The 110026-nt window shown below is 35.7% G+C and overlaps 7 protein-coding genes across 9 annotated transcripts; 4 read left to right on the top strand and 3 right to left on the bottom strand.

Annotated features, from left to right (window-relative positions):
- Window positions 1–17356: 17356 nt before the first annotated feature.
- LOC136811466 (octopamine receptor beta-2R-like) lies at window positions 17357–18524 on the top strand. Its single transcript, XM_067068078.1, has one exon. The coding sequence runs from the start codon at window positions 17392–17394 to the stop codon at window positions 18457–18459; it is 1068 nt and encodes a 355-aa protein (XP_066924179.1). The 5' UTR covers window positions 17357–17391; the 3' UTR covers window positions 18460–18524.
- A 932-nt stretch (window positions 18525–19456) lies between these two features.
- Window positions 19457–25648, bottom strand: LOC136811468 (uncharacterized). Of its 3 annotated transcripts, none has more exons than XM_067068082.1 (3): window positions 25325–25648; window positions 21669–21789; window positions 19457–21010 (listed from the first exon to the last, which is right to left on the bottom strand). In XM_067068082.1, exons 2-3 carry the CDS (start codon window positions 21744–21746, stop codon window positions 20273–20275), a joined length of 816 nt encoding a protein of 271 aa, XP_066924183.1. In that variant the 5' UTR covers window positions 21747–21789; window positions 25325–25648; the 3' UTR covers window positions 19457–20272. The 3 variants fall into 3 exon arrangements, with proteins under 3 accessions (XP_066924183.1, XP_066924184.1, XP_066924181.1); XM_067068083.1 differs by lacking the exon at window positions 25325–25648 and adding an exon at window positions 24553–24654; XM_067068080.1 differs by lacking the exon at window positions 25325–25648 and adding an exon at window positions 23386–23559.
- Window positions 25649–26094: 446 nt separating this feature from the next.
- Window positions 26095–47480, bottom strand: LOC136811464 (integrator complex subunit 6-like). The gene is made up of 18 exons (XM_067068075.1): window positions 47249–47480; window positions 47003–47083; window positions 45185–45337; window positions 44673–44762; window positions 41752–41935; window positions 33853–33981; window positions 32780–33086; window positions 31934–32126; window positions 31145–31306; window positions 30743–30875; window positions 30535–30629; window positions 30153–30340; window positions 29633–29725; window positions 29178–29235; window positions 28854–28995; window positions 28435–28577; window positions 27225–27984; window positions 26095–26558 (listed from the first exon to the last, which is right to left on the bottom strand). The coding sequence occupies exons 1-18, from the start codon at window positions 47357–47359 to the stop codon at window positions 26392–26394; spliced, it is 3189 nt and encodes a 1062-aa protein (XP_066924176.1). The 5' UTR covers window positions 47360–47480; the 3' UTR covers window positions 26095–26391.
- Window positions 47481–48688: 1208 nt separating this feature from the next.
- Window positions 48689–71199, top strand: LOC136811465 (methylcrotonoyl-CoA carboxylase subunit alpha, mitochondrial-like). Its single transcript, XM_067068077.1, has 22 exons — window positions 48689–48868; window positions 60598–60647; window positions 61199–61335; window positions 62031–62126; window positions 62678–62799; window positions 63020–63124; window positions 63362–63404; window positions 64142–64263; window positions 64442–64553; window positions 64741–64822; window positions 65787–65854; window positions 66110–66264; window positions 66605–66693; window positions 67255–67364; window positions 67617–67709; window positions 68015–68135; window positions 68427–68513; window positions 69045–69229; window positions 69451–69561; window positions 70121–70192; window positions 70539–70640; window positions 71013–71199. Exons 1-22 carry the CDS (start codon window positions 48810–48812, stop codon window positions 71022–71024), a joined length of 2133 nt encoding a protein of 710 aa, XP_066924178.1. The 5' UTR covers window positions 48689–48809; the 3' UTR covers window positions 71025–71199.
- Window positions 71200–71739: 540 nt separating this feature from the next.
- LOC136811467 (caspase-3-like) lies at window positions 71740–72791 on the top strand. The gene has a single exon (XM_067068079.1). The coding sequence runs from the start codon at window positions 71835–71837 to the stop codon at window positions 72711–72713; it is 879 nt and encodes a 292-aa protein (XP_066924180.1). The 5' UTR covers window positions 71740–71834; the 3' UTR covers window positions 72714–72791.
- An 862-nt stretch (window positions 72792–73653) lies between these two features.
- On the top strand, window positions 73654–105814 carry LOC136811555 (hemicentin-1-like). The gene is made up of 36 exons (XM_067068176.1): window positions 73654–73900; window positions 74459–74693; window positions 75305–75435; window positions 75998–76159; window positions 76325–76486; window positions 76906–77181; window positions 77536–77633; window positions 78077–78284; window positions 78822–78976; window positions 79237–79384; window positions 79744–80097; window positions 80793–80987; window positions 81826–81975; window positions 82308–82625; window positions 83294–83554; window positions 83983–84282; window positions 85295–85415; window positions 86353–86543; window positions 91758–92060; window positions 92364–92687; window positions 92979–93281; window positions 93756–94055; window positions 94390–94701; window positions 95232–95546; window positions 96051–96199; window positions 96588–96744; window positions 96938–97237; window positions 97737–98042; window positions 98822–99166; window positions 101135–101440; window positions 102985–103148; window positions 103625–103712; window positions 104247–104489; window positions 104812–104955; window positions 105258–105378; window positions 105562–105814. The coding sequence occupies exons 1-36, from the start codon at window positions 73831–73833 to the stop codon at window positions 105812–105814; spliced, it is 7968 nt and encodes a 2655-aa protein (XP_066924277.1). The 5' UTR covers window positions 73654–73830.
- An 879-nt stretch (window positions 105815–106693) lies between these two features.
- On the bottom strand, window positions 106694–109393 carry LOC136811554 (tropomyosin-like). The gene is made up of 5 exons (XM_067068175.1): window positions 108928–109393; window positions 108106–108252; window positions 107458–107637; window positions 106936–107151; window positions 106694–106717 (listed from the first exon to the last, which is right to left on the bottom strand). The coding sequence occupies exons 1-5, from the start codon at window positions 109312–109314 to the stop codon at window positions 106694–106696; spliced, it is 954 nt and encodes a 317-aa protein (XP_066924276.1). The 5' UTR covers window positions 109315–109393.
- Between the last annotated feature and the right edge of the window lie 633 nt (window positions 109394–110026).

Here is a 110026-nt window from a genome sequence, read left to right as displayed (position 1 = left end):
TAGTTGGCTACCTTTGCTATTCGGAGTGCCTCAAGGATCTGTTTTAGGTCCAATCCTTTTCAATGTTTTTATCAATGATTTATTTTATTTTGTAAATGAAGATGACCTCTGTAACTTCGCCGATGATAATACTCTTCATAAATGTGCTTCTTCCTTGCAAGAAGTCATTGAAGCCTTAAAATTAGACTTGCAAGTTATTCTCGCTTGGTTTGAACAAAACTCTCTTGTAGCCAATCCGGAGAAGTTCCAGATGTTATTTCCAGGTACTAAAAATGCAAATATATCTATTGACATAGGAAATTTTTCACTAATATCTTCTGAGAATGCTCTTCTTCTTGGTATAACTATCGACAGTGCTTTATCATTTTATACTCATATTCAGGATCTATGTAAGAAAGCCTCTCAAAAAACTAAATCTATCCTGAGAATGAGATCATATTTGAACCAAGATCAGGCAGACTTATTATTTAATAGTTTTATATTATCTACCTTTAAGTATTGCCCCTCTCATTTGGATGTTTTGCAGTAAGATGGCACATAATCTTTTGACTGAAGCTCACTACAGAGCTCTTAGAGCTAAAGAAAATCTTCTAAATCTTGATTATGACGAGCTTTTGGTTAAAGCAAATTGTGCGTCTATCCATACTCAAAACCTCCAACTCATGTTAGTGGAAGTTTATAAGAGCGTCAATAATATCGGAAATAAACTAGGCTGGGACCAGTTTGAAATTATCCAGCGTGAAACAGGGAGTGATGATGAGGATAACGATTCCCCACGTCCTCCAAAACTTAGAAGAGGCGCTCAAATTAAACTTCCACTGCCAAAAAATGCAGTTTGCTTGAACTCCTTTAACTATCGGGCAGGACAGGCTTGGAATAGATTGCCCAATGAGACCAAAACATCTGAATCATTAGAATGCTTTAAAACAAAAATTTTGAAAGCAAAAATATATTGTTCTTGCAAACTGTGCTCAATCTTTTAATGTTTTTAGAATTTTTATCCTATATTATTTACTATTAAGTAAATATTAGATTGTCATGTTGGTTTGAATTAGTCTTTTGTACTATTTTGTTTTGTACCAACGTTAAATAAAGAATAAATAAAAATAAAAATAAAATAAATAAAAAAAATTGAAGTGATGATAATAGGATACTAAACATAGATTATCCATGGCTTTTTATAGGCTAATTGCTTTACTTGAGAAGGTGATTGATAGATTAAAGTTATTCAACTGTAAGGTATTTGCAAAGGTTTGAAGGTCTTATTAACCAGACCATACATTGTACAGGTCAATAAGAAAAAATCTCAAAATAGGATTTCCAAAAGATTCATATCATAATTCTGCATTATGCTATTTTCATTTACGAAATTTTATTTTCTTGGTACTCCGTAATAGGACCCTTTTAATTCCCTGAAACTGTCAAAGTGGAATAGAGAAAAAGCTGGTGGGACCGCCCTCAGCTTAAATCTTCAAATGATGTGATAGTTAGACTTTAAATAAAATGCCTCGAACACCTTTGAATACATACAATACGATCAAAATATTTTCATTTTGAAGATTCTGTTCAATATGAAGAAAGTGAAGAATGAATTGGAATCAGTATATGTGGCAGCAGAGAAAGCACCTGAAATAAAACCGCTCAGTGTAGGCAATTTAATAATATAAAAAAGAACTAAAAGTTTTTGTTTAAGAAAACACTCTGCAAAATGAAGAAAAATAGATATACATCACTCAACTGTCAGTAAATGAAAAGCTCCTTGCATATTTCTTTTGCTTACCAAAATATTAAGGAAAAAAAGTACAAAAACGATTTTGATTTGATAAAGAACTTTGATTGTATTGTAGTCTTCTATCGAACACTATTGTTGATGTGGTCTGAAAATGTGGTCACTGATAGGCTTTTGGTTATTGCTAATGAGCCGGAAATGATAGTTGAGAGTAAATCTCACTGGAAAGTAGTAACATACACAGCTTTCCAGTTTTTCCCTCATTCAACCCTCCCAGGCTTATGTTCAACCCCACTCTTTTTTTGACCTTTTACGCACAAACTCTTATGATCTCTAAGTATATTCTGCAAAGGTTATTAAAATAAAGAATACAATACTGTAGCATGAATCTGATGACAGGAATTTCTTTACCATACTGATGCTTTTTCTTCATTCAAATAAATGAAAATATAATTATTTTTGAGAAATTTAAAAATGAGTGGGAAAACAACTTTTGGATAATTCCAAATCTACCAAGCTCCTCCTACAAAATTCACCCCCTCTTTTTGCTCAAGCTTTTATTTAAGATTTTCACAACCCAGCTTTCTTTTAAATTCAGTAAAATTCTCAAACCTCCCTTGGGGGGGGGGTGCCGACTTTGTCATATAAAATGTCAAAAAAACTCAAAGATTTTAAAGTCAGTCCTTACTTATTTCAAGTACAAATTTTGATATAGGTGTTGATATGACTCAAAACACATTCTGGTACCAGGTGACCCAGAAAAGTATAGGGGTTTGGAGGGTAACTGTGTCCGAGATTATTTGAATTTTTATTAAATTCTTTTTCCATTGTAAAGAGGAAAGGCAAACTTAAGCTTTGGTGAATAACATCTTAAATTTAGTTTAGTGGTTCTCAAGTTATAAGCTTTTGAATTCAAAATTCACTTTTGAAAAATGTCAAAAATTAAAAAAAAATTAAAATAAAGGAATTTCGAGGCTGAAATTTTCTGAAAAAATAAAGAATATCCAGGCTAAGTTAGGCTTCTTATCAAAAGAAAACGTATATCAAAATAAAATATTTTCCTTCAAAAATACAACAGGAACTGAATTTTCTCTAAACTAAATACAAAAGAATATTTTCCTTTGAAAATACAGATGAAAAGAAATATTTTGGGAAATTGCCTCTGAACAGGACAAATAGTAAATCACTAAGGGTCAGTGATTCTTACTAAAAACGAGGCATTGTGGGTACTTATTTTGTCTTACTACAATAACAAAAAATGGAATAGGAAATCACATGTGTATATCAATCGGAATAATAACTAATATTTCTTAGGGTTAGCTATCAGCGATGTTTGGTTCTAGAAAACCCATGTTGAACGACAATCATAACGGGGTGCGCCACAAAAAAGTTTCTCTCTTTAAAACTAATTTTCTAGAAATGTCATTTATTACCATTTATTTATTACCATAGTATAAATGCATTGCAAAATGGTCATTCATTCTCTTAAAAAGAGTACTGATACTGATTAAGGCGATATAATTGAAATTATGAGTTAATCCGAGTTGTTCCGAGTTGTTTTGAAAAAAAGATTGTATTTAATATGTTTTCTAAAAACTGATTGTTTAATTGGCTTTCTAGCATTTCAGAATTGGCTGAAATGTTAATTTTCGTTGAGAAATTTAATAAAAAAACCCAAAAAATTAATGCCAAATTATAACTCTTTTAACTCGGGATTTTGAAATGAATTATTCTAAATCGTCACACATCACGTATACTTTGCAAAAAGTTGAAACTAATTATGCCACATTTCAAAACTTAAAACTCAATTAACTCTGTTAATTAGTTTAACTCTGTTACAACAAATCTTTAGGATTATCTACTATTTCACAGGAAAATTTGGTTGTTTTTTGTCAAAATGACAAAAGTCAGAAAGTGCACAGCTCGAAAATTAAAAATCTGCGCAAAAATAACAAAAGTGCACAAAAGAAATGCAAAACTGGGCAGAAATCACAAAACTGCGCAAACATTACAAAACTGCGCGTAACAGCCCCTGGCCTTTTCAAGTCAAAAGGAGCGAATTTAATCTTTCTTCTACAAGAATCAAGATTAAACTTTATATTATAAATGCCAATTATGCTAGCCTGGATATCCTGCCCGTAAACTTTTTTTTTGATTTTGATATTTCTTATGTTTACGGTCTGGTTTACCTAGATCGTCTGCATTCTGATCTGAGGATGATAATGCGTATATTCTGATTGGTTGGGTCCAAGCGAATCAGAGATCTAAATGGTGGAGCGCGTATAGAAATTATGCGAGCCGACTTGAGGTGTCCACCTAAGTATTTGGATGGATCGCGCGGGCGATCAGCAAGGGGCGTATGCTGCTTAATCTCCCTGATTTTTCTTCTTTGAAGCAAATAACAATAGAATGCCTAATTATCTCCCTTGGGTGTTTGACCACGCATTCAAATAAAAATAACAATAATGGTAGGGAAGAAGTGGGAAGATCAAAACCTGGGAATTTTTAGATGTTCTGGTTGTTTTCTTTTCATACTTGCTTAGATATTCTTGTTTTAATCTTCTTAATGACTTGGTTGCATCGTGCAAAGAACTAAAGGTATATCTTTATTTTGCTTCAATTCTTCTTTTCTGTTTGCCAATTTTGTAGTGCTGTTTTGGGTTGGAAGTTTTGTTTTGATAATTTTTTTTCTCCAAAATTCACTTTGCACTTTCTGTCTAACAGACTTTCCACCACACTGTCAATATTTTATGGTCAAGGCTGCCATTCTAAATTGATTCATCACTGCTGGATTACCATCTTGAAATTATGCATGTCATTATGTGCATATGTTTATTTGCAGCCATGGGATTCATGCAGGAAAATCTGTCAACAGGGGTTCACCTGATTTCTAGGTGAACCAAGCTCTATAATTTTAGAACTTTGTCTGGCTGAGGTAAAACTTATTTTTTCTAAAATTTTGAGCTTGGATCCAGGCTAACAAATATGCATATGTAAGTTTCATATTAATAATTTCTTTTTGCATAGGTTTTGCATATTTTCAATGCAATCTCGGCCACCATAATTTTTGCATACAATTCAATACCGTAAACTGGTCTAATATTGACATCCCTCGTCTAATTCCGACATCCCTTGTCTAATTTCGACACCCTTCTTTAGAGACAGGAATAATATGAAAGCTTGAGTCATTGATTGAAAAAGGATTGTTCCTCTCTGACCACTAAGCAAAGAAAAACAGTTTCAATCTTTCTATCAATTTCAGCTGATGAAAAAGGTGTCGGAATTAGAGGAGGGATGTTGACATTAGACCAAGTTACGGTATCGGTAGAGGGGAGTCCCCAGTGCACGAACGAGCATCTTTGAACTTGAAAAAAAAACAACCAAAAACTAACTTCTATGGAACTTCCTTTGTGCAGCAGAATCCTCAAACTATCCCTTGCAATCTCTCCAAAAATCAAAATAAACGGAACACTAGAACAACACCAAACCGATTTTGAACGAGGCTTAGTAAAAAAATCACGAAATTCGGGGCATGGCTGATCGCGAGAGGAAATGTTTTTTATAAGAAAATTTGCGCAAGAAGAGTTCTGAAAATGACTTTCCTCTTTTAAAAACCTGTTATCTTCCATCACACAAAATTTCATTGAAACATGTTAGCTCATAGACCTTTTCGCCTTTCCATCCGCCATATTGAATTGTATGCAAAAATTATGGTGGCCGAATTGCCGTGGTGAAATTACCTTAGAAAGTATGCAAAACATATGCAAAAAGAAAGTATTAATGTAAAACTTACATGCATAATTAGCATTATATTAAAGTGTAATCTTGTAGAAGAAAGATTAAATTTGCTTCTTTTTAAAACTAGAAATAATCAAATTCGCTCATCTCTTAGAACAAACACTTCAAAAAACCATTCGACATAAACTCAAGCTGAAAAATCACCCGCGAAGGACAGAAATATTCCTTATTCGGCTGACGGTAAATTATTCTCCAGGGAATAGAACCGTTTAGAATGATAGAATGATTTGAGGGCAGTGAATGCGTTTTGTGTGGTGCGCGCGCACGTGCTTTATGTTTATGCAAAATTTTTCAGTCAGTAGTACCCGACCTCTGAAAGTCGGGCCGTTTTGCGGGTCGTAACGAGCCGATGTAAACATGTGACGTCACATGAAACAGGCCTATTATTCCAAGAAGAAGCCTTCAAATAAAGTGATAACAAACTGAAAGAAGGACTTCAACCTTGTCTACAAGATGGTCAAAAAGGATTTATGTAAAAACTAAAAGTAAGTGAAAAAAGTGAAAAATAAGTTTGACATTCGTGCATTGGGGACCCCCCTCTATTCCACACGTGCGTTTGCGTAGGGTAAAATGGCGAAATGCGAAAATCGAATTTGGCAAAAAAAATTTGAAAAATGACCCTACAAGATTTGACTAGATCTTTTTATTCCATGAAGAGATTACTTTCAAATAAAAAATGTATTAACAATGAATGGGTAAGCTTTCTAGAAATCCAAACATAAATTGCATAGCTTTTACCAAAAAAATAGCACTTTAGGATCAGAAACAGTCAAAAACCAGCTTTTTCCAATTTTCTTCGAGTTACAGGAATAAATTCCTTGTTTGTTTTGATCTGAAATTTTCAGTAGGGGTGGCCATCATGGTTCCCTTGCTCATATCAGGGGGGCCCGAGACGGGGGTAAGAGAATTAAAGTTTCTAAGTAAAATCTTAATTATCACCCAAAAAAGTGCCTTTTTTATGTCCATATCTTTTAAATAGATTGTTCCAGCCTTATCCCTCTTTCAGTAAAGCTTCGTACACCTTTTGTCCTTCAGCAAAACCAAAAATATTGGCCTTAATTGCTTGCTTTCAGTTCCTGTAGCCAGTAGTATGACCCCCTGTATTTCTACTTGTGACCCCCTGTATTTCGCGCGGGTTTTTAATAGAGATGTCACATGACTCAAATCCCACAGTCTTATTGGACTAGAGAAAGCGAAAGTAAAATCGCGCGATCTGATTGAATGAAAAAAGACCGCGGGAGCTGGAAACGAATGGAATTCTCTAGAATTCTCATTCGCAAACAAAATGGCGGCGAGAAAAGCACGTCTTTTGCTTTGGACGAAAGGTTGTAAATTCTGGTTGATTTTAAGGTTTTATCTTATCTTATCTCATTTACTTTAATTAGTAGAGGCTTCTTCAATGTTTGGGGAAGGTAAGTCTGTAAAAGTTATTTGTTTTTCGGTGGAAAAAAGTGTTTAAAAAAGCATTTTTTGTGCTCAAGGTTTATTTTTCTTCGCAAATTTTTGTCTTCAATCTTAAATAGATGAACGAGTATTTGACTGATGCTTATGATTTTTTCATAGAACATAGTAAAACTATTCAGAAACTTAGACCTTTTTACAGAATTTCAAAAAATCTGTTAGTTCTGGAGATATATTGAAAAGTTTAGACATGGGTAGTTTGCGTTCGTGTTTCGCGTTCCCAAACCAAACGCACGTGTCCAGACCCGATCAATCGAACTTGTTGAACTAATCGAACAATCGAACTAATCGAACTCCATCGAACGATTAAAGTTCGATTAAATAAATTAATCGAACTCTTAAGATTTTTTAAAAGATTGTGAGTGTTCGATTAATTTCGATCAATGGGTTTCGGTTCGATCAGTTCGATAAACCAATTTTGTTCGACAAGTTTGTGCTGCTCCGCCACCGTATATTAGCTTCTTTTCAAAGCCAAATTCAGAATGTAAATCGGGAAATTACTTCCGATAACGGATTACACACTTTTTCTGTATCCTTTTATTTAGCGCCAGAAGAAGCGGTTTGTTGGGGCGGGCGTAGTATTCCGCCACTAGGCCGCGCGCGAAATCGCAACAGAGGGACTATGGACTTTTTTTCCGGATAGACAAATATCCGGGTACAATAAACATCAAGCTGTTAAGTCCGGGAACTGTCGAAATTGGCAATCGCGTGCCAGGACAAAGTTTTTGCAAGCGAGGGAAGATATGAGGATTTTAATATCATTGAACTAATCGAACTAAGGGGCGACGTCCATATTCAAAGTCGCCACGCGTAACGGGAAAAGACCGTTAGTGGGTAGGTATATCGGAATGTTGAGAGTTAGCTGTGGCATTGATGACTAAAATGAAACTCCACTAAAAATTCCAAGGAAAAAATCAAACATCGCTTATCGTAGCGCTCACTTCTTCGACTTCGCTTTTTCCTTTAGCATGCTATCCAAAATCCTTTCCCTGAGCAATTTAGGGGTGGTTTCAGAGTATAACATTCTTGCCTTGGGAGTTTTAAAAACAAAGGCCGTTTAAAAATTGTAATGGAATTTGGCCGTTGTAAACCTCTGAAAAAATGGCGACCTTTGTAGCGGGCCGTTTATTTTGATTCTAGCGGGAATGAAAGCTTCGGTAAAATTTTGGTCAAATCATGAAGACCGTTAAGGTGGTGGGTAGGTATGTTTTGAAAGTAACGGTCTTTTCCCGTTACGCGTGGCAAGATTGAATATGGACGTCGCCCCTAATCGAACTGCTGTTGCTTCAAAAATTGTGAGTGTTCGATTAGGTTCAATTAATTTTTTTAATCGAACTTTAATCTTTCGATGGAGTTCGATTAGTTCGATTGTTCGATTGGTTCGACAAGTTCGATTGATCGGGTCTGGTCTATTATGGCAGGAAAGAACTCTTGTCTATTGCTCGTTCCGACATCGACTTTTTATTTCTGCCTATCTTCTCTGAGGCTCTTTTCTGACCCCCTGGTGACCTTTCTGACTTATTTACTATGTTTTCTGACTATTTTAAAGTGTTTTAACTGACCTTGAAATATCGACCACCCGACCGGGATTCGAACCCACCAAATGAAAGAGTTTCTGATCAGAAACCCAGCGCGCTATCCGTTGAGCCACACTCGCACAGCAGAACACAAAATTTGGAAATACTTATTGAATGAATAAAAAGACGGGGGTAATGTTATTATAATATGGGTAAAATTGCCCCTTTTTTAACCTGACTGAAATTCGAGCCGTTACTAGCAACCCTGCGGGGCTCAGGGCGCCGAGTATGCACCCGGCACAGTGACAAGCCGTTACTAGCAACCCTGACCAAAACAATCCCAAACAGCAAAACCCCCGGAAAATTTAAAATGTCGGAATGAGCATTAGACAAGAGTTTTTTCCATTATGGCATGGCATGGCGGATGGAAAGGCAAAAAGGTCTATCCAAGCATTCAGCTTATCTACTTAAAATCTTAAAAAAACTTTGAGAAATTAAGTAAATAAATAAATCTGTACTCACCTCTTTTCTTTCAGCTTGTGAATTCGTTTCCTTAAAAGCTGTGGTGAGCAGTGAGCGTGAGGGAAAGCTATGATTTGTTTTTTCTTGCGAATGTTCTGTTGGTGCGTAGTCGGGTTCGTCTGAAAGATAGTTTGGGCTGACCAAAATACATTACGTTTTATCTACGCGTCTCGGTCTCGAATATAATTTGGAGGAAGAATAGGCCTGCTATGAAGGATACTATATAAATATGATATTATTGATGAACCCGTCTGTTACGCATATAAACAAACTTCTAGCTTAGTAGCTGAGCGAGGGATTCAACTAGGTTATGATTTGATAATCTGATATTCCGATCCGATGGCGGATTGGCGGCCGCCCACGCTAAAGCTCTAAAGGAGCGGGCCAATTTCCCATCGGAGAGGAATGCTGATAGTCGGCCTTTGATGTGCCGCATCCTCAGTCGGGTTCAAATAGCCTTGCGCGTAAAGGTAAAAATATTTCGGTTGGACCCGCCAATCCCCGAAAACGAGGGCTGGGTTACCAGACCTCCCACGGCAAAATCCTTGACGCAGTCTTGCAAAATTCTGTAAAGATGTAAATCTTCCAGATGTTGAAAATTTTCTCGACCTTCAGAGCTTTAGCGTGTCGGATGAAAATTTCACCATCTGGGTGCCAGATAAATGATTTGAGGGCAGTGAATGCGTTTTGTGTGGTGCGCGCGCACGTGCTTTATGTTTATGCAAAATTTTTCAGTCAGTAGTACCCCCGACCTCCTACCTTGTACAAGAGTGTATCTCACGATTATCGTAGCGTAGGCAATCTCTACATAATAAGAGTAATCTCCTCTACGGCAATGAATTTTGAAATTAACCCCGTAGATATCGGGTTTGTGTACAGACTACCGTCCTCCCTGCCCATGCGTCGGAAGGTTTACAGCACCCGAGTACCTGCGAAGTTCCCTTTTGAGATATCAGTTAAACGGTTTTTAAAATTTTTTGTTAAATAAAGACAAACATTCTCTTTCTGATTTATCTCGCGAATCAAAATGTTCTAAAGCTAAATGCTCTGAAGGTGTCTTGGAAAAAATTTCAACATCTGAAAGGTTTAGATTTCAGAATTTTGCAAGACCACGTCAAGAATTTTTCAGCAGGAGGTCTGGTAACCCTGCCCTCGTTTTCGGGGATCGGCGGGTCCAACCGAAATATTTATAGGTTCACGCGCAAGGGCTGTTGAACCCGACTGAGGGTGCGGCACATCAGAGGCTGACAATCATTCCTCTCCGATGGGAAATTGGCCCGCTCCTTTAGAAATTTAGCGTGGGAGGCCGCCAATCCGCCATCGGAGTATCAGATAATAATCAAAAGGAATCAAAAAAAGAGATTGGGCATGAGAGCGTGGTTTCTACCTCTGAAGACCAGTAATAGAAATTTTATCGCGCATGTGTCAATCTAATCACTATAAAAAGAATCAAAGATGAACAATAAATATTACCATATCAATGTCTATCAGACTACAGTTTACTATTTACGAATTCCCCAGAAACCTCCAAGTGTAATTGAAATGAGTTATCTTTCGAAAGAAATCATGATTCCCAAATGTATAATAGTTAGTTACTAAACTATTAATTACCTTATCGGCCTTTTTTACACCGGCCCTTATTCCGCCACAACCTAATTTTGGGCTTACGCCAATTAGAGCCGTAAGTAACGCCATAACTTGTAAAAATCGCTATTCAGGCTTCAAAACAGTAAGTATTAACTAAAATTTACATTAAAATGTCATCTTTCAGTGTTAAACTGTTGAAAATTCCATTGAAAATCATTGATTTTCGTGAAATTTTGGACATAGAGTAAAAAAATGGATAGTTTTCATCCTTTAATAATGCATAAAATCTCTTAAATTGAGAAAAGATGGTCAAAAATTAACGCCGCTTTTAAGTAAAAATTGAAAATTTTTTGGCCCTTTTTGCGACGGCCCTTATTACGCCACGAGCCCAAAAATAACGCCAATAAGGGCCGGCGTAAAAAGGGCCGATAAGGTATGGAAATGCTATTTTAATTGAATCGAAATAATAGACAGACTTTATGTTATGATTCTTCACTGACTCTTTTTAAAAAGCATTGATGACAATTTTGAGTTGTGTTTTCAACTACGGGAATAAAAGTATCTACTTTGAACTTCATCCAAGATCTTGGATGGTCGTCATTGCTACTTTTCTCTTCGTTGATTGCGCGCTGAATAGAATCTCGATTGGTCGGCACAGCGTCGATATATGATTTCGACCTGTGCTTTTCACAGTAGGGATTTATGTCTTCACAAGTCAAGGCACAGCTAGACAGGAGACCCGTCCTGTATTTTCATAATCTGATGTATACAGGACGGGTATGACCTGTGAGGCAGATCCCAAAAAATTTACAGTGGGAAATTTGAATTTAGCACTGTCCTCATTAACTAAAATGAAAATCAAATTTCGGAACTTGCGCTTTCTCTAAGAAAGTGCGACCAGTAAAAGAATAACAAAATTTGATTGGCTATGTTTTCAACCGTTATTAGGATCTGGGAAATTCAAACTCTCAGCCCATACCATACTATGTATTTCGACATCCGTATATAGAATAAGAAATCATAGCCTGGATCTCCAGGCAAAAGCACAGCTGGACAGTCTGTTAGTTTTATGGTACCTAGTAGGTTTTCTGCGAGTCCCCCTCTTCAGAGGGGGAAAGTCTCCAAAAAGGAGGTACGTCATAGAACAATCTAGCGTTACGAAGTTACACTACAGCGCATAATGTTTGTTGAAATTGATTTTTTAAATCACAATATTTTGAAATCTTAGCTTTTCATAGATGTTAATGCTTCTCATGCTTCTCATTCTCCCAATGCTTTTGCTTTGTTTTTGGGGCTGGTATGATCCGTTAGGTTGTACTATTTCGACAGGATTGCGATTCAAATTTCTTTCACTATATTTATTTGTGTCTTGATTCTTTTTTCTAGCTCTATATATTTTAAGCAGTACTTAAAGTATTGTAACGTTATAATTTAATATTTGATCATTGCATATTTAAAAAATCAAAAAAATATTAATTTATGAAATTGTTCTTATAAAAAACGTGCAAGACAAGGCACGGATGTCACTCTAAGTAGACTGTAAATCACTCCCTTGACACATTTGTTAGCATTTGAAAGAATTTTGTCTCAGATGAGTGGTTACTCTTAACAAAAATTACTGCAGGGCTAAGATCATTCCTTTTGAACGCAAATTCAACTCTATGTGTTCGTTTTGCTGCGGTGGCACCTTAATGAAAGTTATGGCTAGTTAATTTCTATCCGTCACCCTATTTATTGGCCACAATACAGTTTTGCTACACTATGCCCTTCAAGAATTCCGGATTGAGATCGAGTTAAGGAGTGTGCTTTATCCGAATGAAATTCTGTTTTTTGTTTTTTTTGCTAGACATTTTTTCTACCAACGTAGATGACCATCTTGAGGTGAAAAAAATACTGAAAATATGCTTCTTTATCTTTGCTGTGTGGTAGCAATGATTGACACATTGACGCAAAGTCTCAGTAAAGTAAGAAAGCATTACAATTAAAATGAATACTTCTCGACATTAGCAAGCTGATATAAAAAGAGGGAAATCCTAAACTTCACTACACAATACAGTTTTGCTTCATTGAGTAACGGAACATAATGTAGAAGATTTGACGCTGGTTAAATTGTCTTCTAGTCTTGTTTCTGTACCATGCAGAAAAACTCCTAGATTTACTTTCATATGCGGCTTTTCTGTGATTCACTTGGCAAGTACATGTACCATCACCCGGGTAAACCAATTTCATGTGAGGGGATTGGGTACTATACATGTTATAGGAGGTACCAGGCTCTGCGGTGGTGTGGTGACAAATACTTTTCAGACTCGATCACTTTCCTGCAAAGTCGTTTGAGTATAACTAATATACAAAAGCCACTTTTACGTATCGCACGAGTCAGGTAAGCGCAGGGAATCCCCTATCCTAGTATAGTAAGGCTGTCTACTGCATACTTGGGAATTAGAGTAAGGATTATTTTTAGACCATGTTCAGGCGTTACGGTTCCGTATCGTTCCGAAACGAAACGGTTCTGAAACAAGTGTGAACGCCAAAATTTGAAACGCCAAAAAAGAAGACGTTACAAAACATAAGAGGTCGAAACGGTTTTCACTATTTTCATCGGAGCGGAACTGCTTCGTTTTCTTGCTCCGTTCCGAAACCAATATGAACACTCTCGATGCGTAACAGAAACCATACCGGAACGATACGAAACTGTAACGTCTGAACATGGTCTTAATTATCTTTGAAAGAAACTTATTTCATTGATATTCATAAGAAGAATTGTAAAACACTAAATATATGTAATGATGAAGATGAAAATATGCTCTCCATCTTTGATTCTTTGAAAAGAAATGTGATTATGACATAATTTGCGATAAAATTCTTCTAGTCCGTCTCCACAGGCTGAATTTCAGTTCAGATAAATATAATTTGTGGTGTTCATGGTACGCTAATACGTTAAAATCACGTTAATTTGCTGTCTTAAGGTAGTTTTTGACCGTGGGTTAATGAAAATCTTATTTTTTTCATTTATTGCGGTGATTTTGCGTTGAATTCTGAATTAAAGAGAAAAGCCCTTCCCTTGATAGGACAATTTCAATGTTTATTCCATTATGTCGCTAGTTTTTTATATGAAAGGTTTTGAATTTCAATCGATTCTGTCAAACTATTTTCACCACAGAATCTATTTCTGTAATTTCATTTCTAAAATGAACAATGACCCAATCCACATAAGTGAATGCGATGCAAAAGAATATATTTATAGCATCCATAAAGAATTGAAAGTGTTTTAAATAATTGATAAAACAAGAAATATTACACGATTTTCATTCCATTATTCCATTGATTAAATAATATTCAATGGGGCATATTTTTTCCAAAATATTTTGGTTATTCTTTAGTTTGGGCCCACTGTGTTAATTTTGAACGGCTAGAAACCCTAGTGGAAGTTTTTTATAAACAAAGTAATGGTTTTTCTCTTATGTTTCAAAATAAATCATGGATATATCTATTCTATGTTTAAAACTTGTAGAGAAAAGCAACGTATGTAAATGAAAGTTAGGAAGACAGAGTTGGAAGTTTGGAAGATTTGGCTTATTGGCTTATTTAGTCTATCGTGCGTTGCACTGAATGATTTAATTTTAATACATACTTAGACTAGCAAACCAGTCTATCAAAGAGCAGGATAAAAAACCGACGGGCGTTTACTAAAGTAGTAGAGCAAGGAAAAGTACGCAAAAGGGTGCGTTCGTTCGACCATTACCATTATCTGGCACCTGATGTGGAAATATGCTATAACACGCTTTGCTCTGAAGGCCGGGCATATTTTAATATGTATTTATAGTATATTGGTCCGCTTCTTTAGAGCTTTAGCGTGGGCGGTGGCCAATACGCCATCGGAATATCAGATAACCCTTACCACCGACAAATTTTTCTAACGTGGTGTCGCTCCAGCCCGACTGGTGTGCTAGTCTACCTCTATGTCCACTATATTGTTTTGAGAGGGTCCAAGATTCGCAATACATCTTGAGAATATAAGCTGAGTGGGGTGCATAGGCTGTGAGTGGACGATTTCCACCTCGACATTATAATAGCATGTTGCCGCAATCCCTCTCCAAAACATGTATAAATGACACTATTCATTTTGTTAGAAGGATAAATCTTGGCATGGATTTTCAGGCCAGTGGCTGCCTGGCAGGGGGTGCAGGGTGTGTAGTGCACCACCCAGAAATATCTAAGAGGGGCGCCAAAAAAGCTTTTCAAGGGGGCACTAAAATTTTGTTGATGTTTAATTGGCTGACTTGGCGCCCTTCGACAAGTTTATAAGCGCCTTCAATAAGTGCAATGTTAATTTTTTTCGCCTGCGGCGTTTCCTTTTATTTTACGCTCTTGCATCCTTTCTCTTAAAACTACTATCAACATTAAATTGCAAAAAGTCAAAGCAAAAGAAGTGTATCGTGTATTGTGTATCCACCAGGTCTTTGAGCATCCCCGTAACCCATCTTGGCCTAGTACCCCCCCCCCGGGTCTTTTAAGCTGTTTGATGTTTCTTACACCAAATTTTTTTTCCTGCGGCGCCGAGATTAAAAAGAGCACTTAGTCCTGCCAACTTTCGAATTTTTGGGGCCTTTTTCAGCCATTATTATGATCTTTAATGGAGAATAAAGTAAGACCAGCGGCGCAAAAGTTTAAAGATTATCAGATAATTTTTCTCATAAAGTTTTAGAAAACAAAAATATAGACTAAATCGACTTACTAGGTATAAAATTTTCATTTCAAGTATCAACAGCTCATGTTTTTTATTTGAGGAGCTTTATTTTTGGTGCTAAATCGGTATAAATTGGGGCATTTTTAGACATTTCAAAAGTTGAAGATTGAAAAATTTACCTTGTTCAGAAAACTATGACTTTTCAAATTATAACAAGTTATCATTACCACCACCTTCGTATAAATAAAAGTTTTTTAACTCAAAGATTCCGGGCGTTACTTTCAACCGGTTACTGCTCTCACAGACTGAGCTTAAGCATACCAGAATAATCACGACGACGGACGAAAAATGTAATAGGCTAGTGAAAGTACATAATTTGATTGGTTGAAACTCACTAGCCTGTTAAATTTTCGTTCGTCGTCGTGATTTTTACCGATATACTTAGCTCATGCTTAACTTCACTAATATTTCCACTTAATGATCGAGGGCGCAAAGTAAGGACAAAAATCCAGGGGCGCCAATTTCATAGTTTACACCACCAAGAAAATTAAGCCAGGCCGCTACTATCAGGCTGCATTGTACAGAGTTGTAGAATTTAGTTCAGGGGTCGGGTGTGTGGAAGAAGCTCTTTATACCATGTTTTTTTAGGGCTTTTTTAAGAGTCCGATTAAAAAGGATGATTTGAAGCCAGGGTAATGACTGAAACATGTTAATCAGATACAAACGAAAAATAGTTCCCCAATATATAGAAAAGAAAAAAAAGGTTGGATTTGTGTTAATTGGTTCAAATGTAAAATCCTTTTGAAAAACTGAGAGAGAAGATTTTATGTTTTTTTTACTTATCCGTCGTCCTTAGGTTTTTAAATATGAAACGCTAGGAAATCACTTCGCTAGCGTATATTTAATGAATGGAACAGATTGTATTGTTTGCTCTATTATGTAAAAGCATCTTGAAAGAAATTGAGACAAAATACTCACTAGAATGATATATCGAAAAAATATCTTCCGTTTTTCTTCAAAAATGAATATTAGATTAACGAAAGAGTAAAGAACATGGAACGTTTCTGATGGTTTTGCGAAATTCTCCTTTCTTCTTTTTCTTCCAAAAGCTTTATGTTTGCGCAAATCACCAGTATAAAAGGTGAATTTTCGTGAATCTTTTCATGAGTTTGCATTATAACTGAACAGCGACAACGTTTGAAATAGAGCCTTTAGTACACTTTAGTATTTGTCAGAAGGAATCAGTTGACAGTTGTATTGAAAGATAGACATTATTCGTACCTAGAACATCCTCCATAATCTACCTTAAGTGTATTAATTTTAGCTTGTACTTAATTTGTCGGTTGGCCAAAATGCAATTTTTGGTGGGTATTTAATTTTGCGGACTATAGTTTGAATAATTTGGCTGGCATTAATTTAGAGGGTGAGAAAATTTTAGGCATTTGTAAATGAAAATTTACGTGGTATTTTGATGTTCATTACATAAAATCCTGTGATTTTAGCCCCATTCGGCGGATTTGATCTAAACTGCCAATTTCAATCCCCGTCAAAATTAATACTCTTGATGTTGATTGATAGATTGACAGAGTTTAGGTTGTGAGCACTATTATCAGAATCTTACAAGATACCCAACGAAGACTATAATTAAGAAAAACAAAACTAAAAATATGGTGAATTTCTTCAAATCTATACATAAAGTAAGTCTGCGACCGCAGTCGGAGGCGACCCAAAGTCTTCTCTTTCGATAGCTATCTACCCGAAGGTAGGGGAGGGTGCCACTCTTTCTCCCTGGATTGCTCCACTTACTCTTGATCCTTCTCTTAAATGCTGAGCATCAAGCAGAGCGGTATCAAGTACCATTTTGGGAATCTTTGATGTGACCAGGCTGGGGTCGGATGCTCTACCATCTATAAGCCTACACCCCTGTCACAGTGTCACGGTAGATAAAAGCAAGTTCCTTGATAAAAGTTTGGTTTCGAGAGCTGATATGTCAGGAATACTGAAACAGGGGTGTTCACATTTATCTAAACATTATATTTTTTGTTCTCTAGATGGCAAACAATAGTAGTAATTCATCTCACTTCGGCGGCATGGAGCCATACCGCGAAGATTGGAGCATGCCGGAGAAAATGACACCGCAATTTAAACTTGGATTGAGTATTTATTACAGCGTTTTGATCTCGATAGCTGTTCTCTTCAATGTAATTCTGATTGGAACAATTTGCTCCAGACGTAAGCTACTGACCGTTACCAATATCCTGGTCATTAACCTTGCCATCGGTGATCTAGTAACGTCCATATTGGTGGTGCCTTTCGATATTGATTTACTACTGCGAGGCGTATTCCCGTTCGGAAAAGTGATGTGTGCGTTCAGTTCGATGGCATTCTTGCTATCGTTACCAAGCTCCGTGTTTTGTTTACTGTTGCTAACCATGGAACGTTTCGTTTCCATTGTTTTCCCGTTCCATCGAATCCGATATATCCGAAAACGAAACACATTAATAGCGATCGGAATTGCATGGGCATACAGTTTATTGTTCGCTATCATTCCTCTGTTTTCAAAGGAAGAAGTTGTAGTAATCTGGATGGAACAATGTCATTTCTTATATTCTTACGACTACCTGTACATGCAGCTGGGATTAAACTTCCTTTTACCTGTTTGTATTATAGTCACCATGAATTTGGTTTTGTTTCGAGTCGCCAGTAAACATGCATGTGATATGAAAAGACGCTCACTGATTGGTTCAAATCATAGAGTCAGACCAAGTATGATTAAACTTGGTGCCAACATCAAAGCAGCCAAAACAGTCTTAGTTCTCGTCTTTCTTTTCTTGGTCAGCTGGTTAACTTTGATTCTACTTACTTTCCTGAACTCTTTATGTAAAATTTGCCATCCAGAATACGTCACATATCTTGGCAACGCCATTAACTTTTCATCCATCGCATTAAATCCAGTCTTGTACGGACTACGTAACTCAGAAATTCGCCGTCAAATCAATATACAGAAGAGAAATTTCCTGAGCTTATTTTGCCCGTCCTATGCTAAAGTGCCGGCATCCGATCGCTCGATGGATTCATCTGTTTACACAACACATTACGATGTCAATTCAAGAAAATCGTCGTTTGCCGTAACTTTTATCACTGAAAGTGAAACTTAAAAGAAATAAACTTTGAAAAAATAAAATTATTCCATACGCATTTGTCTTTTCAAGAAAGAACTAGTCCGGAAACAGCCTATCGTAACTATCATTCACTACTACCAGACGACTTTTTCGTTAGAGAACGTTTATAAAGGTCAATACCAAAAGAACTTCGTCACTACTCCTTTATACTCAACTGTAAATAGTTTGCCTAAACTGTATATCAAATAATAAAAATCGTGTGTAAACCGTGTTAATATACAGCCTGATGATAATTTTCAAAATCTTATCTAGTCGATACAATTAAATACTTTTTTTATAAGAATACACTTTATAAGAAGGTTCACGGGGGGGTTGTACTTTTACGGTGTGACGGGATTGCCCCTTTTTAGTACGGTATTACGGGATTTGACGAAAAAAAACCGGGAAAACGGTATTTTAAAATCAGACGGTGACGGTATTTGGCCTTATTTTTTGTCATTATGCCGGTACATACCGGTGTGACGATGTTATTATTTTTTTCAATTTTTGGGATTCCGGGATTCAGCAAAAACTTTGACGGGAAAACGGTATTTCGAACGCCCTTCATGATGAAAATGGCCAAAAAATTGGTAAGAATATCACCATCATGGAATTTAGCAACTGAACCTAAAAATGCCATTTTTAGAACATTTTCACCTGTAAATTGTCAATAATACCCCAGTAACGCTCAATATTCTCCTGGCGTGTATTGCATGTTAAGTCTAGGAAATTTTTATCTAAACCTAAGAATACCATGAGAATATTTTGGATGATTTTAACCAAAATGTTAAGAATACCGCATGATGAAATGAAAAAACACCATTCTTATAAAAAAAAAGCGTGTATTCATAGTCCCTTCAGAAAAAGTACAAGCAGATTTCTCTATATCTTATGGCCATTTGCTGAAATAACTGGGTACGGACAAACAAAACAAAAACAAAAACAGCGAAGACAAATAGTGAATACTAAAAGGCAAATATGAAAATCTGTAGGGTGAAAAAACGCTGTTTCTATATCATGGGAATCTTTTAACAACGAAATCTTAAATATAAACAAAAGCAGGAAAAAATTATCGGTTTTTGTGGTAAGGTAAATGAGGAAAAACACAAATGCAGTAAATATATACAAAAAAAGGAAAGAGAGTTTATCGCGACCAGATTGTTGATGGAAAGGAGGAAATCTCTGAAACTTTTATTTAGTCTGTTTCATTTCCAGTGTCTTTAGGGGAAGATCGAGGTGACTTCTCTTTTGAAGGGGGAGTCTTCTCCCTTTCTTTCAGTCTGTTGCGGTGGAGAGGGAGACCTGCTCCTGGCAGCTACCATAGGGGTAGGAGGGGAGGAAGAAGATGGCCGCTCTCCATATACAACATAAGTCTTTTTAGAGCTACCACTTTCGTAATCAGGACTGTAGCATCTTGTTTTGTCACTACTATATGTACGTCTGTATTCGACCCCTTCATGAGGGTGGTGTGGGTAGTAAGAGGTAGCAGGGACCATACAGCAGTCCTTGTAACAGATCTCTCCATGGGAGGAGTGAGGATGAAGAACGATTGGGACGGGTACCATATAGGAGGAACCCTGTCTATATTCTCGATGGTGTGAGGGAGGAGGCGGCGACGTATAACGTTCATATTTGTAATACACTGGTTTGCTGCCGCTGTTACGAGATTCGCGTTTTTCGACAGTTGTATTTGCTTCTTCTTTACGTTCATTCTTCTCTTTCTCGCTCTCTTCCTCTTGTTCTTTCTGTTGCGCTTGTTTTCGTAATTTCAAGCCTAATAAATCGTCGACGCCCTTTTTACGTGGTTTCGTTACCGAGTCGTTGTCAAGGCTTTCACATTGTCGTTTACGTCACGGTTATTTTCGCCAGACGACGATTTTTTCTCGGTGTTGTTATTGTTCGTCTCCTCAGTGTTTGTGTCAGTTTTATTTTCGCCGTCGGATGGCTCATCGTCATGGTAACTATTCTGTTTAGCCTCTGATCTTGATTGATAGTAGTACGCTTCTCTAGGTTGAGGAGGTGGGCTATATGATCGATAAACAACGCCCGGAGAATGGCGGTACTCTCTATCACGATCAACTGGGCTTCTTGAACGCCCGTTATAATCTGGACTTCGAGGGCGGTAGTAACGGACTTCACGGGCGGTAGTTGGATAGTGAACAGGATGGCCTTCACGTGTGGATCCAGGATGTTGAATATAGTGCGGACTATGGTAATACACAGGGACCACTGCAGGACGTGAACCACTTCTAGATGGTATATATTCAGGAATAGGAATGGGTACTGTTTTGCCGGCAGCCGTAGATTGATGTTTACGAACATGATGTTGTGTAGGGACAGACAGTTTCGGCTTCCGTCGTGGACGATACTTATACTCAGGATGTTCTTGGATGTGAATCTGACGTAATCTTTTGGCCTCTTCAGCGAACGGTTTTCGTTCCTCTTCAGATAACATTTTCCATGAAGCACCAAGACGTTTGGAGATCTCTGAATTGTGAAGTTTCGGATTTTCTTCACTGATACGCTTGCGTTCCATTCTCGACCAAACCTGTTTGAATAGAAGAGAAATATTCATTTTCTGAAAACATCTACAGCTCGAAACCTTTGCAGCTCTTGTTTTTCAAGCTTAAGAAAGTTTGAATGGAAGAAAGATTTATCCTAAATTAAAGTGCTATTTATCTAGTGTGAGAATCCAATCCAATTGAGTTGTAAAAGCTCTTAGTAGAAAACTTAAAGATATGCTAGAAATAAGTAATGTATTTGTAAAATATTAAACTCCTTGAAGAAGTTGTGTTTTTGAGGAGACGGTTATGTCCGAGCGTATCGTAATCTTGGAACCCTATTAGACTAAATTGCTTTTTAAACTTTGCGAGAGTCTTTCAAGACCCTTACACCTCGCACATAACCAACTCCCATTTTGCGTAAGTACACCCCCATTTCATTATAAATGCAATGGCAAAACATTTCGATTATCCTCTCAATGATATAGCCATTTTTTATAAGAACATAAGGCTTCGATGGCCAATATACTAAGAACCAGTTAAGAACATTTTAAGGCTTTTGCAGACCCTATAAGACCCGATTTCTTAGGGAAATGAACAAAAGTGCTCACAAAACGGCGATAACAAGAGCATGTTAAGAACATTTTAAGGCTTAAAACTAAAAAAAAGTTAACAACATCCGAGGGATATGAATCTGCTTCTTACCATGAACGAGTTCATCGGTCGTTTGATGTGATTTGGTTTAGCATGATGACCAGCTGGTTCCAAGTTTGACATCTCCATCAGTTCATCAAGTGTGTACGTCTTCGTCTTATCGTATGTCGCCCTGAAGGATGAGAAAGAGCGGAACGGTGTTCAATGATAGAAAGAAGTCAAATTATACATAGGCTGCATACGTATCCCTATAACAGATTTTGTTATAAGCATGCACAAACAATAAATATAGGAGAGATTTCACTCTAATGAAATCACCACTCCGGCTTTCTTATTGAGTGACTTTGATGAACCAGTAGGGTACAAATCCACAACTTTCTCATTTCATTGTACATGCAACTTTAATGTTGAATCATAATCGCCTCGCTTTATTCTATGCTAAGAAAAACAAAAACTGTGTTTAGGATAAGCATGATTCACAACAGTCGACATCTTCATAAAACCATTCATATGAAGAACACTGAAGAACTAAAGAGAAAAGAAATGAATGGTTTTACAAGAAGTTCTACCGTTATAAATCATTTCATCTCTACAACAGAATATTTAGTTTCTTTTACAAGCTAGGATAAAAAAAGGTAAAAGCAACCTTTTGTCAAGCAACATCATAAAAATTTGTTTCTATTGACGAACAAAAAACCATTGATTCACTTAAGATTGACTCGTAAAGGTTTTATATAAGAAATCAGAGCTTTTGTGCAACCTCTTTAAAAAGTCAAAAGGGTAGGCAACGAAAGAGCATTCATCAGTAATTTGAAAAACGGCTGCTGCTAAGTTCAGTCGAGCAATATCAATTGATACATTTTTAATGTGTTGACAATGTATTTTTTATAAGAAATACTACTTTGGAAAGCTTGTAAATACTATAGATACGACATACGTATTTCAACGATAAAACAAGCTTACAACGATACTTTTCCAACCGATCTTTTCACTCAACATGGCAGCATTACATTTATTACTATCAGAATTTAATCTTAATTTAAGGAGCCTGAGAAACGGTTTCTAATCTTATAAAAAATCGCGAATGGCAAGACAATGAGGGAACAAGTAATTAGTTACCGAGTGTCAGGTATTAATAAAATATCAGTTTTTTATAAGAATAATTTTGAACAGGAAGAGCTTTTAAAAGCTAAACTTTTGATAATGATCTATTCTTATAAGTAAAATTGATAATTTGAGTGGAAATCATAGCCACAACATTGGAACAACACTTCCAGGTCACCAGAAAGAAACTTTGAGGGTTTTGTTATGTATCTCTCTCGTCTCTCTCTGACCGTCTGAGGTTGTATTTTACAGATTTAATTATAGGCTTTCAAGGTAATTAGTGGTTATGGTCAGAGGTTAAAAGTGAGTTTCATTTTAGTTTTAAACTTAATAGTTTCACGAGACTTAAACAGTTAATTCTATCATAGCTTTCCTATCCATGGGATGATGGGAGGATGATATACTTCTCAATGACAAGGGGACTAAATAAAATGTTCTCCTTGTGATTAAAATTAAGATTAACTTGGATCTAGAGAACAAGTCAGCGGAATTTGTGCGAGAAAATATCTGTAGGAAATTCAGGTTAGAAGGGTAACTAATATTAAAGTATCTAGAAGAAAATTTCAGTTGAGCTTAAGTAAGAGGAAGTAACTTCAATATTGTTGTATCAAAAGGAAAGACTTTTTTATCAGAGAAAAGAAAACAAAAAAAAAGATCTGCTTACATTTCTGAAAGTTTTTTTTTGTGTTTAGGTCAATCAACTTCTTATCATTTATGAGAAATGAATTCTTTTTTTCCATCCAAAATTTTTCTCGTCGCTTCGTATATTCGACGACTCCTCTCCTCAACTCAACACTACACACACAGCTTGTAATAACGAGGTTTTTTTGTGAAAAGAAAAGAAAGTTGTTATAAATCCAACATAAATCTTAGTCATTGATAAACAATAGAGAACAAAACACAAAGGTAAATAATAGCATAATACAGAGTTTGGATTTAAAAAGAAAATTGAGTCTTTTCTATTGTTGCTCGATAAGTATTTATTAACCTCAGAGTTATTATTATAAAAACAGCACAAGAAAAATGGAATATAATAGCCAATGGTTTAAGAAAACATATAGAAGACAAAAGAATAGAGGACGTTTTGCGAATCGTAAGCATAACAAAAGAAGCTATTTTTTCTTCCCATTTAAATAAAATGAAAAAAAAAGAAGGATCCTTTCACTAATTTTCAATCTGTCAAAAGTGATTTTCTCTTTTTTTCATCAGATAATAAGAAAACGACCCTCTTAAAAAATACTGTTTTTATACCGTTGAAGGTTGGTAAATGATCAACGACCAGAGGTATGAGATTGACAGGTGGCAAGAGGATTAACTAGCTACAAAACATTACATATTAATCTGTAACAGAATGCACTTTTCCCCCTCCCCTCTTTCCACACTCTACTTCCTGTTTGATAATTAATTATGTAACCGACGAACATCTTATTCGCTAAGCTCCAAGCTCCAAACAGCTCCGTTGCTAACATACTGCAATATTCAAGAACAGAGATTCTGCTTCAAACATAAAATCGGGTTTTCACAACCAATTGTCCTGATTTTCAAATTTTGCTGAAATTTGACTGACTAACTTTGAGCACTGAAACTATAGTCCGTCAACACAAACCGAAAGTTTAATTGAAGCTATTCCAACTAATTGAAACATCCAAGTCCTTAAGAAGAAGTGTCTATCTCGTATATATATAAACATGTGTCGAGTGAAACGAGGGACAAGTCTGATGTTATTAGTAGTAAACGAATGAGGAGCATATGAAAGTAAGACAAAGAGTTCAAATAGTTTAGATTCTACCTGTAAAACATAGAAAATAAAGATGAAAATGAAAGTTCTTACAAGAAAGACAGCCAAAGGTGAACTTGTCCAGACAATTTAATACAAATATACTATATCAACCGAACGATATGCAACAAAAATTAAAAAAGCAGTCAAGAACTCATCAAAGTATAGAATGCATTGCATATAATAACATCTTTTTGTATCTGAGAACAAATATTATCATAATAGAGCTGCTTACTTCAAAAATCAACAAAAGACAATAGTCCCTGTGATCAAATGTTGCCATATAATACATAAAACCGTTCAGAGAGAAATAAAGAGATTCGTTTCGAGTTTTTTTTGTGTTGGGAAAGCCTTTGAACAACACTACGAGATGGAATAACAATAGATAAGGTCAATAGAGGTTGATTTAAGTAACTAGTTTGTACTGAGGTTTCTCTTCAAAACATAACAAAATATATAAAAAAAGAAAGGAGAGAAAGATATCATTTACAGTACACAACTCAACCAACGCACACCAAAAATATACTTTATTCATTCTAAAAAGTCTCATTTTTTTGTTCAGTTTTGTATTCAGAAATAACATTTCTTTGACAGTAGAAAGGGGCTAGTTGAATAGAGGAAAGACAAAAGGTTCTATTGCAAGTCAAAACAATACGAGATGACTCCTCTGTGATTTTAAGAATTCAATTAAAAAATAGAAAGTAAAAAAAGTATAATTATTATAAAAGAAAAGAAGGGAGGAAAAAGGAGTAAAAGGGGAAAAGTTTTTCTTACAACCTTTTCTATACATATTAAAAAAAAGAAAAAATACACAAAAATGTCTTACCTCAATCGAAAGTCGAACAAAAGATTCCTTCTTCTTCCCTCCACCAAATGATAGATAATATAGTTGGTATTCTCCTTTTGATGGATGGTGATGAAAGTTCTTTACAAAAAGATGCTTCAACTTTTGAAAACTCTTCTTCTGAAGTAATCCTCCTCCTCTTCAACTTGTTTTATTATACTTATTCTTCAAAACAACTTTCTTCTGTTTTTATTGTATCCATTTTAATAATCTATTGTTGTAAGAAAACAATACTCTAAATAACTGCTTTCAATAGTAAAGGCGTTCTTCTTTCAATACTTTGATTGCCGGTGTTCGCATTCATTTAAAATGTCAACCGAAAAAAATAAAGATGAAAATGTCTTCATTCAAATTAATAATCGAATCAAAGAAAGAAAGAATAGTTTATAACCTATTGTGTTTGTTCTCTACTTATACCCAAACCCTTTCTTTTCTATTCAAAAAAAAAATTGAAGAAGAAAAAAGAGCAGAAAAGCTAAGCTGCCAAAAGGACTATTCAGAATAATTCAATGAGAAGACGAGTTTTGTTTGAATGCTTTGATGAAAATATTATGATAGCAAACTCTTTAGAATGAGAAATCATTTAACATATTGTTTTCGACGTCAAGAGAAAAGAAAAGAAAAAACACCAATAGAAAAGGTACCTAGGGTAAAGAAGAGCCTGACTTCCTAAATCCCCATTGAATGATAGAAAATAATACCCAACAGCCTCGCGTGCCAAATAATTTCAGGTAAAATTCAATAAAAAATGATTAAATATAATTGAATATTGTAATTCTTTTGTAGTGGCACCTATCTGTACATTTTAATTTAACAACATTATACAAAAAGGGGGTAGGAGTATGTCAGTCAAATTATTTAAAAGGATTTTTCATTGTTGCGTAGAGAAAAATAATACAAAATAAATTTCTACAGTCGTGATGCAAATACATTATTATTTAACAGCCAAAAACGTTGCTTTTCGTGTAAAAAATATTTCAATCCAGTAAAACAAACAACAGTCCCCATACGCGACGTATGAAGGAGAAAGACAGGACAAAGGTATCATTTCAATCATTTCGATTAGCCTGGATTTCACGTAATAGCGTCTTCAAGTCATTCTCCAGTTCGACGTGTTGAAACCTATCAGCTTCATATATTAAGTTCATGACGAATAAATACTTGGTTTCCATGGAAACATTTAAGCGCTTGACCATGTCTTCGATCACTGAAAATTCTAGAAAGAAACATAATGGATTTTTGTGACTATCGAATGAGGACAACCAGGGAAACAATACCCAACAAACAATAGCTGAAAACCTTTTTTCCCCAAATAACAAACACCACCATATCATCAAATTGTTAAAAGATTATTATTGGGAAATCCAAAGAGTACCTCACAACACAAAGCTTTATCAATATAAATGTCTTACAATATAACATCCTCCATTGATATCCCATATTTTGCCTTTTTACTAAGACCCTTTTGTTGCTCGAGTAAATAAGTAGGACAACAGATTTGTTAAGAAAATAAACAAAGGAAAAGCAGATAGATAGAGCAATACAACCTACTCAATCCTTATCAATAACTCTCACACCACTGAAGGCTCATCTTACATTACAATAGTTATTACTTTGTTGATAGAAACTGTTCACCCAAAACAATGGGATTTGAAAAACAGTTGTCTATTTTTGCGACATACGGTCGCTAAACATGCCAATACAGAGTTATTCAGCTAGCACTGACAAGCATATTCTATACTCTGCCTATTTCGTGTTTAGCGTTCGTTAGCCTTTCTATGCCAATCAATTTAGATACGGGAATACTTAGTCTGGCACAAAAGACTAGGTGAAGGGTCGCGTAGTTTTTGACCTAATAACCAATAAAATGAAGCTAACTTACTTTTGCGTCCTCTTATAGCTTGCCATATTGATTGACGAATTTGTACGACTTTACGTGTATGTAATTCTTGATATATAGTTTTCAATTGTTCATTCGATTTATTGCGAAACATGTCCTCCATAAGCAAGGGCGAAAGAATGGCGGAGAGGGGCGTTGCCGCCACAGAAGGCGTAGTTCGTGTGGTGCTTGTACTATCATTACTATTATCATCGTCGTAAATAACAGAACGTTCGTTGATTTGTGAGACTTCGTCATTGTCTCGCTCATCCGATTCTTCCAGAGAGGTCCTTAGTATTGAAAGTATGGGCGAGTGAGAATCTAGATGCTCAATATCGTCCGTGTTATTATCATTGGTGAGGTCTACAGCCACGCCCTTCTTATTCCGATGTATTTGCTGTAATTTACGCAATTGCTTACTGACCGTCACATTACTCGAATGTTTATCTTTGTCACTGTTCTCAAGGGAATTCTTATCTAAAGAACCTGTCACATCTTTTAAAACACCCTTATGGTCGGGTAACAACCGTAGAAGTTTTTCAGTTTCCTCTTTCGTATTATTACTCAAGATCGGTTTCGGGGGCGGTACGTTCGGTCGCCCGATCGGTTTACGACTGGGCGGAGGCGTTTCGCTACGTTTTCGTTTTCCTTTTTGCAGAGAAGCCATAATATCACCACTCCGTTTCCGTTGATTGGCGTTCGCTCCGAGTGGCATGTTTTCATTGACGTCTGCCTCGTCGACGGCTATGACGGCTTGATTAGCCTGTGGTAGAGAAAGATAATATATTAAACAATAATATAATGAATAGACTAAGTGCTGTTTACGTTGTGAAAAAACATTACATCCAAAAGACCATCTAAGCTTCAGACGAACGAGAGAATATGAATACTGAAATCGAAGAAAAAACTACTCTTCCCTATGTAAATCTTTTTCCTTCTGGAATTCAATAAATCGAGAAATCGAGAATTCATGATGTTCGCCTCAGTGATATTGGTTGTTCCTCAAAATTTATAATATTCAGACATCTTCGATATTCAAGAAGTCAAAAATAGGCCATTTCACAAGAAATCATGGCAAAATACACCAAATATTCCGAAGCCGTTGTATTGAACGAAGACATGGCGAAGACATCTAACATAATTCATTGATTGCACCATACGAGTGCCCCCTCCCTCTGGGTAACTGTTAAGACAGTGGACTCTTTTTACTCACCTGTTCTTGTTGTTTTAGTTTAAAGGGATTTCCGAAAGTGTGAACACGAATTTGACTCGGATCCACTTCTCGTAAAGACTTATTCTGTTGCAGATGGTCTTGAAAGTTACCCATTGCCGTGATCGCAACGTCGTGTCGTTGTTCTGAAAATAGTTATTTTAATACTATGAGATACGCCAGGTTTATGAATACATTAATATTTTAACCATTGATTGAGAAACATAGTCTTCAAACCATGCAACTGAGTGGATGGATAATAAACTGTCCCTTTTCTTGAGAAGTTTTCTCCAGAAAAATCTACAAACGTTTGCTAATACAACATCGGCAAATTGACACAATGCCATTCTTTTTTTGGGGAAAAAGCAAATACCCCTTTTCAATTTTGAAGAAAGATGGAGAATAAGCATATCAATCAATACCTTCATCGGCAAGTGTTTTATCGCTAGTCGCAGAAGATGTAGCAGACATATGAAAGAATTGAAGACGCATTCGATTGACGTGATCGATAATATCACCGTACGGTATGACGAAGGGATTCCGAAACGTTTCGATTGTCAATTTCTGTAAAACAAAACACATCAATATTAAAGGAATGTATCAAAATTCGAATAATTTTCCAGAAAAAATACGAAAGATGATCTCTTTATATCCTGTGAATATCCATCCAAGAAATTTTTCAAATGTAGATTGGACCATATGGTTCTATATTGACTGAGTAAAGTCATTAGAGTAAAGTCACACACCTGTGCTAGCACTTTCGGGATCTTTCGTTTGTCGAATGGTTTGGAGTCGCCAGAATTCCTTTGATATAAAGATAAATTGAAAACAGGTTAAAATATTAAAAACAATAAGATACAAGTGTGGAAAGGTTTTTCTATCTACAATCAGTGACAAAACATGTGGCAATTTCTTGAGAAATCCCTTCCCCTAATATCAGTGTTGATGTGAGCTTTTTCTAAGCATGATAGCGGCCTTTCCACCCATCAACATTGATACTAGGGAGGAAGGGAATTCTTGCCACAATATTTAGTCACAGATACTGATGATTCGTTTTACATAACATTTAGCTTCAATGCAACCTGACCAAGTGAAACATGAAGTCAACAAAAGAGTCAACCAATTTTCGCACAGAATTTCTTAGGCTGTCCGTTTTCATAACAGTGACATACGCTGCGAAAGGGCTGTAGCATGAACTTACGTTTTCGAGGATTTTCCTTTCCTCCTCGATGAAGACTTGTGAATAAGTAATTCTTTAAAGTCCCGTAGTTTTCCATCATTTAGTTGAGGAACCCTAAAAGAAATTTAAACAGATTTAAAAGGTATGTTTTCAATGATTTTACAAAACAGAGCAGTTCAAGTAAGCCGGTAAGTAAAGTAAGTATACTAATCTGGTGACTATTAGACCTAGAGGTTGCTGGGCTATCTAAGTAAAACATTGAATCCATCAGTCTATGGGATCGAACCATATCCAATCACAGCTTAGATCAATTTACCAATACAAGCTACTCATATGATTGGTAGACGAAGATCAAGAATCAAACCGATAATTATATTTAATTGAGGGGTCTGTACCTATTGAACAACCTGGACACAAGTAACAAAAGCAGGTCAACCATTTGTCTGTGTAAACTGAAAATCTGAGCTTAAAAACTGATTGCTTAAAGATGACGGAGAAAAAAATGACTCTAAAACTGATTTCTGACACAACCGATACAAACCTTGGGATTTCAGCGGGCGGCACATTATCTTGATCTTTCTTCTGTTGTAAATAGCGATCAGCTCTTGCTTTTGACTCGTGTTTCAGTTTCTTCAAGTAAGTACTGACACTGTAACTCAATGCACCAGCCATGTGATCAGGTATGAGGTTGGTGGGCGCCTTCATTGAGTTCAGTGCATGTCTTAGTGGCTGAAAAGCAAATGATGTAATTTTTAGTAAGTGAGCCTATTAGTTATACTTAATATACATTATACACAAATCTTCCCTTGACAAATATCCCATATCATAACAGACATCACAGCACAAGTACTTAATTCATTCTTTCTTCAGTTCAGGTAGGTCATGATTTTTAAGAATTTCAAATCAAATTTTATAATGCTTACATCATAGTAGTAGGATGGCACCGTTTGAAGGTATTCCTGAAAACATTGCTTCCATGATACACTTGGTTTACATTTGTGAACTTGAAATAAGTCATCTAGAAATGGAAAAAGAGAGTTTATAATTGCCAAATTTGAGTTTGAGCCTTGTAACTAAAACTTTCTAGAAAACTAAAGAAAACCTCGACAATGAACTTTGAAAAATTCTTACCTAAAAGTGGTAAAATAACAGGATAGTTGTAGGGTAAAACGAAAAGGTTGACTGTTTGAAAATTAGTCGATGCTTTCAAATATCCAAATGGGTATCCAATTTCGGAGTCTGGCGAGCTTCCACTGATGAAGGTCTGTGTGGATAAAAGAGAAATACATTTCATAAATATTTGATGGTTATCAAAATAAATCACAATAAAAAAAAAGACTAGAATATTGTTCGAATTCCAAACCTGGTAGTTTAAGACCTTAAATTTTTTATCAAAATGTCAATTTTAAGTATCAGAAATTAATTCCAAAGCTATTCCGTCCAAATCCAACTTTAAGAAGTATTATAAAGTATTTGCAGTTTCTCTACAAGAAAGTAGGAAAGCAAATATAACCTATCAAACCAGAATCTCACCTGCCAAGCAGTGTTTGCCATCCTTCTCTCAAGAATATTCTGAGTAAGCGGTGAAGGTTCAAGTTCATACTTATCAAACGGTAAATTGTACGATAAATTCCCAACCACTGCGTCCACTGGCTTACAAACAAATTTTACGATTGGGTGGCTATTTCGTGCAGGCTGAAAAATTAACATAGTAATAATGAATTTCAGACTAGCTACTTCGTTGATGTATCCATTGAGTTAAAAAAATTACAATTTAATACAGAAAATGTTCTTGTGTACAGGAGAAGTTTCTGTAACTACCTCATGCAAAGAACAAACACACTGTAACAAACACCCATCCCTTGAATATTACAATTACAATTTACATACTTAACCAAAACTCAGAAATCATCATCCTTTAGTAAAAAAATACTACTCCTCCCTCTAAATTCTCAACACAACATAAATCTTCCTAAATAATAATATTATAACACAATAATAAATAAATAATACCTTATTGAAACTAATTTTTGTGGGAACTAATATTCGCGATTGAAAAAAAAATCTGAAAAATTGCATTTCGCGGATTTTAATTTTTACGGTTTTGCCCTTTTCCAAACAAATTTTTTTTCATTTTCCTAGTGATTTTTCAAATTTTTCGATAAAATTGGAAAAAATTGTATTTTGCAGGTTCAAATTTTCGCGCCTTTGCCAAAAGCGCTAAAATTAATTCCCGCAAAAAATTAGTTTCAATAAGGTATATATCTTCCTGAATCATAGAGAGTTTTGTGATGCAAACAATATTGATATGTATTTACTTACTATTCGAGTTGCAGCTGGGTCTGGCCAAAACGATTCAGGGATGGGCCAATGACAAACACTTCCTTTGCCTTTTCGAACATAAATCAATCGATGTTGGTTGTGCCAAGCGGTTGTTTGTGCCACAGATGATGGTGAAAACACATTTTCAGGTTCTTCGCCTCCACGAATAGGAGTTTCAGGAATCAAATTTTCACTGAAATTTAATACAATGCAATTTTAAAACCAAGTTCAACCATTGACTTTTTAAAGGTTTAGTGAACAGTTATTTTATGTTTAAACTAAAATGCCTAAATGGATAATAATAATAATCCGTTAACAAATAAAACACGACTTTTTCCCTTAACCCTTCGTGCAACATGGGTAATCATAGATTACTGTACTTTTGAAATTTCAACTTGTGTCAGTAATTTGCCAACTGCGCAAGTGACTGAACTGTCACACCCTATCTGTCTTAAATGGTCAATACACAATAGCCATCACTGGTAAAAATTTCAAGGATACCAAATTTTTCTTGTTACTATTCCTTTTATTAATAAATCAGCCTTCAAGAAAATGTTTCAGCCAAGTTGAACGAGCCGATTGGTCAAACGATGATTTTACCCAAATTTTGTATTCTAGTCTGTAAAATACAAACCAGACCATACCAGACAGCTGGCTGTGCCAAAATTTTGCAAATCATCTGCAATTACCAATCCATCAACCCACTGATAAAAAATAGCACATGTCAAGCTGGAGATTTTAAGGGGGCTACGATGCTCCCCCCAAAGACTCTACCCCTACTTAAAATAGGAAGATGCAGAAGGGTTGATTGATGTTGTCTTAGAAATTCAAAGGGTTGCAATATACCTTGTACTAAGGCCCTCAGTTTTGAGCGGTTGATTCATCTCAATATCTCCATTAATAATATTTGGATTTTTGATGAAGTTTTTGTTATTGATGCTTGGTGGTGTTGGAAGTATTCCTTGTCCATTGACAAAGCCATTCATTCCACCATGCTGTTGGTTGTAAAAATTTGATTGATCTGTAAACAGAGATGTTAGTTGCTTATCACTAACACCTGTGCGTGAGATTTTTCCGTTGATATGATTCCCATCTTTCAACTCATTGATGCCAAGGTAAACGTTTTCATCGCATTTCATGTGATCTTGTACATCTACAGATATTTAAATTGTAAAAATAAAAATATAATAGCCGCATTCTTTTTCACCATTCAACATACATTTGTTTAGATCGTATAGATTTTTCTTAATCACTGTGTCATGCTGAATACTATGGAGTATTCAAAATAATGTCAAGAAAATATTTACACACACAATTAATTATGCGTCAACATGTTATTGTTTTAATGCTGGTTGGGTTTAATAATGCAAGATGACAAAAACTTTGCTGCTGTAAATTCCTAACAAAAATATTAACAGGGTGCAAGAATTGATGTCAGGTCAAACTGTGTGTTTCAAACAGTTTCAAAAAGTGTACAATGTTTAAATGGACCATTCCATTTTATGGATATACAGGAGGGGGGGATGAGCGAACATTTCCAGGTGGTAATCTGAGAAAAATTTCCAGGGGTCTAAAGGAGTGGTTTTTTATTTTTCCAGGGAGTAAAAAGTTATTCTAAAATTTTAGAGGGTAAAAACTGGTTTTGCTTTGTCCACCCTCATGTTCAATTAAAGAGTTTTTCCAAGGGTTTCTTTGCAAATTTTGCCATTTTCCAGGGGGCATCCATGCATTTTGAAGACTTTTTTTTACTTGAAAAGGTTTGTCCACCCCCTTGTAAGGATTTTTAATGGAACAGTCCAATAGAGATTCTGAGAAAACCGGAACAAACACTGTCAATATAAACTTTTGAATTTGAAAGAGACAAGGTTTACTCATATTTTTAGCTTAGAGCTATTATACATTTACATTAAAAGCTCTACCTTCTTGAATCATATCATCAGGTCCATGCATGGCAAAGTTCAAGACCACTCCAGGAGTGATAATCTTTTGAGCAATCGATTCCATGGATTGTAAGAGTTGCTTATACCCTCCAATGTTGTAGAGTTTACCTAAAACACAAATAATAACTTTTTTGAAAGTATCAAATTTTTACAAAAAGACAAAATAACAATTTGTGAAAGTTTTTTCCAATTTAAAGCTTTCAAGACAATATTTCATTGAATTAGCTAATGCCAAAAAAAGGGTTTGATTGGGTGCCCTTACGGAAACTAAATGCTCGTATTCCATTGAAAACGAATATAAAATGCATTAAAATAGAATAAAATTCTAGGTTCAAAACTTTGATGAATTTCTAATTCATTGGGTATCAAAATGTATTTAAATTCTAGACTTTAAATTACATATAAATGTATAATAAAAGATTACATTGAACTTGAGCAAAGAAAATACAATTCAAATGTTGTTTCAATTGAATTCATTTTCCATTAATTTTTTAAACGTAGTAAAATTATATTTTTGATGTGAACCACGGATTCACTAAAATAAAATGCAATTCAGATGCTCTCAAAAATAAAATGCATTTTTTATTCGATTTTATAAACGCATTCAAACTAAATTTTTCGATATGCTGATGAATTGACAAAAAAAATACAGTTCAAATATTTTTAAAAATAAAATGCACTTTCCATTCGAGACCCCTTTCATGTGATGTCCATATGTTTTGGATTACCTTGTTTAGCCTAAATAAAATATATTACAAATTTGGATGATAGAGGCAATATGCCTCCAACTTTGCCTCCGAATTCTGTCTCTTTTATTCCAGATTTTGTTAAAAAAGACCATACAGAAAAGAAGACTAAGCGAGAAAATCAAAACAAGCTGAAAAATTATGAAAGGGGTCTGATTTTTTAAACGCATTGAAACTAAATTTTTCGATATGGTCATGAATTCGATAAAGTAAAATGCAGTTCAAATAGTTTTACAAATAAAATGCACTTTCCATTCGATTTTTAAACGTATTGAAACTAAATTTTTCGATATGGGGCGAATCCGAAAAAGTTTTTTGTTTCCGGTCCACCGGCCGGGTGAAAATTTATTTCGTCGTCACCCGGCCGCATTTTTTTTCTCGTACATCATCGTTAGGGTTCGGGTTAGTTTGTTTGTTTGGAAAACTTTCGTGAATCAGTCTTTGAGGCGTGTGATTTATCGCACGTGATATTTTATATTCTACTGTAAAATACACACCTAGAAATCACTTGGAATGAAGGTTTTATCCTGATCATTGTTATAGAAATGAAATTTTATTCATCTCAAACTAAACCCTGCATTGTTTTTGTTAATTCTTGCTTGCAACTCAACTTTTAAGAATGTTTTTTTTCATATACAACTTGGTTTTTATAGAAGAATCATGCTGATTTGTGAGTAAAATAAATAGAAACATTCACAAAGCAGGGGGGGGTCGGTAGTAAAATCTCAGACATATATGAGTAGTAAAAGGATTTTTACGAATTTTTACATACCACCACCCAGACTCTTGGAAGAGGTATTTTACTACCCTGGTAGTAAAAAGCTTTTGGGACAATTTGTCATGGAGACCACCTATTTTTTGGTTGCTTTTCGGACTGATTTTGCAAAAAAAGCTAAAAAATGATTATTTCTGTGACACATTTTTCACGTAGTGCAAAAATTAATGTTTTTCCCTTAGAATTAAAGTCTTTTTATATTGACAAAAAATTTCGAGAATTTTTTGTTTGCAGCAAACAACTTTCCAACAGAAAACTTTTTCAAATTATAAAAATTTTCAGATTTTTTAAGAAAAGTCATCCAGAAAATTAAAAGAATTACAAAAAATAGCTAAAATTTGCTAATTTTACCAGTTTTAACTACCCAGGTAGTAAAATTTTTTCAACATTTAACACATAGATACCACCCATTTTAGTATTTAACTACCCTGGGTAGTAAAATTTTTTTTCGATTTTTCGTCACACCACCACCGTAGTAAACGTCATTATGTCTGAGATTTTACTACCGACCCCCCCCTGCACAAAGTGGGGACTTTTCAGTAAGTAAACAGCTTTGTTTTTATAAAAGGAATCATGTTGTCTTGTGAGTAAAATAAAAAGAAACATTCATAAAGTGAGAATTTAAAAAATTGGGGAAATGTTTCTCACTACTTTTTTCTCAAAAAAGTTCACTTCGTAATCACAGTTTGGAGCCTTTAGCAATTGAAGATAAATATTCAAAATGAAAGAGAGTGCCAGTTCTTAGAGATATTGTAACACAATTGAAAATATAAACGATGAAAATTAAGTATTTGAATAATCGCACGCCTAGACCACTGTAAATCAAAATCTAGGCGTGCGATGATCATACGTGAATTTTTCTTATGCCGAAGCCTGTAGCGGTGTCAAGTTACTACAGATTTAAGGTAAAGAAGACCATCATTTTAACTTCTACGAGTGCTTTAAAAAATCGAGTTTTGGGATCGAAATTTAGCAAAAAAAAATTTTTTGCGGCCGGCCGGGTGAGTGTTTTTTTCGTCACCCGGTGGACCGGAAACAAAAATATTTTTAGGGTTCGCCTGGTCACGAATTTGATAAAATAAAATGCAGTTCAAATAGTTTTACTAATAAAATGCACTTTCCATTCCATGCTGTTTTAATTTTTTTTGCTGAAATTCATTTTTTTCTAATTTTTTAAAATGAAAAAATAAGTAAAAAGATAAATTTGTAAAGATTAATACCAGAGTAAATAGTCACGAGACTAAATGCAACCTAATATATTTTAAGTAAAACTATAGCCAGTCTATTTGGTTTAGAGATAGAATGATTAATGGTACAGGGATTACCAAAAATTTTCATTTTCACCTATTTGAATTCATTGCAGAATGGAGATTTTTCGCAAGCTTTCAAATAAAATGTTACCAAAATTCTTGAAACTTAATTGAAATCCCATGTTCTTTCTTTCAGTGTAACATTCTATTTCAAGCTAACCTTTTCCGTGGTGAAGTGAAAGACCCAGCGTTTTTGTAATCTTAAAACCATATTTACCACAAAAGAATGCACCCTTACAATGAAGATCGTAATCGTCAAAAATAAGGCACGCTGATGACAGAACAGTATTTCGCCATCAATTTTAAATCTTTAATCCATGTTTATCATGTTTTGTTAAATCTCCTCCTTGATTAACTCTCTCGCAGCTGTTCACAAGCTAGAGGAAACAGCCCCTAGAAACAGACTCGGTGGGACCCCTCCTCACTGGAAAAAGCCGCCAAAAAATGGTCCCGGTGATAAAAATACCCTGAAATTTCACTAAATTTCATCCCCATTGAAAAGCTACAAGAGCTCTCATTGCCGCTCGGAAAAAAACACTGAGACACTGAGGCCATCCTCACTGGATTTTTGAGCTGTAAACATTAGAATTTGAAATCCCCACTCATTTAAAAACAAGCGGTTTTCCACTCCCATTGGCATAGCTCATTTTATCTTCACTGGCTAAATAACTTTAACAGGGTCACTGAGACAGGGGTGTCAGGAAATGGATCTGAAAATAATATATAATGTTATATTTCATTGAATATGCTATTTTTCATGAGTTAAAAATTACAGTTCATTATGGTAGGTTTCAAAATTAAATGATGTCAGAAAGTACTTTTCAGGAGTTCTGTCTTTTTGAGAGCACGACCAGTGCACGAGTTTTAAAAAAATCAAATACAGCTTTTTGTGCACAATGCAGGGCGGGTCGGGAAATCATTTAAAATTTTTAAATTTTAGTGACCCAGCCGCCATCACGATTAATAACGAAAATTTTTTTCTCTGAACCAGATAAACTTTCGATGAGTTTTTTATCGGATAAAAAGTGAATATTTGTCTAACAACAAATACTTTTAATATTCGAAAAATACTTGGAAAAGCGAGCGCGTAGCAGCCATTCTAGAAGCTCTACGCGCAAGATAACAGAATATGTTAGCTTTTAGTTGCAAGTAGCACATGATCCTGAAGTAGGATGAATTCTTCCGCAAACTATGAACAAAAGTTTTTGATGTTATTATTATCACATATCATAATATTTCAAAAAAAAATGGCGCAACTTTTTTTCTGATTTTAATCATAAGTTTTTTGTCTGACAAAAAAATGAAAATCTAGGGTCAAATTTTCTGTCTTACTTTTAAAAACGAGACTAGCACAGTATTTCCATGGATTTGTAAGTTGAGTTAGTTTACAATAACAAGGACAGAAATTTTGTTTTTATCACAAAAAAAAGATCGTTTTTGATGTTTGATTTATTCTTCAATGCAGAAGAAACTTAATCAAAATATTGTAAAAATTTGTGACAATTTTTTTACGTTTAAAATTCTTAGATACGTTTAAAATACATTTATTTTTTTCGAATAATTTGCGTAAATTGCTCTGCTCCATTGATAATTGTAGCAAATTAGTTAGCTAAATTGTTTTGTGTATTGGCGGTTTAGCTTGATTAAATTACGAGCAATTAGAACACAAAAGATTTGAGAAAATTGATGTTTAAAACTTTTATTTTAACAAGCCAAGTTGTCAGTTGTGTCAGTCACATGTCCGTCAGGCCATGAGCTATGTTTAGAAATGATGTTAAGGAAGAGTCTCTTCTTGGCTTAAATTTAACAACTCCAATGTTATTTCCAAAATTTATCTATTAATATTTATTTTCTTTCTAACTTTCAGGTAAAACCATAATATACCGACGGAATACTGACACACAATTGAAGGATGATTAAAATCACGATACCAAACAAAAGACGAAGACGCCATCTTATTTTTCAGTTTTTTAATTTTTAATCTTTTATTAGAATTTTCTTTGTAAATTTTAACTTTAACCTCTGTTTATTCTACTAAATAAAAAAGTCCATTTGTAACTCAAACGATTAGACTTGTATCCTGTATCTCAAAACGCAGTTAATCTGAGTGAATATTAGCCAATAACCCATGGAATACAGCTCAACAATGTATACCCCTTAAAAAGCATCGATAAACCTCGGAAAATAATCAGAAAATTCCCGATAAAATCCCTATAAGGACCCAAATATTGGTAGTGGTATTCTTACAAAGAAAAGAGAAAAATAATGCATTACAAATTCTCAATTCTTATGAAAAAGCTTTCCTATAAGAAATATTTCGGATATTGAAAAGGCATTTTAAATTTGAATTCATTTGAAATCTTGTCCGCTATTTAAATTGCATTTTAATTTTAACGCCGTTCATTAAAAATGTATTTATAATTCTCCTCAATTCTCTTTTTCATGTTAAAAATGTATTTGTAATTGTGAAGTATCAAAAAATTAAATGCATTTTAAATGACATCCTAATGAATTATATATCCTATTTTTTCAAATGTTATTTCAATGCAATTAAAGTGCATACTGTATGCTATTCCATAATGCATTTTATTTGCAAAGTTTTTACTCTAGCAATGCGATTTAAATTCGTTTAACATTTTTGTCCAGGTCCAGATTTCACTACATTTAAATTGCAATTAAACTCAAATTTCAATGAAAAATTCGATGCATTTAAAACGCGTGGAAGTTCCGTAAGGGTGGATTCAAAAACTTGGAAATTGAAGAAAATCCTGAAAGAAAAATTCAAAACCATATCTAAAATTTTTTTTTTTAATTTTCAAGTACTTCTTTCTCAAATTTTTACTACATTATTTTAAGTAGTTACTATGTGAAAATCCACAAGACACAACCCCTTTCCTGTAGTTACTACAAGTCTGTACAGGGGAGGGGTGGCATATCCTTAAAATTCTTTTGGTACCATTGGGCACTAAAATATCAAACAGGCGGTATCCAGACTCAAAATATGAAAAATTCTATTGGGTACTAAAATTATGATTTTTATCTTTATTGAATATTTTTAAAGAATTTTTCATAATCTTAGCTCAAAGAAATTTACTATTCTCTGAAAAAATTTTAAAAATTCGAAAATTTCCTATGTTCAATGAATTATATATCTTCAAATAAAAACCCGGGTGTTTATTAAATTTTTAAATTTTTAGGAGGGGCGCTTATTTGAGGGGGCATTTATTGAATATTTTAGAACCAAGGTCACTTTAAGAGCTCTTTTACTTTTTTGATTGTGTGAATGTGTGAAAATTGAAAAAACTTGCGTGAACGCAAAAATACATTTTTGATTGCTGAATTTTTGTGTGAATACATGAATTTTTCTCTTTTTCCCTTCGATTATGTGCAATTTTCCCAATTTTCAAATGTTTCCCCAATTTTTCCTGATTTTTTTTCTGATTTTTGGAAACTTGAAAAATTTGTCATTGGGTGAATTGAGGGCCTCCTTTTATAATCTAAATTGGAACCATATTTGCATTTTCATTATTATTTGAGTAAAAATATGTCAATTCAGGAATTTAGAAACGAGCCATAATTAGTTTGAATACTAAAAGAATACAATCATTAGCATAATACGAATGTCTAAGTTTTCTTTAATATTATACTACCTTATAGCTACCTGTTTCAAATAAACATCGCTCCTAGAGTTTATTCAAAGGGGGTGTTTATTGAGGGGGGCTTCTTTAAAAATCTACCTCAAAGGAGAGGCGTTTAAAAGAATGGGGTGTTTATTTGAAGTAATACAGTATTTTGCATTCTTTAAAATGTCTTAATCTTTACCACGCTGAGGTCGTAAATTTACGTTTTAAGTGATAGCCGAGGCCGTAAATATACTTTTTCGTGCGATTTTAAGAAAAGCCGCCCTACCGCCTTAAGACGCCTTTAAATCCCGGGAAATGTCTTATATGAGGGAGAGAAAATGTAAACAAACTATTTTCAATAGTTTGAAACCACCCACTTTCGATTTTAACTGTCAAAACAAACTGGGAAGTCAGTCAGTCAAAATATTCTTTGGGAAATTAAGAGCACATGGACTGCTGTAACTAACTTTTTATGTTTATTTAGTGGAAAATGGTTTGTTTTATTGGTTGGAAATGTTATGTATTGCTGGTTTGTAGTTTAGTCAGTGTTTGAGGTAAGTTTCTGCCCTCTCATTCTTTAGTATAACGGTAATCAATGGTGAGGACTGGAGGCTTGTCGGCCGTCATCGACCGTCACCGAAACCCAAGTTAAGGCTTATCATAAGGCTGCAAAGAGTTTTAAAGTGTATATACTATGTTATTTCTATTGCTTCCATGCTAGTTGATGATAGGAAAGTCATTTTTAGTGATATTTTCCACAAAAATTACCTCAAGGGGCCTCGTGCATCTGATTTACGTGAAAATTTTCTCGAAAACCAAGGTTTTCTAAAAATGAATTCTGCCTTTTCTAGTAAAGGTATGATTGGCTAGCAGTTGTAGTTATAAAGGTGGAAACAAAAAGCCAGAAAATTATGGTATGCAAATGTTCTCCCCACTTTTGTTTTAACCTGAACTTGAAATTTTAAAAAATATGAAAAATTGCGTTTTGGAATTTTTTCAACTCTAAGGCAGAAGACTACTGTGTCACCATTGATAGAGGAAAATATTTTAACATTTTTGGAAAGCAGGATAGTTGGGCTTTCCAGAATGGGCTTACTTTTTTGAATCGGTTTAGTAGATCAAAAGTTATGACGGAAAGCGTAAAACTGTCATTTTTGCCAAAAACACAAGGCGTGCTGGGGGTGAAGTTTTACCTTTATTTAGAAGAGCAACGAAGCCCAACAAAAGTTTACTGTAATTCAAAAGCCCAAAACATTAAATGATTCCAGGTTTGGTTTTCCTATCATATCCTTTCAAGACAGTTTTAAAGAGACAAACATTATATTCCATCATATAATAAAACATAATGTATTGTGTAACAGTTGAAGTTAGGGGTAACTTAGACGAAAACGATTGACCCTAGATATTTGACCAAAGAAACAAACCTCCAGTTAGATCACAAAGTGTAGAAAGTGGTACATCTTCAGGTGTGTTAGCTAGATGTTTATCGTTAAGTGGTTGTGCGAAACCAGGAATCTTCATTTGTAGTGTAAATAGTCTTTGATCCCAACGATATAATTCATTTGTTAATTCTGCTCCAGGTAGTAAGTCATGCGTTGGGATAGATATCTGAAAGAAGAGAAATAAGGGAATGTGTAAGATGTTTCTGAATGTTTATATAAACTTTAATTTAATCCTACATGAGACTATTCTGTAGCCTCAACGTCTTTCTTTCAAGTGTAAAACTTCTAATCTTTGGGATATGCACACTGCTCTTGCTTTGAATATTGAATTTCTCTGTTTACATCGCATGTGCACTGAGTTTTTAATGAAACAATCATGAGTTTGGAAACCTAAGCCAATCAGCTGCATTTTAAACATTGTTTTATTTGAAATCTCCATTGATAAACTTCTTTTGTTAAAAACTTCTATTATGTTTAATCCTATCATAAAGCTGATTCCCGATGGGGGGGGGGTCCCTTGTGGCCCCTATAGCAGTGCCTATAGACCAAGAGTAAGGCCTAAAAGCCTGGAGCTGTCTATTGTGTAGACTACTCGGACCTTTTACCCCCAAACCTCACAACAATGTGTTACGGAAGAATTGAAATAAACAAGCTAGATGCTGAATGGACCTACCTGATGATGAAAGTTAGATAGCAATGCAAGGAGAAAAATGAAAAAAAAATCAGTCAGAAAGCATAACGCAAGAAATTCATCATTGATTGATGGTAGGGGGAGAGGAAAGGGTTGTAGGGAAAAAAATAAATAGAAAGTTCTGGTCGCAAAAATCAGTTTTATTGACAATTGAATCATGCTTGATGGTGAGCATTGTTATCAATAATGTTTTTGTGTGAAAAACATAGAAAATATAAGGAAAGAATCCAATGAAAATCTGCAAAAACGGCGATTTCCGGAATTTTCAACCGGAAAAAAAATTTTCTCAAAAATCGAACTCGGCCATGTTTTGAGCATTGCGAATACGCATCTTTCTGCAAAAAATCAGAAAAAACTAAAAATAAAAATTCGAGAAAATGTCAAAAAACCGGTTTTTCCGGCATATTTCCGGCATTTTCGGCCGGAAAAAAAAGTTTTTCGAAAATCGGGCTCCGTCACATTTTAGGTATTGTCATATTGCGTCAGTGTGCAAAATTTCATAAAAAAATATAAAGTACAGCTCGAGAAATTCAAGAAATACTGTCTTTCCGGCGAAAATGGGTTGTTCCAGCGACTTTTAAAATAGTTCTGGCTTCAAAAATCAATTTTATTGAAAATTGAAACATGCTTGATGGTGGGCATTGCTATTAATAATGTTTTTCAATGAAAAAACAGGATTTGAATGAAAAAACAACCAATTATAAGGAAAAAGTCCAATGAAAATCTAGAAAAACGGCGATTTCCGGCATATTTCAGGCATTTTCGACCATTTTCGACCTCTCAAAAATCGGTCTCGGCCATGTTTTGGGCATTGTTAATACGCATCTTTGAGCAAAAAATCAGAAAAAACTAATGATAAAATCTCGAGAAAATGCCAAAAAAACAGTTTTTCCGGTATATTTCCGGCATTTTCGGCCGGAAATGAATTTTTTTCGAAAATCGGGCTTCGTCACAATTTAGGTATTGACATTTTGCATCAGTGTGCAAAATTTCATGAAAAAATAGAAAGTACAGCTCAAGAAATTCAAGAAATACCGTTTTTTCCGGCGAAAATCGGCTGTTCCGGCGATTTTTAGAAAGTTCGGCTTCAAAAATCAGGATTTATTGACAATTGAATCATGCTTGATCGTGGACATTGCTATCAATAATGTTTTTGTGTAAAAAAAAACAACGAAATATAAGGAAAAAAGTCTGATGAAAATCTGCAAAAAAAACGGCGATTTCCGGTATATTTCCGGCATTTTCAACCGGTAAAGATTTTTTCTCAAAAGTCGGACTCAGCCAAGTTTTGGGCATTGTTAATACGCATCTTTGTGCAAAAAATCAGAAAAAACTAATGATGAAATCTCGAGAAAATGCCAAAAAACCGGTTTTTCCGGCATATTTCCGGCATTTTCGGCCGGAAATGAATTTTTTTCGAAAATCGGGCTCCGTCACATTTTGGGCATTACCATTTTGCATCTTTGTGCCAAAAATTAAGAAAAACTAATGAGCCAATCCCGAGAAAAGCTAGTAACGAACGGACGAACGGACGAACGAACGAACGAACAGAGGTTAATTTATAGGACCTCCACCGGGGTAGGTCCAAAAATTTGTAACAGTTCAAAGAGAAATATTTAATGTTTTAAACTTAAGATTTCAAACAAAAATATCTCATTCTAGGTCAAATTTTTTCAGATTTGATATGATAAGCTTTACAATCAGATTTTGAAGAAATGTCCTTTTTTTGAGCTTTTTTTTCTTGTGTTATTTGCTCCCCTGCGATTTCAAAACCAGTGAGGAGTATATTCTCCAAAATGGGGTCACAATTAGCATAACCAAGCACCTCAAAATTAGGTATTTTTGGTATTATCTGGCATCAGAATGTCTAACAGAAGGAATTATTAAAATCCTTAGCAACTCTAACCCTGAGCATAAAATTGGTGCTGTATGAAAACACATGAAACTTTTGATGTTGGCCTAATATAAATAGAACTGTTTCCAGCCTGCCTAGTTACAATAAAATTTAAGTTTTTTAATTGCACTCAGTGGAGTCAGACCATTTTTCATGCATTTTTAGCATCTGGTTAGTGTTAATTATGAAAAAATTCATTAAAACTGCCTACAGCAGAAAAGTGCTTTTTCTGTCTCTAATGAACGCTGCCCTGCTTTTTAAGAATTTGACCTGAAGGCTTAATCCACCTTAGTGGTTAGAAATTGATTCATTTGATACCTCCTTAATCATACCATTTGGATCCATAGGAGCACATCCATCAGTTAATAGGAGTATTATGGCAGGCTCAAGATAAAATGGATTTCTTCCCTGAAATAAAAAAGATAATATAATTAGATATGACTTTTGAAGTCAAGCAATTGACCACAGTACAGGAACAAATGGAAGGGTATTGAAACTAAGTTTATTGCAATCTTCTAGTGTCATTGAGAGATGTTGTGTTAGACCCTTGCCAGGCAGCCCCTACAAGCTGAAAGATATTTGAGAAGATTGTAGAATTGACATGACACTAAATGAAATGGACATAGCAAAGATGCTGTTATCAGAAAAATAATTTCAAACAGCAAAGAAGGAAGCCCAGATTTCAAAAATATTATTCTAGATTTTCTCTAAAAGTTCCTCATTTAAACTAGCAAGATGTCTTTAGTTTGAAGTAAAAAAAACTATAAATTATAGAAAGACTTTCAAATTTTAAAAGAATTTTTCTGCCTAGTATGATCAGAGAGGCATACCATTCCATAGTTATCAAGACCCATATGAAGTCTGTTGATGTTTAAAAGATCAAAGCTTTCTTTTAGTGCCCTGCCAACATCTGAAAGGTTGAAACCATCAAGATTTTTCAGCTCTGTCATGAACATTTGTAAGTTCACACCTTTCCAACCAGCCTATAACAATAGAAATATTTAATAATTCTGAATGTTTTTCTGATGTGATTTGACATTAATGTGGGTGAAAAATAATAAGAAAAAGACCTATGCACAAACTACAGAAAAATAAGCCTGCTGCAGCCTTGAAATTATATATCTTTCACAATACATTTTTATCAATATATATACAATGCATTTTCTACTTTAAAGAATAATTTGTAATTATAAGCAAAGTAACAGTTGTATTTGCTTAAAGATTCAAAATACTTGTTTCAACTAATCATTTTTCAAAGAAGATAAGATATGTTGCATCGTGATTTTGCAGAGTTTTTGAATTTTTACTTCATACATTTAAGAAAATGCATCGGGAACTGTGAAATGCAATACTTTAGGTGTACAAACTTTCGCGAGCAGAAACTTTTGCGGGGACGAAAAATCACGAAATTCACAACATTTACTTTCGCGAATTTAAGGGAAAAATATTTTTTGCGAGCATAAACTTTTGCAAATCAAGACGTAAAATTGAGAATTTTCACATGAAAAAATGGCTTAAAGGGACAAATACTTCTTGGATTGGCTTGAAACATTTGTCCTTTGACTTATTAGTCTTTTAGCAGGCTAAAAAGTGTCATAAAAGTTACATTTTATTCAAAGTTTAAAGTTTTATAGATTTTCTATTTTGTCAAAAAAATTTCGCGAGCATAAACTTTTGCGAATGGCCCTCTCTAGAATTTTTAAAGACATTTACTTTTGCGAAAAGGGCCAAAATTTGCAAAAATCGCGAAAGTTTCTGCTCGTGAAAGTTTGTACGCCTAAAGTACTTGCGAGGTAAAAAAATCTCAAAAGTTACGACAATTACTTTCGCGAATTTGAGGAAAAAATGTTTTTTGCGAAGATAAACTTTCGCGAATTGTTGGATAAAAATGAGAGATTTCGAAAAGTGTAAAAAATATTCCTTAAATCTGATAAAGAGGATTGCTCTTTGACTTCGATTATTTGGAGAATTTTTCGCGAGCATAAACTCTTGCGAATTGCTATGTTAAGAATTTTCAAAAACATTTACTTTCGTGAAAAAGACCAAAATTCACAAAAATCGCAAAAGTTTGTACGTCTAAAGTACGTTAATTCGATCCCTGAACATACTAAAATTTGAGGGGATTTCAATCGACAGAGCTAAAGAAGAGCTCAAAAAAGCTACTTCCCCCTAAGGAAACGCAGGCAAAAACGGGCTTGTTTACCTCAAGAGACGAAATGGTGGAGAGCATCAAAATAATGCGCGCGCATCTGTTTTGCGAATCACGGGATCACGATAGAGTCATCTGCATAAGTCCCCGCAAAACCTTAAAATTTTGCAGATGAGCTCAACCGTGAAATTTTATCCTGTAAAAATTAATCCCATTGAACTAATAAGTTTTAATTTTGCAAAAATGTCAAGAACTTATAAAAATGCAAAATAAATCTTGCCAAAATTTGTAGCCAATTTATAAAGTGATAACTGACGCAAACTAAGCTAAATAATATCAATATTGCAGCAAAAGTTGATATTGCTGAGATGGTGCTGCTGCGCTCTGACAGCCTGATTTTTGCAACCTGTCAGCAACAATACACTGATAGTAATTCAACAAATTTGGAAGCAACTTAATACGATTATACTGTTTCATGGGGAATCTACAAAGCTCTCACCTTAACCGACTTTGAATTTTCGTCGTAAGTAACCAGCATATACCGATCGCCTTTGGCATTGACAGGATCGCGAGCACGTATCTGACAAAAAAATTTCGATGCGATTGGTATAAAAAAAAGATAAAATAGCGACCAAATTAATGATAAAATGACATGGCTTCTAAGACTGAGCCTGACAAATACAAAAATTTTATTCGGCAATTCCTATCGATATTTCAGACTTGCATATCATTTTAGCGTGCTTACTTTGATAAAAGATTCCACTGCTCCTTTAGCTAAGTCCAAATAGCTAGTACCAAGGCAAGTCCTTTGGTTCATGGACGCACTAGTGTCAATCAAAAAAACTAGTAGGACCATGACAGACTCGAAATAAGTGTTGGAATTAGGTTTTTCAATGATAATTTCGATAAGTTTGTGAAGGAGGAACACGGACACATGTTTTCACTTCGGTAGGCGAATCTGTACTGACAGTAGAGTTGTGAATTCTTATAAACTCCACGACGTTTCGAATGAGTTCACGTGACTAAAATCACTCCATTTAATTGGACGAAAAATCTGAACAATTAAAATTTTCTCTGGGGAAATCCAATCAAAATCCGTTGCAGGGAAAGCCCTATTCTTTTCATTCAGTCAGATTCAGTGTGAGAAATTTGAATAAAAATGACTATTCTACGAAAATCGTCACACTCCCTTATCTTCAAACTAAATTCAAGATACAAAATTGCAATTTTATTTGCAAAAATCATAGAAATAACACCCAAATCTCATCTAAATTTCAATAACGCTAGGTGCAAAAGCGTAGCGAAGGAGGGTGCCTCACTCCTTTTTATATTGACGGGCATTCCCCTGAATTCTATAATTAACAACGCCCTATCCCCGGGGGGGGTACTAGGGCAAGATGGGTTACGGGGATGCTCCGCTGGTCAGGGTACCTTTTTTAGCCTCCACGAGTCCCAGGTAGGGTCGCAAAAACACCAAAATCGAAAAATCAGTCCTTCTTAGGGTGCCTATTTTTGGAAAATTTGGAGAAAAAGTAGAAAATTTGAGAAAATTTTGGTATTTCAGTCCCATTCAGGGTCACTTTTTTCGCAAATTTCGAGTCCCACCTAGGGTCCATTTTTCGAACCTTGGCGGAGCACCCCCGTCGGTCGACAAGGGTAGTACCCCCCCCGGGGCCCTATCTACATTATAAGAATCGTGGAGGATACATTCAAAAAAAGATTTCAAAGAAATAAGCTCTTTATATTGTTTAATAGAGATGAAAGATGCATTTTGGATTCAATAATGTTTCAAAAAATTGTTTCTACTTTGTCTTTGAAGAAAAAATTCTGCAAAAATAATTTCCAAAGGATCTTATGTTCTAGAATGTAAGTGGGGCTTTATTCTTAACCAGAGGAAGTCCCGTTAAATTTCAATGGAATCTGACATTCGAAAAATGTACACTGCAATGTCTTTTTTAGTGTGTTTATGAATGTTTTGCTTTTTTTGTAAGAACAGCTAGCATTTTTTGTAGTCACAAGTTTTGAATCCTATCTTTGCGATAGTAAAATATTCATAAAATAATTATTTTTCTTATTATAAAAATAGATAGCCTAGAAAAGAGTTAGTTTCATAGCTGTTCATTGAATGCTGGTACAAAAAATATCGAAAGTGGATTTGATGTAGGTCAATTTCACGAAAATAAAAAGCGGAGGCTGAGCGGAACAATCAGAGAGCTCACGAGATTTTAAAGATTTTTCTGGCATCTGGCATCTAAGTTTTTACTCATATAAATTCTTTTATATTTTATAGATAGTCATTTTTCAAGATGTCTGGGCGAAATGTAATAAATGCTGGAAGGAAAGCCAGATCATTGAGCAGATCAAGGTATTTTTTGAATAGATTTAAACTCAGCCCCTAAATAGTTTTAAAAAAAGGCTAGCTCTACTCACTTATGGCTAAATCTTCATGAAGCACCGGCCTTTCAAGTGCACCGCGCGGGCGCGCGCGGGCAATATATTGTGCAAGCGAGCGCAGCGTTTTGTTAGGGATAGGCATCCCCAACACATGCACCCAGACGGCTGTGCACCCTCTCCCGGTGGTGTGCACCCGTGTGTGGGGTCTTCCTGGAGGAATGGCGATCATAACAGTTAGCCTAACTCGTGAGGTCTGTTCACCCGTATATACTATATATGTCACTCTATAAATAACCTTGAATTTCGGAAATTCAGCAGCCGTCGTAGCCCAGTGGTATAGACTATATGTTTCGTAATCAGAAACATGTAGGTTCGAACCGGGGTAAAGTATTGAAAAATTTCAAAAAAAATTCTAAGTCTCTGTGCTTGTCGGTGCATCATGAAGATTTAGCTATAAGTCTCTACTCTCGACAATTTGGTTTTCGTAAGGCTCACTTCTACTGAGCATACACTCATTAATATTGTCAAACGTATCCGAAACTATCTTGACAATGGTGGGTTTGCCTGTGGTGTATTTGTTGATCTACAAAAGGCATTCAACACAGTTGATCACGAAATTTTACTTGAAAAACTCAATCACTACGGAGTCGAAAATCAACACTTGGATAGATATAATCTATGTGTCACGAAGCAAATGAAAATTGCCCCAGAGTCACAGCCTTATTAGAAAAGGTTCGAAAATCAAAACTTGGATAGATATCATCTATGTATCACGAAGCAAATGAAAATTACCCCAGAGTCACTGCTTTATTAGAAAAGGTTCGAAAATCAACCCTTGGATAGATATCATCTATGCATCACGAAGCAAATGAAAATTGCCCCAGAGTCACGGCTTTATTAGAAAAGATTCGAAAATCAACCCTTAGATAGATATCATCTATGTATATCACGAAGCAAATGAAAATTGCCCCAGAGTCACGGCTTTATTAGGAAAGATTTGAAAATCAACCCTTGGATAGATATCATCTATGTATCACGAAGCAAATGAAAATTTCCCCAGAGTCACGGTTTTATTTAAAAAGTTCAAACAAATCAATGCTCGTCGTGCGAATCACGAATTAGTAGAACTAAAATTAACCCAGAGTCACGGTCGGATAATGTTAATGAAGGTAAAGATTTTGATGAATTACGCACCAAATTATCACGAGTGAAAGAATCTGTCTCAGGGTCACGGCAAAAGGGAATGGCCTCTAAAGTAAATTTTTAATGCATGAAATGGAATAACCCTAGTATCAAGAGTCACCAGAGACTTAAATAAGAAAACACACGAATTTTCTTAATCTCTCTTCATTATTTCTTTCTTTGATATCACATAAATAAATCAAATTAATATTTACATTTTATAAGAATAAAAAATCACCAATATAAATAGTTGCGATTTGTTTAAGTGAAGCAACCCCTGTCTCCCCTTTCCATCATTTATTCTAATCGAATTACAAGAAAATCGATCTGCTGCCCTATAGTCACGACTGTCCCCATTTTCACGCTACCCTATAGTAATGGATGCGCTTGAACAACTGGTGAATCATCTAGTCCCCAATCAATGCTGAGGGAGTCGTGTGTGCTGGGAATTACATTCTTCCACGCAGCAAATAAATACTGGGCACACCACAAGCTTCACTCTTTAAAAGGAATGTGTAGCGGTGGATGGAGAACTTTGATATTTCAAGATTACGATTACGATATTACCAGCTTTTTAGCCATTTTTGCCTTGCTAACCCAAATGCCCCAACCTCTTTACCTTAAGGAAGATCCAAATTAGAGTTTTTTCAGCATTCCGAAAAATCGCATTGCCTAAATTTTTCATCTTCATTGGATCAATTCTCAAGTTGAGACAAAATGCATCTTTTGGTCAATGGTTTTTTTTTCTGACATTCTTCAATAAGTTCCAATATGGTGGATTGAAAGGCGAAAAGGTCTATTGGTTAATTTTGGAACAACTTCAAGAAAGTCATAATGGCAGATAATTTAAAAGTTTCTGATGAGGAAATGTGTCGAATTTGTCGATGTTGATGGCTTCTTGATTCTGTAAAGAGAAAAGAAAACATTTATAGCTTTTTCTGACCAACAAATATCAAAGGTCCACTTCACTGAATATTACTTTAAGAAAGTGCTCATAAAGGTTGAAAATTGATCTATCAAATTTTTATTTGAAATGGATGGCAACCTCAATAGCCGCCTAATTTATGAAAAGTCAATAACGCTGAATAATATAAAAGCCCCACAGCCACACCAAATGCTAATGTTAATATATACTAGCCTATAACGATAAGAAGAATATGAACGTTAACAGATTCCCCTCTGTCTATGAGGTGATCAATAAAATATACTATCAAAACATTTCATCATGCCAGCCAAGCAAAGCACACCAATAAAACAAATATCAAAACCAAAGACCAATGGTCATTGTATAAAAAGTCCATTTTCAACATAACCAATATCAACTGGAACAAATATATCCATCAATAATCGATCGCGAACCAGAAACTTTCAATAAATCAAAATCATCATAACTATTTAAATACCATTCTCATCAATATAAACCAAAACATATCTCACCATGTAATCAACATATCAAATACCAATATCGAATAACATTAACAACATCCTCTCATGGAGGACGTAGCCTTCCAGAAACAAGAACTTGATTTAATTTACTGGAAGACGCTCCCCGTTTCGTAAGGGAGTCAGCTAATTGCTTCGAAGCTTCGATCCACTTGATGGACATTTTATTATCGTGTATCATTTCATAAATGACACCCATTTCAATGCGTAGCCTTTTCTCCGATACCCATAGTTGTTGAGTGAACATTTTGTACCAGAGATTTGTTGTCGACAAATGACTTTATGGGGATTCGATTCTGTTGATCAGATTTACCGTAAATCAATTCTGTTAGAAAGACATCCGATAACGAAAACACTTTCACAAACCATCAGCAAGTGACAATGTTTCTGCAGCAAGGGTGCTGCTCTCACGACACGTTTAATCTTTGTAGACGACCAGGAAATGGGACAGCATTTATCTCCTTCGCCGAAGAGAAAAACAACTCGACCACCAGTACTGGAAGTTCCGTCAGGAAGATTGGCGAACGATGCATCATTGAATAACATTAGCTTAAGATTACTCAGTTCTCCAAGACGTGGGAACTTGATTTGTAACGCTTCAGATTTCAACTTTCTGATGACTTTATTCGCTTGAAGTAAATGATCTACTGTGGCTCGATTGGTTATCATACTCAGTTCAAGAACGTCATATGAAAGATCTGGTCGTGTCTGTGTTGCGACCCAATTCAATTGACCGATTGCTGTCTCAAAAGTTTTTCCTCTTCGGATGTCACTTTATCGTTCTTTCGTAACTTTCTCGATGGCGTGATTGGAATCTCCTTCATTGACTTTACGTAGATCGATTGCGATAAAGTTGTTTCATTTTGGTTGGTCGAAACTTCCAATCCGATGTATTTGAAAATATCAGTTCCCTTAGAACCAACTTTGTAAATTTCACACACCTTCTTCACAACAGTCTTTAAGAAGGTCTGTGAACCAGCATACAAAAAGTCATCAACATGTAGGATAAACATTCCTGCAAGCTGGTTAGATGAATCACGCCACATGAACAGTGCTTTGTCGATGGTTGATTGTACGCATCCAAGTTTTAGTAGTGTTTCTCGAATCGTAAAATACCAATTACGGGATGCATCGTTGAGCCCATACACTACTTTTCGTAGCTTCCAAACTAGGTTCTCAGCTACTTTTGCTTCAGTGGGGGGTTTGACATAGATTTCACGATGGATGTCTTCTCCTTGTAAAAACGCTGACTTAATATCAATCATTTCGATAGGCCATTGCTTTGTAGAGGCAATAGCAAAACATGTGCGAAGAGAGTCCTTGGATATTGTGGGAGAGTCACTTGGTATATCTGATGTCTCTTCAAATCCTCTCACTACAAGTCGAGCTTTAACTGTAAGGTTAGGTTTGGGTTGTTTCTCAGTCACTACCCATCTTGTTGAAATCAAGGGTTGGTTTTCGAATTCAACCGGTTCATATACGTCAAATGACTTCCAATTAAGAAGCTCTTTTTCTTTAGCTTCTTTGACAAGTTCTCTTTCTTGGTCATTTGTGGGATGAAATATAGCATTGAAATTGACACTTTCACTGGTATTTTCCCATTCAATCGCTGAAAAGTCAAGACATGAATGTTCACCATTTTCTACATTTTCGACATTGAACCACGATGCAAACTTTCCTGTTGCTTTACCTCCTCTGCTGAGTTATTTTGTTTAATACGCACAATGTCCTGTAGTCTAGGAAAAAGTTGTCTTTCTGACTGTTTCTGATACAGCTGCAGGCATTGGTGGTGGTACTACATGTGTTTGATCTGAGGTGGGTGGTATAGGAGCATCATCTTCATACTGAATTGTCACTGGGCTGTCAATCGGTTCTGTAGATCCGGTATCGATGATTTCCGATTTGTCACATGCTGTTGGGACTGTAACTTTGGAGTTAATACGTTTGGTTGGATTACTGTTTGGATTTGGGTTGAATTCTTCTCCGACTTTGAGGATTCGACAACTGGGAACTCTTACATAAACACTTCCATGGCGGACAAAGATAGTTTTTCCGTCCTGACCAATAACTTTTCCAGGACCTTTCCATTTGTTGCTAGACTCTCGTTTGTAGTATACAGCATCACCGACTTCGAAAATTTCGCTATGGCTTCGTAACTGATGTCGCAATGCACGCCTGATTCGCTCTGATGATTCAGCTTGTATAAATGCACGTCTCCCTGAGTGTAGACTGTTAAGATGTTGATAGAAACGTTCAGATGTTGTTGTACCCTCTAAAGCTGGTGGCTTATCGACGATCACGGATGGAAGATTAGGATTTTGTCCAAACAAAAGCTGATAGGAACTGTAGCCAGAGTTCATTTGTAAACAGTTTTTTGCATGAATTGCCCATACTAGGGCAACATCGGGTTTCATTTTTGGGTTTTCTTCCAGGACCTTTTGCAAACATTCATCAACAACGGCATGGTTACGTTCACATAATCCATTTTGCCATGGACTTTCTGCTGCAGTGTTTCTGACTTCGATATTAAGGTTAGCACACATATTCTTATACTCTTCATTTGCAAATTCACCACCGTTATCTGCTAGAAATTTCAGTGGACAACCGAATCCTGATCCGATCCACATAAGCATGACTTTATCTACAATGGTCGACGGCTTTTTATCGTTTATAAATCTGGACATGGTGAATCTTGTAGCTGCATCGATTAAATGAAGAATGTATTTACCGTCTTCCCACTTCTTGAGATCCATCACTACGACTTCATTGAAGGTGGTGGCTAATGGTAAACTGACAACTGGCCTTGCAGGAGTTTTCTTAAATTTACGACAAATTTGACAATCAGCTGAAATAGCATCAATCACTTTGGAGCAACCTGGCGACAGAACTCCTGCATCTCGTAATAAACCTTTTAAGCGTTTCGGGGACGGATGAGCAAACTGCTTATGAAGTTTTGTGACAACTGCGGAAATTTCCTTATCGCTTTCGACACCGGTAAAGCAACATTCTATGTCAATAGATGTGTCTCTCAAAGGGATGCAATAATGGCCTGCTGATGTACTTTGTAGGTTAACAACATTTCCGTAAATTTCAGCTTTATCGTTCACCAAATCAAGTTTCATTCCTGCTTTTTTCATTGCATTTTTACTTAAAAGCATCGGAATATCACTATCAATAATATCTGTTTCAATGGTGCATCTTTGTCCGGCAAGGTAGCAGGGCAACAATGCTTTACCTTTTGATTTGAGTCGTTCACCACCTCCAAACTTGTAAATAGTTTCACTATCTTTGTAAATAATCTCACTTTTTTCACTGTCACTTAGTGAGTCGATAAAACACTCTATCCAATCTTGTCCAGAAACTGTCGACGAGCATCCACTGTCGAGAACGGCAGCATTGGTAGATTCTTGTTAACAACACTGTCATTTCATCATTATTTGGCCCGTAAACAGAGCAAATTGTTCAGTCTCTATGTAGAATGAATGTTCAAGATTTTCATAAGCATGAGGGCAATCTTTCACGAAATGTAATGTTGAATCGCATGCCATACAGCGGAGTATGTTTCCATCACCATCCAATGGGTTCGTTTTGCGACTGGTGGATTGACCTCTTCCTCTGTTGAACGGTCTGTTTTGGTAGTTGGTGAAACGTCCTCTGCCTCGTCCTCTGCCACGACCGCGATTTGGAAATTTCTGTTTGAAAGTGATGTTAGCTTCCTCCTGGTTCGATTCATGGATATCCAATTTGATGCTTTTAGATGGTTCGGTTTGCGATGGGTTTTGCTTGTTGTCCAAAGAACTTTTTCAATGAGTTTTTCATTTGTTATATAACGTGGTGTGTTCATTATAATTAACTCCTGTCAGAACCATAAGACGATCATTATTTAGCAACCCTGAGTTCTCAAGTAGTTTAAATGCCAGGACACTTTCTGGCAACTCCATTTTGAATTTTTTTGTTTTATTGTAACGCTTCTCGAATTCAAGTATGTACGTATCCATTGTTTCGCCTTCAACTTTCTTATATCGATCGAAATTGAAGTAATATTCGTACACTTCCGCCAACTCATCTTTTTTAAACACTGTATCAAAGAACGCTATCAAAGTTTCTACGCCATCGTCTTTTTTTAGATCATCAAGATCAACTTCATTGAATACTTTGTCTCTTATTTGGGATTTGTCATCCTCTGGTAGAGACAACGCTACCGCTAATCCTTGCTTCTTCTTGGCAAGGTTTGTGACATAAGTCCAAGCACGCAATTCTTCCACATATCTCGTATAAGGTTTGTCATCTCCAAAGGCTGGGGGCTTTTGAAAACTTTCTGATGATGCCATTTTGAACCACTTTCTGCTACCATGAAAAGTCAATAACGCTGAATAATATAAAAGCCCCACAGCCACACCAAATGCTAATGTTAATATATACTAGCCTATAACGATAAGAAGAATATGAACGTTAACAATTTACTACATGATTAAGAGCATTATTCAGTTAGGACATGCTGTTGTAATCAGTTTTTTTGCCTAGATGATATAGCAAACATTATAAATGTAAGCAGATTGTATAAATGCCAATGGCCAAACTCATGAACAGAGACATTTAGGGTGATTTGGTTCTCAAACGCGTTCTTCTGATAAGTAACAGCTATAAAATAAACACAAATACAAAGTCAAGGAAAAGCTCATAGCAAATGAAATAACACAAGAAACTGCAAGAAATGGTATAAATCTAAGTGATCCAACATTACACACAAACATTTATAACATACAGAACGGTAGACAAGACTCCCACGAGACTTACACAACGTTAACAATACACAAAGGACAAAACGTTCCTAATAATAATACATAATTATCATATAATTAATACATAAGCAGTGAAAATTCCAAGCACTTTTCTGTGGCCGTTATACGGCCAGAAAACTCAATTTTAAATTGAGTTTGAAACTCAATATTTGAAGAAAAAAATTTTTTTGAGTCATAAAAAGTCGGAAAAATATCGGCAGTAAACCTTAGTAAACAATAGTCAAAGTTATTTACTCTATAATCAAAGGTAAGCTCAATTTCTCTCATTCTTTATATCTTTCAACAATATAATATTTTTTCTTCTCTCTTTGTGTGTTTTTCTCTCTTGCCATTCTTTTGACGAAATCAACATCAAAACATTCGAATCGAAGGGAGTTTCTAAACATCGACCAGAAATGGCGACCACGACCAGCGACCACGACCGGCGACTAGATAAATTTGGGTTATCGAGTTTTTCCTCTTTCTCCACCGTAGAGTCTTTCTCTTATGATCATTTATTTATCGAATTGAAGAGTAAAGCTCACCCCTGTCTCACCTACAGTGATTATAAAGCCACATGCAAAACATGTAGAGCAGCCATTTCAACGCTCTTGGAGCTTGAATAGAGTGTCAATTCTATCCTTTTGTATTTTCGGCATCAAATTAATTATTGGCAAAATTTTTGCTGGAATTTATTTAGGAAGCTTTATATTTGATCATCAGATCATTATTTCATCACAATAAGTTATTTTGACAATGTAAGGACAATAGAATAATTGATGAGATTGATATCTCTAAAACTGGCCTTCCTTTGTCTAGAAAATGACTGGTAACGTCAAAAGTCACTTTTAGTATTCTCTAGCTAGAGTAATTCTCAGCCACGTGCTCAGTGGTTCATTTGAAAGCCACATTAGGGCTCGATTTGGATGTTCTCTACGGTGGAGAGAGCAGGTAAACTCGATAACCCAAATTTATCTGGTCGCCGGTCGTGGTCGCTGGTTTTGGTCGCCATTTCTGGTCGATGTTTAGAAACTCCCCGAATCGAAGGCTCATTAGAAAAATATCAAAACATTTGTTTTTTTAAGGCCATTCTTTTTATTGTTACCTACAGTTTTATTTTTTATTCTATTGTAGAGTGGAATTATTAACCGTTTTATTGATTTACGAAGAAGGCCGCTAGAAATATGTCCCATTTTCTGATCAATTTTTCCTTTATAATCACTTTTAAAACTCCAGATTTGTTAGAATAATATCGAGTGGAAAGTACATTCCACAATGTTTGCTCCTTTTTTACTTTGAAATCTTACTTTAATAAATAAAGCTTTGTTTCTTTTGTTCTTGAAGCATTCCTTTTGTTCTTCAAGCATTTCATTCCATCAGGGGCCGTAAGCTTTAAAAAAGACCTGTTTTAACCAGTCTAGAAGGGCTAATTTTCAAAAATTTTCTCCCTCCTTAGACACTAATTAAGGGACACTAAACTACGGCCCTATCACCCTAACACCTACCACTTTCAAAGTGGAACCGCGGCCACTATCCATGCATGGTTAAAGTGTATTCTATTATAGTTACTAGTAAACGATAATTTTGTTTATGTTACGAAAGAAAAGTACTTATTTTTGTTGCATTTTAATTCTTGATATCATTAATAAACTCTAATCTACTCTAATCTCAGATAATAGCAATGGCATGGCTGAAACTCAATTTCTAGATCAAAAAACGGCCAGTGTGAAAAGTGCTTGGAATTTTGCCTGATAAGGGACATTAAAATATGATCATAAACCAATTATACCTATACATAATACAAATGCTATGATACAAATGAAACACAAAACTAATATAACAAAAACTACTGTCTAACGGCAGTAACAGATTGTGCCTTTAATTGGTTGTAAAAAAATTCTGTCATTGTAAAATGTTCTCCAACTTTCAACAATGATAAAAACATACCTATTTAAATGAAATTAACCTGCACATATTTTATCTTTCATTTTCCTCGTCTTCAATGAAGCACTCAAAGTCTACTGCTGAAGTTAAGCACATAGATATTCTTATAATTGATATTCAGTGAAACACCATTCGTTGGGCGCTGCAGTGGAGTAACTTGCCTTCTGTTGGAGGATACATTTTGGGAATTTTGGCATTACCACCCTCGATGCAGCAGGCGCCTTTGTCTTTTCGCAACTCTGTCTACCATTTTAGACAGTCTAGATTTAAACTCCTATATCAGGATTAGAAAGCTTGTCTTACCTTTTTTATCTTTCCATCTGCAACAATACAATGCTGACAAGTTGACACAACATACTGACAAGAAATCTCTGTGAGAAGTTTATATTGAAATCTGCAACAAAAACGAAAGTGGTCTCTTCTACTGATTGCTTCGTTGCGCTCCTTTGCGGACTGTTTATTTAATTTCCACCAATGACCAATAAGATTGCTGCATTTCACACAGCCCTTCTTTTCGGGCACGTGGCCTTTCACTGCTTTGTCTGACGGGTGGCTGACTAATCTCACCCTTCATAACACCCCTTTTATTTGGTTCAGTCCATGATCCTGAGGTGTAAACTATTTCTCATCTTCAATTTTTTGAAGAAAGGGGAAATTTAATGCGAGAGTTAGATTGTCAACAAAGTACCATAAAAAATCATTAAGTAATAAAAGAACTTAAAATCTGAAATATTTTAATTTTGAAGAATTGGTGCAAAAAATTTGAAACATGGAAAAGTTTCATTTTTTATTATTTTAAAATCGAAATGTGGGATTTGGAAAATTTTCTATGTTTTACTTTTTGCACAAACCCCTGTAACTATGGGCAAGCTGTTGTTGGTTTGAAATCAAAAATGAAACCACTGAAAATGAAAGTAAAATTGGTCCACACTGCAAATCCTGTTATCTTGATATAGGAGTTATAGTCTATACTGCTAGATGGCCTTAACAATAAATCCAAAAAGGGCGCCCTCATCTAGGAAGATAATTTGTTTTGGTCTCCAGCCAGCCCCAGTTTTGGGAAGTAGTAATGTTTTCGGTTGTTTTGGAGCTTGTTAGCTTCCCTATTACTATTGACACATGGGTCTGAGACCATTCTTGTGAGACTTTTCTGTCTCTAGTAACATTAAGCTACCTGTAAATATGAAAAAAACGGGTTTTCTTAGTGTAGAAACTCTGCTTTTCTCAATAATTTGATGGGGGTTGTTAAGGACCCCCTTATCCACTAAAGAGTAATACAATCGGGGGGGTCAAGCAGTTAGTATAAGACATCATGCCGGTTAGTACCGTGGTGGTATACCTACAAAATTTTCAAAAATCAGTTAGTACTTGATGGTACTAAGTGACTGCTAGGGTGGTGTCAAGTAAAAAATCTAGGAAAACAGTTAGTACAAATGAATACTAAGTGCTACTTTTTTACCTTTTCTAGAAAAATATTAAAAATAAATACTAAAAGCAATCAGGGAAATCCCCCTCCATAAGAGAAATCAAAGAACCTAAGACATTTAAGTCTTCTTTGGAGTTTGTTTGGTATTACCCTTTAGTTAAACACTATATCAGGGGAATTCCCTAACTATAGATTGATAAATAAAAGAAAAAAGTCAGATCGATTTTGAAATTGTAAAAGTTCGTAATCTTGTTCTTTATAAATCATGAAAAAGTATTTTTTTCTGCCTTGATTGAACGCTACATATTATGTTTATGTTTTTGGTTTACGGTGTTTCATTATTGTATCAATTGAGAAGTACTTCGTTATTTGAAACTCTTGTACATATATCGCTGTACAGCGTTGTGTTAAAATAAAATTTTTGATTCATTTTAATTCATCATACCAAATCAATAACTGTTTCAAAACAATTTTGGGAACATGGTTTGACAAAAAGTAAATATCACACTCTCGTTTGATAGGTTTTAAGGGGTGGTCCTTAGTGAATTTCCTTTGAAATCACTTAGTATATTTCATACTAACTGTCAAAGGGTGGTGGTGTGGCCTCTTTCCTCCAAAGAATCACTTAGTAGGCATGATGTCTTGTACTAACTGCTTGACCCCCCCCCCCTGATACAATGGTTCTTTATATCCCTATTAAAATAATTAAAAATAAATAAATATACAATACAGAATTTGGCACTGAGTCCATGAATGTGGCGCTGTGGTACAAATAAGACAATATTTGGTTTAAGAATATAAAGACCTTTTAAACTGAAAGAAATCGTAAGAAGCTTATTAAAACAGACACAAACTATGTTAAAAGATGTAAACTCGTGGGACTTATCATAAGGTAAATTTGTGTTCATTTATTTCGATTTTAAGGTTGTCATCATCAAAGAAACTGATTCATGGACAAAGCTCTGAACTTAAAGGTAACAATTGTACATTGATTATGGGTTTTATGACTATTTATCTTTATTACTGTCTGTCTAATCTCAATTTCATAGTATGAATTTTTATTTTATTACACACCTATGAGTGGTTGTCAATTGTTCAAAGTAAACACATAGTTCGAACCCCCCCCCTTTCTTAAGGGGGGGGGGATGACACCTTCCAAAAAAGTGAAGAAGGGGGGGATCAGAAATTTTCATTAAAAAGGGGGGATAGCAAGGAGGGGGGATCGTTTAAGAAGGGGGGGCTTACATATATTGTAGATTATTTTCCAGCACTGTTATGAAATTTGGTCTGCATGAAAGGAAGTTCTTTATTTTCACTAAAAAGTGGTATTCTATTTGCCAGACTTAATTTTTCTTTACTGTTTCCCCTCCCTTTTTACCATAAAAAATTTAGCCCAAAACCCTTGGGGGATAGGCATTTTTAAAGGTTGGGGGATGTCAAGAAGGGGGGGATCATTTAAGAAGGGGGGATCAGACCCCTTTCCGCACTATGAAACAAATTATTTCACACTATATTTTTCATTAAGTGCAACCCATCGATAAACTACTCATTGCCAACAGAGGTGAAATTGCGTGTCGTATTATGCAATCTGCAAAAAGAATGGGAATACAAAGCGTAACATGCTACAGTGATGCTGACCAAAAATCTCTTCATGCTAATATGGTATTTAATCTTTTTCTTTGTAAGACTGTAGCCAGGACTTGTCTATGTCTCACTTTTTTAATCTAAGGGCATTAAGGACAGCCAGAATATGATTCTTAACCACCTTTTAATCAGTATCTTTATGTTTCCAGAAGTGTAGCAACTACAAAACCTTTCGTTGGAAAAACGTCTTGCTCTCAATTTCTAAAAAATGTTGATAAGAATTCCCAAATGTCATTACAATCATAAAATAATTTTTTCCTCAATAAATTTATCTCAAACCAATAATAGGAGCAAAGAAATCTTAGCTCTCTTAGCTCTGGTGATCAAAACATTGTAAAACAAATTAATAAAAAACACAGGATCCAGAAAACTGTTTTTATTGCCAGGTTTTCAGGCTACTATTCCTTCAAAAGTATGAGATGATTTAAGATCGTACATTTAATTGTCAACAAGTAAAAAAACTCATCACTGTCATTTTCAACCAAATGTTTCAAATGTAGAATGTTTTTTTAGAAGATTAAAAAAAGTTCCACTAATTCTCAAATAAACAAGTTTTTTCAAGAAAAACACTATTATAACATTTTATGGTATTACTAAAGAAATGTCCTTTTCCTGTTTCCAATTTTACTCTTTTTTTAAGATGAAATAGCTGTTTTTGAAATTCTGTTAACATATAATTTCATATTTGTTTGATTACATTTGATTCATTACAGGCAGATGAAGCTTTCCATATCGGGCCTTCACCAGCTGTTGATAGTTATTTACGAATGGAGAAGATCATTAATGTTGCAAAGAAAAGTGGTGCACAGGTAATGAAAAATCATGGCTCCCCCTGCCAAATATCCGACTAGGGTAATAATAGGTCCCCCTGCCAAATTTAGGCCCCCCCCTAAGATGTATGTCCACCCACCTTTCAGAATGTTTCAGGTCCCAGTTCATTAAACGATTATCTTCAAATTACAGAGCCCCTACAAAGAGGATTAAATATCATCAGAACTCTCATATTATGACTTAACCACTTTGACAGCACTACTTTGCTAATTCTCTTAACAAATGAGACCTTGAACAGCCAAAAGTAAAGAAGGGCTGCAATCTTTTTTGACATTCCCCTCAGTAATCCTTTATGTATGTGTATTGGCTAAAGTGCTCAAATCCAAAACCTTTCATTAGTTTTCTTTTTTTTTGCCTCAGGGACTCTCAAACCGATAGAAATAGTCAAGGGAAATGCAAAAAAAAGCTCAATCTAAAAGTAAAAAATAACCAAGTCTACACTAATAATCTATCTGTTCTTGTTACATATTATATTTGTTAGCACCATTAAAGCTAACACATCTTAAAATTAAGCAATTTCATTTTTAAGGCTGTCCATCCAGGTTATGGGTTTTTATCAGAAAAACCAGAATTTGCGAATCTTTGTGAGGATGAAGGCATTATCTTTGTTGGTCCGCCATCTTCTGCTATCAGAGATATGGGAATTAAAAGGTAAGCTACAATGACCCACCTGGCACACAACGTTGTTTCAACGTTTATCTAACGTTCACAACGTCCATATAACGTTAAATAAACGTTGAAACAACGTTGTGTTCCAGCTGGGGAAATTCATGTAAAATTTGTTTGGTTGCTATTTCTGTAATAAACTCGGCGCCTTTCTCTCATTGTTTCAGTGGATATTATATATTATTTTTCTTCACATTTTCTTCAGTACTTCAAAATACATCATGGAAAGTGCTGGAGTTCCTGTAATCAAAGGTTACCATGGTGAAGACCAAAGCATTGAAACATTGAAAAGTGAAGCAGAAAAAATTGGGTAAATTTCATCAAAATACAAAGATTGAAATACAATTAAAATACAATATTCATTATTTTTGTTCTTCTTCTTCCTCAAGGAGGGATATAAATAAAGCCTAGTATAGTATCTCATAAAATCTTTCTACTAGAAAGAGAAAAATCAACAAAACAACTGGTCAAATTTCTTAGCTACTTTGAGTTAAACTGTTTCATCCTTTGTTTCATCATTCAACTTTCCGCATCTTATCCCTAATAGGTACCCTGTTATGCTGAAGGCAGTTAGAGGTGGCGGTGGCAAGGTATTTTTATTCACTTTGATCAACAATTTACATAACTTTTTCCTTCAAGAAAATCTTTTGCCTTATACACTGACATTCACAATATACATTTAGAAGTGATTCAAAAAGTGTACAAGTTTAAATTGTGATTCTGAGCAAACTAGAAGTGTTGTTTTCATCTAAACTCTGCAGTGGAATAGGAATTAAATTAAACTAGCTGATACCCGGGGTCGTACTCCGGTTAAAGCTGTTGCTGAACGAGGTAAGTAGTCCTTTGCATGTTGAAGGTGGTTTAAAAGGACAATCAAATTAAAAAGAAAAAGAAATTAATTCACAGTTTGAGGGGCCCACCCCTTTGTGAATTTCCATTTTTACTCTTCTCCCATACATGATTAGAGATTTTCACATTATCGAGAACTTGACGGCATATTTTGTCTAGGTATAATTTTAATAAGAATGCCCTTTCTGATTAAACACATTAGTGGAGCAAGCTAAAAACATTGTATGGAATGTATGGAAGCAGCTTTTGACAAGTGTGGATCTAAAAACTCCTTGTAGCTTAAAATCACTTATAAAAAAAAAAAATATAAAAGTTTATTCACCAAACTAATAAACACTCATTGCTTAAAGTTAAAACGCACTTAGGAGGGATTTTTTTCAGCATCAGTACTAGCCGTGATGATAATATTAACATATTTGATCTTGTACAAATAAGATTTAAATTTTCAATGACTTTTTTTGATAACTTTCTTCTCCAGGGAATGAGAATCGTGACCAAGCCTGAAGACTTTGAAGCTCAACTTGAGTCAGCAAAAAATGAATCACTAAAAGCATTTGATGATGACAAATTTTTGGTTGAGAAATTTGTAGAACGCCCAAGGTAGTAGAGTTTATTGATAACTCAGGCTCTAATGTTCTAGTATCTTAGTATTCTGTTATAAACTCTTTTCTTAGCCTTTTATGACAGACACCCAATGACCATAAAATACGAACCATTTTATTTATTTCTCTCTTTTGTTCTATCTCTTGTTTATTTGAAAGGTTGTCTTTCATTTTAGGCACGTAGAAGTTCAAGTTTTTGCTGATAGATACGGAAACACAGTCTATTTATTTGAAAGAGATTGCAGTGTACAAAGGAGGCATCAAAAGATTATTGAAGAAGCACCTGCGGTAAGTTGATAAAATCTTCATCTTTCTTTGCGTCAGAGGCTCTTCAACAATACAAGTTTTTTGTAAGGCAGTGTCTGGATTTTTTTTGATTCAGGGAAAGGATTTGATTATATCACTTCCGTCTAAAATACTAGTGCGCTATGAATTCAGTCATTTATATTTTTTCTATGTTTTTTTGTTTTTTTAGCCTGGCTTGTCTGATCAAGTACGCAAAGAAATTGGTGAAGCTGCAGTCCGGGCTGCGAAAGCTGTCAATTATGTTGGAGCAGGTGAATTACAAACTGGTTTTTTCCTAAAATTTTATTTAACTTTCAGACTTTCAGACAGTGTTCAAAAATGTCTTTTTTAGATTGATTACCTCTCAGTCAGAGTTATAAGTGAATGCATTTTAATCGCTAAGTTCAACTAAATTTAAAGAGATTTAGTTTTTCTGTAATAATGTATCCTTTGATACGAAAAGTTTACTTTAAACATTGACTAAAGTCTATTCACGATAAGTGTGCACTCTTTTTTCTTTTACCTATAACTTTGAAAGGAATTCTTCAATCTTTATAAATTTGGTATCGTTGGAGAGATATTTGTGAGTGGAACAATTTGAAATGAAAAAGTTTTTAAAAAAATTCTAAAAACGAAGATGAAAATGAAGAAGAAAAAAATGAAGATCTTTTAGAGAAGTGCTATAACTTTCATTTTCTCTGGAGAGATTCTTTGATCTTAGGATGTCATCACTGTGAAGAAATTTCACTAAAATATTTATTCAATATAAAGTTATGATACAAAGTTAATAAGTGATTGACCCCAAAAAATAGCAGAAAACAGCAGAAAACAGCGTTTTTAGACGTCAATCAGCTTATAACTTTGTTTGATATCTTTTGACTGAATGATTATTTTTGAGAAATCTTTTCACAGTGATGACGTTCGATAATCAAGGATTCACTCCAGTGAAAATGAAAGTTATAGCACTTCTCTACAAGATCTTCATTTTTTTCTTCTTCATTTTCATCTTCATTTTTAGAATTTTTTCAAAGACTTTTTTATTTTAAATTGTTCCACTCAGTAATATCTTTCCAATGATACTAAATTTATAAAGATTGAAGAACTCCTTCAAAAGTTATAGGTAAATGAAAAAAGAGTGCACACTTATCGTGAATAGACTTTAATAATGTTCGAATTTAAAATTATTTTGAAATCTTTTATCAGACCAATCAAAAGCATTTTCCTCTTCTATGAAAGGTACTGTCGAATTCATTATGGACAAGGAGCAAAATTTCTTTTTCATGGAAATGAATACTCGCTTGCAGGTATTTATTTCATATTTGCATATGATAAGGGATTTTTGCAAAATTTCAATTACTAGGCCATGTCATTATAGTATCATATCAGAATTAATCATTGTTTATAATTTTGTGGTGCATATTTGACTATATTTAGTGACGTACTCGATGTGTCCAGTATGTTGATTACTACAGCTATAGTTGACTATAGTTTTCTTTTGTTTCTTTGTTAAAAATTTCCATAGTAAACTTTTAAACAATTTTCCATTCTCCTTTACACAGGTTGAACATCCGGTCAGTGAGATGATTACCGGCGTTGATTTGGTGGAATTACAATTACGAGCAGCAGCTGGTGAACGACTCCCTTTCACACAAGAAGACCTCGAAATTAAAGGGCACTCTTTTGAAGCAAGGATTTATGCTGAAGATCCTGATAGGTAAGAGCTGGTTTTTTGTTAAATTTTAGTAAAACATTTTTAAGATATATATTTCTTCATGATATAAAAAGGAGGCGGGCCTTTCTTGTAGAACTAATAAAAGTATTTTTCTCAACTTGGTGCATGCGCACCACGGGAGGGGGAATTTCATTTTTTCTTCTGTTGAGAACATGAAACATGATTGATAAGGACAGTTCTTATATTGTGTATTGATACAAGTTCCTAAAATTGTAAACTTGACAACAAGAAATCACTTCCTCAATGTCAGAAACAATTGAAAGAATCACTGTCAATTTTCTTCAATAAATTCAGATTTAAATGAAATGATTTTTTTTTTCAGTGACTTTTTACCAGGCACCGGTAAATTACACTACCTCTCTACACCTTTGCCTTCGTCTGATGTTCGTATTGAAACTGGTGTTCGCCAAGGTATTTCTTCAATCAGTACTTTCCTTTTTTTATGCCTTAATTTTTTCACACTGTGTGAGCAAGATCGTGGCTTTCAAAAATAGCTAAACAAAAAAATTCGGAAGTTTCCTTGTAAACCAAACAAGCTATTAAACAACATTTCATTTTTGGAAGATAACTTGTCAATAGCTTGTTTGATTTAGACCGAAATCTATTTTTGAAAGCCAAAAATTGACCTATCACGATCTTGCTTACTAAGTGTGAAAAAAATTGTAACTACTTACGTTGATAAATATGGAGGTTTTGTCAGGTAGAATGGAGAAGTCAAAATTTATTTTTAGCCCAAAAATGCAAAATATCCCTTCAAAATACTGGATTAAGAACAGACAGATTTTGGCTTGAAGCATCATATTAGGCATCAATTCATAGGCAAATTTAATAAAAATACACTTAGAACTCAGTGCAGTCTCTTATAAGTATTTCATTACATATATAAGGCTTCCATTTTATATGAGAAAACAGAAAGGGAATGGGAGGCAAGACATTTTGTGTTTAACATTCTTCAAAATTTCTTCCTTCTAGGAGACGAAGTGAGCCAGTATTACGATCCAATGATCGCTAAACTTGTTGTGTGGGATGAAGATAGAGCGACCGCTCTGAAGAAGTTGTATAGAAAACTCTCTGAATATCATGTAAGTATCAGTCATGCAAAAGGTTCTAAAGAACTTAAAAAAACTGATGGATAAAGATCTTGCTGTTATCATTTTAATACAGTAACAATCAAGAAAAAATAACATTTAGCATTTTTTTTGTAGTAGTCCAAGTTCATAGTTTCAAAAAATTGAGATTTGGTTCAATCTACCCTTTTTGATTTTTTTACATAGTACGAATGACTTTTAACTTGAGTCTATTGTGTTAAGTCTAACCATCCTAATTTTTTCCAGGTTGTCGGTTTGAGCACCAACTTAAAGTTCCTGAAAGATTTAGCATCGCACCCTGCTTTTGTAACGGCCGATGTTCACACAGACTTTATTCAAGTACGATATCTCTGTTGCATTGTTTACCTTGAATTAGCCTGTAAGACCACGTGTAATATTGTTATTGCCTCTGCAGTGGAGTATGGCGTACTGTGCGTGTTTTCCGCGAGTTTTCACGAGTTTGGTACAGGCTAACTCTTAAAGGCTCTTCTCTTATTAGTTTGAATCCTATCGGTATTTAAGGAACAAATATTTAAGAACAATTCTCAGCTTTTCCACTGGAAAATGACCTACGACAATAATTCATTTTTCTGCAACTTAAATTCTATTTTTTGCATTGAAAGTAAAATTCATATTTTTTCTAGGAACATAATGACGAGCTCTTCCCAAAAAGAGGAGGATTGAATGGACATCAATTAGCACAAGCCGGATTCGCCCTTATACTCGATGAACAAAATACTTTAGCACAAAAAAGTCGCCTCTCAGGTCCGTTTATTTAACTGTTCTAATCGAGTTTACTATTATTAAGATTAGGAGGATAGGACTTTTTCTTACACACTCCAGCACACTCGCGAAAACTTACGCTTTTTGGTAGAGAACACCGTAAAGGCAGAGCATTCGGTTACAAAGCACAAGACCGTATGTAATATCAAATTTTCAAAATAGTACTTGTTGGCTCTCTGCTGAAGGATCGAGTGTAAATGGAGCAATCGGATAGATAACTATCGAAAGTGGAGAGTCGCCAAATCCATAAAGAATTTTTTCATTCCATTTTAGATACACATTCGCCAATGAATAACTTTTCATCGTACCGAGTGAATGTCAATGAACACCAATCAATTCAAATCAAAGATGGAGACCAAGGTTCGTTCTGAGAGAGAGAGAGAGAGAGATGAACCATCCCATCAGGGGAACTGGCCTAGAAAATAAACTAAAAATATTAGAATATTCTAGGAAATCACTACGCTAGGTTCGTTCTTGTAGCTTCTTTTTACACTCTCTCGGACATTATAATGATTGGTTCCCAAGAATGGCATACGAAATTCGTTTTATATGTATTATATACCGTAAGTTTGTCTAATGTCGACATCCGTCATCTAAATCCGACACCCTTCTTTTATAGAGCTGTGAATAACAGGAAGGCTGGAATCGCCGGTTGCTAATTAGCGGTCAGAGAGGAAAAATATTTTTCCAATCAGTGATTTCGACCTACCTTTTAATCCTATGTGTAAGATGGGTGTCGGAATTAGATTAGGGATGTCGACATTAGACCAACTTACGTTTTCAGCGAGTTTTGCTTATTGAAGTTTTCGTAATTTTTCATTTGAAACTTTGAGCTATTACCAACTTTACCAAGAGCATGAAAAGTATTCCATTATCTTACTCCTGCTTCAGATTTGACGTTGGACGTAACTTATTCTGATGGCCACGTATCTATCAAAGTTGGCGATGAAGAATTTGTTTGCAGTGGGAACCTGGAAACGAGCGAGAATCAAACGATAGCAAATGTCACAATCAACGGACAACGGGAACGATATAGTTTTGTAACGCACGACGGTGGACTACATGTTTTCACAAAGGTCTAGTCTTATCCCTTTCGCGATTTTTTGGGTTGGCGAAAGTTTCTTCCTTTAAAGTAGCGGCTGAAGAATCATCCTCTGTAAACCTCGACGTAGGACATTTTTTCCGATTGTCGTTACGTAGCAATTAAAAATCTTAGGGGACCTACAACTTGACCCAATATGGAACTCGTCAAATAAAAGTCAATCTTTTGCATTCTTTGAATATTCTGTCTATATAGGACACACATTTCCAAGTCCAAAAACAGCGACCTAAGTTTGTATTAGAGACGATCGAAGCCGCTCTACCGCAAGGTGGTATCATTGCACCCATGACTGGAACCATTATGGAGGTATGCTCTTTTAATTAAATTCTCTTACATACAAATGTCTGTCATTTCTGAGTCGAAGATGTTCTTTGAGAGATATTTACCAAAGGCATCGAACCTATTAGTACTCTCTGGTTAACATACATGGCAGACACATTTTAAAGCAATGAACAGAGGAATTTGCGAGGGTATTATGAGAAAACTGATACTTAGCACTCAGTACGCTGGTCCGAATAATATCATATTATGATGATATTATCCTATTTTCAATTCTCTAGCAGCTTCAACACCAGCGATGATAGAATTTATTTTATTTAGAGTTTCCTCTACTGTTACATTGAAAGTTTTTTATTTTTATCTCATTCGATGCAATTTCTACCTTAAGCTGACTATTAAAGTTTGATCATGACAAATTTCTCAAGCAATCAATTTCTATCAAAATTAATTGAAGTTCTAGATAGCGGCTGAAAATCTGATTCTATTTATCTACACACGACTTCTTACCTAGCAGCATCATTATTGCATTAGCCTTTTTCTTAGCATAGTAGCCTACTCTCATTTTCTCTTCTCTCTCTCTCTCTAGGTGCGTGCGAAAGTAGGGGAAGAAGTTAAAGCAGGAGATACTGTAGCTGTCATCTATGCTATGAAGCTAGAAGTAAGCTTTCGAATTCATATTTTTAGTTGTTATGTTCCCATATATTGAAACCCAGAAGAAAAACTGAAAGAAATATTAAATAAGATATATGTAGTCCAATTATTAAAAATATTAAACTTATATCTCCTTGACACTAACATAGGGCTTCTTTCTTAGTAAACTCAGATAAGGCTTTTGATTTCAGCAATAATTGTTTATCAAATATTTGGAAAAACGATCTGAATTTAATAGGTTTTGCATTACAGTATTGTCAATATTGAATACGTCTACTTTGAACTCTGTTTGCTACAAAATCTCGCAATACCTTTCACTTGCATTTCAATTGAGATATATTTTTTCATCTCAGCATAATATTGTAGCACCACACGATGGTGTCGTAGAAGAAGTATTTGTCGATGCCAGTCAAATGGTCAACCAAAATGACGAAGTCCTCAAAATCAAGGAACATGTAAGCATAGCCCAACAATAGAACATTTTTTAAATTATATGTATTTTTTTGTGGTGGAGTAACTTTTTTGACACTGGGTATATTTACGCAAGCTTTCCCATTTGATCGTATCTTTACAAGATACGAATTTCTTTGTTGAAACCCATGTATCATTCATTGTTGCTATTCTTTACATACGGAGAGCCCGTGTAAATTTCAAATGTATTTTTTCATGAAAGCTTGGTGAAACCAGTTGAAACTACTACTGAAATTTCTAGCCATTTGATACTCTAATCTCTCTAATTTGAACATCTATAATCCAAATCTTTCTGTAATTCAAACTAAAACATTGGATCTATCAGATATTAATATATTCTATATATTTCTTCTTAGGGTGACGAATGACCAGGTTGACCATGTGAAATCACACACAACGAATCAAATTTATTTATTGTTCTTTTCCTTTTTGTTTCTTTCACCTAGTATCTAGGTATACTATAAAATGCCTGAATTTTTAGAAATGATAAATAATGAATAGACCATTTTTTTTAACTTTATACGAAAAATAAAAGAGAAAGCCTCTGTTGTTGTTATTTCATTGCAATTTGGTCTCGCTGAGTGGTCCTTGTAAGGGCTGTGGGCTTCGCATCTTTATTATGCAAAATATACCTCGGGTTAGGGGTGTATTCAAAATTCACACATCAGCTTCTTATCCATATTGACTTTGATAAACTCCTGATACCAAGATGCATCTAATGACATCTCATATCACTTCTGATAAATTATTTTTTGTTTCTCGCTCTGAAAAAATGAAATTTGATCCCGTGAAAGCTTTTTAACAAAATATACAATATTCTCAAATATCTCGATGTTTTTATAATCACTGGCTTTCTCAATATATTAACAGGCTTGATTTCAGAGAAGAAAGTTGATATTCCAGACAGAAGAGGGCATTGTTCTTAACTACGCTGCTAATAATATATTTTTATATTTTTAGAAAAACCTCAATAACAATACACACAGAGACATAGAGAACACTAATAATGACGAAATTCTAGAATGATACAAAAAGACCATTAAACATTCATCCGACCAAACAATTAACAAGACTTTGGAAAATGATGGACTATGCTCAGACATAACCTGTGTTTATCGACCACCTTAGTGTAAGATACTCAAGAAAAATAAATAAGCAATTTTGAGATTTCTATAAAAATGTGTGATGAAACGGACGGAGGAGCAGTATCCAGAGCTCTCGACAAAGACAATAAGGACGAGATGTTTTTAGGACGACACAAGATATTCCAACCAGAGTTTGATCCCCACAACGACGATTCTTTCGAACACATTTTCCCACCCGATTCGTACAATATGAGAACGTTCCCTCGTGGTAAATTAATCATTATAAATATCGAAGAGTTTTCATACCATTCTGGTTATTATGCTTCACCAAGGAAAGGAACGAATCGAGATTGTGAAACTTTGGTCAATATGTTCTTAGATTTTGGATTCATCGTTGAAGTCTTTAAAGACATTAGTACGAAAGAGTTGATTAAAGTTATGAAGCGAATATCACATGACCATTTTCAGCCAATCAGTACCCTCTTCATGGCTTTCTTAACACACGGTTTAGAGAAAAACCTTTACATGACCGACGGACCAATAGAAATTCGTAAAATTACCGATTACATGAAAGGCTCCAATCTAGCCGGGAAACCCAAAGTAATGATTATCCAGGCTTGTCAAGGTGTCAACTACATGGATACATTAGAAACAGATGGTCCAAGCAGCCCTTCGAAACGCGAAATTTCCTTCCCAGCCGAAGCTGATTTTCTTTACGCATATTCAACAGCGTATGGATTCTACTCTTGGCGAAATGGTGAAACAGGGTCCTGGTTTATACAGGCTCTATGTAAAGTGTTCACCAAACATGCACACACAATGGACGTTGTGCGAATGTTGACTCGAGTCAACGCTGAAGTTTGTCAACAGGTTTCTTACACTAATGATCCGGACACGTCCGGTAAAAAACAAGCCACGAGTACTGTTAGTCAGTTACGGAAAGAACTTTATATTTTTCCACCTGTTTCTTGAAGAGCAGCCTTTGTTATTGACCAATGTTATGGTGGATAGTGCGTCCTGCTCCAAATATTCAGAAAATTTCAATGAACTCTCGCTAATTTGAATTATGAATCTTTCCCGATAATTCGAACTAGATTCTCATTTTCTTTCGAGGGACAAGTTAGAATCACCGTTCGAGTTCGAATTAGTGAGAGTTGACCGTGATCTTAGATAGAAATCCATGGAAGGGAAATACCTAAAGTTAAACTAATAATGTTTCTTCCTTTTGAATCATGGACAGGGTATGATAGAAATTGATCAGAAATTGATGAACAAGGGCACTCCTAGTGACTTTAAAAGTGCATAATTTTATCCATCTTTTTTTATAGATACCAGATATGTAGATTTACAAGTATTTAGATTATATCAAAAGCTCTCTATTTTTAGCCAGTTGACTTTTTTAAGAATCGAAATTTGCTGGTCCGGCTGCTGGTTTTAGATTCCACAGTTGGCTGAAACATTAGTTAATGAATTCGTTCTTTATTGCAATTATGAAATTTTTTCATTTTTTTCATTTTCAAAATTTAGAAAAATACTTGGCACTTTCGTTACTGTTTTTTTTTTATTTCAAAAATTTGAATGCTTTGAATTCTGAAATAATTACACCACATTATGCTAAGACTACCAAATTTTGAACAATAGGCAATTTTCAAGAGAAGGATTGCTAAATTCCGTTTTCAATTTCTATCAAACTAAAGTCGTATCCCATAGATATTTTTAATTCAATTATTCTCATCAAAATTTAAATTTTATCTATTTTGTGAATTTTCTTTTACTTATATTATTAAATTATTCAAATTTTATGTGAATTTATGGATAATGCATAAATGAGGGATAGACCATTTTGAATATAGGTTGCTCTTAGCAACAATGACGTATCAAGTTATAAATAAGCAATCTGAGATGATTTTTCAGTGACAAAGTATAGGAAAAAGAAGAAAAGGAAAATCTCAGCTAAAATTTCATAAGTTATCTTTTGTTTTGAAATATTTTCATTTTGATAAAAGCTTGATTTTAATTTGACCTGATTTGACCACATTCTTATTTGACGACTTGCTAATTATTTTAGCATCAATTTTTATCAACTTAGATGGTTTTGTATACCAATAACGCGCCAAATTGGGCATTTTTCATTGGTTTTGTTTTATTTTTCTCGAACAGTGAGTATTCATACATTTCTCTGATTTTGAGTTAATTTTCCCCTTCTCACAGACCCGGTAGGATTTTTTCAGCCAGTGGGGATACAAATAATGGACTGAAACTCGAGGGGGATTGATATTCCAATATTTTTTTATGGCTGGGGATTTAAATTCTTTTGTTTTCAAGTCAGAAAATCCAGCGGGCATGGGAGAAATAGCACAATATTTTTGCAGTGAGGATTGTTTTATTTGATTATTTTCAGTGGGGACAAAAATTGGAGGATTATTTTCCACCGTGGACGATATATTTTAGGCAATTTTTCCAGTGGGAAGCTCTGGGGTCCTAGTGGGGCAGTGAAGGGGGTGTTATTTTTTTATCATTTGATAAGACATCTCGCCTTAACCTAATTGCAGCATTGTCTGTATCTTCTCTTTGCATATTTTTGATAACTTGTACAAAGTTGCATGTAAGTAAAGAACACGAAATCTATTGGAGGATACAAGTAGGTTGCCTAGCCTGAATTAAAGGAGATTCTTTGTTAGCTTATGTATATATAAAACATTCCCACTTTCATTTAGCTGTCTATGGTACTGAAATCGATTTTGTAAGCGAGCCTGCAGCCGTTTCATATTTCGAGTGTGGATCAGAGGCTACTATCCAATGGCAATATGATGCTTCCCACAATGCTTTGAGTAGCATCAAATGGTATGAAGCGGATGCCAATGGCAATCTAGTGGATGAGATTGCAAATTATGGAAACAATACTTTCCTACTCAATGAAGGATCACAGTTTACACCTGCGAAGGAAACAAGGTGATTTACTTCAGTGCTTGATTTAGTTTTTTTACATATGTTTTCCTTTCAAGCATTCGCTTTTTTAAGAACTTTGCCAGACCGCCAATAAACACAGATTGCGCCAGAGAACCCTGATTGCTCTCAATCGCCTAGTTATCAACTCGTGTTATTAACCTACAAAATCATGAGATTTATTTACCATAGACTGGAGTCGTTTATAATAATATTGTATAGTAATATTGGTGTTATATGATAACACTTCAATTGTCATGGGATGGCATTAGTTTGCATAAACTACAATTTGTCCTTACCATTTCCTTACTATATTTGAATTAGTTTCTAGAATGATCAAGGAAAGAAGTCTCCAAAAGTTAGAACTAGTTTGTTATCAGTAATCTTGTACCAGGAATCTTTCTATAATCGGGGAGAAACACATCTTAGAATACTATCTGTATTTCGAATCTTTATTCGAATTAGATATTCCTATCGAATCAGTAAAAGTTTACGTTCTCATTTCGGGAGAAGAGCCTCTCGAAACATAACCAAACAAAACTCTTGATCCAAGCCACGATAAATTTCCAAATAAAGACTATACAATTTATTTATTCATTTTCTTTATGTTTCCACAGGGTATCGTTTTCTCCAAATGCTGGTCTGAAGATTGCCTCCTTTGCACCTTCCGATGAAGCCATTATCAAGATCGATGTTGTTTATGACAATATCGATCACGCCACTGGTCAAACTGAAATCAAAAACCAAGGTAAATATCCGGGGTGAATATCGCCTTTGCGTTTGACGGGCGTCTTTCTTATAGGGATTATCAGATGATCTTTGATATTTGGCTTAGAGATACCTTTTATGGTCCTAAGAAACTCCTCCAAAGTTTTTGACCCAACTATTTTCCAAAGCTGAGATATTCGACTTTGAATTTTCAATTTTTTATATGAAAACAATAGAAATTCAACGTAAAGACTGTGTAAAGACTCGTTTTTTCATTTCATATTGCGTTAGACGGGTATCTTTCTTAACATTGATTTAAAGCGTTATATATTAGTTTGAAAATTACTTTTACTAAGAAGTTAAACTATTTCAATGAACATTCATTAAACATCGTCACTTGTAGCTTTGAAAAAAATCCGCCAGTTAATCCATCGAAGCTTGGGTCTTTCTGGATGTTTTATAGATTTTTAGTCTTTCACCGGTGCATGCATACGTTAGAGACGTATTAATATAATTTTATCCAAATTGTTGTTTATTATCGCCAATCAAGCTTGTAATAAACACGAACCTTAAAAATGTTGTTTTCTCTCTCTCAATTCCAGTTTCGGCTGTCGTGAATTTTGAAGCAGCCACAACATACACTTTACTGGGCGGTGGATCCGCCTCCTTATGGTGTAATGTGACCGCCCTGCCAGCACCTTCCATTTTATGGTACCACAATGGTACACTCATACAATCTGATGGATATACTTATGACATTACAGGTGAATTTTACTGTTTTTCTTAGCTGGAGTATATACATATATCAGTTATAGTTCCTCGAATACGTAATGCGACCTATGTAGAATTCAATCCCTAAAGGAAAATTTAATACTAAAGTTGGTGTTTCTCCGGTCATGTTTTTATACAACTTTTGAATTCTCTTACAGAAACATCTACAGTTCAATCAGGCTGTGGAGCCACTTTAGTGTCATCCAGGCTAGATCTGATGACAATAGGCTTGAATAATACTGGAGACGTCCAATGTGCTTCTTATTACGAGACAACTCAAGTCAATTGGAACAACCAGACTACCAATGTTGTCGTGGAATGTAAGTATGATACGTTTATAAAACAATTATAAAGTCGTACCCTTATAAGAACAAAAAGAACACTAGGTAAAAACGTGTTACAGCTGGTAAAAGACTATCAATCACTAACTCAAATATGGAAAGTCAAAATTAACAAAATCTACCTGTACCTGCGTCTTTAGGATCATCTTCTTGATGACATTTGGCATCATGTTCATTCTCTTTCCCTTGAAGCGCGGTTTTAGAAAATTGATCTCGCAGCACATTATTTCTTGAATTTTGTCTCATAACAATCTGCAGAGTAAAATAGAAACCTGTAACTTTAATAGCAGCTTTCGAATTAGGTTTTGGTTTCGTTCTCATTGAAAAGATTTTTTTAAGAGTGGAATTTTATCAATATTCTCTAGCTAATAATTACATTTAAATACTTTCCTTCTCAGATCCTCCCGGTGCAGTGACCGCTACTGAAGGAAATTTCTCCTCACCAAGCATCAATCTTGGTGCAACAACAACGCTTTATTGTCAAGCTTACGCTAATCCGTCACCTTCGTACCAACTGGTCCGCAACGGTGTCATCCTTGCTACCCATAATGCAACTGACGGAGAAGTTTCGTTTTCGATCGGTCCCGTAGGTTTGTACGATGACGGGATTTATACATGTCGAGTCATAAACAAACACGGACAAGATGATTTGGATTTAATGCTTAATATCTCAAGTAAGAGTAAAATTTGATAAAGATATGATAGTAATTTTAAGACATTTGAACTTTTGCTTCTCTTCATTAAAATCTAAATGAAAGACTGAACAATACCAAGAGCTGAAAATTTGGGACAAGTTGGAGTTTTTACAAGCTTTAATTTGATTTTGTTGGTCGTTAACCTTTAATAAAACAAATTTGTTACTGAAAGAACGTGTTATCTCTATTACTTCAAATGACCAATAAGCGAAGTATTTTATAAAAACTCCATCTCATCCCCAAATTTTGAAATAGTTGCAGGTTCATTCCATTCCCAATTGTTATAATAATCATATTTTTTGTCTTATTGAATTTTCTCTACTTTCTCTTCAGTTGTCCCGACGTTTTGGTCGTTCGATAATTCCATTAAGATTTACGATGAAGGAGACATTATAACTTTAATGTGTGGAATCAAGGCTAGCCCGTTGGAGGTAAGTGAAATACATGCCCCTCTATCTCACCTTCTAGTGAATTACACGCCCCTCTATCTCACCTTCTAGTGAAATACACGCCCCTCTATCTCGCCTTCTAGTGAAATACACGCCCCTCTATCTCGCCTTCTAGTGAAATACACGCCCCTCTATCTCGCCTTCTAGTGAAATACACGCCCCTCTATCTCGTCTTCTAGTGAAATAAACGCCCCTCTATCTCGCTTTCTAGTGAAATACACGCCCATGTATCTCGCCTTCTAGTGAATTACACGCCCCTCTATCTCGTCTTCTAGTGAAATACACGCCCCTGTATCTCGCCTTCCAGCTTACTGAAGTTACGGATCAATTGGGTTACTTAATAAGGTGCGAACTCTTTATGTCTTTTCAGTAAAAACAACAAAAACCCATGTGAATTCCAATCTTCTTTTCTCTTTATCACCCAGACAAACAATGTAAATTGGACTAAGATCTCCGGTGAAAACAGCGTGTTCACCGAAACTAAAACCATCGTCAGTTCAAACTCCAGTATCACGTACATTCAGAACGACATGATATTCACTTCAGTCACCAAAGATATGTATGGACATTATCAATGTTATGGTGAAAACAACCTTGGCAATGTCAGTGATAGTTTTTGGGTTTATGTCAATTGTAAGTCGAATGCATTGATTTTCCACTTTTGTATTTTTGATATTGTCTATACATCAATCCACCTATCCGCAGACACGTGTTTTGTTCTTGTTAGGACTCGTCGGTGCAGCTCGGGTAAGCGAGTAAACACTAAGTGTTGAGCTTCGCATAATCGCTTGTGGTGAACGGAGAAGCACAGCTTGCTCCTCAGCACAGTCTAAAGAGTGTCACTCGGCTGATGATTGTCTAAAGACATGAAAGTTAGAGGACTACAAAAATGAAATAGTTGTTTTCTTCTTGATTGTTATGTATAAAAACTTAGAATCACTTAAGAAAGAAAAAAGACACATCTCCGTGTTACTCTTCATTTACTAGAAGTTCCAGACCTCTTAAAATCATTTATTCAGGCCTTTCATGTTTCATATTTAACCAGTCAGATTTTATCAAAAATGGTATAAACCGTTCTTCCAACTTATATCATATTTTTTTACGTTTAAATAAAACCTTGAATTTTGTTATGATCCTTGATCTAACAGGTTCTAATTTTTATTTTTCAAGGCGCGCCCAATGTTACGGCAACGACTCTTGTACAACCATCTGTCACACCAACAGAAGGACAATCGGTCACGTACACTTGTACAGTAGAGGGTTTTCCTAAACCCACAGTCACGTGGCAGAATGATGGTGTTGCTATGACAACCAATGTCACTGAGGTATGACTGTCAATTGGTTGGTTGGTTCATAAAATAACATATTCAAAAACCTGCTCCATTGCTTTTAATTAATTATATTCCAATCAAATGCAAGTTCAGCATGATCGCTAGATTTATTTGCTAGACATCTAATTTAGATGAACCGATAGACTTGTTCGATAGAAATGGAAAATTTTAGGCTGTAGTTTGCTATTTATGTAAACAAATCAGGCTGATGTTTGAAAACGAAGAATAAAACAACTTATAATTTTCTCACATAGGTATCAGCAAGTAACGTAACAGGATTATGGGTAGTGACTAGTGAAATCGAGATTTGGTGGCACAGATCACATTCTGGTGTCATCGGTTGCTATGCAACGAATGGTATTGGTTACGCAGATAATGAGACCACAAATGTCTTCCTTACTTGTAGGTCGACTTATTTTTCCCCCGTTAAAATGAGTGTTAATATATATAAGTTCGTATTTCAAATTTGTTGTTACTGGCAAGTACCTTGTCATCTCGATTCATATCCATCTTCTGGTGTCAAATAATGGTCTTTTCGTTAAAAAAAGTAAGGGACTGGGAGTCAGCAGAACGCCCTTTTCAAGGATCAAGCTATGGTTAATTCGTTAAAACTTTCTAGCACCAAACGGAGAATGAAAGCAAGTTTTTGGGAATTTCTCTTTAAAGTAACCAAGGAAAAAACAAAAAGCTATGCTAGAAGTTGAAATTCACTTTCTCGATCTCTTTTATCCTATCATTCTAATTTCTTTATTTGCATTCAGACCAACCGGACATTTCGTTGGTGGCGCTCGATCGTGATACGTACGAACTTGGCGGTGTGGAAATATTCAGTACGTACGTCAACGACTCCGTTCTCCTGTACTGTAACATTACGTCGTATCCACAGCTCGTGTCAAGTACCGCCGGACCCGTCCGTTGGTTTAAGGACAACGTCGAGATTACTTCCAACGTAATCAAATTCAACGAATCTGTGATAGATAACACGTTTTATTACACGACTACCAGTGCGATTCGAATCGATCCAATCGAAGAAACAGAGAACAGTAAAGAGTATCGATGTGAAGCGAGTGTTTCGGGTTTCACTTCCATCAGTAAAACGATTCGTGTTCTTGTCTGTAAGTTCTCTTCTGCTTTCTTAGTTCGGTGATTTTGTGAGATGCTCCTTATAAGGCTCTTTCAGAAAAAATGATTAAAAAAAGTTGACTGATGGTGTTCATAAAACAACTTCCAAGGCTCTTTCAGAAAAAATGATTAAAAAAAGTTGACTGATGGTGTTCATAAAACAACTTCCCGTTGGCTAGACGCAAAAACATCCAAACTTTTGGACCAACTGTGCTCTATTAAGGACTTTCTGTTGGTCCAAAAGTTTCGATGTTTTTGTATCTAACCAACGGGAAGTCGTTATGGAGACACAATCTCAGTCCTGATTACCCATGATTCATTACGTTTATGAAGTGGCTTATGGATAATTCTGCAAGTCTTTCCAAGCTGATCTGTCAAAGATTGACTTCAAATTACGGAATGGTGCAAACGATAAAATGGCTTGAATAAAAAAAAGTACCGTCAACTCTCTCTAATTCGAATCTCTACTATTCGAATCTCTCTATAATTCGAACTGAAGTATTGGTCCCCTAAGCTGGAAAGTGATATAAAATACTCTCTCTGTCATTCGAGTCAATTGTATACTCATTATACTGTATATTACTACTTTCGACTAAACGCCCCCTTCTTTTAAACGTGAAATCGAAAAAAAAAGTAATAAACTCCCGGGGCGTTTATTCGAATTTATACGGTAACCTATTCTTCACAGTAAACGGAATGCTCACAAATGTACCGGACACTCCGTTATGCGGTGCTCTGGGTGATTCTATCTTCTTTGATTGGCAATACACTTACACGCAACCGTACGATGACATTGTATGGGAAAAATATATCGATGGGAACGAAACTGTAGAATTTCTGGTCGGAAAATTACAACCCACTGCACCAGGTCTCAACATGAAAAGTAAGAGGATATATTTTTTTTTGAAAAATCTTTGAATGTTGAAGTCTGTCATAAATGTGTGTACTTTATTTGCTACGCTTTGAACATCCCTTAAGGCCGGTCTCCACTTGCGCGCGCTTCAATCGCACTTTTTCGAGCAAAGCTTCCACGCTATTGGTCAAAAGAAAAATGAAGCAACTCCATTGGCGCGATCTGACGTAACGGTTGAAAAAAGTTAAAATATTCAAAAGGATAGCACTTTTCTTTCAAGCGCGCGCTACATTTTTTATGACGTAATTTTTTTCCAAGCAAAAAGGATTGAAGCCAAAAAGTGCGATTGAAGCCAAAAAGTGCGATTGAAGCGCGCACAAGTGGAGACCGGCCTTTAGTATGATTATAAGGACATGGTTTTTGAGTGAAAGCTAAACAAGAGCGTGTACTTATGATCTTATTGTTTTTGACAGCTCGTCTGTGCATCACTTTCCAAGAGATTATCATGGGTGGTTTAATATATGTTAACTCTGAGCTGCTCTGAGTGTTTGTGTTATGCAGAAATTCAACAAAAGCTCATAACCCTTTTAACAAGCCCTCTTATAAACGACAAGTGCAATATAATTCTAAAAGTGATAAATAGCGGAGCCGGCTGACCGTGAACTCCATGAAAATAAAAGTATCTTCGTAAAATATCGATCGAATTTTGTAAAGTTTATCAGTTTTCCCAGCTGACATACAACGTTCTTTCAGCGTTTATCTAATGTTCACAAAACAACGTTTTGTACCAGCTGGGTTAAAAGATTTTCTTTTCATCCAACATCAATCCGAACATGAATCATAAAATGATGAATATTTCACTTTACAGACGACACCAAGTATACGTATGAAGCCAGCACCAAGTCTGGTCTTTACATCCACCATATTGAATTGTCTGATGAAGGTTATTACGGTGTCAAAATCAATTTCGATAATTCTGCAGAAGTTTTTCATCACGTCACATATCTCACTGTTGTTGGTATGAATCATAATTCTTTTTCTGTCTTAGCGGGGCTTTTGTAATTATTGATTCCACTACCCCAATGAATTTATTATATTTTATGTATAGCAGCTTTGGACTCTAATTTATCCTCGGTTTGTTTAGATTAACTTGTCATCCATCCCAGTCGAGCCTTAGTAATAACCTCTGGACATTTTCAATTGGCGGTTTTCTATCAAAATCGTTGTTTCGTCTGTATCATGCTTGATAAGCTCTCTTGAAAATATTGTATAGTCTTTTCTTTAGTACAAGTATAAAGCAACTTAAAGTAATTTAAAACCAATAATGTTTGATTACTTTTTCATTCCCAGTCAATCCACACAGTATGTCAATCACACCTAATGTTGCGACAGTTTACGAGGAGGAGAATATCACGCTCACTTGTACGGTGACCGGAAAACCCGCCCCAGACCTCTTCTGGTATTTTGAAGATGATTGGACAACAGCATTGACAAACACAAGTGATTATTTCATCACTGACTGGAGTACGGACACGGTTGGCAATGAAACCATTGTGACGTCAGATTTAACGATCACGAGCGCGAGCCATCAAGATGTCGGCAATTATTCGTGTGGAGCTAAAAACAAACTGACTGAAAAGAGGATTTACAGAAGAGTTGATGTCTATTGTAAGTGTATTTGATTATCTTCTAATAGCCTTTATACAGTATTTTAGTCAGCTCTAGCTCAATTGTGATTAGAACTTTTATAGATTTGGTCATTTTTTCATAATCTTGAAATCAATCTTGCTCCTATTTTGCTTGGATGAGCTGAAATATTCAAATTAATTACTGAAGGAAATTTTCGTGACTCATTTCACTTTTTAATTAAAGATACATATTCCTTTTGGCGATACGGAAAGGAGGCGCGCCTCTTAAATGCAGACAAAGCAGAATTAACAAACAAAAATTCCATAAGATTGTGCTCACGCGGTGCAGGAGGATGGGATTGTTTTTTCCTTTTTGTTAAAAAAATGCTGTTTAAGCAAATGGTAAGAGATCATTCATTTATTGGACTCTTCCAGAAAAAAAATGATTATGGGTGGGGTCTGAGGATATAACATTTTATGGTAGTTTACCCCCTCCCGGACACACACTTTAGACCCCAGACAACAGGTCTAACCCCCTGAACAAATATCAGTCGATCCCCGGACATTCAAAACTACCCCAAAACAGGCCAACAAGGTAAATTTTGTAAATTTTTCACTATCCCCCCCGGGCAATATATCCTCCACCCCCTATGTACAAACATTTTCTGGAAGAGCTCATTCCGAACTTTTATTATTGGTTTTCTTCAGACGCTCCGAGAAACACAACATTGAATGCTACAGTGAACCCGGTTCATCTTCTTTCCACCACGCTTCTTCAATGTGATACTGATGCATCCACTGAACCCATGTATTACCTCATCTACAAAGATGGTAGCTTGGTTGCCAACGTTACGGATGGGATATACAATATTTCATCTGTGGCATATTCAGACAGTGGTAATTATACGTGCCACCCGTACAATGTGATGGGCTTTGGTGATAATGCAACGCTGGCGTTGGAAGTAACAGGTATGTATATGTAATAACCCAAAAATGTAGTCTGATATGAACCAAATTCTTTCTTATTTAGTAGCTGACGAATGTCCAAAGACATTAAAATCGGAGTACTACAAAAAATGAAATAGTTGTTTTTTCTTGATGATTATATAAATGCAAAAAATTAACCAATCAATCTGAAACTGCCAGTTGCAAGCAAAAAGTTGTGAGAATTCGCTCCAAAATTCCATAGTTTTTCATTACATTTTGAAGATACAGGGGTGGGTGAAACCCAGAATACCGGCTCCCTAGACTTCTACCGAGCTACAATCAAATAATATTTGATAAAAAGAGGAATTCCCTACAAAGTTCTTGTAAACACCAAAAGTGATATTTAGTCACTTCTGTAATGTAGAGGATTTCAACTCTGAGACACACGATTATACTTATTCCATTTTCAGCGCAACCGATCCTCGATAATTACACAAGTCCTGTCTACGGTATCAAACCTCAATCATCAAGTCTAACGTGCACCTTCTATGGGAATCCAGCGCCTGAAATCACTTGGACAAAACTGGATGGTGGTGTGTTATACGATAACATCACAACAGAGACTATCGATAAATGTGTAGGGACCATCGTCTTCAAAACATCAACGGTTACTTTCAATCCAACTGAATTAGAACATTATGGAACGTACGAATGTTCCGCTGATAATATTTATGACGCCGTACAACAAAATGTATCACTTATCGTACATTGTAAGTTCTATTACTGTTAAAAAAAAGTATTGAGTTCAAACCATAGATATAAAGCCCAAAGGGCTAGATGTCGTGCTTTAAGCCGTCGCAGGCAAAATAAAGAATATCGGGAAAAATGTTGTTGCCATTGTTTTCGAAAACCCGCGAAGCTTCTGACTGGTCAAGCGCTGAAATTCTATTATAATGTCACGTGATTTAGGTAGGATTTCCTACCTAACCTCGGCACACTTTTCAGCAAAAGCACTCCATCTAGCCCTACGGGGTTTATAAATCTATGGCTCAAACATGATTCCGAGTAGAAGGTTCTTGCTTGTGTTTAACAAAATGTAAGATAGATATACCAACACAATAATTATTTTTACATCAGTCATTATGATTAAAAAGAATTAACTTTCTTTACAATTTTCATGACGTTAAAGTTATTGAGAATTGTTTTTTGTAAAAGTTATTCATAAAAGATGTCTCATGACAATTAATATGATAAACATTGCAAATTTAGTGAAACACACACAAGAACTTTCTTTCTATAGAAGTGGTACGACTCGATGCTTTTTTTCGGGGCACCCTGTATATTAGTGGTAGTTTGATTACTATTAAATTTGATAAATTGGATAAAGGGATAATTGGTAAAACCAATAATCGAGGACTTTCAGACAGTCTTTCTAGAGGACTTGCTGCCTGCTGACTCGCCTTTCCTTTACTGTTACTAAATTTGGAAAGTACTGGGATTCCAAACTATTTGAACCCCTTGTTTGACGTCCGGTTTGCTGACATAAATAACGGGCCGCATAATATTATATGAATTTAGGAATGTCTATTGGTAATACCGTTGATCTACATACGAGTTTAAAATTGACAGGTGACCCTTTAAAGCCATTCATTTTACGGATATCCCATACTACCTATCAAGCTACTAATTGTTGTGTTATCTTGTTGGAATAGATAGGATTTCAAGAGCTTTTTGATTTACCAATACTGTTGACAACTCACTTAATCATGCTCCTTTATTCAGACGCGGTGAATATTACGAGCCATACTCTGATCCAAGAATATGACAACCACACGACTGGTGACACCAACATCGTTCGCAAATGTACCGCTGTTGGTTACCCAGGCCCTCTCACTATTCAATGGTATGAAAAGATTGTTTTATGAAAGGGGAGAGAGTATTTATTAATTTAAAGTTTCAATTTTCCTTGCCACGATGAACCATAAGGTAATCAGGACTGATTGCGCCTCCATTTTAGACCAAAAAAAGGTCGCTCAGAGCGCGTTGGTCCTGATCAACCTCGTCCCCGTGTATCCCAGGCTTTATTCACGTTACTGATTACTGAGGTTAAGCATACCAGGATAATCACGACGACGGACGATTGGTTTAAACTCACTAGCCTGTTAAATTTTCGTTCGTCGTCGTGATTTTACCGATTTACTTAACTTAACTATTGACGTTATCTAGCGCTAACACAGGGAACTAGGTTGGGTCCTGATTACCCATGATTCCTTTTGACCGTGAAAAGACTAATGCTTTTGAGTACTTCAACTACTTCAAAGACATTTGACGTCATTCGCCCCTTGTATGGAGAACCCTGGCACTCAGCTTCTGCCGCATAGGTCGATAGTTAAAAATCTTCTTAGGTGAGATCAGTTTAATTTGTTGTTCTACAAGCCCGACCGACCCTATTTTGGCTAAAATCAAAAAAAAATAAAAATATTGAATTTCCACTACAATAGATTTTACACACTAGTTATTTGTAAGAATTAAATTTGAATAAAGCTGCAAATTAATTCAAGAAATTGAAAAATTTAGAAAATCAAGCATTCCATACACTACAATTTTATTATGATCTTCATCGAAGATAAAATAAAGTGAGTTTTTGATCCAGAAGTATTTTCGGTACCTTACCAACCCTGATAAATGAAAAATTTATTCTTATTTTACCGACCGACCCATATTTTTCTAACGATCTGCCCGTAGAACAAATTAAATTGGTCTTGCCTTATAACTTGATAAGGATGTGTAAAGGACAAAATATCGTCAAAGTTTTATCACGAATTTTTTCTTTTTTCAAGGTATTTGAACAGTCTACCCATTTCGCGCCATTCCGCTTCACAGACGACGGTTAGTAGTACAGACACAGAGGTTGAAGTAGAGAGCACGCTCACCATGAACACTTTGGATAAGGACGATCTGGGAACGCTCATGTGTTTGGCAAGCAATTCCATTGGAACCGATAATGAAACAACTTACTTTAATGTCATGTGTAAGTCATCTTGAATGTTTGGTTATATGGGAGGCCCGCGTCTAATTAGTAGATTGCGAACTCCCATTGAGACTCCCATTTGATTTTCTCCCCAATTTGAAAAATTGTCACGAACAATCGACTCACTACATTCTTTGTGACAAAGCAGCGAACATACCATCGTTTATCTCTTTGAAATTTCGTGCACTTTCTTCTCCACTTCATAGGAAAACACCCCCCCCCCCCCCCATTATCCTCTCTTCCCGGGCCATCCCATGTCGCCCATCTCAAGGTTTTCGCAAGTTTTTGTTAGAACAAATCATAATAGAGAAATTAAACCCTACTAAAGTAGCAATGGAATATAGACTAACGAGAACATCCAACTGAGAACATCCTGTACCTCTAAATCTATTGAAAAAAAAGAACAGTCAAAACTTGTGTTATTATCAAAGATAGTGTGTACTTGAAGAGGATCTTGACTTTAAATCGTTTTTACATGATTTTTTCTCTAATTGGATAAATCCTTATACTGTAGTCTAAGACAGACTTAAACAAAATTTTGTGTAAACTCGAATACGTGTGTACCAGAGTTATTACTTTCACCGTGATCGAAGAGATTTTCAGTAAATCAAATCCTCATCTCTTTATCCTTGTGTACGTGAATTGGATTCATACATGATCAACTCATCTGCATTTTTATCGGCTCCCGGTATTTTGAATGAAGTGTTTGAATGGCGATTTGTAGGGATAATAAAGTTTTGAGCGTTCGTGATAGCTGTAAGGAAATTATCTTTAGCTTTCCTCACTCTATGATTACAACCCCATTTTGATGAACAACTTGTACTCATTCACCTCGCCACCCTGTTTACATTTCTCTCCATCCACGCAATAACATTTACCATCTCGTTTTCGCAAAGCACCCATGCTTTATTTGGTCCCACAATGCAACTTGCACTCAGCTGAAAAATAAGTTTGAATGCACCATAGGTGAGACACTCCCTGGAAATGGCGCTCTCGATTACCTCATAGTATGACAGTCGATTAAAAGAAATTTAATTACTAAGATAAGTCTAATTGTCATTTTAAAATGCTTTGTGATTAAAGACTACCTTTATTCAAAAAATGTTTACATCATATTTAATTAGCTGCTTCAAAGAAAATCCATCTGCAAACCGACCAACCAAAAAAAAAGTGAAAACTCCTTCTAATTTGGTTTTTACCAACATACTCGTATAACAATAACCCAGTTTTTTTAAGAAGAATAGGTTATAAAAAGTCCCGGGGGGGGGGGCAGTCAGGCAAATTGACCGACGGGTATGCGGCGGTTAAGGGTATGTTTTTCAAAATATCAGAAATGCACTGTAAGGGTGGACTTTTGATAAATGCACTGTAAGGGTGGAAATTTCAGCAAATCTGGGAAAAACTGCAAATTTTTGCTCGAAAATGTTGATTTTTTTGCTCTAAAAGAGTTTAAAATTTGAAAAACACTGTAAGGGTATGAATTTCACCGATTTTTTTCTGCACTGTAAGGGTGCGATTCTAAAAGCCAACTTTTTCGCCGCACATACCGTCAGTTGGTAAACCCACTCCCCCCCCCCCCCGGGTAAAAAGTACATTGACATCTAAAAACTAGAGTTCATGGAAGCCTTTCCAATATTTTTTTTGCTATTGATTTCTCATTAAGATGTAGCTGGTTGCTCATTAAGATGTAGCTGGTTGCTCATTAAGATGTAGCTGGTTGCTCATTAAGATGTAGCTGGTTGTTCGTTAAGATGTAGCTGGTTGCTCATTAAGATGCAGCCTATCCCTATCCCATCAAGCGATATTTTTATATTTTTTTAGTTCCCACTTAGAGTTCCCACTTAGGGTCCCACTTAGAGTTCCCACTTAGGTTCCCACTTAGAGTTCCCACTTAGGTTCCCACTTAGAGTTTCCACTTAGGGCTCCCACTTAGAGTTCCCACTTAGGTTCCCGGGTTCCCCTATCCCACTTTTCCGGTATGCCGTTGTAAAGTTTGTTTTCATTTTCTTCCATATACGAGGCCCCCCAGCGGCACCCCTAATCACGCCATCACGCAAAAAAATTTTCTCTATCACGCATCACGAAAATCGCTAAAATTTGTCATCATGCAAAAAATAGCGAAACATAGCCCAAATCACGCATCACGCCTTAAATTTTTGCCCTATCACGAATCACGCCAAAATCTTGATCACGCCATCACGCCAAAAAATCTCTAATCACGCCATCACGCAAGAAAAAAGTCCCAATCACGCCATCACGCAAGAAAAAAGTCCCAATCACGCCATCACGCAAACCGCTGGGGGGGCCTCATATACTAACTCGGTACTCTTGTTATCTTATTGTACAGTAGTTTATTGTATAGAGGTTTAAACTAGGCTACGTCATATCTTCCTTCGTTTCGAGCGTAAAACTCCTACTCTTCGGGATATGAGCACTGCTCTTGTTTTGAATATTGAAATTCTTCAGATAAATTGCATGCGCACTGAGGTTTTAATGAAACAATAGAGAGTTTCGAAACCTAAGCTAATAATCAGCTGTGTTTTAAACATTCTTTTATTGGAATCTCTATTGATAAACATCTTTTGTGAAAGTTGTCTATTATGTTTAAACCTATTAATAAGCAATTCCCGGTGGGGGTCACTAGTGGCCGCCTATAGCAGTGCCTATAGACCAAGAGTAAGGTCTAAAAGCCTGGAGCTGTCTATTGTGTAGACTAGGTTTAAACATAATACTCTTAGGTTCCAAATAAACGCCTCCCCCCCGCTTGTTAATTTTTCGAAAATTTTCCAACCCCCCGGACCTTATTAGGACCCCCCCGTTTATTAATCTCTAAGAATATTTTCAGCTGTCAAAGAGAAGGCCCCTTATTTTGCTCCAAATAGCCTGATTTTAGCCTATTTTCACCTTATTTTTGGGTTTCAGAAGTACAATTTCCAACCCCCCGGCAATTAGGTCCCCCCCCCGCCCCGTTTATTAAAATCTAGAAAATTTTCGAACCCCCCCGTTTATTCGAACCCCCCCGTTTATTTGGAACCTAAGAGTAGACAACTTTCACAAAAGATGTTTATCAATAGAGATTCCAATAAAAGAATGTTTAAAACACAGCTGATTAGCTTAGGTTTCGAAACTCTCTATTGTTTCAGTGAGTAGGAGTTTTACGCTCGAAAAGAAGGAAAATATGACGTAGCCTAATTGTACAGAAAATGATGAAGTTCAACTGGTAATTCCCAACTTACCAGGGTATTTCCAATTTAACCAATTCCCAAACCACAAGCAGTTTATCTGCTTTTACACATAATAAGAGTAGAGTTTTTCTTTCAATTTTATATTTCCCTTGGTCGAATGTGGCATTCAAATGTTGTCATTTTTTGGACGTCTATTATTCATAGACCAGTAATATCAAGAAATAAAGAACTAACTTACAATTGCTACACGGTGTTTCATTCTGGCGAAGTCTTCAGGCAATGCAGGTGTATTGTAGATTGTATTTCAAATAAATAAAATGAAATAATATCTACAATACACTGCATTGCCTGAAGACTTCGCCAGAATGAAACACCGTGTAGCAATTGTAAGTTAGTTCTTTATTTCCCAATATTTCGCTCGAATTTTCTTGTGCACTCTGTGATACCAGTAATATAAATCGCCCCGTGTAATTGTGTTTTTGCTTAAGCTTTTCAATAGATGATCTTCCATTTTGGCTCGTGTTCACGGTCGCCGTTCCAATGTCTCAATAGATTATAAAAACAGTTGTAGCTCTCTGATTCGACGATCTACTCTTCGATACGCGCCATAATTCGATGATATTAAAAGCCACCATAACGAAGAAACTCATGAGCGACGATCTACTATTCGATACGCGTCATAATCTCGAAAGCGAACGTAACCAAGAAACTCTCATAAGCGACGCTCCTTTATTATTCAATACGCATTACTCGATGAAAATCCAATTCCCCTTGAAAGTCAGACTTCGTCAATACTCTAACACGAACCTTTATTCTAACATGTAGACTGGGATCTTAATAAACCCATCCGCTGAACCCCCGCACGCAGTTCTCCCTTTTTTCTTTTTAAAGACTGGTCTCCACTTTCGCGCGAAACGGGTGACAGTTTTTTTTAACCTTTTTGCCTGAAAAAAAGATCACGCCATAAAAAGGTTTCGCGCAAACAAGAAAAAAAGTTGAAGGAAGTTCTACTTTTTTCATCCGTTGCGTCAATTTCGACCAATTCGATTCCGCAGTAAAAAATAACAGGCGATAAAAAAGCGGTTTTCGTCTAACAGGCTACCGTAAATCCTGTGCCCTGTGTGAGTGTTTGGAGGTCTATTTCATAGATCAAAGACACATTGCATTATAAAGAATTTCAATCAATTCTTGATATGTGTAGATTACGTGTTTCTTATTCAATCCGAGCAAACTAAGGGGGTAAATTCTGGTTTTTTTGGACGAGTATAATGACGTAATCTTAACTAACGACGTAATCTTGATACACACGCACATCAAAAATACTGATAAAAAATGGATACTGATTAGGATGATTTTTATAAAAATGTTAAAAATACCCATGATTGAACAGAAATACACCATAATCTTATGGGCTTTTCCAGAAATATTCCGTGCCCCCTGTTGAGGATATTGGATATCCAGCAGGGAATAGACCTTATCGGAGTTTTTGATTTTTCTAAATAAGCGATGTATTGTGGGATTGTTTCGAGTGTATTACAATAGAATTCCCTCGAGGAATTCCTAAGAGATTTCTATTGTAATACCCCCGAAACAATCTACAATGCATCGCTTTTTTAGAAAAATCAAAAACTCCGATAAGGTCTATTAACGATTTTTGTTCAAAAGTGGGTATACAGGGGGTTAAATATCTACAAGGGAGCGGAATTTCAGGGGGTAAAGTGTCTTTTCAAGCAACAAATACGATATCCAGGGGGTAAGCATCTTTTTAAGAGATTCTTAAAACGTGTTTCTAACCTTGGTAACTCTTCCATTGAAATAATCGAAATAAATTGGAGTCTCCATAACTCGAACGCGAGAACACTAATTTGTTTGAGTTAAGGAAATTTCGAGTTATGGGGTAAAGTTTGTAAGGCATTGTTAACTAAAGGGTCGATAAAACTTGTTGTGTTAAAGAGACATTCGAGTTGTAGAGACTCCGATATACTAACACGGCTCTACAGCATGACCTTTGCGTTTTCTTCCCCATTAGATCCACCAGAACTGACAGCAAACCCAAACGCATTGGAGCAAGTCAACCAGGATGCCATCTTGCGTTTATCATGTGTTGCTACGAGTAACGAACTACCAACATTCACTTGGTACAAAGATGGTGTAGAAATTACCCCTAATGCAACGCATACTATCACCAATGCTGAGAACCAACCAGATTCTTACCACACAACTAGTAATTTCCGAATCACCGGAGTGGCGACGGACCATGCTGGTGTATATACATGCCTTGCGTCCAACAGTTTGGGGAATGTCAGCTTTGCAACAACTGTTGATGTACTTTGTAAGTTCAGTCTCTTCATTTGTTTTGATGTTCGTGACTTTTTGCTGTGAAAATAAGCTATTATGCAATAATATGACACCTTATCGGGGAAAACTTCGTCGGGGAAAAGTGACGAAATTTTGGACAAGTGACGAATATTTTCCCCGACGAAAATTCTCCCCGGCCTTAATGCGTTTACCAAGTGACCAATTTTTCCCCGATAAGGTATATAATAATTGACCTTGAAAAGCTTTGATGTCCTTCTTTCCAAAAAGCAGTCCCGCTTTAAGTAGCATGATTTTTCTATTCATTTTCTATCCACAGATCCACCTACCATTATTGATTTCCCACCTGTTGAAATTACGGCAACCGAATATGAAAGAAACCTCAAGATTAATTGTACGGCGACCGGTAATCCACAACCGGATATCGATTGGTATTTCAACGGAACCCTTTACATTGTGCCGGGAGACGGGAGGGTGGTGAGTGATGAAACCAAATTATCAGACAGCTTGACAACCTATCATTCGCTGTTGTTTACGACCGTGCAGTTAGAAGATTTTGGAGAGTGGACATGTGAAGCCAAAAACACACTGGCGGGAAATATTGCTGCTATGGATACCAATAAGACGTTAATAAGCATCATTTGTAAGTTTTATGAAAATCCCTTACAATCAATCTTAAAAACAAAAGAAACATTATACCTTCTTTTGTTGTTGAGGGCCCACAGCGTATCAAGAACGGGTTAAAATTTCGAAATATTTAAGGGATGATGTTTCTTTTGTCTGTCTTTTAAATACCTTTTATTCTAGCTCTACTAGATAAACCGATGTCTGGATTGATGTATCAGATTTGACAATATTACAAAGACTAGACAAAAAAATGGTTAATTATGATGATTTAGGTAAATGTGTTCAATGAAACTTTTCGTTACTTCAGATAATTTAACATTCGCACGTCCTGATCACCCTCAAGAATATTACTACGTCAACGAATCAACTGACGTCTCCCTTTCGTGTCGCGTCAAATCGTATCCTGCTGCAACGGTGACGTGGAGTGTCGCTACAGTTGACGTACGATACACGTTCGGTGACGACGTCATTGAGAACACGGCAGAATATGCATTGGTAGAACGTGCATGGAATATCACCAACGTCAACAGAACGGATGCTGGAAATTATCAATGTTTTGCAGATTCGGGATTGGAACAGGGAAATATCTCAACTGTCCTTGTCGTCTACTGTAAGTAACCGAACTAAGTTTCTAACTCGCTAAGGCTTTGTTTAGATGACCTACATTCTGCCCTACCCTATTCTAATTGTTATAGTAGGCAACAATTGGACCGAAAAAGCTTGTAGTTTAAATCTTTGTTTGTAATAGACTGATGTTGCATTGAGGTCAAAAGAGGACAACCGACTAACTTTAGACTGCCAACTCTCTGCAAATTATAGATTACAATCAGAATAGACAGGGCTAAAAGTTGGCTGTCTAATACAGAGTTAAACCCTCTTTACTTGTAAACTTATAGATGGAGCATTCTCTGAAATCGGATATTCATTATTAGTTCTCCACGAATCTAAATCTTAGACCACGATTCTCTTGACTAAGCTGTAAAGCCAGTAAAAAAGACCGCCTTCATATCTCATATTTTGTTCGACGTTTTTTCATTGCATTATAGGTGTATTCATCATTTTAAACTTTGCTTTAATATTTTAGATCAGGGAAGCCCAGATACAATTGATACAATCAATTTGAACGAAGGCGATCCATTATCTCTACAAGTTCCATCCTTCTATTCAAACCCTTACTCAAATTTCTACTATTACTTCAACGATACACTCATTGGTTCGGACCATACTATGGTCAATACAACAACCTCACAGGATATTTTCCAAACAGTGCAAGAAACTTCTCTTTCCAAAACAGCGGTGGATTACACCAGCTCCGGTGTCTACAAAATCCAATCCTGCAATCTGGTTGGCTGCAAAACTGATATTTGGAATGTCATCGTTGAATGTAAGTATTTTAGTACAGTTGGCGCTCTCTAATTCGAACGCGAAAGAGATTATTTTGAATTTTCCCTTTTAGTATGGACTATTACATCGTTTTTAGAAATACCAACCATAGGCCCTGTCGAACTTATCAGACGAAGAGATTTGTAATTGTGATTTCATTGTCTTTTAACAAGCTTTTTCCTCTTTCGCATGTTTCCGACGTACTTGCTCTATTGTCTTTAAATCCGACAGTGCCGATCACTCTCGAGAGGTTTTAACCAATGGTAGAGACTTGAAAATGTGATTACAAACGGCCTTACATATTAAAAATTTTTTCTTGATTTTCTTGCTTCAAGTCAAACCGGTGTTAACGACCATCATTCCGCAAAATACACATGTTAACGAAACTGAAACATTGGAAATCGAATGTACGTTCCTTGGCAACCCAACACCAGCAGCAATCACTTGGAAACATAATGGCGTCACCATAACAGACGGTGGGGCTAACACCATCACTCAGACCACACTCTACACCAGTCTATTTTCGTCTAGTGTAACTTCAACTTTATCCATCACGAACATTGGCAAAACTGCCGGCAATGAATATGAATGTTCGACGTCTAATAGCAAAGGCACGACCACAGCTGCTTATAATGTTTCCGTCTGCCGTAAGTTTCTTTCACAGGTTTTTATTTTCAATCAATAAGTGCATGATGGTGCTAAAGTTCATCCATAATGATTTCCTCTTGTGATATGGACAGCCTAGTTATCTGTCAAAGCATAACTCACTTTCATGGTGGTAAGTTTCTGGAATGAATGAAAAGTAAAGATTGCGTTCCATTATTATGGCTTTTTCCTTGTTTAATTTAGTCTAGATCTAGACTAATAATTTAAAATTTCAGGTCAATAATCAGCTTCACCTAATTATCAAACACTAAAAGGTGAACAGTACTGCAAAAGAAAACAGTACTGCAAAAGAGAAAAAATTATTCAAACATTCTCTCGCGTGGTTTTTTTTATGGCAGATATACTTCTATTTTTTACTTTGTAGGAGAATTACCCCTATTTTGCGTAATAAGAATAATGGTCTGGAAATCGAGACTGTTGAATGTTTAATTCTGCGCCTAGATTTTGACCGGAACCTACTCTCTTGTTTTCCTCTTAACGCATGTTTAATTTCAATTTTTGTTCATTTTAGATCTACCTGTGATTACAACAGACCACCCAACATCAGAAATCCGTCTAACCGAAGGCGACGCCTTAACACCACTCACTTTAGTCGTCGAATCAAGTCCAGCCGCAACCCTTACTTATTATAAAGATGGCATCCCATTGGCTACTTCCCCATCAGTGACTGAAGTCAATAATGCAGACCCGACTTGGTATACAGTGGAGCAGACCTCCCTCCCTTATTCCTCCGCAGCTGACCGCACTATGTCTGGTCAGTATAATGTCACAGCATGTAATCTGCTTGGATGTGTAACCAGTCAGCTGGCAACATTGGTTGTTCAATGTATGTATAGTTTATGAATGGTTTCCTTTGTCGTAAGATTTCCTTATGAAATTGGTGAGATCACGGTTAAAAGCTGAAATCTATTTAGCAGCAGTGTCCACTTTTACACTGAGAAAGGCACGGCGTATTTTTTTAGGTATTTTCCTTATTTAGCTAAAGTTTTCTTCAGTTGTTATAGGGGGTGTGGAATAGTGAGTTACAGGACCCCCATTTTGGTACAGTTAACTACAAACTCATCCGGAAGGTACTTAGGCCAAAATTTGCTGCTGGGTATGTGTGGACGATAAGGATCGTTTTTTTTATCTTTTAAAGTCTCTCTAAGGGCTCCAAAGGTCAGAAAATTTTAAATAGTCCCTCTAACGTTCGGAAAACTCTCGATTTTTACGAAACCTTTTAGTTTCGAAACATAACTTGTAAAAAAGGTCTTGTCTAAGGATAGGGAATTTTAGGAAAATGGAAGAAAATTTTCGAAAATTCTATAATATAAACCTTTAACCTTTTTAGATGTTCCGATTATCAGTTACACGAAGAACGCCAGTGTGATCCAAGGTGATGATGGGACATTAAGTTGTATCGCACATGCTGAGCCTGCACCAACCATTCAATGGTTCTATGGAAGCACTGGTCCTTTGAGCACCGATACTGACTATCAGGTAAGCTTCTGCTCTCCTCATTCTATACAAGTCGCATGTTTGTTTGGAACTTTGTTTGGTTCTTATCTAGTACTGCTTCTTTGAGATCATTTAAAAACACTGTGACACTGTACCTCAGTATATCACATTTATCGCTGGAGTAAAAAACTTAAATTTTGAGCTTTTTAGTAAATACCTATCCTTGTGTAGGTAAAGCTCTTTCCAGCGCCTTCCACTCAAATGTATCAATGGTACATGCAATGGCACCACGTGGAATTTTGTCATTTTTCTGTTGTTTTTTCTACCCAATACGTCACTTGCAAGCAATCAGCTGTTTTAAAAGTGACGTGAAGTCAGAAGCCTTTTCAGCTGTTTATATCCTAAATTGTATTTTTATTGAAATTTTAAGATTGATGAAACGACAACGAATCATGACTACTATACTGAAGTTTCATCCAACTTGACGATCAAAGATGTTCAGCGGTTGACAGATGTCGGATTGTACTCGTGCAAAGCTGTCAATCTCATTGGACATGACGAAGAACCTTTGAGTTTGTCTGTTGCATGTAAGATTTTTTTGAACATTCAAAAAATTTTCTTTTAAAGTAAGAAATCGTTTTCTAGAAATACACTTCAATTCCAAATAATGCGTTATTATCGCAAACGTATGTTTCAAAGATTTGATTTTATTAAGTGATGCATGAAATGCTAAATAGTGGAACCCTGTAATTACAAATAATCTTTGTATCTTTGCTTCAGATTCTCCCATTGAAGAAACAGTACCGACAGATATTACCGTTAACGAAGGCGATCCATTCAACATCATGTACGAGGTTCGTGGTGTCCCTGAAGTCACCTACACCTGGACCCTCAATGATACGGTACTGGCTCCTTCGGCCACAACGGAAGTTGATAGTCAACCACGGACCGTTTACGACATATACCGGTCAAGCACTTATTCCAGTACATCGGCCACGCCTGAGGAAGGAGGTGTTTACAACATCACTGCGTCCAACGAACATGGCTCTGTATCAACTCCAGTCAATGTCATCGTCCTATGTGAGTAGAATCTGGGTCAAAATATAATGAGAATTTTGGTTTTTAGAAATTTAAAGTTCGGCGAGAATATCGCCGTCTAATGTTAAAACTTAGAGTTAAAACTCTATCCTTCCAAAATATTTGATTGTAGCTTCCCGACATCTATCAGAAGAATGAGCTGAATGAGGAGGTTTAGAGTTAATGAGTTTACTAAAAAATCAAATTTCTAGTTTGGTTCGATTATAAATCATTCTCGCGCTTATGAGGGCATAAACAATTACGTAACACCCTTGTATGAGGTGTGATGTTTTTTGCCATGTTTTTGAGACATGTCATAACTTACCTGAGTTTGAAATAAAAATGGAGGTTTCACCATCTTCTTAAAAATCCAATTTTCGCTTTATGCTGTACCTGGCTGTACGGTACAAAGGAGGCTAAAATGGTGTGTGCTGTTGGTACCAAAATTCCATGTTTAGATGTAAGCGCTCTTCATCACATATACTTTCAAACTTTCCTTTAGATTCACCACGTGTAACTCTTTCGAGTACCAGCAAAATCAATGCCGGAACTGGACCACAATATTTAGAATGTGTAGTCCATAGCAACCCAGCATCAACAATCGAATGGTATAAAGATGGCGCGTTATTATCAAACAATGCCGATTATGACATCACAACGAGTACGACTTCATCAGATAGTTTCAAAACAAACATGACGTCATTATTGACGTTCCAGAGTGCCAGTAAAGATGATTCGGGGAATTATACGTGTAAAGCCGCCAACAACAGGGGAACCAAAGAAGTTGAAACTGAATTAATTGTTTGCTGTGAGTATTTTCATTTTGCGGATTGTTTCTTCTTTACCGTTGTAGTTTTATTTAAAGGTTTTGTTTTTACAAAAGTGTTCCCGTTTCATACCAGACACATATTTCATATCAGGACGGTGTCTGCCTATTGTATATTATGCTGATATAAGCAATTTTTCCTCTTTCTGACCATCTTACTCCACATCCGTGTCAATCCAATGCGAAAAAGCTTGTGAATTAAAATTGATGAGTAAGAAAACGATACCACTCTTATTTAAAAACAAAACCTTTAAAATTAAATTGACCTAATCTTGTAGATTCTTCGTAGTGAAACATAAAAGCCCTCAGACGTGTATAACCAAAATCAAAATAAAACATAACCGGTTTAAAACGACATTCCGACCTGTCTTTTTCAAGTTCAAGTTCAATTCAATTCTTGAGATTCTAAGACATGATATGTAGAATTTTGATTACAGATTTTGAATAACTGATTTTGAATGTTGTTATGCTATCAATCTTTTTAATTGTTGTTTCCATGATATATTGATTGGTTTGAATGTCGTCAAAATTTTAACTCAAACGAAACGATATAAGAGAGACACAAGAATGAGATATTTTCAATCTATAATCCCGTCTATCATTTCTTTCAGAGTTTCAATATTTTTGATCTTTTTGTCCCCATGAATTTATAGATATTAAAGTCGTCATTATTTTATTTTAAAGAAAACGATAGGATCCAACTTGAGAAACAAAAGAGTGAGATATTTTCAATCTATAATCCCGTCTATCATTTCTTTCAGACCCACCAATTGTGACTCCGCATTTTCCGATCAGTAACCAAACAGTAGATGTGATCGAGTATTCATGGCCGTCACTCACGTGTAACATCGATTCCAACCCAGTCTCCAACGTTCAATGGTTCTACTCATCAGACGGGGGTGTGACTTACCAAACGGTTACTGATCTTATATCTCAGCAAACACAAACAGTCCCTAATGAAGATTATGAGAGAGTTTTCAACACTTCTTTGCTTTTCCAAGCTAATGGAGCAGGAATTGAAAGAACGGATGAAGGAATGTATTATTGTAGAGCACAGAATGATTTGGGTTCGGCACAATCGGACCCGATCAATATCAATGTACAATGTAAGTGAAACTCTTGTTTAGATGTCCCACTTTTCGTCTAGACGATGTTATTGTCCGTTACAAAGGAATAGTAAACGCAGGAAACGGCTGGCAAACTGCCTGTAACCGGCTGTAAAATCTTTTTTCAGCAAAAAAATCGCTTGCGAATTTTCTTCGGCCTTGGGCTTTTTTCTTAGCTATAGTGATTTGTCTTAGACCATAGCATAATCTACTTTTTACCTACCTATTCTAATTTCGAAATTAAGTTTAAACAAAGTTTGCTTTCCAAAGTCATCCCATTGATCTCTTTTAATGTCAATTTGCATCTTTCAATGTAATGACTTCTTTCAATCTGTTTCAATCGAAGAATTTTTCTGTCAACTTTCTATCCAAAACAAAAACATCTCTTTTGGCTCTTATTTTATTCTAGAGCGCGGCATTGCCTGCTCTATCAATTAGAATAAGATATAAAGTCGGGCCTCTAAACTAGAGCTAATTCCAGCTGGTACACAACGTTGTTCTAACGTTCATCTAACGTCATGTTTGGACTTAAGTAAACTTTCTGTAAATTGAAATGACATATTTAAGAACTTATCAGCTTAACAGTTTGTGAGAGTACACGCTTTTTTTTATAAGAACAAACTATATAAGAACAAAAGGCTTCGCTGGCAAAAATGTTAAGAATATTTTAAGGCTTTGTCGACTCAAAAACACCCTATTTTTTAGGAAAAGGTTCAAAAATATCCACAAAATGGTCAAAATAAGAACATTAAGAACATTTTTAGGCTTAAAACTTAAAAAGTTAAGAACATCCGAAGGCTTCAGAAATTTTGGATGTTCTTATAAAAAAACGTGTATGCGGTATTTCTTGGTCCGATTCATCTGTGAAATAGATTACGTCAAAGCATTAGTAGAAACATACTTTATTACACGAATATTACTAGTCATTTTATTAACCCTATTCGGCCTAGGGGGGGGCTCTTTCTGTTCGGACGTCAAACTATTGGTAATAGCTCCTGAAATAATAGAGCTTTTGCCTTGAAATTTTCTGTAAATTCCTAACTTTTATTTAGCTTCAAAATAAAAAAAAATTTGACACCTAAAAATTTTCACACCTTGAGTATGATGACATTTCTGACAGTAAGGTGTCACAAAAATTGACACTTTTCCAATACAAATTTGTTTTCAATGTCTAATATATCGTTTAAACCGTAATTTATTGAATATTTAGGATAAAATAAGCATTTTAAACTCAGACAACTTTGTTCTAAAGCTTTTGTTAGAATACAATAGCTATTTATAAGAACAAAGGAAATTTTCGGTTTTTGCTCACCTTGGGCATGATGAGTGACGTCATCAAAAAAATTTTTTGTCAAAAGTTACCTTACGTGACAAAGATCTTGTGTGCCAAATTTCACCCAAAAAGACCAACTAGATCAAAAGTTAAGGGGTGGTACAGGAAAAGCCCCCCCCCCCCTAGTTCTGAACCGCCCCTAAAAGCCTAGGTTGAATAGGGTTTAACACGAAGTGAAAAATTTCGTGTCAATAAAAACCCCCTTCATTAAAACCAGCCGTTGTTTCTTTGAAAACGCTGAAAAATTCGTGTTAATTTCAGATCATGCAAATTTTCAAGGCCGTTAAATACTTTCCTAGTAATATTTGTGTAATAAGGTAATCGGTTTTTTATATTTTGTCAAGCTACGTCCTGTTTGGAGGTCTACATTTAAAGATGTACAGTACAGTCTCCATAGTTCGAACCTCTATAACTCGAATGTCTTCTTAACCTTGAACGAATTTTCTGTTCCTTTTAGTTAATAATGCCTCACAAACCTTACTCCATAACTTGAAATTTCCTTAACTCGAACAAATTTGCGTTCCCCGTGCGTGTTATAGAGATCCCACTGTAGTCAATAAAATATCTTAAATGCTAATTTGAAATTTTCTGCCTTATGGTCTAACTCAACTCTATTTCAATAATTTGTTTACTAGATGCTCCGACTTTCATCGCACCCGGATTAATGTCTGGATCACGGAACGCCACTCTCGGTGGATCTGAAACCTTTGTTTGTCGATTCGAAAGTGACCCTGAAGCAACCGCTACGTGGCAGAAAGACGGCGTGCCGATAAGCGTGTCCGATTACACGACGACGACGATTTCTACCACGGCGGACAAAGTAGTGAAAGAGAGCCGGTTGACCATTACTAGTATTGAGAGTGCAGACTTTGCAACGTACACGTGTCTGGCGCAGAATGTTGCTGGCCAAAGCAGTCAAGAAGAAATATTGAACGTACACTGTAAGTTGTTGCTCTTTTTGATGAAGAACTTTCTCATTTGTACAGTCAACTCTCTCTAATTCGAACCTCTATTATTCGAGCTTTTCTGTAATTCGAATTGAAATCTCCTCAGGTAGAAAGTCAAATAGAATACTTGTTCTAATTCGAATCTTTCTCTAATTCGAAGAAAATACTTGGTCCCTTAAAGATTGAATAAGAGAGGGTCAACTGTATCACATTCATTCAGTTTTTGTGAGCCTAAACTTGTAGTTGTTTACTTACTTACTCATACTTGTGTTGCAAGTTAATTTCTACTGTCAAAAAGTCCTCATAAAACTGATGCATGCAGAATCGTTTTAATGAATGGGATTAGCTAATTTTGTGATATTTCAAAGTTTGGTAGATATATAACCTCATTAGATTTGCTGAAACATTGTTTCGCAAAAAACAAGCAGTTTTAGAATACCGTAAATCCTCGAATAAGCGCCCAGCTCGAATAAGCGCCCCCTTTTAGTTAAAATAATATTATAAGCGCCACGCTCAAATAAGCGCCCCCTCCTTATTCGAATGTTGTTATTGATTGAATAAGATATTGAGTAGATACTTGTGTCTTAAAAAGAAAGAAAGCGATTAAGAATAAAATGATAGAAATTGTCAATTGGATTTTTCCAATTTTTCTTTTATTCATCCCTTTTTGAAAAATCAACCCTTTGAAACAGTTAAGTTTAAGCAGATTCCGAATTTGTTGGTATACGAATTTCTGAAATAAAAAAATAAGTGCCCCGCTCGAATAAGCGCCCCCCTTAGAGCCTGAAAAATTAAATAAGCGCCCGGGCGCTTATTCGAGGATTTACGATATGTACATAATTAACCATGAAAAAACTGTTAATAGATTACTAGTACATGCTTACTGGTAGCGCCAGATAATATTCTATGGCTTCCATCAGTAATGTAAATAAAGCTTGGAATACACGGGGACGAGATTTGAAAGAATCCTGGATTCTTCTTTGTTAATAGAAATTTTGCGCTGGGTCTGTTATCAAAAGCAATACAGTGGAACACACAAGGAGACATTTGAGTAATAGAGGTTTGAGCTATGAAGCCCGAGTAATAGAGGTTCGAGTTATGAAGACCGAGTAATAGAGGTTCGGGTTATGAAGACCGAGTAATAGAGGTTCGAGTTATGAAGACCGAGTATTAGAGTTCGAGTTCGAGTTATGAAGACCGAGTATTAGAGGTTCGAGTTATGAAGACCGAGTATTAGAGGTTCGAGTTATGAAGACCGAGTATTAGAGGTTCGAGTTATGAAGACCGAGTATTAGAGGTTCGAGTTATGAAGACCGAGTAATAGAGGTTCGAGTTATGAAGACTGAGTATTAGAGGTTCGAGTTATGAAGACCAAATAATAGAGGTTCGAGTTATGAAGACCGAGTATTAGTGGTTCGAGTTATGAAGACCGAGTATTAGAGGTTCGAGTTATGAAGACCAAATAATAGAGGTTCGAGTTATGAAGACTTCACTGTACTTTTTATTTCAATCAAGCAACTTTATTTTTTGTTTTTCAGTTTTACCGACATTCAACCCACTCACACAAACAGTGGTTGTTGGTGAAGGGGATTCCGTCATCTTGAATTGTTCTGCATTAGCCAATCCCATTCCTTCATACACATGGGTATCACCTGATGGAACAAATAATAATGGAGATTCCCTGGCAATCAGCTCTGCAGCGGTAAGAAGACACAGATTCGGAGAAAAATGATTCAGGAATTAGACATCAGAAGGCCCTATTTTGCTATTTGACGATTTGACAGTAAAAGTAACCTACTACAGTGTAAACTCTGTAACTTGAACACGTGTGGGGAACTTTTTCCGAGTTACAGAAAATCAAGTTATACACTCTTGTTTATAAGGGTTTGTTACCTGTTGTTACCTGAAAAGACCAAGACCTGTTCGAATTAAAGAGATATCCGAGGCACGAGTTAAAGAGACTTTACTGTGGATAAAACGGTTGTAAAATTACCAGAATAGTTTGAACTGATTCCGTTTTGAAACTTATTTTCAACTGTCAGAAAATAGGATTCATTAACTGACGCAATTCTCATTCCCTTTGCTCAATCAATACCATAAATACTCTCTGTAATCCGAAACCATTCTATAATTCGAAAAGTTAGACAGAATCAAGTGTATTCACTTTTTGTTTTGCAGACATCAGACAGTGGTTTATATAATTGCTCAGCCACCAACAGTGAAGGAACCAGTTTGGATCATTTCACTGTCCAATTGATCGTTGCCAGTAAGTTTCTTTCAGCATACATTCCTTTGATTTGATCTTAATATTTTATCATCAATTCACCTTAAATGTGGTAGCACTCTTTTTTGGCCATCATGTGAAAACCATGTCAACGTAATTATAGTAATTTCCTTGAGAGTGGTTTCTACATGATAGCAAAAATGGTGCACAGTGTTAAAATTAATGGGCTTTAAGTATCTTTCTTTTCAACTCATTTAAAAGAATCGAATCTGAATACCAGATATTTTTAAGGGTTGTATAGCCAAATTCATTTTAATATCGATACCAGTGTCTTCTGTTTTTAACACTCTTATCTTTCCATTGACCCGAAGAATTTCTCAACTTTAAAATTGATTGCCGGTGGGCTAAGAGATTCAACATATCAATTTCACTTCCTAAGGGCTTTTATATGAGTCAGTACACATGACAAAATCTCAGGTTTTCATTGGTCCATACTTTCTCAGGGGTCCGATTAAGACTTAGTGTCTATTAATTTGTAAAATGATTGGTAAAACAAACTACTTTTCTTATCTCAAGTTCCGCCCAACATCACGGTAACACCCACTTGCGTGACTTCCGGTAGCGTGACGACTTGCACATGCGCTGCTTCTGGTGACCCACAACCAGAATTCTATTGGACTAAATACGGTGAAAATGGTATCTTTCAGAATGGTTCCGTTTTGACGGTACCGAAGGAAGAATTCAATGATGGTGTATATCTTTGTCATGCATCCAATGCAGGTGCAACTGTATCCGTACCTTTCCCTGTGGCTGTATTTGGTAAGTTACGTTAACAAACAATCAACTTGATAGGTTTTCATTGGAATTTTCCTTCTGATTAGCATCTACACGATCCTTTCGGATGTCATTTTCCACCCTAAGATAGACTATACTTATTCGAGGATTTACGGTAAAACAATTCACAACTTAATTGCAGTTTATTCATCAGGTCTCATTAGAATTTAATCAAGGCCCTTAGATAAGTTGATAAGCATTCTTATAGTATAATATAAACCAAACCCTAGGGAGATACTAACCCACTGTTTGAATTCAGAATTTGAAATGGACAGTCTTCAATGATTTTCCCATTCTTTTTACAAAGGTACTTTAATGACGGAATGGACGTATTGGAGTGGTTGTAACAATTCATGCGGCGCTGGAACCCGCTTCCGAACACGGTTGTGTAACTTGGATTCATGTATCGATCCGGCATATGAATCAGAAAGTTGTATTGGAAACTGTCTAGGTGAGTGAACTTTTTTGCTCACCTAATCTGTAAGAAACGTGAAAGATTCACAATCGTCTATTTTTTGTCTACACGAGAAAGGTTCTGGGTGCATATTCTTAATAATACACATTTTTAATAAGATCACCAGCCTGATATTTTCCAATGTTTAAGAACAAATAAGCAACACGCTGAGCTTCGCATTTCATTATAGATTCTTGAAAGCATATATGCCCTCCCACCGAGGATGAGTGAATCAAGTAAGATAATCTGCGAATTGAACGGGTTTTGAAATTACAATTGCTTACTTTGTTTTCATTTAGGAGTACCAATCCCCATCATGTCAGAATTCGAAGGCGACCCTTACATTGCATTGTATGTTTTGGTTCCCATAGCAGCCGTTCTCGCTGCCGTAGCATTGATATGGTTGGCAAGGAAACCAAGGTACCATTATAAGTCTAACTTCATAAAACACAATTTCCTAGAAAACTAACGTCGACAGTTTGTGAAGCTCAGGGAAATTGAGACTGTTCGCTTTTGGGTTTTTGTTTATAAATATATTTCAAAAAAAGAATAAAATGATTAAATAGTATTTTTACATAATTTACAATTGGCGAGAATTGCCAGATTCATCGGTAACATAAATCAATGGGACGTCATCATAAGGGGTGGTACTTTTTTGGGCGGGTTGTCCGCCAGTGGTGGCGTCATCGCCACCAGCAAGAACACTGTCAGGGACGTCTGTTTTGTCTTCTGGGGTGACATCTTGTTCGACCTCTTTCACTTTCGAAACGTTTTGACGTTGTTGAATATCGACTTTGCAAGAGCTTTCTGCACCCTTATTGATATCTTTAACAATATCTTTGACAATATCGCATGATGAGCCAGGACCAATCTTTTCGGTAGATTTCGAGGCTACTTGGCTGAAATTGGTAGAGCTGCTAAGTGCAGTTTCTTCTTTCTTTGTACCGTGGCCGTTTCTGCCTGATTTTTGTCCATGTTTTTTTCGACAAAAGATGGTTGACCAACAACTGAATAATCTACAGCCCTTTTTGGCTTGTTTTTCTTGTAATTCTCCAAGAGCAGCCTCAAGTGATAGCTATAACAAATACGTGTTGTGTAGATTAATGTGATTTCAATTTTTCGAGCGCTTTGGCTTGTAAAAATTACTCCTAAAGTGATTTAGAATATTGGAAAAATATTTTTTTCTCAAAAATCGTTTATTCTCTCTCTCCAGGCTAGCCCTGAAAATGCATTACAGTAACTTACATAAACTGACCCTTTAAATGTTGCGTTTGTTGAAAAAATACCAGCTTACACCAAAGAAAACATAAAATATCAAAACCTGGTAAAAATTTTGAGTCTGACCCTGACCCGATTCTTATTCGAATAGATCCGAAGTTTCATTGTACCGGTCAAATTATATGGCTATACATTCGGATGCGATGGAACAACATTGTCCAATTCGATAAATTATACCTACCTTTTCTGCATCAGTGCTCTTCAAGTTAACCTCCAACTTTTGTAATTTCTCATTTTTAGTCGCTATTTCTTCTTTCTAAAAGGTGAATTTGAAAGAATTTGAAGACGTCCAAACACCATTCAAAATAGATTGACCCTGCCTCCTTACCAATGGAGTATCAGTTTTTTAATGCTTACGATGCGTCATTTTTAATTAGAGTATTCTCTGGTGTACGTTAGAAACGTAAATGAAACCCGGGATACACGGGGACGAGGTTGGCTACTTCCTTCCCTCCACTTAAGTTATTGTACACTCAAAGCACTATGTAGTTTGATATATTATATTTCAATGTAAATTGGTCTCGATATCATCGGAAGAAAATCGGTCTTTATTACCCCCTGGAAATTTTAGAATAACTTTTTACCTACTGGAAAAATGAAAATTTCTCCTTTTATACCCCCTGATAATTCTTCTCCTATTACCCCCTGGAAATTTTCGTCCACCCTGTATGGATATAAAATTGCCCAATTATCGCTTACCTGGCTTTCAATAAGCAAGTCTTTTTGACTTGCTTGTTTTAATTCATCCTCCAAACCAGCAATTTTAATGTTAGCAGCTTCTAGGGCCGCTTCTTTCCCTGACAACTCAGCGTCTTTTTCACGCTTCTGTTCTTGGAGGAGCGCTGTTAAAGCCTCAACGCGCTTTTTTAAAGATGTGATCTCGTCGTCTTTTGAAGAGAGCCGACCTTCAACTTCCTATAAAGAAAAACAATTTGATAAATTGGTTGGTGGTTTGCTTTAAGCTTCATGTTCTAATAATCATCAGCTACATTTTGACTCGTGATGTAGAGCCATTCAAACCTATCTTCATTCATACTGATTTGATGTCTTTCACCATATACTGATGTGGTTGCCATATACTAACATATACTGCCTACATTAGAATTAGAACTGAGAAGTTGTATCTCAAATTCATCCAATCATAGAGTAGTGCTCTGTGCTTGTCGGAAATTTTTAATTTCTAAATATGAAAATTTACATACAAAGTAAAATTCGTATTACCTTTGCCTTTTCGGCATTTTTCGCCTCAATCTCTTGAGCCTTTTTCAGTGCGATGTCACGACTCGTCAACTCTTCTGTCAGCTCCTTTTGAAAGCTTTTTAAGAATTTGTCTTGGTCTTTCAAGATCTCACTATACCCTTGGTTCTTTTCATTGAGTGTTTTAACCTCAGTTTCCAATTTCTAAAGTCAAAATATGAAAAGTTAGGTTGTCCGTCTATTTTTCAGCAAACTCTCATATATTCGAATCCATCAATGATTCGAACTAATGTCCAGTTCCCGTCTAGGGGGTGACCCTCTTGAAATACTTTGTTTAGTCTCTGTAATTCGAACAAATAAGATTCCCCTTGCTCAAATTCGAATTAACGAGAGTCAACCGTAGTCATTCGACTGTTAAGTATTACCTCAATAGACGATATCGGATTTAGATAAATGCAATGCATTCTGGTTTCTAGGGACTCTCAAAGGAATTATAATCTATTATAATTGATCTATTATAATTCCTTTGAGAGTCCCTAGAAACCAGAATGCATTGCATTTATCTAAATCCGATATCGTCTATTGGTTTGTCTTTTCGTTGAAAATCATATCAATGAAACCGATGATGGTAAAGTCAAAAATTTAAAGCTATAAAACTTTGTACCGTCTTACCTTAATTTTTTCGTTGTTGACCTTCTTAAATTTGTCAAATTCAACTTCTCTTTCTTTCATTTCAGAGGTCAGTTTGTTGATTCTCAAATCTTTCTCTTTGATTTGAGAATTGTAATCTCGTAAACGTTGACGTTGCTTCAGTATTATCTACAACACGAGAGAAAGGAAAATGATTCTTTATGACTCCATTTCAACGGGGCTGTAACAAAATTATTGACAGAGACCCATTCTTCCCTTGACTAATTTTTACTATAACTTTTTCCCCGATATAAAGTTGCCTGTGTTTAAAGATAGCGTTATATTCCACCAACTTGTCGTAATTATAGTCTGGTATAAGGTAAATTGTACACGATTGTAAATTCTGTGCTTGAAAACAAAAATATAAAGATGACAGTGGAGCATCCATAATTCAACACAAACAGGGAACCCAATTTTGTTCAAATCATGGAAATTACAAGTTGTGGAGTAAGGTTTTTAAAGCATTGTTTACTAAAGGTGCCGTAGTATAGTGGTAGTCGACCTTGGCTTCTGTGCAGGCGGCCAGGGTTCGATTCCCACTCACGGCAGTTCACTTGGCAAGTGAACGTTCCTTCGCCCGGGTTAACCCATGCCATGTGAGGGGAATTGGGTAGTCAGTTCAAGGTGCTGACGGGACGCTCATTAGTAAGCGTCTATAGTTGCGAGAATAGGACTCTAAAGCCTCCTGCAACTCAACCAAATAGAAATAGAAAAGATACCATGAAACTTATTCGAGTTGAAGAGACGAGTTATAGAGGTTCGAGTTAAAGAGACTCCACTGTAGCAAGGAAAGAACTTTCGTACCTGTTTCTGGTCACCTAAACGAGCTTCGAATTGCTCAATGCGTTTTGTTTTAGCTTTTAAATAAAGCTGGGAATCGCTCGAGCTAGAATCGCTCGCGTGTAGTACACTCGACGCTCTCGGATGTAGTATAGTAGATGCTTTGGGATGTAAGATGGAGGATTCCCGGGCGTGTAGTTGCGTGGAAGATTTCATATGGAAGAGAGTGGAATCTCTCTTCTTTAGGATCATGTTAGCTGTGCGTGCTTGCATGATCATAGATTCACGCGGTGTGAGAGTTGTTTCTGACTCATTCCTTTTGGCAATCATACTGGCGGTTCGAGCCTGCATTAAGCTAGATTCTGGCGCATGTAGAGTCGTCTCAGTGGCCGAAGCCTGTTCACGGTCCATGGCCACGTAGCTGAATTATTCAACCCAAATGCGGTATCCGATAAAAATTGTTTAATATGTCCCACTAAACGATCGATAGAAAAATGTTTTTTTCTCTAATTGCCAATGTACTGTCTTGATTTGCTCAAATACTTCTTTGAATCTTCGTAAAAACTCCAGGGGCTTTCGGTTGATCCACTATCAGTTGATTGATAAGATGCCAAAAATGATATCCAAATATCGATTCAGCAAATTGTGAACTGCGGACTGCTGTCTTAACTTCGTCGAATTTTCGAATAACTGAGCAATAGTTCAGTCAAAGTACAAATTTCATTGGTTGAAATATTTTATTGACGTCAAATATTACTTTTTGATTATCTGACGCCAAATCATACTTTTTTTTCACTCTATTTTTTTTAGCATAATTAAAATTTCGCATAATTATAACTACTAGCCGTCCCGGCGTCGTCCGAGACGACCCTTTAACATGATTATTACGCTCGCTTCGCTCGCTTTCACTTTAGAAATTACACATATTTTGTTTACTTATGCGAAATATGTTTTAGTAATGTAAAAGGAAAATTTCTACGAACAGTTAGTTATGTTTTCCAAGGAAACATAGTTAAGACATATTTCTTGTATTTTCCAAGGAAAATCACATACTTTATTGTATTTCCAAGGATTTATTTTGTATTTCCCAAGGAAAAATACCCTGTTACGATTTTTGTATTCC

This window comes from Clytia hemisphaerica, unplaced genomic scaffold, assembly GCF_902728285.1.
Source record: "Clytia hemisphaerica strain Z4C2 unplaced genomic scaffold, Clytia hemisphaerica genome assembly, whole genome shotgun sequence".
NCBI lineage: Eukaryota > Metazoa > Cnidaria > Hydrozoa > Leptothecata > Clytiidae > Clytia > Clytia hemisphaerica.
This window is presented reverse-complemented; position numbering and strand designations above follow the sequence as displayed.

Bases quoted from the DNA above. Each gene is read 5' to 3' on its own strand.
- LOC136811467 (XM_067068079.1), top strand. From the start codon at position 71,835: ATGTGTGATGAAACGGACGGAGGAGCAGTATCCAGAGCTCTCGACAAA.
- LOC136811466 (XM_067068078.1), top strand. From the start codon at position 17,392: ATGGAGCCATACCGCGAAGATTGGAGCATGCCGGAGAAAATGACACCG.
- LOC136811464 (XM_067068075.1), bottom strand. From the start codon at position 47,359: ATGGTCCTACTAGTTTTTTTGATTGACACTAGTGCGTCCATGAACCAA. The intron at 44,763-45,184 runs GTATGCCTCTCT...TTTTTATTTCAG, and splicing joins GTCTTGATAACTATGGAATG to GGAAGAAATCCATTTTATCT. The intron at 30,630-30,742 runs GTAAGAATTTTT...TTCCATTTCTAG, and splicing joins TGTTATTTTACCACTTTTAG to ATGACTTATTTCAAGTTCAC.
- LOC136811555 (XM_067068176.1), top strand. From the start codon at position 73,831: ATGGTTTTGTATACCAATAACGCGCCAAATTGGGCATTTTTCATTGGT. The intron at 82,626-83,293 runs GTAAGTGTATTT...GGTTTTCTTCAG, and splicing joins CAGAAGAGTTGATGTCTATT to ACGCTCCGAGAAACACAACA. The intron at 86,544-91,757 runs GTAAGTCATCTT...CTTCCCCATTAG, and splicing joins AACTTACTTTAATGTCATGT to ATCCACCAGAACTGACAGCA.
- LOC136811468 (XM_067068080.1), bottom strand. The intron at 21,011-21,668 runs GTAAGAAGCAGA...CTATTCAAACAG, and splicing joins GACCGATGAACTCGTTCATG to GTTTGGTCGAGAATGGAACG.
- LOC136811554 (XM_067068175.1), bottom strand. From the start codon at position 109,314: ATGGACCGTGAACAGGCTTCGGCCACTGAGACGACTCTACATGCGCCA. The intron at 107,152-107,457 runs GTAATACGAATT...TTTTCTTTATAG, and splicing joins AAAATGCCGAAAAGGCAAAG to GAAGTTGAAGGTCGGCTCTC. The intron at 106,718-106,935 runs GTAAGCGATAAT...CAAACTACATAG, and splicing joins ACTTGCTTATTGAAAGCCAG to TGCTTTGAGTGTACAATAAC.
- LOC136811465 (XM_067068077.1), top strand. From the start codon at position 48,810: ATGTCTGGGCGAAATGTAATAAATGCTGGAAGGAAAGCCAGATCATTG. The intron at 60,648-61,198 runs GTAACAATTGTA...TTTTTCATTAAG, and splicing joins ACAAAGCTCTGAACTTAAAG to TGCAACCCATCGATAAACTA. The intron at 69,562-70,120 runs GTATGCTCTTTT...CTCTCTCTCTAG, and splicing joins TGACTGGAACCATTATGGAG to GTGCGTGCGAAAGTAGGGGA.